Source organism: Girardinichthys multiradiatus, chromosome 5 (genome assembly GCF_021462225.1).
Source record: "Girardinichthys multiradiatus isolate DD_20200921_A chromosome 5, DD_fGirMul_XY1, whole genome shotgun sequence".
Taxonomy (NCBI): Eukaryota; Metazoa; Chordata; class Actinopteri; order Cyprinodontiformes; family Goodeidae; genus Girardinichthys; species Girardinichthys multiradiatus.
In genome coordinates, this window is record NC_061798.1 from 25,649,443 (window position 1) to 25,793,621 (window position 144,179).

Consider the following 144,179-nt stretch of genomic DNA (forward strand, 5'->3'; position numbering starts at 1 on the left):
CCGTCCCAGTCTCAGGTCTCTTGCAGACTCCAACAAGCTTTCTTCCAGAATGGTCCTGTATTTGGCCCCATCCATCTTCCCATCAATTTTGACCATCTTCCCTGTCCCTGCTGACGAAAAGCAGGCCCAAACCATGATGTTGCCACCACCATGTTTGACAGTGGGGATGGTGTGGTCAGGGTGATGAGCTGTGTTGCTTTTACACCAAACATATCGTTTTGCATTGTGGCCAAACAGTTCGATTTTGGTTTCATCTGACCAGAGCACCTTCTTCCACATGTTTGGTGTGTCTCCCAGGTGGCTGGTGGCAAACTTTAAACGAGACCTTTTATGGATATCTTTGATAAATGGCTTTCTTCTTGCCACTCTTCCATGAAGGCCAGATTTGTGCAGTGTACAACTGATTGTTGTCCTATGGACAGACTCTCCCACCTCAGCTGTAGATCTCTGCTGTTCATCCAGAGTGATCATTGGCCACTTGGCTGCATCTCTGATCAGTCTTCTTCTTGTTCGAGATGAAAGTTTAGAGGGACGGCCGGGTCTTGGTAGATTTGCAGTGGTGTGATACTCCTTCCATTTCAATATAATTGCTTGCACAGTGCTCCTTGGGATGTTTAAAGCTTGCGAAATCTTTTTGTATCCAAATCTGGCTTTAAACTTCTCCACAACAGTATCTCGGACCTGCCTGGTGTGTTCCTTGGTCTTCATGATGGTCTCTACGCTTTGAACAGAACCCTGAGACTATCACAGAGCAGGTGCATTTATACGGAGACTTGATTACACACAGGTGGATTCTATTTATCATCAGTCATTTGGGACAACATTGGATCATTCAGAGATCCTCACTGAACTTCTGGAGTGAGTTTGCTGCACTGAAAGTAAAGGGGCCGAATAATATTGCACGCCCCAGTTTTCAGTTTTTAATTGTTGAAAAAGTTTGACACATCCAATAAATTTTATTCCACTTCACGATTGTGTCCCACTTGTTGTTGATTCTCAAACACTCTGTTTTCGAGCCTTTATTTTTTTTAAAGATTAGTATGTTTAATACCTCCCAAAAGGTTGATATTGTCAAATGATACTTTTGATCTGACAAACAGGCCGCATCAGAAAATATCTGGATGATTTTTTAATCACACCCCACTATGAATATTAAACAAAAGTAATGAAAACAAGTTGGATCTTGTGCCTAAAAGCTAAATTGTTGTTGTTTTTTTTTTGAGTTTTTTCTTAGTTGTGTGTTAAGTTTATGATAACATTGTATCTGTCAGGGTGTGAAATGTTTTGCTTAGATGTTTCTATTTTGGTTGGTGTATCATGTTTATTAGTTCTTTTTCTCCCTCTACCGCCTCCTAGTGTTTTCCTTCTTAAGTTCCTTTATGGTTGTTTTCTTATTATTTTGCATGGTTTATTATTATTATTATTATTGTAATTGTGTTCTTTGTCTTCCTTGGATTCTCTAGTTTAATTTCTCTTTTAGTATCCTTGTGTTTATTTATGTTTTAGTATTTGTTCCTTTGCATTCTTGTTAGTTTATTTTCTGTTTCCTTTCCAGTCAGTATTGTTTTGTTTACTTTTGTACACACTTTTGGTTTCTTTAGTCAGATCTCTGGTTATGGTGTTCTTTTGTTCCCTCTATTTTCTCTGTTTACTTTAGTTAATCTTCTTTCAAGGTTCTTATGTTTCTTTGGTTATTTATCTTTGTCCTTAGCTTCCTTTAGTTCTGGTTCCCTGATTCTTGTTTATGCAGTATTTACTTATGGTTTTGTTTTATACAGGTCCTTCTGTGCGCCTGACCTGGGCTACAGAGAAGCAGCACTGGACTGTTGCTTAGTGGTCCAAAGTACTTTTTTCGGATGAAAGCAAATTCTGCATGTCATTCGGAAATCAAGGTGCCAGAGTCTGGAGGAAGACTGGGGAGAAGGAAATGCCAAAATGCCAGAAGTCCAGTGTCAAGTACCCACAGTCAGTGATGGTCCGGGGTGCCGTGTCAGCTGCTGGTGTTGGTCCACTGTGTTTTATCAAGGGCAGGGTCAATGCAGCTAGCTATCAGGAGATTTTGGAGCACTTCATGCTTCCATCTGCTAAAAAGCTTTATGGAGATGAAGATTTCATTTTTCAGCACGACCTGGCACCTGCTCACAGTGCCAAAACCACTTGTAAATGGTTTACTGACCATGGTATCTCTGTGCTCAATTGGCCTGCCAACTCTCCTGACCTGAACCCCATAGGGAATCTGTGGGATATTGTGAAGAGAATGTTGAGAGACTCAAGACCCAACACTCTGGATGAGCCAAAGGCTGCTATCGAAGCATCCTGGGCCTCCATAAGACCTCAGCAGTGCCACAGGCTGATTGCCTCCATGCCACGCTGCATTGAAGCAGTCATTTCTGCAAAAGGATTCCCGACCAAGTATTGAGTGCATAACTGTACATGATTATTTGAAGGTTGACGTTTTTTGTATTAAAAACACTTTTCTTTTATTGGTCGGATGAAATATGCTAATTTTGTGAGATAGGAATTTTGGTTTTCATGAGCTGTATGCCACAATCATCCGTATTAAGACAATAAAAGACCTGAAATATTTCAGTTAGTGTGCAATGAATCTAAAATATATGAATGTTAAATTTTCATCATGACATTATGGAAAATAATTAACTTTATCACAATATGCTAATGTTTTGAGAAGGACCTGTAGTCAGTTCTCTTTAGGTTATGTCTTATGTCCCCTTTGTTTTCTAGTTTGGTCTCCTTAACCACTATTCATACTCCCTCAGTTCTCTGCAGCCTGATTCACACCTGTTCCCCATTCTCCTCTGATTACCTACCTCTGTGTCTCATTGGTTCATACCTCACTTCCCTATGTTCATAAGCTCTCTGGTTTTGTTTGTTTGTTCCTCGCTGGTTCTTCTGTTACAACTCCGTTCTCAACACCGTGCACCTACCCTTGCCTAAGTACTTCGATTGTTCCTGCAGTTTCAACTTTGTAAGTTTTTGGATTATTTATGCTTGCAGTGATTTGCTACATTCTTGCTACGCTTGGAAAACTTTTTGATTATTCTTACAATAAAGAAGAAAGCTCCTATAAACTTGCTGCTGCCTAGCTCTTGTCTGTGCTTTGGTCAACCTGAACCACAGAACGCAACGGTATCGTTTATTTTTCCTAAATTTTTCATAAGTGAATGTTATGTGTCTTAGTAAACAAAAGTAGTTACCATCCTAGATTGAAAGCGGGTGAAAAACCAGCCAAAGTGCAAAGAAAACCTCTGAAAAACCTTTACAATGACTGATAAAAGATTAACTAAGAACATTAAAAGATTACAGGAAAGTCTGGAAACTTGGAAGGAAATAAAAATTGATTAACAAGGAGTAACTTGTTTTGAACAATTCTATAGATATGAATATAATTGCAAGAGAGGAGGAATTATAAACTCTGGTTAACCAGAGCAATTAACTGCATTGTGATTTTCACAATGGCTCCTAGTTTTAAACGTTTTAAGCTCATAGCTCCTGCTATACAAAACAACTGAACTAAACAAGAGCTAATGGAACAGTACAGCATGCCATATACAGCACACAGCAGCAGCTTCACTAACAAGGTTCTGTGGTAATGAGCTAGAGGAGCTGAAAACACATATGCACGAGTGGACACACCCGTACACACACCCACAAACAACACCTAAATGTGCCGAGATACCATCAGCATGCTCACTTTGCTGTCACCACTTTGGAGTGTTTGTTGCCATGGTGACAGTGTGATTTATTTCCCAATTAAGACTTGGTGAACTTGCACACTTTACGCCCGGTAATATCAAGCTGCACATAAATTACCTTCAAGCCTAAAGTGGCCTGTGTGCTATTAAAGCCAAATGAATACCACCATCCGGTGTCAGAAGGGGAAGCTTCGGCATCAGGAGTTGCATCTTTGTTTTGTTTAGTGGTCACAAACGGATATTTCCTGATAATTGTGCGCTGCATCTAATTGGCAATTAATGTGCCTGCAAAATACAGATGAATTTCAGTGGCCTTCGCATCAAATAAAAATCTTTTTTCATGCACCTTGCTTAAAATGAAGATAAACAACGTGCGGATGGATGAGAGTCAGTAAGCAGGTGGGAATGTAATGGAATCAATTAGGCAAACACTCTTGATTTATATTCAGAGCTGATAACAAAGAAAGCTTAATTTAGTTTCCATTCCCTTCCTATTGATATCTTCCTAATGTTTCTTCAAAAACAGCTGATAAATCCCACACTGCGTCTTGTGACAAATAATTAGAGCGTCAGACCTTTCTCTTAATATTTCCTATTTCATGCTCATGTTAGAATTAATTCACAAACACAAGCATTGTATCTATGAAATTAGCCCTTTCTGTTTGCATTTGTTCATGCACAATTTTCCTTATATTGACACGAATGGTCTTTGCATATTTCAGGGTGTTTGAATATGAGTAAAAGAACCTTGTTTGCTCGAGTTTGCAAATACGAGTTTAGCATTCTTCTGTAATGAACCCCTTCTGTTGCTCTCTCTTATCTATTCCCCTCATTGTCTCCCCCCTCTCCCCTCCCGCTCGCTGCGGCGCTCTTGAGAAGAACTCGTCTGGCCCTCATTAATGTCCTTGGCATCCGCTTGGCTCCGCAACACTCTTACTCTCCCCAGCCTCTTACAGCTTCATCCCACATTCTGACCATGTCACTGCTATACGCAAAACACTAGCAGGCTTCAACTGCAATTAGTGCTTATGTCGTCAGCCGCTTGCAAATGCATACACACTCACATACACACACACACACAGGAGAAGTGTTTCTGGCTAGATCTTTTTTGTGCCATCGACCATATTTCCCATCCTTCACCCCCGCAACCCTTTAAGTAATGAAGGACTTGTTGGACAATAATTAGAATAGCTTATTAAGCATTCAGTTGTTTTGCAGAAACACACTAGGATGCCATGTTCTCTTAGAGAAGGCCTTTATATAGGGCAGAACAACTCAGCTCCAGAAGTGTATGTGGATAACAAACCGAGGACAAGGTTGCATCAAGTTCAGGTTTAAATTATACTTTGTTGGTGACAGTGCCTTACAGTCTTCGTACTCCTTATGTCACGACCCACAGGTGTTTTGGTTTTCATTTGTATTTGTATTTTATTTTTTTCCTTGTTTATTTATATTCTAGAAGGTCTTGCCATATTACTTAATTCCTTAAGGTTTAGTCTCCTACTTATTTCTTGTGTTCTGTTCTCTGTGTATTCTAGTTTATTTACTTAGGTCTGTGTTAAACTTTTACCCTTAGTACACTTCTTTGTGTATTAGATCAGCTCCCTTTGTGATAATTAATCTTCCTCTCTCAGCGTCCCTGCCTTCATTCTGCTACAGCTGTTCCACATTTCCTCTGATTAGCTCTGCTGGTTCCTTTGTCATTTTTCACCCCTGCCTAGGTATTAAGGCTCCTGGTTTTTCATTGTTCATTGCTGGATTCTTCCATTTAACTTCCATTTAACACTGCCAGTTTCTCTGTCTGTGCCCTTTGTCCTGTTTGCCCTTTTCAAGACTTGTAGGCTTTCGGTTTTATTGTTAAATATCTGACTGACTGACTGACTGATCATTCACTATGCTCATCCGAAGTTTCTGTCTGCATATTAGTTTAAACTAGAACCTGCAAAATATGACACCTTGTACTGTTTCACATTTTGTCTTATAACAGACAGAAATGTCAATATATTTTATTGGAATTTTATGTGCCAGACAATAATTCCAGACAATATTGCATAGTTGTATGCATAGTTGTACCATAGTAAAATGAAAATCATACATGGTTTTCAAAGTTTTTTCCAGATAAAAAACTTAAAGCGTGGAATGTTTATGTATTAAGACCCTTTTACTTTTTTACCTTTTTATAAAAGCCACTCCAATCAGTTGCCTTTCAGTGTCATCCATGTACCTGGTAATTAGTGTACTTGTATGTAATTATAAATACAGTTAAATTGTAGCTTATCACAAGGAACCAGAAGAGCTAATCAGCCAAAGCTGCCCTGGGGCGGACTGACAGATATGGGGCTACCATACAATCTGTGCCACCGTGCCCTTTGACCACCATCAGGAGGCAAGGTGGGTGAAGTATCTTGCCCAAGATTACAGTGACTGAGACAGACGGATTGGGGGTTCAAACCATCAACCCGCTAGTTACAGGACAAAGCCCTACCTGTTGAGTCATGGTGAGGAACACACTAGATTGGTCAGAGATAACGTTGTGAAGTATAAAGCAGTGTTAGGTTACAAAACAATATCCCAAGCTTTGAGCACAGAGCATTATTCAAATCAGTTTTATTAATAAAGGGGTATTGTACATTTACACTCTACCAAGACCTGGTCATCCATCCAAAATGACAGGGCAGGGAAGGATAGTTTTAATCAGTAGTAGCTAGTTAGTTCCTTGATAACGCTGGAGGAGCTACAGATATCCGCAGTTCAGCTGGGAGATTCTGTTGACCTGAAAACTATTATACAATCCATAAATCTGATCTTTATGGAAAAACTGGCAATGTTACTGAATTGTTCAAAAAAAGCAACAAAAAAAAATAGTCCGATCTACAGTTTGAAACAGCCAGTGTTGGCGAGACAGCAAACATGAGAACGGAGCTGGTCCAGTCAGGACCAATTGAACTCTGTAGCCTTCACACAAAATGTGACTGCATGTGCGGACAAAAATTAACACCCTAAACATGGTGTCTGCACAATGAAACATGGTGATAGCAGCATCATGCTGTGCAGATGCTTTTTCTTCATCAGAATCAAAGAAGCTGGTCAGAGTTGATTGGAAGATGGATGAAATTAAAGCATAGTCTTATTAAAATGATGTAAACCTAAATCTAAGTGAGAATCTGTGGCATTACTGAAAACTGCTGTTCATGGGGCTACACATCCAACCTGACTGAACTAAACCTGACTGATATTAAGTAATATGAAAGTGATTACAATGTCAGTTTCTAGATGTGCTAGGATGGTTAAACTCCAAAAGACGGTGACTGCAGCAAAAGGTTTTAAAGAGGCTAAAAATAAATGCATACTCCACTTTTAAGATTTTTTAATATGTTAAAAAACATTGAAAATCGAGCATATTTTAGGATTCAATATTTTAAAATGAGGAAATCAACAGCATTAGCAGCAAAGTGACAGGCAAATGGAAGCACACAGATAGACCTACAAATATAAGGACTGTACAGCAAAGTCAAAAATACAATGTAAGAAAAACTATACCTTTCTGAAAAATAGCAGATACAGATTCTAAGTTTTGTGGAAGCGTTGCATATGGTATGCTTTTATGTACCTGAGGAAAATGTAGAAAAGTAAACAGTTTATTGGGTTTATTGGGGCATTGATGGTTATAAAATCTAATAGCTGCTGGGAGGAACGATACCCCTCTTACGTGCATTTAGGATGCAGCAGGTTACTAATGAACCTCTCCAGCTTCATGCATGGGGTGGAAGACTTCCAAGAGTAACGTTATTTTTGCCATAGTTCTTCTGTCTCCCACCACCTGCACTGGGCCGAGTGGGCATCCTAGAACAGAGCTGGCCTTCCTGATGATCTAATCTAGTCTTTTCCTCTCAGCTGTTGATAAGCTGCTGCTCTGACAGACAGCATCATAGGAGATGCAACCACAGAGTCAAAGAAAGGTCTTGCAGAGTGCCCGCTGCACTCTAGAAGAACTCACAGCATCACAGCAGGTAGATTCTGCTCTGACCCTTCCTGTAAAGTGCATTGGTGTTGTGGCACCTGTCTGGTTTATTGTTTAGGTGAACACCTAGGCTCTTATAAGAGTAATATTCTTGCATTCCACAATCACACACTAAATGTGTTTTTCTATTTCAAAAATATCTGAATAAAATACATTGAAGTTTGTGGTTATGTGACAAAGTGTGAAAAAGTTCAAGGAATACTTCTGCAAGCCTCTGTAGGTAAGATTAAATAGCTCATACATACAGATCAAAGTTTTCTTTTCATTGTTTGATACCTTATATTGGAAGCCAGCCATAAAATGATTTTTTACTGCACAAAGCTAATAGGTTCCATCACACAGTGCAATCCGATTGGGTTTAAGCCATTAGCTTGCAAAAGTTATGGATTGTTTCATATTAGCTCTGGTGTAAATCTTTCATTTGGGCCTCTGTCACAGCAGCCCTGAAACCAGGCACAGTCATTACGGGTTTTTTTCCACTTATTTCGATCGTTTTGTGCTGTGGGATCACTTCTTTATCCCTTGCATTCTATTTTTCATCACAACTTTATCCTCACTCATATACTCTTTTAACTTCAGGAAATGAGACACACATCACTTGGACAGAAAAAAAGGAAATAAAAAAGAAAAAAAGAGTAAAAGAACTAGGTCTGGTGTAATCGCCAGAAAGTTTCTGACACTGAGAATCACCCCTAAGCTGATACTGAATGTTTTAGGTCTCTCTTACTGAAGGGAAATAAGACAGCTCTTGTGTTTGCATGTCTGCTGGGGCTTTGGAGGTAGAGGCAGCTACCTCTCTCCTGCTCTCCCCTCTCATCTCTTCACACTAATTAGAAAGAACTGGGTTTGAATCTTAGTGGGGACACGCATCCTCAGGCTGCTCTCAGGTAGGTGTGGGAGAGTCATCATTCATCAAAGGCTTTTATGAAGATTCTGTTTTTGTGAGAAACATAATTTTAGGTCTTATTTTATTAGACCTAGACATCATGGTGGAATGCAGCATGGCCACTTTTCTGTTACTCTGTGTTCATGTAGGTGAACATTGTGCTGTGTGGTAGCAAGGCACCACAGGAAATGGTAAGAAGGGAGCTTATGCGGCTGGCTCTCTAGGTATAATCACAGCTCCTATTTCAAAGACGAGAATGCCAATTAAAACTGATAGGGCTCAATGTGTGCTTTGGGGCTGCCACAGTAAAGAGCAACACAGGCAACATGAAAATATTTCACCCTTCAGTCTTCTGGTCAGGAAAAGTGGAATCTGGTAATCTGAAGAGAACTTCTGCTAAATATGCAGGCTTTATTAGGACCCGTAGCAAGGAAATGGTGACAGAGTCACAAGGTAAACAACATCATCATTTGTGTCAATATACTGTGCCTTGTAAAAAAATTTGCACCCTGTGAACTTTTCCACATTTTATTGTATTACAACCTCAAACGTCAATGTATTGCAATTTTATGTGATAGACCACACAAAGTAGTGCATAATATTGAAATCTGAAAAGTGTGCCTTTCATTTGTATTTAGTTGTCCTGAGCAAACACTTTATAGAAACACCTTTCAATGAACTTTTTGCCTGTTCTTTGCGAAATTGTTCAAACTCTGTTGGATTAGATTAAGGGTATCTGTGAATAACAATCGTCTAGCCTTGCTGAAGATTCTAAATTGGATGGCGGTCTGGACTTTGACTGGGCCATCCTAACATACCAATATGATTTGAACTAAACCATTCTATTGCAGCTCTGGTTGCATGTTTAGGGTTGTTGTCCTGCTGGAAGGCAAACCTCTCCTCTGTACCAGTCTCAAGTTTACTATAGTCTCTGACAAGGTTTCCTTCAGGATTGCGCTGTATTTATCTCAGTTCATGATCCCATTAACTCATAATGCAGCCACCTCCATGTTTCGTTATGGGGATGGTTTGATGTGATGTGATGTGCAGCGCTAGTTTTTTTGCTACATAGCGTTTTTCGTGCAGGTCAAACAGTTTAATTCTGGTCTTGTTTAACCAAAACAGCTTCTTCCATGTGTTTGCTGCTTTTAAATGAAATTCCTTTGTTTAACTTCATTTAACTCCAATCTGGGCTGTAAACCCCTGCAGCTCTTCACAAATAAACTCCTTTTGTGACATAACACTGCTATGAAGTTCTCAAATCAAATTACACTAAGACAGACTATTTTGTAATAAGTTTACTTCTGTCGGTAAAAGGTTATGCTGTATTTTATTTAGGGGTATCCCAGAGAAGGAGGCTGAGTTTAAATCCACACCATGCTTTTCAGTTATTTGTTGAACATTTTGAAAACTCCATAACATTTTTCTTTCTCTTCACAGTTCTACATTATTTTTTGTTGATTTGTCACCTAAAAAACATTTTTGTGTAATTATATAATTAAAAGATAATGAACTGGAGAGGGTCATGATGAGTCATCTGAACACTTCAAGCAACACTGATCACATTCTAATTCAGTTTTATTGTTAAAAACAATTTTGAGTATTTGTAAATAAATGGTCAAGTAAATTGTTTGGTTATTTGTCAATCATAGGGACAAAAACAGAGACTCTTTATAACAAAGGTTTATTTATTTATTTAGTTTTATTTATTTAATTTGGTCTTGTTGCTGCTTATCGGTGTTGCAAAACACTTCCGGTTACCCAGGTGGTCCTCATCATCAAAGCAATCAAGAAAAGTAGGTCACACTGTGCTCATTCAATTTATGCATATGTCCAATATTATGTGACGTGTGTGTCTGCGTGCATGCACAGATGTGTGTGAAGTGTAACACAGTCTGACAAGCTGAAAACATATTTCTGTCATATTGTTCTACATCATTAAGCAACAAAGATTGATTGCCCTTTGTTCGGTGCCAGAAAGCATTTCGCACAGTTGCCCTGCTGCTGCTATGGTGATTATGGTGTGTCTCTATATCATTTTATTAGAAAGAATTAATATATTAATTTTCTTTTTTTTTAACTCAGGCCCTTCCCTTCCACAGATCAGATTCAGGCTGGACCCAATCCTCCCCCACGAAGCTCTGCAAGCGGATAGTTTGGAAATACTCCAGGCAGTGGCTAAGAGGCAGAAAGGGAATATAATCATGTGCAAAAATGTTATGCAAACATCCTCATGAAAAAAATGCTCAAATATGTAGTAGCTACACGTCGAAACTACAAATTATGAAGAGGTATGAAAATGCCTTCTCCTTTTTTAAATTTGCAGACACAATTTGTTTGTAGCAACCAATAGTTTTCTATAAGCTATTGCTTATAGGAAACTATTGTAATATTGTATTATAAGAGCAGCTGTAAAATGGAATACTAAGTCTGAAAATTAAATCAGAAATGATAACACTGATGAATCTTTTTGTGACGTCTCCCTTTAGTATAACTGAAAGAAGAAAGAAAGAAAAAAGCTACAAAAAAAGAAGTCAGTGGAACATTTATAAAGTAGTTGAGAGCAGCCACTGCTGCTACTGATCTAATAATTGGAAAATAAGATGGCCTCTTCAAGAGAAACTGCATTTCTTGCCAAACAAATTGCCTGCTTTTCCCTCTGAAATTTACTGATCATTACTTACAGCCTCTTTAAAGAAGGTACGCTTTGCATGAATCATTAGTGATCTTATACTCAAGCAGATCAACAGTTTCTGCTGTGGAGTTAACTGGTAAAGCATAGGCCTGTGTAATAATCTCTTCTGGGCAGATTTTATTTTGGATTTTTGTTTTTCTACCTCTTACTGTTTTCTGTTTTTTCAAAATTACATAAAAACCAATACAAAATCTGATTTGACTGACTCAGTCTGACTCTGTCTGTAACTACTGACTCAGTAGTTACAGACAGAAAAAAGCAACAACCTCATTAACAGCATTTCTCAAATGTTGGAATTGATCAGGCTAACACCAGTGGCAATGAAAGATTTACTCTGTCTATTACAGAGTGGCGTTCTATATCTCCATCCTGATTGCAAAAGTTTGACCCCATAGTGGATGGCCGGGATCGGACATTATAATCTTAGCTTTCTTTAATGAGCTATATCATAGAAGTCACTGAAATTGTCAAAAGGGATGCCAGCGATTATACTGCATTCTTTAACAATGCTCTGCAAACAGTTATTTTTCCTGACTTAAAGTGACCTGTGCCAACAAATGATAGAAGAGGTAAGAATGGAGTCACTAAAACACGAATTAGACACTTTCATAAGAATAGGACTGACATTAAAAGTGTGAAGTTTCCAATAATAGTACATCCATTGGTGAGTTTTTTTTAACCAATCAGTCTACCTGAGGGCTGAAGCTCAATTTATCAACAATAAGTATATACACTGCTGAAAAAAATAAAGGGAACACTCAAATAACACATCCTAGATTTGAATGAATGAAATATTCTCATTGAATACTTTGTTCTGTACAAAGCTGAATGTGCTGACAACAAAATCAGACCAAAATCATCAATGGAAATCAAATGTATTAACCAATGGAGGCCTGGATTTGGAGTCACACACAAAATTAAAGTGGAAAAACACACTGCAGGCTGATCCAACTTTGATGTAATGTCCTTAAAACAAGTCAAAATGAGGCTCAGTATTGTGTGTGGCCTCCTCGTGCCTGTATGACCTCCCTACAACGCCTGGGCATGCTCCTGATGAGACGGCGGATGGTCTCCTGAGGGATCTCTTTCCAGACCTGGGCTAAGGCATCGGCCAACTCCTGGACAGTCTGTGGTGCAACGTGACGTTGGTGGATGGAGCGAGACATGATGTCCCAGATGTGCTCAATCGGATTCAGGTGTGGGGAACGGGCGGGCCAGTCAATAGCTTCAATGTCTTCATCTTGCAGGAACTGCTGATACACTCCAGCCACATGAGGTCTAGCATGGTCCTGCATTAGGAGGAACCCAGGAAGAACCACACCAGCATATGGTCTCACAAGGGGTCTGAGGATCTCATCTTGGTACCTAATGGCAGTCAGGCTATCTCTGGCGAGCACATGGAGGACCATGCGGCCCTCCAAAGAAATGCCAACCCACACCATTACTGACCCACTGCCAAACCGGTCATGCTGAAGGATGTTGCAGGCAGCAGATCGCTCTCCACAGTGTCTCCAGACTGTCATGTCTGTCACATGTGCTCAGTGTGAACCTGCTTTCACCTGTGAAGAGCACAGGGCCTTGGTGGCGAATTTGCCAATCCTGGTGTTCTCTGGCAAATGCCAAGCGTCCTGCACAGTGTTGGGCTGTGAGCACAACCCACATTTGTGGACGTCGGGCCCTCATACCATCCTCATGGAGTCGGTTTCTAACTGTTTGTGCAGAGACATGCACATTTGTGGCCTGCTGGAGGTCATTTTGCAGGGCTCTGGCAGTGCTCCTCCTGTTCCTCCTTGCACAAAGGCGGAGGTAGCGGTCCTGCTGCAGGGTTGTTGCCCTCCTACGGCCTCCTCCACGTCTCCTGGTGTACTGGCCTGTCTCCTGGTAGCGCCTCCAGGCTCTGGACACTACGCTGACAGACACAGCAAACCTTCTTGCCACAGCTTGCATTGTTGTGCCATCCTGGATGAGCTGCACTACCTGAGCCACTTGTGTGGGTTGTAGAGTCCGTCTCATGTTACCACGAGTGTGAAAGCACCACCAACATTCAAATGTGACCAAAACATCAGCCAGAAAGCATAGGTACTGAGAAGTAGTCTGTGGTCCCCACCTGCAGAACCACTCCTTTATTGAGTGTGTCTTGCTAATCACCAAAGATTTCCCTCTGTTGTCTATTCCATTTGCACAACATGTGAAATTGATTGTCAATCAGTGTAACTTCATAAGTGGACAGTTTGATTTCGCAGAAGTTTGATTTACTTGGAGTTATATTGTGTTCACTTTATTTTTTTGAGCAGTGTATATTGTGGCACCAGCTCCATTGGTTGTTGATCTCGACTGATTGCGATACAGGGCTTTTATGAAAGTCGGTACATATTTCTTTCGTTTCACATTTATGTTTACTTTTAAAAGTCAATAACTACCAGGCCATGCTCTGTGCATTCACTTTTTAAGTCATCAGACAGTCATTGACACACAATGAGGGTCAGCAGCGAAAGGTCATCGCTAACTAAACTAGCTGCTCATACACTTGTATCCAAGCATTTTAATAAGAAGTTGAGCAAAAGAAGAAAACGTGGTAGAAAAGTCTGTACAATCAACATGGATAACTGGAGCCTTCAGAAAACTGTGAAGTAAAGCACATTCAAAGAGTTTGGAGGAGATTCAAAAGGCTTGTACAGGAGCTGGCTTCGAGAGCCACCGCACACAACAACTGTTGCATTCTTTGTGTTGAGCCACTCAAGAACCAAAGACAAAGGAGGATTCTTTCTGCAAAGGAGAACTGCTCTACTATTCTTGCGTTGAAGAAATGGAGAAGCTGACATGCTTTATGGAGATGCTGATTTCATTTTGCAGCAAGGCTTGGGACCTGCCTACACCTTCAAATCCTGCCTGGGACCTTCAAATCATTGTGATACAGTCTGGGCCCCATGGTAACTCTATCAGAAAAGAGCATGTCCAGGAAAAACTTGGGCCCCTAATAGGAGATAGTTGTAAAATCTCTGTGCTTATACGTGACAGAAAGAACAAAGCCAAAAGGATAAGAGACAGTAATAAACAATCAAAAAAACGATAAACTGTCAGGTACAACCACACACAGAGTTAATATCAACAACTAAGTCATATAAACTGGCTTTACTGAACATTAGATCTCTGTCAGGAAAATAATTTTTAATCAATGACTTCATTACTGACCACGATCTTGATGTTATGTTTTTAACAGAAACATGGTTACATGAATTTAATGAAGCTCCCATTCTGATAGAGGCGACGCCTCCGAACTACAATATTCTTTGTGAGAGCAGACAACAAAGAAAAGGCGGAGGAGTGGCCACTTTGTTTAAAGATTTATTAGAGTGTAAAAAAGTATTTCTGGGCAAAGTTGACTCTTTTGAATATTTGGCTCTCCGGGTAAAGAGCCCGGTCCGAACAATGTTCTTGAATATTTACAGGCCTCCTAAGTCCAAAACAAACTTTATCAGTGATTTTAATGAGCTTTTATCTGTGATTTGTGTTTATTATGACTGTTTAATTATTGTGCGAGACTTCAACATTCACATGGACAATCCTGAAGACAGAAGTGCAATAGATCTATGTGACACTCTTAGAAATTTTGGTTTGACTCAACATGTTAAACAGCAAACGCACAAACAGGGACATATTTTGGACTTGATCATCACTAAGGGTCTAAACATTTCCAAGGTGTCTGTAACTGATGTTGCTCTATCTGACCACTTTTCTGTTATTTTTGAAAGCATCATCTGCAATGACTCAGTTTGCCAAAGAGACATGATAAGAAAACGCATCTTTAAGGACGGTGCTGCTGAAACCTTTAACCAGATTTATTCTTCTACCTCCACTTTGCCCTGTAACACTGTAGATGAGCTGGTTGATAACTTTCATTCTAAAATCTCGGACATCATCAATTCAATTGCTCCAATTAAAGTGAAAGTCGTTTCTGGGAAGAAAATGTCTCCATGGAGAAGTGCTCTACCAGTCAGAAGTGAAAAAAAGGAGCGTCTAAAAGCTGAACGCAGGTGGCAAAAGACTGCTCTCCAGGTTCACTATATTATCTATAAAGAGAGACTCTACAGATATAACCTACAACTGAAAAATGCAAGGGAATCCTTTTCTGAGATCATCAGCAAAAACATTAACAATGCTCATGCATTGTTTGCCACGGTCGACAGGTTAACAAACCCTCCTGTAACTGTAGCATCTGAACTCCACTCTACCAGGGCCTGCAATGAATTTGCTAAATTCTTTACTGAAAAAACCCAAAAGATCAGACAGGCAGTCAGCATATCCACATCAACTCCAGTACCAATGTTGTCTCCAACTAGAACTGATTTTGACAAAATTTCCCAATTTCACCAAATAAACTGCAAAATCTTAGAAGAAATCGTACAGCAACTAAGCTCTTCTTCCTGCTGTCTCGATCTTTTACCCACAGCTTTCCTTAAGAAAGCTTTGCCTGTAATAACATCTGATTTAACACAAATAATAAACACGTCCCTTTTGTCAGGTGTTTTTCCAAAGGCCCTAAAAACACCATTTATCAAACCTCTATTGAAAAAGAGCAACTTGGACAAGCTGCTACTACAGAACTACAGGCCAATATCAAACCTCCCCTTCAACAGTAAGATTATTGAAAAAGCTGTGTTTCAGCAGTTAAACAACTTCCTAACAACGACCAACCACTTCGATGTCTTCCAGTCAGGCTTCCGTGCTCACCACAGTACAGAGACTGCTCTTGTCAAGGTGTTCAATGACATCCGTATAAATGCAGACTGTGGAAGAACCACGGTGCTGGTATTATTGGACCTTAGTGCAGCATTCGTCACTGTTGATCACTCCATTTTATTAGAGCGCCTGGAAAACTGGGTCGGCGTTTCTGGTACTTGAAGGACAGGGACTTTATTGTGTCAGTAGGTAACTTTACATCAGGGAGCACAAAAATCACATGTGGCGTTCCCCAAGGGTCCATCTTAGGGCCCCTCCTTTTCAATATCTACATGCTCCCCCTAACTCAGATTTTAATAAACAACAACGTAAGTTATGATAACTATGCAAATGACACACAGCTATGATGTCACCAGGTGACCATGAACACATTCAAGCGCTGAGTAAATGCTTAGAAGAAATCAATGCATGGATGGGCCTAAATTTTCTTCAGTTGAATCAAAACAAAACTGAAGTAATAATCTTTGGACCAAAGGAAGAGCGTTTAAAAGTTAGCACACAGCTTCAGTTAATACAGCTAGAAACCACCAGTCAGGCTCGAAACCTGGGTGTAGTGATGGCCTCAGGCCTGAACCTTCAGAGGCACATAAAGGTAGTAACTAGGTCGGCCTTCTATCACCTAAAGAACATCTCCAGGATTAAAGGACTAATGTCTCAGCAGGACATTGAAAAACTAATTCATGCGTTCATCTTTAGTAGAATTGATTACTGCAATGGTGTCTTCACAGGCCTGCCTAAAAAGTCGATCAGACAGCTGCAGTTGACCCAGAATGCTGCTGCCCACGTCCTCACTAGAACTAAGAAAGTGGAGCACATCACCCCAGTTCTAAAGTCCCTACACTGGCTCCCTGTAGCTCAGAGAATAGACTTTAAAATACTTCTGTTAGTCTATAAATCACTGAATGGCTTAGCACCAAAATACATTACAGACTTGTTGTCAGTGTATCAACCAGCCAGACCTCTCAGGTCATCTCGCTCAAATCTACTCTGCGTACCCAAAACCAGAACCAAACATGGAGAAGCAGCTTTTAGTTCTTATGCTCCACTAATCTGGAATAAACTGCCAGAAAACTGTAAAAGCGCCAAAACCATAAGTTGCTTTAAATCAAGATTAAAAACGTACTTGTTTAGAGTGGCCTTTGACTGTGCCATCTAGGCATGGTTAGTTGCGTTTTCAGTCCAATTTTCCTTTCATGTTCTTGTCCATCATTCTATTCTATTCTCTTTATTTTATTTTACTTTTTAAAATTACCTCTGTTGTTTGATTTTATCATTTGATTTGTTTTTCTGTGTCTGTATCTGTTTTTATTTGCTTTGTGATTGTATTGTATTTGTATGTACAGCGCTTTGAGTGTCTCGTTGCTGAAAAGCGCTATATAAATAAACTTACCTTACCTTACCTTACCTTACACTGCCAAAAGTACCAATACCTGCTTTAATAGCCATGATACCTTGGAGCTTGATTGGCCGGCAGACTGGCCTGACCTAAACCCAGTGGAAAACCTATGAAGTGTTGTCATGACGAACTTGAGAGACACCACACCTAACAATACAGATAAGCTAAAGTAACCTGTGCTTCTTTAACACTTCAGCAGAGTTACAGGCTGATCACATACATGCCACACCACACTGATGCAGTATTTTATGAAGAAGGAGCCCCGATTAAATACTGGGTCTTTATACTGCACAGTACATGGGCATACTTTTCATTAATCTGACATTTCTATAATAAAGTTAATTTTATTAATTGGTCATGTGTGATATTCTAATTATCTGAGAAACAAAATTTTGGGTTTTCATTTGGTGTAAGCCAAAATGGTAAAAATTGAGAAAATTAAATGCTTGAAACCTATGTCTTAGTGTAAGTTTTACTTTTTAACTTAATTACCAAAACAAAATTAAGAATCGTTTTGTGACGTTCAGTCCAGACTGTACAATGTTTTCTTTTTCCTATTGCGTTTATTGGTTTACGTTTCTATCAAAGAGACATCATGCATTTTAAATCTCAGAAGTGCTCCCGCATAGCATGCGACGTTCCTGGCTGATATTAAGATCTAACTATTCTCTTGAGTCAGCATACTCACACGTTGGTCTTTTGGCCTTCCACTATGTCCTCTTTGGGGATGGGGTAGAGTGCCTCGTGTGTACGTTTCTCTCCTGAGCCATAAACAGCAAAGGAGTTCATCTTGTTGACATTGGAAGGGAATTATGTCCAGGGGATTAAAGACTGACCCTGCCATGTGTCCCCTGTGAGTGTGGCTGAGAACTCAATTGGAAGGTGTTGCTGGGGAATGAGATAATGAGGAAACTTTGGATGTTTAGCACAAAAACAAACACCTTACCTACTGCATTGACACTAACTTACATAAAATACATTGCCAACTCCTGAATATAATGCCACCAGGTGTTGTCCATGTCTAAAGTAAAAACATAGAAGAGATGGGTCAGTAAACATATGGTCATAGACATGGATAGTAAAAAAAAAGGTCAGATTGAAACTTAAGGGCAAAGCACCACCTCCAGGTAATTTTGTCCTATGCAATTAAGGAAGAATATCTTCACAACTATACAAATAACAATGGAAAGATAAGACCTGTGAATAATGTCACAAGAAATTGTTGCAGAAAACAATCATTAAATCAATGTTCCATTTTTAAATGTACTGCAAACCTCAGAATATGCAATAACAACAAGAAAATTATATTAATGATTAAAATGCAGCTGGATTCCCACTAATGCTTAAACACACTCATTGTCTACAGACATTTTTTGTGGTTCCCAATCTGTAACATTAATAACATTAATTGGCTTTCTTACCTTCAAAATTCCCTTGGTCCAAGGTAGGAAACACCAGGATAACCTGGAGGTTTTCTTGGGTCATCAAAGAATGGACCGGACACTTCGATTTTCACTCCTGATTTACCATCAGAAAAGGTGATCCTGGTGAGTTCATGAGCCACTAGATTGCTGTCCCAGGTGTGCTGGATTGCAAACTCCAATTTCCTGAATGAACTGAAAGTACACAAAATAGCATCAGTGGGAATATATTGAATGACAACAAAACACTGTATAATAATACCTACAGAGCTTCACCGTATAGCAAAATGTGGACCAGTGCTAAAACCTGAAAAGCAATCTCCATGTTGTTGAATGTCTTTTTACTCACTACAGTATCCCTAAATTTCAAAAAAGCCAGTCTCTTACTGTACTCTCTCTTCAACTGTTTAAGCAAATTCTTATCAAATTATGTTTAATGTACACTGCTGTTACTCATAGCCACACAGCGAAGGGCTTCATGATGGGTAAAACTATGAAGTATTCTGTCTGCTGGCTTAATCATTGAATTTGTGGTTAAAAAGTAGAGTTGTATGATACGATTCTTCAACAAAATACCCATAAAACATTTTTCAACAATAACTTCGACTCGTGTTAGGACTGAAACATAGACATTTTTCACTAATCTTTAAAAAACATAGAGGTATAAGATGTATGCTATGACAGCAAAATTTATGACTAATACAAATGCAACCTAAACAGTGTTTTGAACCATATTGCTGAGCTTTAGTTGCCCTTCAAAAGACAGTTATCCATTAATTTGATGGAATTACATCAGAAATACACACTTTTTTCACTGGTTGATTATAAAAATCCAATTTGGCATTTATTTAAAAAAAACTTGTAATATTTTTCCCTCATTTTCTTGCATGATGAAACTGTTCAATGATCGAATGCATGCATCTCTAGCTATGTTTAGCTGTAATTGTGTCATCACTTCAGCTAGCTATAAATGATATGCCAAAACTCTTAAAAGACTTTAAAGGCTTTGTTGTCAATTTCATGTTTTTAAAAGAAAATTTGGTAGGGTCAGATTAGTTAAATAACTATTAGCCTTACTTTTATCTGTCTGTGTAAATAATTGTTTCTCTAAGACTGAAAGCCTCAGAGTTATCTTACATTATGCTATCTTTAGTAACTCTGAAGACATCTTGTATACACAATCATATATTAGTCTGGTTTCAAAGAACTTAAAATTTCTAAATGATCTTTTATTAGTTACAGATCCAGGAAACTTTCGTGCCCCACAACGACCTTTGACACTATTGACAACAATCTCCCTTTAGTATAACTGAAACAATAAAATGTATTGTACTAGAATGGTGTAGATCTTAATGAACAGACAGGTGCTGTTCATTAAGAATGAAGCGGGAGATCGACAGACGGATCGGTGCGGCTGCCGCAGTAATGGGGCACTGTGCCTGTCCGTTGTGGTGAAGAGAGAGCTGAGCCGAAAAGCGAAGCTCTCGATTTACTGGTCGGTCTATGTTCCTACCCTCACCTATGGCCATGAACTTTGGATCATGACCGAAAGAACGAGATCCCGGATACAAGCGGCTGAAATGAGCTTCCTCCGTTTTGGAAGTGGAATGTTTTTGTTTTTTTTAACCAGTGAAGGAATTTTGTTACATACCAACCTAACTGTGTTTTTTGTATGTTGTGTTAGTCAGTTCTCTCTATTACAGTCTTGGAACTGTCTTGGAACTGTAATAGGGACCATAAGAGTTCTGCAGGGAACCCTAAACTTGAAGCAGTGACAAAGGGTAAATATTCACTGAGAAAAATCAGAACACAGACATTTGTTAATCTTTAGTCATAATTTGTATAATTGAAATTATATATGCACCATATTCCCAAAATTTTTGGGTCACACCACCAAACCAATGAATTACAGTGTTCCAATAACCTAAATGGCTGCAGATGTATAAAGTTTGGGGTGGAGAAACTTGACTGGCCTGACCTCAACCTTCTTGAACACCTTTGGGATAAATTAGAGTGGAGGCTGCTGTTTTCTCAACTAAGAACACATTACTAAACCTTGTGGAAGATGTATAAGAATAGTTAAAGTTGCTACTGCTGGCAACGGTGAGTCCATCAACAAATTAGACCATATAGATTAAGAATAGGATGTCATCAAAGTTCATGTACATGTTAAAGCACAAAGACAAATACTTTTGAGAACATAGTGTAAGTAAATGGGAAAGTAAGCATGAATGAAATTAAAATGAACATTACAGGAACTCTTAATCTCTCTTTAGTCAGATTAAATTTCACAGATTCATTCAAATTAATACCTCCACTAGACAAAATAATTATTTTTACAATATTCAATACTCAAGTACAAATACACCATACTCAAGATGAAGAAATCTTTTGATATGGCTCATAAAAATAACCATGACACATTCTTTATGTTTGTTTGACAATTGATGAAGTACAACCATGAGATGAACTAGACAAAATATGTAATTGCTCAGGCTACTTTAAGTGTGTCTAAAAGTGAAGTTGCAACAGAACATATTCCTTCATCTTAATTTTTTAAAGGTTTTATTTTTATTGACAGGTGAGTGCCTAGAAAAAAAATACACTGTAAATGACAAACAATATTAAACTTCTTAAATACAGAGTTATGTATTGTTGTCTAAAAAAGAGCATAAACAATCGTTTGGACCTATTGATCTCTGTCTTAATGAAGCAAAATATTTCGGTTATGGAGGTGCTGGATGTCAAAATGAGCACCGAACCCATCATGCAAATTGCAGGTCACACTGTGCTCGTTCAATTTATGTTAAGGATGTCCAATATTATGCAACAAGTGTGCCTGGATACTTTTACGGATGTGTGTACAACACAGCCTGACAAGCTGATAACATATCTTCTGTCAAATTGTCCTGCATCATTAAATGATAAAGAAGGATTGCTGATTTTGTTAAGCGTTTGTGACTGCAAAAGAAAAACAAAGAAATATAGCATTTCATAAGCAGCTCAGGCCTTTCCCTTCCACAGATCAGATTCGGGCTGGACCCAATCCTCTCCCACAATGCTCTGCAGGCGGAAATTTTGGAAATACTCCAGGCGATGGCTAAGAGACAGGGATAAGAAAAGTTGTGCACATAACTGTCAGGAACACACCTTTTCACCAACTTTCACATATACGGTACATTTTTTAATTCAAAGTTAGGGACAAGTTTGTGACTGCTTATTTATTCTCATGCTTTAACTTACTAGCATTATTACTGTGCTAGTAGATGTTTAGAAAATGAATAGCTGCCAGGAACCAGTTACACAACTGCTCTACATATAGTTGTAAAATAGATTCCAAAGTCTAAAAAATAAGTAGAAGAAGATAACATTGATGGTATTATTGAAATATGTTCCATGATATCTTTATGGTGCAGTAAACAGCATAAAGAACAGAGAAAGCAACTGATACCATATGTAGAGCGTAGTACCATATATTGTTATATCAGGCAGATAAAGAGCTGCCACATGAATCTTAAAACCTGCTTGCGATCCTGATACTTTTGAAAATTACACAGCTATCTCCAAACTCCCTTTTATCTCAAAATTCTTGAAAATGTAGTTTACAAGAAAAATTGCATTTTTAAAAGAACATGGTATTTTGGGCCTTTTTCAATCTAGTTTTATACTCGTACTCGTCGTCTTCCGCTTATCCGGGACTGGGTCGCGGGGGCAGCAGACTCAGCAGAGACGCCCAGACATCCCTCTCTCCAGACACCTCCTCCAGTTCCTCCAGGGGGAGCCCAAGGCGTTCCCAGGCCAGCCGAGAGACATAATCCCTCCTTGATGTGGAGGAGCAGCGGCTCTACTCCGAGCCCCTCCCGGATGGCCGAGCTCCTCACCCTATCTCTAAGGGAGTGCCCGGCCAACCTACGGAGGAAGCTCATTTCAGCCGCTTGTATCCTGGATCTCGTTCTTTCGGTCATGACCCAAAGTTCATGGCCATAGGTGAGGGTAGGAACGTAGACCGACCGGTAAATTGAGAGCTTTGCTTTTCGGCTCAGCTCTCTCTTCACCACAACGGACCGGCACAGTGCCCCCATTACTGTGGCAGCCGCACCGATCCGTCTGTCGATCTCCCGCTCCATTCTTCCCTCACTCGTGAACAAGACCCCGAGATACTTAAACTCCTCCACTTGAGGCAGGAACTCCCCTCCAACCTGAAGAGGACAAGCCACCCTTTTCCGGTTGAGTACCATGGCCTCGGACTTGGAGGAGCTGATCCTCATCCCAGCCGCTTCACACTCGGCTGCGAACCGCCACAGCGCATGCTGTAGGTCTTGGCTAGAGGGGGCCAGCAGGACCACGTCATCTGCAAAAAGAAGAGACGAAATCCACTGGTCCCCAAACCAGACCCCCTCCGGCCCTTGGCTGCGTCTAGAAATCCTGTCCATAAAAGTTATGAACAGGACCGGTGACAAAGGGCAGCCCTGCCAGAGTCCAACATGCACCGGGAACAGGTCCGACTTAGTGCCGGCAATGCGGACCAAACTCCTGCTCCGCTCGTAAAGGGACCGGATGGCCCCTAATAAAGGGCCCCCGATTCCATACTCCTGGAGCACCCCCCACAGGGCATCACGAGGGACACAGTCGAATGCCTTCTCCAGGTCCACAAAACACATGTGAACCGGTTGGGCAAACTCCCATGAACCCTCAAGCACCCTGTAGAGGGTATAGAGCTGGTCCAGTGTTCCACGGCCGGGACGAAAACCACACTGCTCCTCCTGAAGCCGAGGTTCGACTATCGGTCGGACTCTCCTCTCCAATACCCTGGCGTAGGCCTTACCAGGGAGGCTGAGGAGTGTGATCCCCCTGTAGTTGGAACACAACCTCCGGTCCCCCTTCTTATGACACAGAAGGGGGACCACCAGCCCAGTCTGCCAGTCCAGAGGCACTGTCCCCGACCGCCACGCAATGTTGAAGAGGCGTGTCAACCATGACAGCCCAACAACATCCAGAGATTTGAGGTACTCAGGGCAGATCTCATCCACCCCCGAAGCCTTGCTACCGCGGAGCTTTTTAACTACCTCGGTGACTTCAGCCTGGGTGGTGAAAGAGTCCAACCCCGAGTCCCCAGCCTCTGTTTCCACCACGGAATGCGTGATGGCAGGATTGAGGAGATCCTCGAAGTACTCCTTCCACCGCCCGATAATGTCCTCAGTCGAGGTCAGCAGTCTCCCACCCCCACTATAAACAGTGTTGGCGAAGCACTGCTTCCCCCTCCTGAGGCACCGGACGGTTTGCCAGAATCGCTTCGAGGCCAACCGGTGGTCCTTCTCCATGGCCTCACCAAACTCCTCCCAGGCCCGAGTTTTTGCCTCTGCCACAGCCCGGGCCGCAGCACGCTTGGCCTCAGCCGCCTCAGGAGTCCCACAAGCCAACCACAGCTGATAGGACTCCTTCTTCAACTTGACAGCATCCCTTTCTGCCGGTGTCCACCACCGGGTTCTGGGATTGCCGCCGCGACAGGCACCGCAGACCTTACGGCCGCAGCTACGGGCAGCAGCACCGACAATAGATGCGGAGAACATGGTCCACTCGGACTCTATGTCTCCAACATCCCCCGGGATCTGGTCAAAGCTCTCCCGGAGGTGGGAGTTGAATACATCCCTGGCCGAGGGCTCCGCCAGGTGTTCCCAGCAGACCCTCACTATGCGCTTGGGCCTGCCAAGTCTGTCCGGCTTTCTCCTCCTCCAGCGGATCCAACTCACCACCAGGTGATGATCAGTGGACAGCTCAGCCCCTCTCTTCACCCAAGTGTCCAAAACATGCGGCCGAAGGTCTGATGATACGACAACAAAGTCGATCATCGACCTCCTGCCTAGGGTGTCCTGGTGCCAAGTGCACTGATGGACACCCTTATGTTTGAACATGGTGTTCATTATGGACAATCCGTGACTAGCACAGAAGTCCAATAACAAAACACCACTCGGATTCAGATCGGGGAGGCCATTCCTCCCAATCACGCCTCTCCAGGTGTCACTGTCGTTCCCCACGTGGGCGTTGAAGTCCCCCAGCAGAATAATGGAGTCCCCGGGAGGGGCACTATCCAGCACCCCCGACAGGGACGCCAAGAAGGCCGGGTACTCCGCACTACCACTCGGCCCGTAGGCTGAAATGATAGTCAGAGACCTGTCCCCAACCCGAAGGCGCAGGGATACGACCCTCTCATCCACTGGGGTAAACCCCAACACGAGACGGCTGAGCAGGGGGGCAACAAGCAAACCCACACCAGCCCGCCGCCTCTCCCCGTGGGCCACTCCAGAGTAGAAGAGAGTCCAACCCCTCTCAAGGAGATGGGTTCCAGAGCCAACGCTGTGCGTAGAGGCGAGCCCGACTATTTCTAGTCGATATCTCTCGACCTCCCGCACAAGCTCAGGCTCCTTCCCCCCCAGCGAGGTGACATTCCACGTCCCTAGAGCCAGCCTAAGCATCCGGGGATTGGGCTGCTGAGGTCTCCACCTTCGTCCGCCACCCAATCCTCTTTGCACTGGTCCCTCACGGTTTCCCCTGCAGGTGGTGGGCCCACTCGGGGATGGCCTCGCGTCTCTCGTTCGGGCTTGGCCCGGCCAGGTCCCGCGAGGAGCAACCCAGCCACCAGGCGCTCTCCGATGAGTCCCGACCCCAGGCCTGGCTCCAGGGTGGGACCCCGGCTCCGCCGTACCGGGCGACGTCACGTGCCTCGATATTTTGGTCCTCATGAGGGATTCTTGAACCACTCTTTGTCTGACCCATCACCTAGAGCCTGTTTGCCATGGGAGACCCTACCAGGGGCATTTAGGCCCCAGACAACATAGCCTCTAGGATCATTTGAGCACTCAAACCCCTCCACCACATTAAGGTGGCGGTTCAAGAAGGGGTCTAGTTTTATATTGTTACACAATTCTGAATCTTCCCATTTTATTAAGAGTTTTTACCAATGTGCTTTTAGCAACTGACTTGGGTGTCTGTGTTATCATTGTGCTTCTAGATTTAAATGCTGCCTTTGACACAGTGAATCATAAATTTCTAATTTCTTGTTTTGAACAATGGGTGTGTGTCAGGACTACTGCATTGCAGTGGTTCAAATCTCATTTTGGAAGAGTCAACTTTCTCAGTGAAACTTGTGATTTTGTATCCTCTCCTCCTTCACTTCAATGTGGGGTCCAACAAGGCTCCGTTTTAGCCTCCCTACTTTTCTTTCTGTGTCTGCTACCCTTGGCTCTGTCTTCAGGAAACATGGGGTTTCTTTCCAGTGCTATACATGTGACTCCCAGATTTATCTCCCTCTTAAAAAGGCCATGGGTTTCTCACTAGACTCACTGTTGCAATGTCTTGATGACATAAAGGCCTGGATGTCTTTGAACATTTTACACTTGAAGAAACAGAAGTGATGGTTTATGGTGGCACCTCTGAGACCTCCACTATACCTCTTGGTTCTCTGGCTCAGTATGTTAGGTCGATCATCACAAATCTGAGATTAAAATGAATGCAGATCTCAAACCTCAAAGCCAGATTAGGGCTGTTATAAGATCTACCTTTCTTCATTGGTAGTTAGCCAAAACAAAGCCCGTTCTATCTATCTGTTTTTTGAAACACTAACCCATACCTTTGTTACATCTAGGCTGGATTACTGTAATGTGCTCTATTTTGGGGCTAGTGATCCATTAGATGCCTGCAGGTTGTGCAAAATGCTGAAATAAAGTCTAAGCACATTACCCACTATTTTAAATTCACTTCATTGGGTACCTGTGCATTTCAGGATCTGTTTTAAAGTTATTTTTTTTTGCTTTTAAGTCTCTTAATGGCCTGGCCTCCTCTTTACCTCTCTGAGCTGCTACAGCCACATGTACTTGCCTGCTGCCTAAGGTCCGCCAACCAACAGCTCCTTAGTGTACCTAACAATAAGCATAAACTTAGAGGCGACCGTGTTTTCGCTGTAGCTGCCCCAAAATTGTGAAATGATCTGATCTTGTATGTCAGACAAACCTTTTCTCTTTCTGAGTTTAGGAATCTTTGCAAAACACATTTTTTTTGCTGAAGCATTTTTTGCACACCCTAAGAGGTTGACAATATTTTGTTTAACTATTTTAACTTGTTTATTTTTCACTTGTCTAATTTTGTTTGTTTAATTGTTTATGTCATTTGTATGTGTACAGCACTCTGTGGAACTTTATTTTAAAGGTTTATTTTAAGTGCTTAATAATTAAGGTGGTATGGTATGGTATATGCAGTGATCGTAAACAATTAAGAGAATGATAAATGGAAATAACAGAGATACTTGTTGGTGGAACATGTCTTTCTTATCAAGCAATCCATGGGTTGTCAAGTGTAAAAAACACCTAAGATTTACTGATCAAGACTTCTTTCTAAAGAGTGAACTCTATGTGTATTACTAGTGATCTTAAACAGCTCAGGGATTTCTGTTGCAGTGATATGGAAAAAGATTGATGGTTTCTATGGATGTGGTAGCAACTATATTATCTAAATCTGTGCATCAATCTCTTTTAAGTGAAGTTTTGTCAGCAGTTGGTTGAGGCTGTGATCAGTCTGGCTGTAGACTACAGTTTTAATTAGCTGTTTTGAGCTGTTTTGGAATGGATAAGCAGACAAATGTGAAGTATAAGGATTGGCCTTCTCAAAGCCAGACTTAACCCTATTGACAGTTTGTGGACTTTGCTTTAAAACTAAGTCCAAGCCATAAAACCAAACAATTTAGAATAACTTCAACAATTCTGCCAAAAGAGCAGTGAACTGTCCAGCCACCGTTATTGAAGAATGTTGTTGAAGAATGAAAAACTAAGTGAGTAGCTGAGGTGTAACTTGCTTCTTTATTTTTTTTTAATATTAATAGGAGTGTAAGAATATATTTAAGCCTATGTGTATGATTTTAATTGGCTTGTGAATTAAAGTTTTTGGAAAATGTAAATTCAATTAAAGATGTTTATTGTATGATTGCGTCACCCGGAAAAAGAAAAAACACTTCGAGTTAATGATTAAAAATCCCATATCAACATGATATTCATGCCCATAATGAGTTTATGTAAACTTTTCACTGGAACAATATGCAACCATTTTCGGGTGTGTCTGAAAGATTTGCACAGGACATTCTAGACGAGTCAGCATACTCACAAATTTGGCTGTTGGCCTTCCACAATCTCGGCTTTGGGGATGGGGTAGAGAGCCTCATATGTACGTGCTGCTCCTGAACCATGAATGGCATAGGAGTTCATCTTGTTGACATTGGGAGGGAAGTACGTCCAGGGGATTAAAGCCTGCCCAATCCATCTGTCCCCTGATATTGTGGTAGTAAAATCGATTGGCAGTTGTTGCTGGAGGAGATAATTAGAATAACTTATTACCTAACATGCACAAAAAATCTAGAAAAAAACCCCCGAAAATATTACTCTTTAGACCTACATAAAACGCATTGCCGACTCCTGATAGCAGTAGTATAAGGTGTTGTTCATGTCTAAAGTAAAAAAACACAGGACAGCTTGTAATGTATCATTCTGTTTCCTTATGTAGGATTAAAGAAGTGAAAAGAACAAAAGGTTTGCTTGAAACTTACGGGCAAAGCTCCACCTCCAGGTAATTTTCTTTTGTGCTGTCAAGGAAGAAGGATTCCACAACTAACAAGACAAAAAAAGAAAATAAAGGATAAGAGCTTAATTCTTACATTGGGAAAGTGCTTAAAAGCTGTAAATAGCCTTTCCAGCAGCTGCTGTCGAAAATAAATGTAATTAAATAATTGGATTTTTTAAAATGGTTACAACATAAAAAAAGGAGGAAACACTAAAATTACAGTATGAGTAACAAGCACCCCTGTTAACCTTGCAACATGGTCATTATCTACCTACACTTATAATGGTTTCCTATTTATTAACAAACATTAATGAGGCCAAATATAAGGGCCTCGTTAACTAGAAATCTGACTTCTTTAAGGTCAATTAGAACAGATTGTTAAGAGTCAACCTCATTACAAAGTTTAATTGCAATGTATCACCATAATAATGATAATGGAGTTACTATAATGTTCTCCTCAACAAAGACCGCCCCTCTGCCTCTCAAAAATCCCTGGAATAGATGTACATGTTTAAATCAGCTTGTACAAGAGCTTAATTATGCTGTGTGCACACTTATTTAGGGAATCAAGATGAGAACAATGTCGTTGCATTGGGCTGATGACAGGCAGGAGGACAAAAAAGGTAACACTGTTACACTTTGTAACTGTTTTAAATAGGCTTACATATGTCTTTTATCAGGTTTGTTCTCAACCATGGGATAGTAAATGTTTTTGTAATGTGTGCAACTGCAAAATTCCAATAAAATAAAACTTTCACCTTTAACAAATAGTCGGTGACAAGCAATGTAGGGGACACAACAAACATGTAACAAACGGTGCTCTAGTGAGATGAGACCAAGAGTGAACTTATTGGCCTACATGGAAAACTCTATTTGTAGTTCAATACTGACACTGCTTTTTACCCTGCACACACTATTCCGACCATGAAGCATGGTGGTTGCAGTGTCATGCTGAGGGGATGTTTTTCTTCAGCAGGGAGATGTAAGATAGTCAGAGTCGACGGGAAGATGGATGGTGCTAAACACAGGGCAATACGGCAAAAGACTTAGGACTGGGATGGAGGTTCACCTTCATGCAGGCAACAACATTTTATTTTTGTTGATTTTACCAAATTAATTTCTTTTATGTAATTTCTTAGATGTTTAAGTTTTACATCCAGCATTACATTTAGTAATTTTGTTAGATTTATGTCTATACTTTAAACAATTTGTGACACAAACAGTCATTGTACTGTGGCAGGAAAACCATTAAAGCTTTTAGCACGAAGGCAGTTACATGTCACAGCAAAAGACAACAACTTCCTTTTACCTTCATAATTCCAGAGGCCAGGAAAGGCAATGCCAGGTTCACCTGGAGGAGCTGCTGGGTCGTTGAAGAATGGACCAGACACTTCCATTTTTAGCCCTGATTTCCCATCAGAGAAGGAGATCCTGATGGGGTCATGATCAACAAGGTCACTGTCCCAGGTGTGCTGGATAGCAAACTCCATTTTTCTAAAAGGACTGAAGGGAAGAATATTTAATCGAGTGGGAATATGTTGCATGACTACAAAGCACAGCACAAAACTACTTACAGACTTTCACAGCATAGAAGAATGTGGACTAGTGTTAAAAGCTGGAGTTGAAGCGGGATCCTCATGTTGTCAAAAGTCTTTTCACTCAACCCAGGATCAATACGTTACACAGAAGCTCAGTGTGTCTTACTGAACTCTCAGATCAGCTATTTAAGCAGGCTCCTATCAAATTAGGTCTAACCTCTAATAAATGTCTGCCAATCAGTAACTAAACAGTTATTGAAGTATATGTAAGCTTACTTGATGAGGCTGTTTGAAGGTACAATTGCCATCAATAATAGAAACTTAAATAATCCAGAAAATGCACCAACAGAAGCTCAGCCAGACTAAGTTGTATCTTTCTTCCCCAGACGTCTCCACTGTACTCCTTGTGAAGAATGAAACCTAACGCTTTTAGGAATTAAAGTGCAAATAACTGAAAAGAAACCGTTATGTCATTTGGTGTAAAAATATAAAACAAATAAAAATGAAACAAAACCCATTCCATTTCCTGTTTGATTCAGCTTATCCTTCGAATTCCTTCAAAGAGGAACTATCGCGCCTATCCGCGTTTTAAGACGGAAGGACTTCAGAGGCGCACACCTCAATCGTCATTGGTTGTTGGTTGTTTACTTCAAAACGGACCGCGGAAACGTAGATTGAAGTAAAAACTGCATTTTTATTTTGTTAGAAAACGTCACACACAATGTATAAGTGTAATAGAACTGAGTTATATTCTCCACAGTTGGCTCAGCAATCAGGTCGCTTGTTTACCTCATCTTAAACTGGTTGCTTCGCTGCTGTAGCTTGTAGCAAAAGATTCCCAAAGGTAGCACCTTCCTGTTGCTACCTTTGGGGATTGGCTTTTTATATTCATTTTCCGATTTATCTTGTATTAAAAGCCAAATTCGGATGGGAAATCCCATTGATTTGATTGAATTTGATCTAATAATACGCCTTTATTCACTTATGTTTACATTCTCAGTCAGCATGGATGCAGAAAAGGAATTCTTGCGGGATCAAGGTAAGGTCTAAAGGAGGGCAGCGTTAACATTCACGAATGTACATGTTTTGGTATTCTGTTTTTTTTTTTTTTTCAATTCACTTTGTATCCCGCAAAACTCTGAAACTTAGACATTTTGTGGATATTAACTACAACTTAAGAAAATAACAGCTTTCAAGCGTGTTCATTATGTTAGGAAACATATGTTGAGAATTTTTCAACAAGCTGATTGACATTCTGTCCTGTCTACAGTCCAGAGGTTAAATTCTGTTCTCAGCCGGTATCAGCAGGGGGCCACATCATCTCAGGTAATAAGACATCACAAATCTAATTAAATGTAAAGTGTAAAATCTCTGTAACTAGCTATTTCCGATCAATGTCCATGTTTCTGTCTTTAATGAAAAATTGGCAAACAAAAAATATTTAAAGTTAGCTGTAGTACCTTGCAAAGCTTATTCCCATTTTCTCACATTACAACCAAACATATAAATGTACTTTAGTTTATTTATTTTTTTTTTTTTTGTGATAAAATATGTGTTTATGTGTGCATTTGTATTTAATCTCTCTGGGCCTGTCCCAATACCCACACTACACCGTACAGGGTGTACTTTGTACAAGTGCATGTAAGGGTTGAAGTACGCAGGTTACAAGCGTGCAAAATCGGAGAATTGGGACAGTAGGGGTTTACGTCATCGACTTGCACCTCTGCACTGTAATTGCGACATCAAAAAGGGCGGGAACCAGCGATGTTCTCAGTCTTGTTGCTAAAAAACTATTTAAAACTGCAACAAAAAATTGTTTTGAGGAGAAGACAGTGCTGGAAGCGGAGGAGGCTTATACACCAGACTCTCGCCGCTTTGAAAGGTAACTTCAGCGTTATGACCTACTGACTGCCCAGACTCACTCTGAACCCAGTGGTATCTTATAATGTAGAGCCTGGAAAACCAGTAAAAAAAAATATTTGTCGGCTTGCTGTCTAAAGTTTACGCAGTTCTTATTATTCTGATTTGATGGTTGATTACGTTGATGGTTGTGATTGGTTTTTGCTCAGAACCTCATCTGCAGCAGTGAATTGTGGGTAATATACTTCGGCGAAGTCCGCTTAGATGCGGGCTTCGCCGAAGTGTGGAAGCAAATCGTTACCATATTTCAAATGAAAAAGCATTTTCAGAAATGCTTTTTCATTTTAAGAATGTGGCTGCATTATTTGACCCATAAATAAAATTAGTAATCAATCATCCTATTTGCATTTGCATTTTCTTCTTCACGACTGCACATTTTATGCCATAATCAAAAAGAAAACAAAGCAGACATTGCTTTTTCGTTTTCGTGGTCTGCCCGCAAAGTACTGCCCAGAACTTGAAAACGAAAAAGTATTCCGAGCGGCGGGCGCAGCAGAGTGACGTCAGCAGCCGCTCTTCCTCAGCTCCCTGCTGAATGAGCTACCCATCTTGTTCGGTAGGGGGCGCTGTGCACGTCAGCATTACATTACATTGTAAACGTGCCGAGAAATTGATTGAATTGCAGCAGGGCCGAGCTCAATTTGTGGCAGTGGCAGGCAGAACTGGTAGTTCCGGTGGCGGAACTGCCACAGCCTGCCACCGCCACAAATTGAGTTTGGCCCTGCTGCAATTCAATCAATTTCTCGGCACGTTTGCAATGTAATGCAATGCAGACGTGCAGAGCGCCCCCTACCGAACAAGATGGGTAGCTCGGTCAGCAGGGAGCTGAGGAAGAGCGGCTGCTGACGTCACTCTGCTGCGCCCGCCGCTCGGAATGCTTTTTTGTTTTCGGGTTCTGGGCAGTACTTTGCGGGCAGACCACGAAAACGAAAAAGCAACGTCTGCTTTGTTTTCTTTTTGATTATGGCATAAAATGTGCAGTCGTGAAGAAGCAAATGCAAATAGGATGATTGATTATTAATTTTATTTATGGGTCAAATAATGCAGCCACATTCTTAAAATGAAAACGTATTTCTGGAAATGCTTTTTCATTTTCAAATTTTACATTTCAAATTGAATTTTGGTATCTATTTGCTGGGGTACATTTTGAAAAATAAATCTCAAATGTCATTTTCATTTTAATTAAGTGAAAGAATGAGCAGTCTTGCAGGAGAAAATTAAAATGCAAATAGGATTATTGATTACTAATTTCATTTATGAATCAAACAATGCAGCCACATTTTTAAAATGAAAAAGCATTTCCGAAAATGCTTTTTCATTTGAAATATGGTAACGATGTGCTTCCATACACTCAAACCCATCAACAGGAACGCACAATTCAGGGACACAAGGGTGGAAGTGCGAGTATTGGGACAGGGCCTCTGAGGCAGTACTTTTCACAACCACCTTTTGCTGTTGGCAGGTCTTTTGAGGTATATCTCTACTTGCTTTGCATATCAAGAGACTAACATTTTCACCCGTTTTTCTTTGTAAAATAGCTTAAGCTGAGTCAGACTGGATAGAGAGTGTCTGTGAACTTCAATTTCCAAGTCTTACCACAGATTTTCAATTGTATTTAGGTCTGGGCATTTATTGGGTCATTCTAACACGGATTTGATGTTAACCGCTCCTTGGTAGCTGTATCAGGTCTTGAGTGTTTTGCAGCCTGTTACAGGTTTTTTTTGTCAGAAATTTCTTATATTTGCTAGTTGGTTGAGTTCTGAAATAAATTAGTTACTTGATTCAATTTAAGGGGAATCAAATTAATGAAAAACAGACATAAAAAATCAACAGTCAAAGAGAAAATGTTAAGAATTTTAAACGAAAAATGTATCCAAAACAAACCGGCGTTGTGTCACTTATTGACTGTTCGTATGTAAGCAGAGACAAACTTAAGCAACTGTTGGTTTGGGTAGGTGGTTTACAGGGATGTAGAAACATGTAAAAGGCAAGCCTAAGGCATCTGTTTAATTCAATCAAACAGAAAGTTATCCTTGATGTATTTTGTTTATGGGGATTTTGTCCATTCAGCTCTAAACTGAGTATCTCCAATTTATTGTGATCACTAAGGAAATTGGTGCAAAGGAGCATCTCAATAAATGGAATATCACTAAAAAGTTCCTTTTTGTTCAGTGATTCAAAAGTGGGACTCAAACATCGATTTGAAGCATTTACTTCTTAATTTTGGTGATTATGGTTTACAGATACTAAACATATATTAGGTTGTGTTATGGAAAATATTAGAATATTGCATAGCACTTTACAGTATATGGACTCAATACTGACTTGGTGATACCGTGGTCCCGACCTGGTGTTTATACTTTCAGAAGTGTAGACAGGTGATAAGTCCTGCTAGAAAGTGGAATCAGCATCTCCATTAAGTTTGTCAGTAGAGAGAAGCACGTGCTGTTCTAAAATCCTTAGAAAGCAGCTTTGCTGTCTTTGGAGTTAATAAAACACACTGGACCAATGCCAGTGTAAGAAGTTCCCCAAATCATCACTGACTGAGGAAACTTCACACTGGACCTCAACCAGTTTTGGTTCTGTGCGTCTCCACTCTTCCCTGTGTGGAACCTTAATTCTCCAATGAAATGCAATATATACACTGATGTGATAAAAAGGGACTTTTGGTCACTGAGCAACGGTCCAGTTCTTTTATTCCTTAGACCAAGTAGAAAGCTTCTGCCATTGGTACAGGAGTTTCTTAACACAAAGATTATGACAGTTTAGCCCATCTCCTGGGTATGCCTGTGTGTGGTAGATCTTGAAACATCGACTCCAGCTTTATTCCATGCCTCATGAATCTCCCACAAATTATTGAATATACTTGGAGTCACAATTTATCTAGGCTGTGGTTGTCCCTGTTGTCTGTGCACCCATTTCCATCCACTCAACTTTACATTTATATGCTGCGATACAGTAGTCTGTGAGAAGCCAGCTTCTATAGCTTTGACATTTTGTGACTTACCCTAATAGTGAAGCAAGTCAGTGACTATCTGCTGGACAAGTCATCAGCCTTTCCCATGATTGTGTAGGCCATCACATGAAATTTCTGTATTAAGTAATGTTTGCTTTTATTTTATGTAATAACAAAATTTTCCGACCCTGAATTTAACGTTTTCAACAACTGTAAGCCATAATAATGAAGTGAACATAAACACTGTGTTTGTTAAATCTGTATAGTGAATAATCTCCACTTTTTTATTTTATTTGGTGATTTTTTAATTTAATTTATTAAAATTAATATTTTATTAATATTCTAATTTACTGAGATGGATGTCAGGAACACAGTAATGATAATCTTTGTTGTTGGGTGTTCTGTGTTTCACAGCTGGATGAGGCACGGCAGGCAGAGTCTCCTCCACCCTGGCTGTCGGACAGAGGGTCAGACAAGTTCCTTTTCTTCCTAGTTCTTTAACTCATAGTAGAACAGCCCCGTTATCATTTGAAATTCTTATGGGTAAGAAAAAGCAATTACCTTTCAACAGTAATTATTACTCTGTGTTATAGGATAATGGCTCCTCTTATAGTAGAGTACGATCGGCACATGGACGAAATGACTGAACAGCTTCAGAAATATCAGGTAGAAAAACCTTAATAGGAAATTGTTAATTTCATACTTTTAACAAAAACTTTGTTTCTATCGGCAAAGGGAAGATTTTGATGTGCTGAAGGCCTTGTTTTCTTTAGAGGATATAAAAAGATTGATTTGGATGATGAAAGTTCCAAGGTTACCTGTTTGAAAACACTTAGGTTGTTATTTCACAGGAGATGATGACTGATGTCAGACTGAAGCTGGAAAAGGTTGTGGAGGAAAATGAAAGGTTAGAAAAATGTGACTCCTGTCAATATGTGGGCGGTAGCTACAAACAGAGGTCAAACTGGGACCCATTTCTGTCATCAGAGGTGTTTTCAAATGATAATTGATTATATATTATTTGAAATATTTCTAAAAAAAATGACAGTGACTTGTAAATTTTAAAGTAATCAAGCTTCCTGCCTACTGTTTAGGAATTTTCTTTAAAAAAAAAAAATTTTTTTTCAATGTAAATTTTCAACATTCATTACTTTTTCCAGGTTGCACACAGAGCTGAGGCAGTCCATTGAGAAGCAGCTCCACACCCTGCCTGTCGTCTCAGTAGCAGAGGACAGCGCAGTAGAGGGCAGTGCCATCATTAAAAACCTGCAGGAACAAGTCCAGCTGTCTCAGCAGGTCTGCAAATATGCCCGTAAATATGATCATGTGTTCTTAAAGGTTTATTAAATGCATTCATGTGTATTTATCAACTTTTAGGTATTAGATCTCGATTCAGGAGGTTCTGGGAGATTTGCACTGGGATATCTGCCATCATTTTTAAAAACTTGATTTCTCAAACCATGATAAAAAGTATAAATTCTTAGGTAAGACTTTTTTTCTTTTAGGTCAGTTGCACATTGTGACAAAAATGTAATTTTTATTTGTCCTCAAAGCCAGATGTTTTGGTCTTTGGAAATAAGTGGAGAGGTTGCAGATCACTAACCATTCACATCTAGAGGCTAATAAAACTTGACTGACATTGGATTACTTCTTCCTCAGTAAGTAAGGACTAGAGATCGACCAATGAATCAGGCAGAGTTTAAAATTGGACAAGGTTTTATTTTTCCTATTCATTCTAGTGCATCAAAATTAAGGACTCCTATCATGGACACATTTGGATATTGTTGGATTTCTTTCATTTTTTTGTTGTTTTAACACTACTGCCTCGTTTAAAGAACCTAGAACAGTTGTTTTGACTTATATGTGTTATAATTATTAGGAAAAAAATACATCAGAATAGGTCAAAATTAGAATTTGCAGATCAGCCTTATAGAGCTCATTTGTCACCAAACCAGTGTCTAACTGGTGCTAGTGCTGGTTTCGTAAGCAATTCCAGCGCTTCAATCTATGGTTCTAGCATTGATAAACTGGTTCTTTTTCAGCACCTACTCTGAGTTGGGCCAGAAGAAAGAACAGCACTTGTCAGGAGCTGGGGATGGGCTAATGGAGACAAGCAACCAGCCAAATTGCTGCAAATGGCACTTTTAAAACTCCAGAGTCAGTTTTGTTTTGGATCTGCTTAAGTTTTGACAAAATAGAAAAACACAGTGTTAATTAAAAGCTGTTGGTATTCTTATACGGACATGTGGTGTTAATAAATCCTGCTGTAAATATTTTGTTTAAGCCCGTTTTTCAGTACCGCTGGTGCAGATGAAAGATTAGCTGATTCTTATTGTGGAGCGTTCACCAACGCCTCTTGTTGTTTTAAACAGCGTTAATGAATTAGAGTGGTGATATTAGGGTATTCGTTTGCAGGGTTACTGAGATAAATATTTTGATTTGTGTGGTTAAACGGCCCCCATGTTGCTACATTCGTCCACAAATACAGTGGGAAGGTGCAGTATTTAGTGGATGAGACATTTATAGCCGCTCCAGTAGCAGCTCTGGTTAAGCACTGGAACCACTTTGGTGATAGAGCCAGCGAAGATAACCAGATAGCGGTACTGACCAAAAAAATAAGACTATCGGTGCATCTCTACTTGGGATCTAATTGTCCATACTTTTCTAAAGCTACATAATGCATTCATTTTTCTATACTTCTTAAAAACCAGTTACCAGTTTTTACAGAAATATTCTTGTTTCCATTGTTGCATATTTGGACCAGTTTGAATTAAATTTGGGGTTGATATCTTTTTGGGAGTCTTGCTTCTGGGCCTTAGATGAAAGCTGTTGATTTTGGATCTTCGCCATTCAATAGTTCTGCGGTTTTGGTCGTTTTGTTTTCAGCTTGTCTGCCACGGAGCATTTTGTATGGGCTAGCTCTCAATACGTACTAGCCTCTGGGACTTTTTCCACCCAAATTTAAAGTCATTTTTTATAATCTGCTCATAGTCTGCAATAGGTAAATATAATTTTGGGAGTCAAACAATATTTATCAACAGGCAGTTTCTTAGTTATTTTTGCTTTGATCTGGAGTCATAATTTATTTATGTGCATCAGTGAAAAAATAATCTATAAACTTCTGAGAATATTATACAATTACATGCAATTTTACATGAGATTTAATAAATGTTTGAAGCAAATAAAAAATAACTATCAAGGGAATTACAAAATAGAATAGTGGGTCAGTTCCCGGTGTTCAGCAGCAAAAAGGACAGGGAAATTGAAGCACACAGATACATTCATTGGTAATAATATAAAAAGAAGGAATAAACAGGAATAAAAACTGCAAAAGGAGTACCATAAGGAATAAATAGAAATTTATATCGGAACATGTACATCTACATTGGAATAAAATGTGATATGCAACGCTTGAATAGATGGGCACAAAATGGAAGTGCATTGGGGCAAAATAATCAGGCGAGGTGTGATCTGACCCAGAACCTTGTCACATACTTCCCTCTGAGTTCTTGGCTACAGAAGAAACGTTAGAAACAATCAGCTCACTTTTGAAAAAAGTGAGTCCTTTACATGATTACAGATTTTGTTTTTAGTGCTGCAATGATTATTCTGTCCCTGATGGAATCGAACCATCAATAAAAAACATCCTTTGCTTATAAAAAAAAAAAAAAGAAAAACATGTTTACACTATATTTCAAATCTGTAAAGCAGCAGTTAATCCCAGCCTGCTGAATTCAGATGGAAGCCTCAAACAAAAATACAGAATCAAATACAAATGATCTGTTTACAAAGAGGCTTTAAGAAAAAAAAATGTTTCTATATTTATTCCCAGCATTGAATATGTTCAAAAACAAATAGCAGAAATGTTGGCAAAACAACTAAACTCCATTATTTCTTGTGGACACTGAATAGCGACAATGCTTGCTTCCTAAAACACTTCCTGTGGATTCTAAAATTGCAACTAAAGCTTTCCTGAGCCGTAGAGCAGCCGGAATTTGATGCAGCTGGATGCCGTGAGCTTCTCTCGTGACTGGCAGTTAGATTAGGCGATCAATATAATTTTGATCTCTGCATTTCAGCTGTGAGCACCAGGAAACACGCCGCTCTAGCTTTGTCAGAGATACTTCCTGAAATCATTTTTCTTTATCTGTTGCTTGTGCAGCAGAAAGGAAAAACAAACTCACAGTGGTTATGAGAGTTACCGTGGGTGGATATTTTCTTGTGTGCGAGTTCAGGAGCGGACACAGGCCATGGAGCTGTGGCAGACGACGGCCCAGGAGCTGGACCGCCTACAGCAGTTCTACCAGAGGACCATCTCTGACGGGCGCCTTCACAATGCTCAGAGACAGCAGCTCAAGGTTCACATTTTTCTACATCAACTTGCAGGACCAATATATATTCTACAAGCACAGAATAGTGAAAAGTTTAGACATTTATATACAGTGTCATAAAAATGTATTCATAGCCTTCAAGGCTTTATTTATTTTGTCACATTACAACCACAAATTAAATCTATCATATCAACATTTATAGAATAGATCGACACAAAGTAGAGTATAACTTTAAAGGGGACACATCATGCTAAAAACACTTTTTTTAGCCTTTAAATACATTTTGTTGTGCACATGGAGTCTGTAGGAGTGCAGAAAAGTTGATTTTAGTTTCTCCAGGTGTTGCGGAGATATCTTTATATTTTGTTTGGGTCATATTTTTTAATCCGTTCAGTTTTCTGTATCATCTGTCACGTTTTTCCAACTGTTACGTCACAGTATTTGCTGTGGAACAGCTAAATAATGTCATGGACTTCTGGCTGATCAATTTCGCCTATACGCCATATTTATTTCTCACTGTGATTTTGAAATCAAGCTCAAGTATGCCTACGCTGAAAGAGGATAAGTTTGGTTCGGTTGTTGGGTGTATTAACCCACACAATTCATTACACCGTCCCCCAGCATCAGAACCTCTTCAAAGTGTCTGGTTAAATTTTATTTTTCTTGGAAATGTTTCCACATCCCTGGGGGAATTCCTATTTTCCCCACTTCAAGGACGAGTGCCTTCAGCAACCTCCACCAGTATCTAGCAGGACATAATGAAAGAATTTATGTGATTAAGGGGTCGGTTCTTTTTGTCTATGGAAACGATGGACACAGGAAAGTGGTAAATTGCAAATAAAAAGCTAAAGTGACAACAAACTTTATTTTAGACATGAATTTATTGTGTTGGTATGAATGTCCTAGCCATTGTTTTGATAGCAGTACCATCATATGTTCTGCTTATGCCAGCGCTGTGTGCTGCTTCTAGCTCCTTGAGGACAGAACCGTACTGTGTTTTGAATATTACATAAGGCTTTGCATCGCTTTTGTCTTGTTTCTGTGGCGCTAGATAATTGCTATCAAACTAAAAAAAATGGTTGGGGGGGGGGAGGTGTAAAGTGCCTCAGTAGAATTTAAAGAGACAGAACCAAATCGAGTTGCTCTCAGACGCACCTCAGAACAGGGGTAATAGAGGAGCCTGAGGAGTTACATTAACAAGGAGTTCAGACCAAAGCATTGCAGTTCCACTTTTTATGCACCCAAACTGAATGATTTAAGTGTTAAAAGGAAGGATTTAAAAGCATGATATGTCCTCTTTTAAAGTAGAAGGAAAGGAATACATGGTTTTCAATTCAATTTTTAGAAATGCAAATCTGATTAGTGTGTTCTGTAACTGTTTTCAGCTCTTGTTTACTTTGATACTCCTAAATAGACTGTAGTGTAACCACTTTCCCACAGGAGGTCTCTAATTAGTAAAGTAGAATTAATAGAGTCCACCTGTTAGTAACCAAATCCCTGTTTAAATAAAGCTGTTCTTTGAAGGCTTTAGAGTTTTGTTAGGGAACATTAGACACCAACTCCACCATGAAGACCAAGGAACACACCAGAGAAGTTAAGGATAAAGTTGTGTTAATCAAGATTAGGTTATGAAATATAAATAAATAAACAAGCTTTGAACATCTCATGGATTTTCCAACTGATCCACTGCTCAGTTGGGAATATCTGTCAATCCAAACAACGGTTAGTCATACACTCCATATATCTGAACTTGATGGGAGAGTTGCAAGACGAAAGCTATTGATAGAAGAAAGCCACAAGAAGGCCCATTTGAAGCGTGCCGCACAAACAACGCAAACGAGACCAAGTAGATGCTCTGGTCAGATGACACCAACTTTGACCCTTAGCCTACATGCAAAGCGCTATGTGTGGCTGAAAATCAATGTTGCACACTATCCCCACTGTGAAACGTGGTGGCAGCATCATGTTGTGGGGCTAAATTTCTTCAACAGGGCCATGGAACCTGATCAGAGTTAATGAGAAGATGAATGGAGCTTAATACAGGGCGATCCTGGAAGGAAACCTGTTATAGGTTGCAATAGTCTTGAGACTAGGGTGGAGTTTCACCTTTCAGCAGGACAACAACCTGAAACATGCAACCAGAGCTACAATGAAATGGTTTAGGTCTGTGTATATTTATGCACCAAAATGGCCCAGTCAAACTCCAGACCTAAATCATATTAAGCATTAGAATCTAATTTAAAGTTGTTGTTCACAGATGTTGCCCATCACTTCAGACTGAGATTGAAAATGTTTCAGAAGAATGTTTCAGAGACTGAAAATGTTTCAGTCTCTACATGTGCAAAGCAGGTAGAACAGTACTTCAAACATCTTATAACTGTAGTTACATTAAAGGGGGCTATAAAAAGCATTGACTGGAAGGAGAGCTGAATATAAATGCACGCCTCATTTCTCAGATTTTCATCAATTTTAGATTGGTTAAAGAATAAAAAAAACTGGTCTGTTACATGAGGTCCCCATAAAAGACATTTGGGTTTGTGGTTGTAATGTGGCAAATGTCAAAGAAAATTGGATTTTTCATGGGGGCATCACCACTTGGTGGAGCTATCCTAGTAGCAGGGTTCTTCAGGGTTGTTTGGTCTCAGGTAGTTCTTGATATATGCAGGAGGTTAATTACTAGCACTTAAATGCTATTGAATGCCCACTTTTCCACCGTTACAGGATCAGCTCGTTCAGTTCCAGCAGCACTCTTACAAGCTCCAAGCGGCCAATCAGAAACTGGAATCTGTAAGTAATGCTTAATTAAAAGTGTGTTAAATTACTGCCTTCCAATTAGCCGTGGGATCGAAATGCTTTGCACTTTTCCAAAATGAACCCTGCTCTAATAATTAATCTTGTAACTGAGTGAATAGGTTTCTAAATCCCGCTGGTAGTGAGCCAGAAATGTCTTGTTGTAAAATGGACTGTCAGCTCACTTGGTAATCCTCTAACTATCTCGGCTTTTTCTTTTACTCCAACACTTAGTGCTGTGTACAACTTTCTCTCTATCACCTGAAATCACCGACACAGCAACGCCACACTGATCAGGGCTCTGTTTCAAACAACCTAACTAACTACGCTTCAGCCCAACTATGGATATGTCCTTAACAAAAACTTTGCTCCACATGCAGTGCGTGAAGAGACACTATAGTAATACTATATCTCTCTTATGCAATTTTAATGTGCGGTTAAGCCCTGGGCTTTCCCCTCTCCGACACATTCATGCAAGCAGCACTTTGTTTTTCACCCATTGCATATGAGAGCAGTTTACTTTGTAGCAGTGAATGACTGATGCAGCCTCCTTAGGGTTTGTTCTGAAAGGACATGGAAAGTTTTCAGCAAGAAATTTTGCTGTAAAGTTGCTTCTGACAGAAACTTTCAGAGCGGCGTGTTTGGGAGCTATGCCGCACCATTGGCATTCTTGTCTTTCTTGCCACACACAGACGAACCAGCAGCTCCTGAAGACGGTGACAGAGCAGAGCGCAGAAATGGAGGAGCTGCACTGCCAGCTCAGGTAACGAAAACACCTTTGAGATTCAAAGCTGCTGCTGCCAAAGGGTCTTGTTTCATTATGGATGCACAACACAAGGCAGGCTTCATGCCGCAGCCTTTCTTGTACCCCTCTGACAACAATTTCCCATCCGATTTGCGGATTAAGGATAAGTGTAAAAGATTTTTTCATCTACTGCAACCTGTTCACAAGGGCACAGAAAAGCCTCTAAATTAACATCAGCTTAACAGTATTATGTTTGTATTGTCTTTCTTTGTCCTCGGGTGCTCTGAAACAAAAATCCTCAGCAAATGTGCCTGCATAATTACATTACTATTATTACCTCAATTATGTATTTAATTGAATCATAAGTCGGGCAGTAGTTAAAAATAATCAGACAATGCTAATTGTTTTGAAATGGCAAATAATCGCCCTAATTAATCCCTCTGCACAGCATTATTTTTGTTATTAAAGCAGTTTTGGCTGTTTTTTTTTTGTTTTTTTTATTAGATTAAAATTTGAATTCTTAACCTTGTCCTCAAGTTAAAAGTTAACCACTGTCAATGCTGCTGACAGTGAATATATTGTACATTGCAAATGAAGCATCTGCCAACAAGGGATTAGTATCTTTATCAGGTCTCGCTGTCAGTGGTTGCCAGGAAACCAGCTGGTATTCTACGAAGCCACCGTTTAGAGTCATCAGATTTGTCCTGCGACAACACAGATTCTCACCTGTACATGTTAGGCTTTATACACATTAAAAGGCAAAGTATAATCCCTTAATTGCATTTCAAAGCCAACTGATCATTTTAAAACACTCTTCTCACACAAAAAGAGACTTTGGAGGCACAACCCTTTTGAAATGGAAATGCACTACCAACGATGCATTATTTTACTGAGTGGGTTTTGGGTTTTATTTGTCTGCTGGGAGTATAAGAAATCCGCTGATGTCTGCAAATTTAGGCTGCAAGACATTTGGAAAATAAGCGATGTTTGATAATATTGGGGAATGTTGATAATGATTTGACTTGTGATCAATACATAATTAAAAAGTTTTAATTTCTTTCTTCATTGGTTTTATAGGAAACAGACCCCAGAGTATGAGTAGTCTGTCCAGCTAATAAAAAAAAACATTTCCATCTCAACAAAAATGTCTGCAGTTCTGGCATAGACAGCTTTGTTGTAGTATCTTAATAGCTTGTCCACTTTTAACACCTCTCAACCTTTTTTAAGCTTTTCATGTTGCATAAACAACTGCTGTCACCAAATATATTACACTCATAGCCGGTCTTAATGCATGAACATGTCTTTAAGTTACATTTGCTGATTGTATGTTTTGAATCTATCAAAAGTTGGATGGCTGATAACTTTCTCCAACTTAATGATGAAAAAACTGAAGTCCTTGTTTGTGCCCCTGATAGATTTATACCCAGGATAATGGAAGCTCTTGGTCCTCTTGGCAAATTTGCTAAATCTTCCATCAGGAACCTTGGTGTAACCTTTGACTCTGCTTTCTCCTTAAATACCCACATCAAATCTCTGGTTCACTCTTGTTTTTATCATTTACGTAACCTTACTAAGTTAAGTCCCATTGTGTCACGTTCTCAACTTGAGATTGCTATCCATGCATTCATTTCCTCACGTTTGGATTACTGTAATGCTTTATTTACCTGTCTTAGCAAAAACTCCCTGGAACGTCTCCAGGTTGTTCAGAATGCTGCTGCTAGACTTCTGACAAAATCTTCTAAGTATTCCCACTCCACACCGTTACTCATCCAGCTGCACTGGCTCCCCATTAATTTGAGAGCTCAGTTTAAGATTCTGGTCCTGACTTATAGAGGTCCTCATGGTCAAGCCCCAACTTATATCAGTGAACTCTTGTATCCGTACATTCCCCCCAGGTCTCTGCGGTCATGCGATAAAGTCCTACTGGCTGTACATCACACGAGGCTGAAAACTAAGGGTGATAGAGCTTTTGCAACAGTAGCTCCCCGACTCTGGAACTCTATCCCCTTGTGTATAAGTACTGCGGATTCGGTGGTTTCTTTTAAAAAACAGCTAAAAACTCATCTTTTTAGGCTTGCGTTTGGTTAGTTTATTTTCGATTTTATCTTGTCTTTTTTTATTTCACATATATAAATAAATTATTCCAATTGTAATTTGTTTTAGTGTTGTGAAGCACTTTGTGATCTGTGTCTTGAGAGGTGCTATATAAATAAAATTTTACTTACCGGTACTTACTTACATGATAATCAGTTGGTGCTTCTAATGAGGTAAACAGATTTCTGGACCATCCTTGAATAGTTTAAAACAGTGGTTAATACAGTGGTGTCCAAAAATACTCGCGGGGCAAAAAATATATATTTCAAAACAGAACTCACAAAAAATTATATCGTGAACAACAATAAACAATAAACAAAGCATGCAATTAATTTTATTTAGCAAATAAAATTGTCAGATTTTTTGTTGGAAAGGGATGTGAATCATTGTAGATACAAAACCTAAAAAGGATTTTTCACATTTGGCTTACTAAAGGAAAGGCATCCAGTTTGAAAATTAATTTGGGGGAAAAACGTAGTTTATTCTCTGTGACAAGAACCAGATTTGGGTTACTCTTTTTTTTTGTATTTAGCCAAATTTAATAAATTAATTATAGACAGATTTGGTTGCAAAAAAAAGTGTGGATATTAACAAACAAATACTTCGTGTTGTACATAACATTTTCCATTATAAAAAGATTTAAATTTGTCAGTAACAATTTGACCTTAATTTAACATAACAAAATCTGCGTCAACCACCTGTGCTGGTGGACCAAATTTGTAACATTCTTGAATTGCAATTGGGGGCCTCAAAAATCAGCCCAGGTAGGATGACATCTACCAAGATTTAAGTTTTTTTAAATACAATTTTTGTCATTCTCCACTTTGGTGATTTACAGGTATACTGGGCTCACTAGAGAGTGCTTTTAAATCTGAGGGTGGGGTGCTGGTCATCTTGATTTACAATCTACAGCTCTTGGACAACATTTATCCTGACTTCCTCATCATCACAGGAAAAATTCCAATCTAAATCTTCACTTTATGAACTTTGCCATTACTCTTTTTACCTTTGGTGACCACTGTGTTATACATTGATACATGTGTTCTGTGTTTTAAACCTAAACGTCATCACTTTTTGGCACCTTTCAGCTACATTCTCTGCAACCTTGTGCTCGCTGTGTTTTTTTTGTACATATTTCTTGATTTCTGATCTGAGCATGAATCTACCTTTTGTGAACTAGAAGCACAATGGCAAATGAAAAGGAAACATTGTAAAATTATCATTTGTAATCTTTAATACGCCAAAATATAGCTTGTTAATCATCAAGGTTTGGTGTCTGATATCAGCTGCAAATAAAGGAAAGCAGGCCTTACAAGTGACTTTTTAAGCATGTAAGCACATTAGAGTGCTTCCTAAACTGAATATATGTTTCTCTTTTAATATTAAAAGTGTTCTACCTGTCAACCCGTCTTCAATGTAATGTTGTGTACTCAAACTGTAAACTCTTTCTTCACTGGGTTAGGCAGGCTAAGGCTGAACTTAGGACAGCCACAGTCAAAGTGGACGAGATGACCAAATTCTTGCAGAGTCTCCAGGAACAGGTGCAAAGACGAGTGAGTGAAATTATTTTGTTTCTGATCAAGCTGCAGCTGAAAGCCAATATGTTTCTTACTTCCTGGAATACATTTCTGCAAGGTTCTGGTAGCCGAAATTATAGTCATGCTTTTATAATCAGGAGGAAGAGATGGCCGAGGCTCAGGGCAGAGAGGATGCATCAGACAGACGACTCCAGCAGCTTCAGACAACCCTGAGCCAACTCGACACCCGGTGAGCACATTTTAACCTGCTTTTACTTCAACAGTAATCATCTTCACTTCTTATAGCAGTGAATTTTTTTTTTTTTATGTACACTGCAATATTGATCTGTAAAGTCATCAAGTTTCACATCTGAGTTTTAAGTGTCACAAGGCCAAGCAGCAGCAGCTCTTACTCTCTTCGCTGCTGGATCTCACTGTTTTCTTCCTTTTCCAGACTAAAGGCTGCATCTCAGGAGACTGAGGCAGTTCGTCGAGAGCAAGCTGTTTGGGAGAAGAAGGTGGGAGAACTCCAGGCGCGGTGCACCACCCTAGAAGAGGAGAAGTACGAGGCTCTGTCCAAAGTCAGAGAGAATGTTCAAGTGGCTGAAGAGGCTGTATTGCAGAACGAGCAGGTGACCCTAGTCTTTTCTTTTTTTTCCATCAAACCTATTCTTTTATTTTTCTCTTTTATCCACTGAGTCTTCCTCTCAATCTTTTCAGCTGCACCATTACCTGACAAGTCTTTGCATTCCCTCAGAAACTCTCCTTCTGAAATGTGCACCTCTTCCTCTCTTTACTTTGCCCTGCAGTCTCTGTTAAGAGAGAAACAAAAGACAGAGGAGCTAGAAAAGATGAAGCACGCTATCAAACACTTGATCCAGGAGGCTGCAGTCCGAACCAGGAAAGAGGTACAAAATGCCACCTCAAAGGCATGTTAATTAGGGCTCCGTTAAGGTGCCATCACTGTTAAACTCAACATCCTAGCATAACTGAAGTACTGCCCAAGAAGGACACTTGAAGCCTATAACTTTCTTCATTTAAGGACCCACATGCATATATTATTTCTTTTTTTTACCTTCCAGGTACTTAATTTTAAATATTACTTCCAGAGCAAGACACTTTTTTCATTTTAATCTCTTTTTTGCCCCTTTCCCTTATTTAAAGCTACTCAGAGTGAAGACAAGCATGTATAATGAAGAATTAATCTTCAGGTTACCTACAAGTTCTAACCAGACTTATATATATATATATATATATATATATATATATATATATATATATATATATATATACCTCATCAGAGGTGTATATAAACACTACAGATCAAAAGTTTGGACACACCTTCTCATTCAAAGAGTTTTCTTTATTTTCATGACTATGAATATTGTAGCTTCACACTGAAGGCATCAAAACTATGAATTTAAACATGTGGAATTATATACTGAACAAAAAAGTGTGAAACAACTGAAAATATGTCTTATATTCTAGGTTCTTCAAAGTAGCCACCTTTTGCTTTGATTACTGCTCCGCACACTCTTGGCATTCTGTTGATGAGCTTCAAGAGGTAGTCACCTGAAATGGTTTTCCAACAGTCTTGAAGAAGTTCCCAGAGATGCTTAGCACTTGTTGGCCCTTTTGCCTTCACTGTGCGGTCCATCTCACCCCAAACCATCTTGATTGGGTTCAGTTCCGGAGACTGTGGAGGCCAGGTCATCTGGCGCAACACCCCATCACTCTCCTTCTTGGTCAAATAGCCCTTACACAGCCTGGAGGTGTGTTTAAAAGTCATTGTCCTGTTGAAAAATAAATGATGGTCCAACTAAACGCAAACCGGATGGAATAGCATGCCGCTGCAAGATGCTGTGGTAGCCATGCTGGTTCAGTATGCCTTCAATTTTGAATAAATCCCCAACAGTGTCACCAGCAAAGCACCCCACACCATCACACCTCCTCCCCCATGTTTCACGCTGGGAACCAGGGATGTAGAGTCCATCCTTTCACCTCTTCTGCGCCGCATAAAGACAAGGTGGTTGGAACCAAAGATCTCAAACTTGGACTCATCAGACCAAAGCACAGATTTCTACTGGTCTAATGTCCATTCCTTGTGTTCTTTAGTCCAAACAAGTCTCTTCTGCTTGTTGCCTGTCCTCAGCAGTGGTTTCCTAGCAACTATTTTACCATGAAGGCCTGATTCACACAGTTTCCTCTGAAAAGTTGTTCTAGAGATGTGTCTGCTGCTAGAACTCTGTGTAGCATTGACCTGTTCTCTAATCTGAGCTGCTGTTAACCTGCGATTTCTGAGGCTGGTGACTCGGATGAACTTATCGTCCGCAGCAGAGGTGACTCTTGGTCTTCCTTTCCTGGGGCGGTCCTCATGTGAGACAGTTTCTTTGTAGCGCTTGATGGGTTTTGCAACTGCACTTGGGGACACTTTCGAAGTTTTCCCAATTGTTCGGACTTACTGACCTTCATTTCTTAAAGTAATGATGGCCACTCGTTTTTCTTGACTTAGCTGCTTTTTTCTTGCCATAATACAAATTCTAACAGTCTATTCAGTAGGACTATCAGCTGTGTAATGTATCCACCTCCTGCACAACACAACTGATGGTCCCAACCCCATTTATAAGGCTTGAAATCCCACTTATTAAACCTGACAGGGCACACCTGTGAAGTGAAAACCATTTCAGGTGACTACCTCTTGAAGCTCATCAACAGAATACCAAGAGTGTGCGTAGCAGTAATCAAAGCAAAAGGTGGCTACTTTGAAAAACCTAGAATATAAGACATATTTTCAGTTGTTTCACCATTATTTGTTCAGTATATAATTCCACATGTTAATTCATAGTTTTGATGCCTTCAGTGTGAAGCTACAATATTCATAGTCATGAAAATAAAGACAACTCTTTGAATGAGAAGGTGTGTCCAAACGTTTTGTCTGTACTGTGTGTGTGTATATATATATATATATATATATATATAGTTTAACCTTTCATTTGAGAATACCCTGGGGTATTAATGTAACATAACTCAGAAGCCCATTTCTCTAAGTCACTCTTCAAAATGGGAAAGACAAAGGAATGTGGCATTCAATTAAGGCAGATGCGTGTTGATCTTCCAAAGTCTGGAAATGGCCTTAAAAAAAACGTTAGCCTTAACTTGCCCATATTATTAGTCCGAGTAATAAATAAAAGGTTAAAGCAACTGGAGCTGTGTGACAGTCGTGGATTAGCTTGCAACTACTCAAAAGTGAGGAGGATGGTAAAGGAGGTGGTAAAATCTCCAAATCTCACAATTAGACAATTGCAGCAAGATTGTCAGTATAAGATTTTGCTACTGCAAAAAGGTACTAATTAGTTTTAATGCACTGTTAATCATGGAGGCTGCTTTATTTTTGTGCAACTAACATCTGTTGGTTGTTAGTATCTTAAAAAATTGCTGTAGGTCTTATGTGCTTTGTGTTAAAATGGAGGAAATGTACATTATGTGCTTTGTCTTTTTTTTTTTTTTATTACACTGATGGACATTTGGAGGACATTATGTGAGAAATTGAACCAACGAAACTGCTTTTGGAACATAGCCACAAACGACATACAGTATATGTATATAATAATAATACTTTTTTTATAATGTACTTTTCTATATATAGATATATCTATATCTATCTATATATATATATATATATATATATATATATATATATATATATATGTCTTATGTAGTGTTCACATTCTACCATCGTGTGGGACTGAAGGCTTATTTATTTATTTTAACATTTAAATCTCCATTTATCTTAAATGGCATTTTAGTTTGTTTTTATTAACATGTACCCTGTAAATCATTTATACTTCTTGTAAAATCGGTGCTTTGAAATTTCCCCATTGAGATTTTCTTTCATGTCTTGAATCTGATCATTCAATGTTAAAAGTAAAATATTCACAGCAGTACAGTCAAGGCAGTCTTAATACTAAAACTTAAATTTTTCTTTATCTGTTGCATTAACTCATTAGTCTCTTTTCTGAAGGTCCTCCTTGCTTTCCTTTTTTTTCCCAACAGGTGGAAAATGTGCGCAAGCAGTGCAACATCCAAATCCATCGTATGGCAGAGGAGCTGTCTGCACTACAGCTGGTACAAACCTTCCCTCCCTGGGGCATACTCTTTACAAAATGACACTAAACCCTCTTTTAGCCACTGCCTATGTCTGTCTGCAATCCATGTCTTCCATGTCAAGCCTTGTTTCCACTCCCTCCCTCCCTTTTTCTAGGAGTGTGCAGATAAAGAGTCTCAGATTGAAAGGTCCCTGCGTGAAAGAAAAGCTGTAGAAGAGGAACTGGAGAAGGTACTTGCAAAAGCTCCAGCGAGCACCCTGCTGCAGCCAGATCCAGAGTTTTTAATATATTTTATTAAACAGCTTTATGTCTGGGCACATGAAATCTGTTCTGTTTTTGTTTAGGTGTACAAGGAAGGCAGGGCGGAGCCAGAGTTCAGGAAGATTGAGGCCCTTCATCAGAGGTGTCTAAATGCAGAGAGGTTGAAGGAAGATATAAACCTCACTCTCCAAAGCACTCAGAACAAGCTGAAAAAGATGGAGATGGAGTAAGTGTCACCCTGAATATAACAGTAGGGGTTTACTCTTTAGTTTTTTAGCCAGGAAGTTGAGCATCCCCACCACTATGATCCTCCTTATCTGGTCTACTTCAGCTATAGCGAGGAACTGTCTCGGTGCCAGGAGGAGGTACGGCGGCTGCAGGGCCTACTGGCCACAGCTCGGAACGACTGTGTCGGCGTCAGCGAGGAGCGGCTTCAGCTTCAGCAAGAGAACATGCAGCTGCGCAAGGAGATGGATGAGCTGCGCAAGGCTAGCATGCAGATTCAAAGAAATGCCAAGCAGAAGGTAACCAAATCAAAGACTGGAAGTCAGTCCATGCTTGCACAGCACACTGAACAGTCCTAGACCTGTATGGAACAGGACAAAGGGTTTAAATATGGTAATGAAACAAGTAAGTTAGTAAATTGAAAACTGGATCCTCTCTGATATTGGCAGCCACAAAAAAAAGAACGATAAAGCAAAGGAAATCTGAGTTAACATTGGTAATTACTGATGGGACTGCCATTCAGCGTTTTCAAACTAGGACGGGGCTTCGTTTCAGAAAATTACACAGGATTTTGCCAATTTACACTTCATCATTATGCAGTTTATTACAATATACTGAGTGTTTATATAATTCTTACATTGATTAGTAAAAGGTTGCATTTTGTTTGATCATTTCATTGATTGTTATTGCAGGATTAATATTGCAGACTTTATTTAATTATAAATAGAATTATATTTAAAAAAAAGCAGCTGGATTTTTAAACCTATTTTGAATTACCAGCTTCCCTCACTGCTATCTCCTCTGTAGGTCTCACAGATGGAGCAAGCATGCAGCCTCAAAGAGCAGGGACTTGACGCGCGGGTGAGGGAACTAGAGGAAAGGAGCCGAAGCTCCACTGCCGATCTGACACGCCTCCTTGCAGCAGCGCAAAAAAGCACTCAACGATGGAAGGAAGAGGCCAAGAACCTAGTGCAGGCCTTTGAAACTAAAATCACAGCTCTCAAGTAAGAGCATGTGCAGATGGGCTTTAACATTTCTAAGAAAAGCGAGAGATGAACAAATCTATTTCTGGTGTTTTTGCAGAGGAAGAGGAGTCGTTTTTCTGATGTAAAGCTGTGTGCAGCATACTATATGGGGCAAACATGTTAAATTAGATCTAAGCAGTTCTACGATACAAGATATTAATATATGGAAGTCATGACAACCTCTAATTTTCCTTTGGGGTTATTGAAGTAACAATAAATGTATTAGTTCCATTGCAAATGTTTTCAATTCAATTCAATTCAAAAATACTTTATTAATCCCAAAGGGAAATTAAATGTTGTTGTAGCTCATTATGAAGGTTTCTTCAAAGAGCCGTTGTAGATGCTGATGGCTGTGAGCAGGAAGGATCTCCTGTAGCGCTCCGTCTTACAGCAGATCTGAAGAAGCCTCTGACTGAAGACACTCTGTTGTTGTAGGACAGTCTCATGAAGAGGATGCTCAGAGTTCTCCATAATGTTCTTCATTTTATGAAGAATCCGTCTTTCCACAATGATCTTCAGAGGTTCTAGAGGAGTCCCCAGAACAGAGCCAGCCTTTTTTATCAGCTTGTTGAGCTTTTTTAAGTCCCTGGTTCTGATGCTGCTTCCCCAGGAGATGATGGTAGAAGAAATCACACTCTCCACAACAGACTTATAGAAGATATGCAGCATCTTGCTGCAAACACCAAAGGACCTAAGCTTCCTCAAGAAGTACAGTCTGCTCTGTCTCTTCTTGTAGATGGCTTCACAGTTGCATCTCCACTCTAGTCTGTTGTCCAGGTGAACACCGAGGTATTTATACTCCTCCACCACCTCCACTTCTTCTCCCATGATAGAAATAGTTTTTGACTTATTCCTGTTTCTCTTAAAATCTACAATCATCTCCTTTGTTTTAGTCACGTTCAAAATGAGATGATTGTTTCCACACCATGCCACAAAGCGGTCCACCACCTTCCTGTACTCAGCTTCTTGTCCATCTCTGATCCACTCCACGACTGCAGAATCATCCGAGTATTTCTGCAGATGACAGGAGTCTGTCTTGTACTGGTAGTCTGAGGTGTACAGAGTGAAAAGGAATGGTGAGAGTACAGTCCCCTGTGGTGCTCCTGTGCTGCTGACTACCTGGTTAGACTCACCACCCTTCAGTCTCACAAACTGTGGTCTGTTTGTCAGGTAGTCTTTGATCCAGGAGATTGTTGAGGCTTCCACCTGAGTCTTCTGGAGTTTCTGACAAAGCAAATCAGGTTGGATTGTATTAAATGCACTGGAGAAATCAAAGAACATGATCCTCACAGTGCTGCTGGCTTTGACCAGATGACAGTGGGTTTGTTGAAGCAGGTGTATGATGGCATCTTCAACTCCAACTCCACAACGATAAGCAAACTGAAGGGGGTCCTGATGGTTTACTGTTTGCTTACTCAGGTGGGCCAACAGGAGTCTCTCTAGGACCTCCATGATGTGGGATGTCAGGGCAACAGGTCTATAGTCATTGAGGACTGATGGGTGAGTTTTCTTTGGTACCGGAACAAGACAGGAGGTCTTCCACAACACCGGAACCTTCTTCTGGGCCAGGCTAAGGTTGAAGAGGTGCTGCAGAATCCCACAGAGCTGCTCTGCACAGGCCTTCAGGACTCTAGGGCTGACATGATATGGACCTGCAGCCTTATTTCGATTCAGTCTCTCCAGTTGCATCTTCACTTGACTTCTTGAAACACAAAGGTGGAAGAAGGAAGCAAAGGAAGCATCAGCATCTTCTGATATGGTTGATGGCAAACATGTAGAAGAGTCTAGGGCTGAGGTGGAAGATAAAAAATGTGAGGTGTTACTGGACAGCTGTGGGTCCTGTGGGTCAAAGGAAGATGGAATGTATGTTTGGCTGTGAGCAGGAGAGGAGGATGCGAAGCTGGTTTCTGAACTGAACCTATTGAAGAATGTGTTCAGTTCATTGGCTCTGTCCAGACCTCCATTGGTCTGATCATCCTTCTGCTTGAAGCCTGTGATCTTCTTCATCCCTGTCCACACATCTCTGATATTGTTTTGCTGGAGCTTGCTCTCCAGCTTCTTCTTGTACACCTCCTTGCTGTCTCTTATCTTGACTTTAACTTGCTTCTGTATAATCCTCAATAATTCTCTGTCTCTCTCTCTGAAGGCTCTTTTTTGTCTTGTTAAGCAGGTCCTTCAGGTCATTGGTGATCCAAGATTTGTTGTTGGGGAAGAATCTCACTGTTCTGGTGGGGATGATGTTATCCACACAGAAGTTTATATAATCGGTTACACACTCAGTCATGGCATTGATGTCCTCTCCATGTGGCTGGCACAGTGCGTCCCAGTCTGTAGCCTCAAAGCAACCTTGCAGAGCTTCTTGAGCTTCCTGTGACCATTTTCTCACAGTCCTCTTTATTACAGGTTGCCTCTGAACAAGGGGCTTATATTTCTAGCAGAGAAAAACAAGATTGTGATCTGATTTGCCTAGAGGAGGTCTTGCTGTAGAGATGTATGAGTCCTTGACATTTGCATAAAACAAATCCAATGTGTTGTTTTCTCTGGTAGAGCAGCTGACAAATTGTTGAAACGTTGGAAGTGTAGCAGAGAGTGAAGCATGGTTAAAATCACCAGAAATTGCCACAAAAGCATTGGGGTTTTGTGTCTGTAGCTTAGCAACAACTGAGCTGATGGCATCACATGCAGTGTCAGCAACAGCAGAAGGTGGAACGTAAATTGTTGCCAAAATAACACTGGTGAACTCTCTGGGTAAATAATATGGACGAAAACTTACTGCCAACAGTTCAATATCTGGACTGCAGAGATGACACTTCACAGTAACATGACCTGGATTACACCATCTGTTGTTCACAAGTACTGCCAGTCCACCTCCTTTACATTTGCCGCTCCTCTTTAAATCTCTGTCTGCTCGTATGGTTAAAAAGCCCGGCAGAGAGACGCTGGAGTCGGGGATATGATCCTGCAGCCATGTCTCAGTAAAACACATGATACTGCATGCCCGGTACTCTGGCTGGGTCCTTTGTAGGGCTTGGAGTTCATCCAACTTGTTTCCCAACGATCTCACATCGCCCATCAAAATCGACGGAAGGGATGGTTTGAACTTCCTCCTTCTCTCTCTTCTCTTAGCTCCTGCTCTGCATCCACGGCGTCTCCTTTTCAACTTATCAGGGATTTGGGGTTGTAGCTGAAGTATTATTTGATGTTTTGAGATATTAATCAGCTGCTCCCGGTTGTACGAAACAACCCCGTTGCCATGGCAATGCATCATAACAAATGTCCAAAAATAGAAAGTATTAAGAAAAATCCTCCAAGCTGCACAGCATCCGACACTGGAGTGGACAGTCATCCAAAAAAAATCAACTGTATCCACCACAAGAGGAATAGTTCCCAAAAAAGAATAAATCAGAATCAAAAGTAACAGAGCTACTCCAACCTGCTGCCACCTTGAGCGGCACAATTCTAGAATTTTGTGCATATTACTAGTGTGTAAAGATCTGTGTTAAAGGTTAAAACCAGAGCTCCAAGGCAGCATTCAGGGTTCTTTCGGTGCCAGTATATCCCAAGATGTTTGGTACACCTTGACTATGGAGATTTCTTTAATTTTTCAATGACCAATCAAACAAGAGCACAAACTTCAGTGCACATCTCTTTCATGTCTCCAGACAGGCTCTGCTAGGTTCAGGTCTTCATTCTGGAATTGTCACTCTTAGACCATTACCATTTTCCTCAAGCCACTCCTTTGATTGGATGGCACTATACTTTGGAGTGTCTCCGCAGCTTTTGACCATGCTGACTGCTGAGCCAACTGGGCAGGCGAATCACAGTAACTAACTTGCAGTTTCTGTCAGTACATCTGAGTGCACCTGTGCCTTTCACTTGATGCAAACTGCTTTTCTTCTCACCCCCACTCTCCTTTTGTTTCTCATTAAAAATGGAAAGGTGTTGGCAGTGCTCAAATAAAGCAAGCACGTTCTTTGCAAGATGAAGCCCTCAAAATGAAGTGTTGAGCCATACCAATTTAATGTGAAACTAGTTTGTAACTAGCAGACAGCTTAAAGGGGATGTTTACAATAGATGAAATGCATACATATTTAATACTGTGATTAACTATGTACCAAACAGTGTATTATTTAGGAACAAATACCCTTATTTTTTTTTTAAAAGCTTCACTGCCTGAGGATTTTATTGCATCTATTTTACCATGAACACTATCAAAGGCGGCGAAACATCTCGTACAACAATTGATTTGACACTTGGAAGTTGTTCTGCTCTGAGCAATAGCTGAGATACATTTAAAACGGTGAAAATCCTGAAAGGCTTGAAAACAAAGCTTTGTAAATATTTTTGTTGTCTCTTTGAGCAGGGTCTGGGCTCTAATCGTCATTTTTTTTTATTTGCCATGTTTTCAGGGCAGAACTGAAACGGCAGAAACGGCGCTCGCTTGAGTTAGAGATACAGCTCCAAACGAACCATAACACAATATCTGAGGTTTGTGTGACACGCACACAGGAGAAAACAAGTAATTGATTTAATTTAACCGAACATGAAGCTGACATCTGCACTCAAGTTACTCTTAAATGGTTTTGGTGTATCTTAATAAATTGGAATATAATTGAAAATGTTGTTTATTTTAGTAACGTAAGTGAAAGAGTGAAACAGATATTGCATGTAATAGTTACACACGGAGTGATCTAGATCAGGCATTTATTTTGGTTAATTTTGATCATCACTGCTTGAATCTAATGTAAACCCAAAATGAAGTAAAGTAAAATTAAAATATGTAGAACAAAAAAAAAAACGATTTTTAAGATAAAAATCCTCACTGTGGAACCTTCACACTGGAGCTAAAGTGACCTGGAATCTGTGTCTCTACACTCCTCTGATTTCCAAATGGTATGCAAAATTCAGCTTTATCTGAAAAGAGGACTTTGGGCCACTGAGCGACAGTCCCGTACGTTTTCTCCTTAGCCTAGCATCTTATTTTTTTTTTAGTGGCTTACACAAGGATTACAACAGTTGTAGCCATTCCCGTTAATTTTTCACGTTTCTACCACTCTTTGTCCGGCCACTGAACCTCCTTTTAATTTTCTGCCGCACTGTTGCCTTCAAACAAAAAGGTCCTAGGAACGAATCCCAGCAAAGGGCTGTCTGCCAGGAGTTTGCATGTTCTCCCTGGTCCTGCGTTGGTTTTCTCCTATTACTCCAGCTTACTCCAACAGACCAAGACACACATTCTAGGTTAATTGGCACTCTAAATTACCCATAGGTGAGAGCATATATGCGTGCATAGTTGTTTGTGTGTTTTTCTGTGTTGGCCTGTGATAGACTGCTGACTTGTCCAGGATGTACCATGCCTCCTACCAATTAGCTGTTGGAGATAGGCACCAGCCCCCCTTGACATTATAAGGACTAAGCGGGTAAAAATTATGGATGTTTGGATACAGCACTCTGTGAACAGCCAGCTTCTTTAGTCATGATTTTTTGTGGCTTACCCTCCTTTAGTATGATAAAATCATTTTTTTAATTGGTCCTGTGTAATCTTCTAGTTTCTGAGAAACTGTTTTTTGCATTTTTTATTAACCAGCCATGATCATCAAAATGAACACAAATAAAGGCTTAAACACTGTGTAATCAATGTATGTTAGATATGAGTTTCAGTTCTTCAACTGAATTACAGCAATAAGTGTAATATTTAATGATATTCTAATTTATTTATGGATAGTGATCTTTGCAGTACGTCTTTGAACTCTAGTGCTTTGAAAACAATCTTAAACACAAACCTTAGTGTTAGACCCCATGTGTCAAATTGATCTGTGTTTGCTCAGTATGAGAAACAGCTTGCAGAATATCAAGAGAAGACAAGTCGTCTCCAGAGAAGACTGACACAAGCTGAGCAGAAGGCAACTACAGCTTTGCATCAGGTATTGTAGCTAGGAGCTTTTTGACAGGACAAACATGCACACCTCTCTAATGAAAACATTACGTTATTTTAGGTTAATTACCTTTTAATTACTGTATGTGTTGTTTGTTTTACAGCTGAACATGTTGGCATCACAGCGCAGGAAACCTGCGACAGTGGATCCAGGGACTCTATGACAAGTGGCCAACTTTGGGGAAAATAATTATAATAAAATAGCCAAATCTTTCTTAGGTTCACATAATTTGGATTCTTGCAAAACTTTGTCAACTTTGATTTTATTTATTTTTTTATTTTCTATGAAGGAATTGTATGTATTTCAATAAATAAATGAATAAATATGAATTGGGGAAAAACTGTTTTTGGTCTTCTGTAAGTTAACCTGTGGGGGGAGCCACGCGCTTTTTCATGAAACCCCGAACTCTAAGAATTCAGTTGCTAGGCAACTGTTAGCGTCCGTTCCGTGTTGGCAACCGTAAAACAAAGCAGCATAAAGATTGTCTTCACAACATATGGGACTCTTTAGAAAAGCTTTTTGGAACACGACGGGGAAGCACGCTAGATGCGTTTGTTCAGCATTTTGAGGTTTCAAGAACACTGTTAAACCAGACTTCACATATATTAAGGTAACATTTTAAAACATCGCTTGGCTAGAGTGCTTGCATTACGCCGCAGATTGTTGCCAAGTTAACTGTTTCTTTTCCACCTGCTGTGTTGTGCTCGTGTTTCTGCCTCTGTCCCAAAGGCTGCATTTACCAGAAAATAATGGCTTCTGCATCTTCGCTGGCCTCTTCCCCAGACATTTCTGAACAAACTCAGGACGATGAATTTGAAGGTGGGTGAAGCTAACAAAAAAACTAAGCTCAGAGACAAAAGCAGTTTAGACGTTTTCAACACTTGGATTATCAGCCCTTTTCAGAAGTGATGGTAGTACGCCTTCTTTTTGCCTCAGAACCGACGCGCAATCTCCGTCAACTGCAGTGCTCCGCTTCTCCACCAGGGGCTAGACATAAAATAGACCCACAGGTAAGGCTCTAGGAAAGTGAATCTAACCATGTCGCTTGTAAAACTATGGTGCGAATCACAGGAGGATGCACCAGTTGTACACCATGGTAAAAGTTTAGCATTTGAATGTTATGTTAAGCTTCTTCAGACCCATTTTTCTGGACTAAAAACCAATAAACAAATCACGGATTTCATAATTGGAATGTCATGTTGACTTAACCATAATGTAAAGCAAAATATATAAATTGCTGCTGCTAGGTGAAACCTCATGTACACTGGTTATTAATAAAAGCAGATAAATAATTGTTATCATGTCAGATGTTTGTGTTCTGAAACGTGATGCCTCTACTACTACTACTGTCAAATCTCAGAATCCTTCCACAAAAGAAAAATAAACTAAATTTACATTCGGATTAACAGCCTAATCACATGTGATTGTATGCTGTTTTCTCCTTTTTTGTAATAATTGCATTCCTCTAAATAATAAAACTTGTTGCTTATTAATTGGATCACCTTTTGGCAATATGGTGCGCTCTCTCTCTCTGTACTTTAAAGTTACATTTTCTTAGCCTGAAATCTATCAAGAACGAATGCTAAATTTAGAGACGTGGTTGCTTGGTGATCATGGACTTTCTCAGAGATAATTATCCAACATGGCTGCAGTGCATTAACTGTAAATTGTAGTGAAGATGTCCGATATAAACTGTTCATTAGCGCTTCCAGTGAGACCCATAGATATCTATGCAGGAACATGTTCCTTTATGTTTTACGCATAAAAGAAAAATTTGTAATTACCAGCTTGTATTGCTAATAGTTATCAGCACAAAAATGTGCAAAACCAAACATACAATCAGAACACTCTAAAATCTGATTTCGTTCAGATTTGCAGGGTCTTAGTTTTGAAAGAATACCGATCTTCTCTTGAATTTAACTGTAGAGATAAGGAGAAATAATTTCATACTTTTTATGAAGTGGAAGGAAATATTACCAGACTCCAAAATCCTTTAAATTGTTTATTTACTTTAAAAACAAATTAGGAATATCTTATCATCTGAGCTCAGAAAAGCTATATTGAGTTTCTATAGAAATTACATACAGAAAAATGAAAATGTTTTATGACCTTATCCCATAGGCCTACACTGCTTTGGTTGAATGTTGAGTAATTTTGTTTTGCTTCCAGTTGTGGTGTTGAATAGTCAACTTGTTTGAGGTATTTGACTGCAAAGATTATCATATGATTCATGATATTTTGAAAGTGAATGAATATTATGTTTTGAATGTAATGTATTATCAGCTGTTGAGCAAAAATAGGTTCAGTCTGGCTATGAATAACCATTAATAAGTGCCAAAGGCAATTATTAACAAGGTTAGTAATTTTAAACATAATTACCAAGTCTGGGCACCACCTGATTATCAGGAATTCATAGCCAGACAACTCTCAGTCTCATAAGTTATTGCTTTATGAATACTTGCTTGGTGAGGTGTTGTTTTTAATAGAGCAATAGATGGAGTGAATTTTGCACATTGGTGTTCTCTAACAGCAAGCCATGCACATGGACAGAATGAACACAGACAACTTATCTCCATAATACAAGAATGTATTTACAAAATACCTAAACTTCTTGTTAAAATACTTTAGTTAACAAACTCTTTAACTAGGTTAGTAACATTGAACTAAGTAAAATAAAAAAAATACTAATCTACGGGGGGCTGGGGAGGTATTAAAAAGTAATTAATAAGAATACAACTGAAACCAATACCTAATAAAAATTGTAGGGTAGTGACATCATAGTGTGCTTTCAAAAGTTTAGAATGAGGCCAAATTAGCCTCTGACAGCTCAAAGAATAGTTGCTAGGTGTTCAAACTACCAGTTCACAATGCAAAGCAGAAGGGAAAATAACAAAAACCTATTTAAAAAAAAGAATGTTTCCAAAATCATTTGCTGAATTAGAGATCAACCTTTTGGACAATTGCTTCTTAATGTTGTGTTAACTAGCCATCCCAGTTGCACACTGAATGGAGTTATGAACTACCAAGATGGGGGTAAAAAATGGATATACCGGTACTCACAAACTGGTCATCTTGTCGGCAGAGTGATGATGTCATATCTAGAATTAGCCGCTCTATGGTGCTATTTAGCATCAAGTCCCACATGTACTTTTAAGTACCATTAATATAAAAATTAATGTGTGTATGATCACTGGCAGCATTCTACAGATGATCGCATGGTGAAGAAAATGAGCCGTGCAATAAACACAGCAGAACTAATGTGGCTACCTTTTTAGCATTAGAAGAGCTTTAGCGTTGGAAATAAATTTTAAAAAAGAGATAAAGGAGACAATTTATTACGTTTACCCGACCATGTGGACATATTTTATGCAGCTTAGTGAGAGAATATGAAGGGAAAACACTGATAAAATGGAGGTTCACATTACAGGAGTAAAGGGATCTTTTTCAGTCATCAACTTTACAAAGCAGATTTCTTTTTTCTGGCTCAGTGGCCTGTTAGAACTCAAGCAGTTAAACACCACAAACAAAGCAACACAATGAAATAAACCAGACTTAAATATCTTTATTCTCTGCCAATGCACAACCTTTTATGCATAGCGATCTGATGAATAGGAAAATGTCCAATAGGAGCTGCTTTTGCCAGAGTTGAGCGCCAGCTTGGACTGCCGCCTGCATACAGAGGTGCATTTTCAATGCTGTCTTGTTCAGGGGGAAAACCTCTTTGTTAACGTAATTAGGTACTTCACTTGGATCTAAGATTTCTTCGAAGATCCAGTTTTTTACTTGGCCAGCGCGATCAAGATGTTCACGTGCGTTCAATGCAGCCTGTGGAGACTACTTGGGTTACAGACTACAGGGATTTCAGCAGTAAATCCACCTTCCTGGGAGGTGTGCATGAAAATAGGTTAATATTGTGCATTCTGGGACTCAGTGTTTACCAGTCTCTTTTGATCTTTGTGTACAGTTCAGACATTTTTGTTTCTCCCAAGGCTGGGCCTAACACATATATGTAGACAGACGTTACATTAAAACAAGCAAAATACCAGAAGGGTTAAAGTCAGGTGAAAGCATTTACCTTTATTTTATAGCCTGTGTCTGGCTTTCTGCCAAAGGACATCCCTCTATAGAGATTCTAAGTTTACATGCTAATCAAACTCCACACTAAATAAACACTTCCAATTTTGGCCCAGTAAGATGTTTGAGCAGGCTGTGAGTGGCTGTCTCAAAACTGTGAAGGTTTGTTGAAATTATAGACTTTTAGCATATTTTTGAAGACGTTTTTCTCATCATAATCTAGGCTGTATTGAAGAGACCTGTAATACGAAAACAACCCAGTCGGCAACACTTGAAGGCCCGTGAGCAAATGATTTTTCCAGGCTGGCACACCATGTCACCTTCAGCTCAGAGAAAAAAGGAGCCAGAAAGGGCACACGGGCTCCCTGAACTTCAGCGTTCTACTATTCTTACAAGATCTCTGGTAAAAAACCCAAAGGTGAGACTTTGGCAAACTGAGTTCAAACCATAAAAATCATAAACTCCAACTTACATAAATACTTTAGATTTAACTTTTAAGTGATATTTTGAGAAGGCTGTTAGTTGATTGGTAACCTCTTAAACAAAAAAGAGGATTCCCATTTTGTTTAATAAAGAGGTAGATCTTTTCAGATGTTAAATGCCTCTTGTTTATCTAGGTTGTGGCAAAACCCTGTCTCCAACACACAGCGCACTGGGAGCCAATGGCTTTTGCAGTCTGGCAACCCCGGTTAACCTCATCCTCGGAAAAAAAAAAGGCAAATAACTTTCAAGATTTTATATTTTTAATGAATAAAGACCAACCTCCATCTGCAACCTCTGACCACGTGACAGAAGATAAATATAATCCGTTTTGTGAGCCCCTCTGCATCCTCCCCTTGGCCTTCCAAAAAATTTGGAGAAGCTTTAGTTTCTGGCGCACCAAAGTATTTAGGAATAAGCTTCACTTGGCCAAGACGTCTCTCCAGAACCACCTGTTTATACTGGAACCGGTATGTTTTGTGTAAAAAGTGGCTTAATGTGACATTGATGTTTAATGTGGAAAACCATATCCAACAGAAATGCTCACAGGTACGGGTACATCTCAATAAGATAGAACCATTGTTAAAAAGTTAATTTACTTCAGTTTCTAGGTTCAAAAGTAAAAGTCATGTGTTATATAGATTTATTACAAACAGTTGGATTTAAAATTGGATTGCCCACAGCTAATGAAAACCCATAATTCAGTTTCTCAGAACGTTTCACAAAAGACCTAATTCAAGGGTTTTTGACACATAAATGTTATGTTATGACCCTCAACAAGGATGGGACGGTAGGCCAAAAAATGTCATTGTTAAAGAAGCTGGATGCAAGCATATTAATGGAAAGTTTTGTGAATGGAAAAAAACAACAACATTGTGGTAGAAAAAAGGCACATAAGCAACAGAGATAACCACAGCCTTGCAAGGATTGTGCAGCAAAGACCATTCAAGAATGTATGATGAATCTAGATAAGGAGTTTACCTACTGAAATTAATTATATAAAAAATTTAACTACTTAAAAAATATTCAGTTATTCAGATAAACCTTTACTTGTCAGCATTTCTTTAGTCTATGGTATTGCATATTTAAATTAATCAAATATGAAAAGGAATTACATGTTTGTTGATTGTTACTAACACTTGTATGTTATCTAGTGTCTGAGAGAAGCGTTGATGGAAATCCGGAAGATGTCATGCCAAATCACTGACACTGAGTTGTATTATGTGAAGACAAACCACACATACACACTGAAGGAGTTCTACGACACCCAGCTCAAACAGCAGCACGAGGTGCAGCAGTTTTACAGTTATTTATAAATACTTCAGCATATTTGATGCACACACTTACTGTCTTGCCTTTGTTAGCCTGTTCTGAATTCTTTTGCCTATGTTTGTTTGGTCAGATACTGAGTGACCTTCAGCCGTTTCGGGACTTGGTGAGGGATGTGACAGTTCGTGCTGGACATGAATACTTGTTGCAGCATCAAACCACATCTGAGGATAAAGACGAGTTGAATCTGGTTTTCTTTAATCGGGTCAATTGGTTAGTAAATTTATTCTCTTCTCTTCAATTCCATATTCTTTATGTTAGAATTTGTTAAAAACCCCACTTTGACAAAGTTGACATGTTGTGTGAAATTTAAGTAAAAGCAGAATCTGGTGGAAAAGAAGTAATTTATATCTAAACATCAATTTTTTTTTCAAATTGTTTTGATGTTAAGAATCAGATTATTATTTTTTTTCGTTTGTTGTTTTGTGGATCAACAGAACAACATTGTGGTTTGTAAACTCAGTGTTCAATATACAGGTCCTTCTCAAAATATTAGCATATTGTGATAAAGTTAATTATTTTCCATAATGTCATGATGAAAATTTAACATTCATATATTTTAGATTCCTTGCACACTAACTGAAATATTTCAGGTCTTTTATTGTCTTAATACGGATGATTTTGGCATACAGTGTTGGATCTTGAGTCTCTTAACGTTTTCTTCACAATATCCTACAGATTCTCTATGGGGTTCAGGTCAGGAGAGTTGGCAGGCCAATTGAGCACAGTGATACCATGGTCAGTAAACCATTTACCAGTGGTTTTGGCACTGTGAGCAGGTGCCAGGTCGTGCTGAAAAATGAAATCTTCATCTCCATAAAGCTTTTCAGCAGATGGAAGCATGAAGTGCTCCAAAATCTCCTGATAGCTAGCTGCATTGACCCTGCCCTTGATAAAACACAGTGGACCAACACCAGCAGCTGACACGGCACCCCAGACCATCACTGACTGTGGGTACTTGACACTGGACTTCTGGCATTTTGGCATTTCCTTCTCCCCAGTCTTCCTCCAGACTCTGGCACCTTGATTTCCGAATGACATGCAGAATTTGCTTTCATCGGAAAAAAGTACTTTGGACCACTGAGCAACAGTCCAGTGCTGCTTCTCTGTAGCCCAGGTCAGGCGCTTCTGCCGCTGTTTCTGGTTCAAAAGTGGCTTGACCTGGGGAATGCGGCACCTGTAGCCCATTTCCTGCACACGCCTGTGCACGGTGGCTCTGGATGTTTCTACTCCAGACTCAGTCCACTGCTTCCGCAGGTCCCCCAAGGTCTGGAATCGGCCCTTCTCCACAATCTTCCTCAGGGTCCGGTCACCTCTTCTCGTTGTGCAGCGTTTTCTGCCACACTTTTTCCTTCCCACAGACTTCCCCCTGAGGTGCCTTGATACAGCACTCTGGGAACAGCCTATTCGTTCAGAAATTTCTTTCTGTGTCTTACCCTCTTGCTTGAGGGTGTCAATAGTGGCCTTCTGGACAGCAGTCAGGTCGGCAGTCTTACCCATGATTGGGGTTTTGAGTGATGAACCAGGCTGGGAGTTTTAAAGGCCTCAGGAATCTTTTGCAGGTGTTTAAAGTTAACTCGTTGATTTAGATGATTAGGTTCATAGCTCGTTTAGAGACCCTTTTAATGGTATGCTAATTTTGTGAGATAGGAATTTTGGGTTTTCATAAGCTGTATGCCAAAATCAATAATAAGACAATAAAAGACCTGAAATATTTCAGTTAGTGTGCAATGAATCTAAAATATATGAATGTTAAATTTTCATCATTACATTATGGAAAATAATGAACTTTATCACAATATGCTAATATTTTGAGAAGGACCTGTAGACTTAGATTCTTAACTTTTTGCCAAAAATGAGATTATAAAACCACCTAAAAATGGTCCAAGATGTTACAATTTAGGAGTCTTTTCTCTAACAGACGTTCACAAAAGCTTGAAAACGGCTGCTTTGCACATTCACACCATTCTCCTCTGCTTCATCAAGAGCCGATTTACTTTTGTCTCCATGTGCTATAATGCAGGCTGTTTTATGGTTTTTAATTGAGATAGAGATGACATTTGATCACATATGGAAGATGGTAAAAAGCTTATTATGTTAGAGGAACTCCGTGGCAACCTGCTGATCAGGCAGAGCAGCAGAATGAGCTGACAGGGTGAGGATGCATGGAATGGGGTACGTATGGAGACAGAGGCATGGATACTGAGCTTCTAGCTGAGCTTGGTTTAGAGCTGGCCGGCATGAGGCAGCTACCATCGCAGCTTTTTCCTAATAATGGTCATCCCTTGTGTAACAGAATAGAATATTTACAGCATCTGGTACACAAGCAGCATTCACACCTGGAAATAAGGGCAACAAACATGGAGAGCTTTAGACGCATGTCAAAAAATACCTCCTTGTTATTTTCTATCAAACAACCCACACTAGCTGCTTCTGACCATCGCCAAACCATTTCATCGATAAGATCTAGACAAGAAAAACAGAATTTAGTTTCACCAAATTTTTCAGAAATGTTAAAAAACAAATACATTATTTGTTACTTGCTGTTGCTTCTTTGGTGTGAAATTTCCCATCCTCCCATTAGCCTTTCAGTTGTTTCTATTGAGCCTAAAACTTGTAATATCATTCAGTATATTTTAGTATATTGGAATTTAGGCAGTCAGATCAAATAAACTTTCAAATTTTTGCTCCAGTCCCCCCAAAAAAACGTGATTATCTTGTTTTGTAATGGCGGTTTAATGATCCTCAAGACCTTTGGGATCTCCTCCCTCTGTAGATGATTACGTGGTAGTGTTCAGAATAATTTGAATACCATTTTCTAAGCAATCTTATGGACTTGAACTTCATTATTCTCTTTCCACCCTCAAAGATTCACAAGCAGCAATTTACTAATAATTATTTCCCTGGAACTTTCTCTCTTTTGATGCTTTTAGTTTTTAGAGTAGGCCACTCTGTTTGGATGCATGGTTTTTATATTTGTTCATTAGTTTCTGTTTTGCATTATTGAAATGCAAATAAGTGTTTAATTGTCTGTTTAAATGTACCTAACCCAAATTATGCTGGCCTAATTTCACCAGAACACAGCTAGCTGACATTACATTCATTGAAGCAAATCTAATACATGTGTTCTCTGTTTTTAACCCTCCCAGCTTCATCCGTCATGTTGACAATTTGATTTTCAACACAGTGCACTGCTTGGTGCTAAATGCAGTGGATGTGCTCCTGAGTGTATTGCAGAATCAGGTAGGTCAGATGCCTAGCCAAATCACTCCACAGGTCCGATCTGACCGCTCTGAGGCAGTTCCTGAAGAGAATGTTGAAAAGAAGGTAGGACAGTTTTTAAGTATTTATTTCAGCAATGCCAGTTATTATCTACTGCGGATTATACTGGACATCATTGCAAGTTATTTGTTTATGTTTGTGTCAAAGGTTCTTCCTGATTTACCTTTATTCATGTCTGAGCTAGTGCTGGAATCAGATGTTTTGATGTACAACCCCTCAGAGGAAAACTTTCAGGTTTGTTTAGTTTTAAATTGTTCTACAGTAAGTAATATTTTACTCATCAAATATGCATATGCAATATATGTGATTCCTTATTTATGTAGGAAACCATCAGAGAGATAATCAGGCAGTTTAAGACGACAGCAATATCTGTGAGGTCCCTCACAGCAGATCCTGAAATGCATTTACTACTAAAGTCTGAAAAGTTTAAGGTAAAAATATTCATGAACCTAATCTCATAGGTCTGACTAGATATTCAGGATGCATTGTGTTTACAGTGGGGAAAATGATTATTTCATTGAAATGTTTTTTTAATAAATATATTTCTGAGGGCTTTTGACATGAAATACGCATATTTCTGTAGCAACTCTAGTAATCCACAGATGCATAAAAATCAAAACAAAGAAGACATTTTGTGAAAAAAGTGGAAAGACACAGAATATCTATTAAAACGTGGAAATAAAAAAAATGTAAAAATGAATAGAAAGCCAAAAAAAAATAGTAAACTAACAGTATTTAGAATGCTTTCTATTCATACTGTCTGGCCAGACCAAAATTCACCTTTTTAAATGCCATTGCTCACATTATCTTTAGAGAAGTATTATTGCTTCACATGATCCCCAAAACACCCTATAACTGAAGGGATAGTAAAAGAAGAAAGGTTTCTGGACATTCCTGATTACAGTATAAAGATAAAGTGAGGGCAGATTTTTCAGCAAGGCAGTGATGCCAAACATTAAACAAAGAAAGCTCCTAAAAAGAAAAAAAGCTGCTAGAAGACTGACTTGAAACACCCAATTTGAATCCAATTCAAAATCTGTGACTTAATGAGTAACTGTATGAGTAACATAACATAATGAGTAAAAGAGGTTCTTAGAACCTTTCAGAATTGATACAGTCTGTACAAACGAATGGGTAAAAAATCCCACTTGACCAATGCATGTGAGTAGTTTTTCTATACAGGAGATGACTTGAAGGTTTTATTACTTTAAAGATTTTCAGCAGAGTATAAGATTTACGAAATGTGTTTGTTACTTAATATATGGACATATTTGTTTCTGTTTTACTATCTTTCCAGGTTTGGATTACTTGGATTGTTATTGAGATCTGCTGTGAATTCGATGTCAAGAGCCTCATTAGAAATGTCTTGACAGAGAAAACCATTCATGTGTTCAATGCTTGTTTCCCGACCTATATGCATGTTTTTTTGTGCTCTTGAAGGACAGTGTGCAAAGTGGACCGTCTTTGGAAACTGTCTTGAAGGAAGATGGCCACCTTCGAGTTATCATTCAAAACATCAGCGTAGGTCTTTACTTTGCACAATTTCTTCTTAGTGTTGACTCTTTTTATTCAGACTAAAACTATATGTAGTTAACTCTATATGTAGTAAGTTCTAATTTATTATGTTTTTTGGATACCTCCCGTTTAGGATAGCATCCATACAGCTTTTGATTCGGCCAAAGTGTACTCACACACATTCGACCATTTTCTGGCATTCTCAAAGAACAATGAAAATCTGGATCTCGATGCAGTGTGGGAACTGGAAACTGGTAATCTCCACAACATAACTACAATCTCAGCGTTTGTGTTTCACTTGCTGCTTGCAACACAAATACTTGTATATTTAACAATATTTTCTAATAGAAAACAGATTTTGGTCAATTCATGTTTTTTAACAGATACTTTGTTTTACCACGTACAGTTGTAAAACATTAGGAAAGCCCTAAATATTTAGTTCTTTATGAAAAAATCTCACATTAATGTCTAATTTAATTTTTATCTCTTGAAAAGAAAAAGAGTTAATTGCATTTGAACAAGATAAACTGTTAATGTATGGTAGCGTTACCCCCTTAAGCTGAATTAACTTCATTCAGACAATTCCCGTAGACATCTAATAGTTTCTGACATGGGTCTGTGGAAGGTTTGTCCCACTTCTTACTTTCAGCTGAGGGATGATTGAGAGGTTTTTCATCTCAATGAGTTTAAGCTTTAACTCTATCCATGTTGTTCCATTTGCTAATTCTCACCCAGTTTTTGTTGGATTTACTGATAAATTTTGGGTCAGGTCATGTTGCAGGGTCCAGTTCTGCTTCAGTTGTTATTTCATATACAAATCGTCACATTTTTTTCTAAAGCACTCTTTCACACACACATAGAATTCATGGTGGCTTGTATGATGGTGAGCTGGACAGGTACTGCTGCAGCAAACCATCCCTAAACCATGACACCTCAAGCTGATGTATCTGGTTTTTGCCAAACAGGTTCTCTGTTCTGCTGTCCAAATAATAAAACTTTAGACTCATCACTCTAAAGAACATTTTTCCAGAAGTCCCAGAAGTATTTGTCTGTGTTCTCTCTATGGACAATTTTTCTCTGGCACACAGTTTCATATCAACACCAGCAAGGGCTTGATGTAGGTTCCTTGATGATATTTGGGACTTCTTTTAACATCTTGCAGTCTGCCTTTAGTGTGAACTTGCCCAAAGACCTTGGCATGCTAACAGCTGTTTCAAGCGTTCTCCATTTGTAGACTATTTTCCATACAGTAAAATGGCTGATTTCAAATTCTGTTCAGACCTCTTTAAATCCCTTTCCAAACTCATGAACTGCTACAATCTTCTTTCTGAAGGTCCTGGTAGCTCTTTAGATCTTACAAAGGTGTTCACTCTCAGTTCAACAATCAGGATCACCAAACTAATGTCCCTTTTTGACAGGCTCTACTTTGGCCGGGTCCACTCTACTCAATCTGTTTTGCGAATACTTCCACTACTGTCTTTTCCAGCCCACAACTGGCTTTCTTCATCCCTACTCGTCAACAGGCCTAGTAACTATTTATGAGGACAATCAAAGAGTGGGTGGCATATGGGTAGATACTGTCAAAGAAAACCCTGTTGAGGCAATCTGCAAGGCTAGATATGTAGCATAGTCAAGTTGCTGATATTGATTATCTCGTCATACTTGTAGCAAGACATTCACACCCAAAAGATTTCTTTTTTGATAGGTCTGACTTTTTTCCCTGTTAAACTGTAACATGTATTACAGATAGTAGCAACAGTCTGAGCTGTGAATGTGCATAACTCTTTAGATGGTTTACTCTCGAATAACATGCATTGTGCCATTTCAAACACAGTTCCCAACACTGTCCCATTCTGATGGGGCAAATAAGGTGCTGAAGTTTCATGTCTAATGGTATTTTTACTGAGAAGTGACTGAAACTCATTAGATGTAAACTCGGTTGCATTATCTGATCTTATACATTTGATTTTTCCATAAGGTGCAACATCAGCAATGCATTTCCCTGTACCCTTTGCAGTATCACTCCTAGCTTTCATAAAATAAGTTTAGACAGCTCCTGAATAATCATCTGTAAAAGCTAAGATATATCTAAAACCGTCTTTAGATGCTGCAACACAAGAAAGTCTTTACCTTGTAAATTTACTGAATGGAATGGACTATGAATGTCGATATGCGCCAGTGACTATGAGGACAATCAAGTTGCTCTTGCTCTGTCTAAAAATCCTGTTTGTTGGCAAACGTGCAAACATAATGACATTCGAAATCATTTTGTCCGATCAGCACTCGGTGATGGAAAAAAGGCTTTACTGTTCAACAACAGAAATGGTGGCCAATATAAAAAAAAAACTGTAACTAAAGTAAGACTGGGTAAATTTGCATGTTTTGTTTGGTGTGTTTATACATAAATGATAGAATAAAAAAGAGAGTAAAAACTGTAAATGTATGGTATGTCAACCTAGGAACAAGTTTAGGTGTTGAATGTTATTATCGTGGATGTTCTTGTTGACTTCCTGTCGACTTCCTGTCGTGGGTGGAGTTACACACGTGTTGGCAATTTTTGATAAATGGCCACAGGTAACTGGAGAATAGTTCATGCAGGCCAAATATGACGGAAGGCTGTGTGTTTTCCTTTCATTTGTTACCGGCCTTTCCAGCCCTTTTGAGATGGCAGCTTCAATGCTTGGTTAAAGACCCCTCCAAACAGCGGCATTAAAGTCTACTGCTGCTTATGCAAAAAAAAAAACAAACCCATAAAACTGGGAACTGGCAACAGCTCTGTTATTCCCATTGACGACCTCTGCATTGCCTTAAGGTCAGACCTTACGATATGGGCAGAGGTTGCCAGGATTCTACACACAGTGACTAAACACGACTCTTACAGCACAAATAACGAAATTAGGTACTTCAAAGCATCTTTCTGGACTCATGCATGCCACATGAACTGGTAACCCTGTGAAGCTACAGATTTTGCTCATGGACAGGCAACTGTTGAGAGAGGCTTTTCAGTTAATAAAGAAATCAAAACCTGCAACATGCAAGAGTAACACCCGACATGGGGGTGTTACCAAAGTCCCTCTCACAAAAAACTCGTGAACTCAGCCAGGACCAAATACGGTCTTTTTCTTGAGAAAGGAGAAAGAGTCCCTTGCACAGGGCAAAACGACAAAGGCAACGGTGGATTACTTACACTCTATGTTTCTCCTCTAAGTCTTAGAGGAACTCAGAAAAAGGGGAAACACTATATAAACAGTTGCTGAAACTCTTTCCAGAGATGCAGACATATTTGTAGAGCAGGCTGAAGGCAAGGCTGGCAGTCGGATGGCTCAGCTGATAACGAAGTCAAATGCTCTGAGGGCCAGCAAGGAGAAAGCAGCTGAGCTCAAGAACATTGAAGAGGAGATTCTTGCCAAGGGAGAGGAGCTGAGATTTATGTAGTTTTAGTTTTTGCTCTATTTTCAACAACAATGCATGTAAACTGTGTTCGGTAATCATTTAGTCACTTTGAATAAATACATTTTCTTTGCAAGTAATTTTATGATTCTATTTCTTTTGTATGTTTCTGTATGTGCTGATATAGGTCTTTCATTCACATTATTAAAAAGTCTTAAATTTGAGCTGGTGAAACCTGCAGAAACCCTCTTTTTTACATGACTTGATATATGTATATATATATATATATATATATATATATATATAGCTGCTCTGTGTTTTTCTTTAGAGGACACAAAGGTTATATGGTTTATTTTAAGTCTTCTGCATCAAGATTTATCTATCTATGAAATGTAAAATATATTGGGAAGGCATTTCTGTCCCTAAAACGCATTTTGTTAAGCAGGTGTTTTTGAATAATTGAATCTGTCTTGCTCATATCTTTCCTTCTCTAACCTGCAGCACTGTTCTCCACTACATTTGCTGCTGCACTCCCAGGTTATGCTGACTTTGCAATTGTCAGGCTAGTAATGTTTTTTTAAGATATTGACAAACATCAGCGAAAAGCCAGCAGTTATAAGTAAGGGTTGGGGGTTCAATCTGTAAAATGATTTGCTTTTATTCATGTGTGTAGTTTATGCAGGAGGTGGAAAATAACATGTCTGTTTTCCAGAAAACTCTTTCTAGTGTTGAAGGCTTAAGCCTAAATCTTTTCGGTAGAACAAGGATTAAAAAAGTGGAGATTGAGATTTAGGTGTGTTGACAGATGATATGTCCTTTGAATAAATGAGAAGGGTGCTACTGTTCTGATCTTTTTTTTTATCTATCTTTTTTTGATATATACCAACCTCTCTGTGACCTCGAATTATATCATTTTTGTCTAGTGTAGGAATCTGCTGCAGTGAGATTCACTCCAAAAGACTGAATATTGGCACTCATAGAAGGAATGTATAAAACAAAATAGCAACAAAACGATGCATTCTAAACAGTTCTTTATGACATTATTCAATCTCGTGATCAGTTATTATATATCAAGTTATTTTTGCAATATTTTTGTGTAGATATTTGTTTTGTGATCAATGTTCCATAATTTTTGAGTAATGCATTTAATGCATGATTATTCCAATTGTCTTCTTCCTTTCCTAAATTTGTTTTGAGATATATTCTTGGAAAAAACAATGGAACAAGGAGTGTAAGGCCTTTAAAGGGATAGTAGTCAAAAAAAAGTATTCACAAATCTTTGGTCACACAAACCACTATAAACTATTTTTACATATATGAAGAGCTGTGAACTACCTTACAGATTTATTTTGTCCTTTCTTTTTTTTTTTATGACACTTGAATGTTTATGATTATCAACCAAATTTTAAAATCAGATGACCCGAATAAAAAAAAAAACCAAACACTTTTTTAATAATTGTTTCAGTTTACTAAGGGAAGAATTTCTAGGCCAGAAGCCATATGATGAGAGTCATGGTATGCATGCTTGGACCATGGCTAGTAATGGTCGAAAACTACAAACTCATTGATACAACATAGGGAAAATGTGAGTGTCTAGAGAAAGACTGTTTATAGTCGGAGCATTCACACTTTGGCAGTTTGAAGATGGACAGCCCCGTCATAAACAACACTATCAATCACGGTAGGTCATCCAGGTGTTAGTTTTACACCAGATCATCAATATGTTTATTGGCAAATGTGAGATTGTCCTAGGTTTTCCCATTAATGCTATTTTTTCCTTGTCTGAAAGTTGTTGTCAAATCATGAACACTGACCTTAACTGAGGCAAGTGAAGTCTGCAGTGTTGTGTTAGATGTTCTTGATTCTTTTCTTGATGCGTTGTTAATGCATGTTCGTCAATGTACTGGCAAGCCACAGACTCCTAGGAAAGTTTAGCACTTTTCCATGTTGTCCTTGCTGGCTCTTTCTATTTTTTATTTGGAGTCCCAAATCCTTAGAAATTCCTTTTTAACCATTTCCAGACTGAGACGTCAGTAGCTTTGGTTTTGAATTTTTATATGTCAAGGCATGATGTGTTGCTTTTTGAGATATATATATTTTTTTTTCAGCATCATCTTGTCAGAAATATTCCATTTAAGAGATTTCTTGGTTTTACAGGTCTTGCAGTAATCAGATTTGGGATGGTAAAATTAAACTCAGCTATACCAAAATAATTAGTGTCTATTCATGACTTTTAGGACAACTATATTTTCCACCTATGGTTAGGTTGGTTTGGATAGCTTTTTTTGCCTTAGTTAATGAAATAACAATGTTAAAACTGTCTGCGATGGATTGGTGACCCATCCAGGGTGTACCCCACCTCCTGCCCATAGACTGCTGGAGATTGGCACCAGCTTCCCCGCGACCCACTATGGAAGAAGTGGTAGAAAATGACTAGTAAAAACTGTATTTGTGTACTCTGCATATTTTTGGCTATTACATTTTATTTAATGATCTGAAACATCTGAAACATTAAAAGGCATATCATACAAAATAGCAGGTTTGTTCCTTGTTGACTTTTTCTTGCAGATTTGACCTTTTTTGCCAAAAGCCTGGAGTTATACCACTGTAAACGTAAGGAGGCCTTAGCTATCCAGGAGAGGAGGTATCTTGGCTTACTGCTCGTGGACCAAACACAGCTCAAACAGAAGCTTGTGTCTTCTACACTCTGTTCTCTGGAGGTCAGAACTAGTTTTAATAGAAACATGCGCTGTATACAGAGACATTTTATCCATCTGCATTTTACTTTACTGAAGCACTTTGCTATTTTTTTCAATAGCTTTGCGTATTTTGCTAAATAAACTTCTACTGGCTTCATGTGGTTAAATATTTGACAAAATGTATTTTCAACCTAGCATGCAAAGTTGCAGCAGTAAGTCAAGATTGATGCATGAGTTTAGAAAAACAAGGTTTTCAATGCCAAATGGTATGCTAAACTGGAGAGAGTGCAATGCAAATACTTGCATTCTGGGCAAAGGCACTAAGATTATATTCAGGAATGCTTGTCTTTAGATACAAAAGAATTCTGACAGAATAGCTGGGAGGCCATTTTTATTTTAATAAAACCCTGCTGACATATTGTAAGCAATGTTCAGTCCCACAGGAAGGCATTTAATTAGAGAAATAATTTCCAGTCCAACCAAAGGTCAAATTAACATTTTTATTAGACAAGTCAAAGGTGCGTTGTAGAAGTCCTTGTTTCTCATCTTTCCTAGGGCTTCCATGAGATGTTCACACAGCAGACTAGGAAGAAGGTAGATGTCCTCCTGGCTAAGATTGTTGTAGCCAAGAGTAAACTGGAGAACTATCCTTCTACAACAGAAGAGATGGCTGAGCAGCTTATATTCCTGGATGAGATTGAGGATGGGGTAAGGAAGCAGATTTCTCCTTTATTGTACAAAAAACCTTGCTCCTTATAACTTAAGGAAGTAAAAAAAAACATTAATGTAGTAGAACATGATTTGTTTTTACTGTAATCCATATATAGAAATCAGTGTTTTCTCTCTTTTCTTTATATACCATTTTCTCCATCTCACTAGATCTTGGAGTTACAAGAGCAGCACGACAGTGTTTCCAAAGTGTACAATCTGTTCAACACGTACTCTGTTACCATCCCACCTGAGGACCTTGTTGATTTTGCCAAATTGCAACCCACCATCTACTTGTTGTATGATTTAATTGACGACGCGGTGGCAGAGAGGGACACGAGCATGGAGAGGTTTATCAGCTCGCTGGTAACAGACCAAAATAAACTGCAAGAAGAAGTCACAAAAATGGCATGTGTGTTGCAGGTACAACATTTGAAAATACTGCATTTCTTTTTGCTTTAATGCTGAATATTAAAAGTAGAACAATATTCAAATAACAAGTATGTTGAAGTAACATGGAAACATGTTTGGTTTTCCAATTTTCTTTAGTTTTCCTTATTCAGTGTTTTATAAGGGGTCAAAATCCCAATAATGCTAAATAAGTGCATTAAAATGTCTCCATAAATGTATATATTTTAAACCCATGCTTTATCGTTGATTTACATCCCAACTTAGTTTGAACATCTCAGCTGTCTGTAATGTGGGTTTTGACTGCTAAATGAAGGGCTATCTCACTACTTTTTTGGACTCTAGACAACTTTGAATTTAGGTTGTACTGGACCTGTTGTTCTTAGACTAGGACTGGTTAAAATTTCAAGCAAACCATTAAAACCCTTTTTACATTTTTATTAGCAAGAATAAAGAAAAATGTGTCTGCAAACTATGGAAAAATATAGTCTCATTAGAATCAGACTTTGTTTTTCAATTGGTACGTGGCTTTTTGAAATAATCACTGTTTAACAGAAGAAACTCCTCACTCATCTTAATTTAGCCACTAACCAGCTAACTGTTAAGAGACTCACCTCTGACCTACAGGTAATAAGACCTGTTGAAGGTCAATATTTTATACTCGAATGTTCAGAATGTTCTAAAAACCCCAGGAAAACTTCAGAAATTTTAGACTGCAATATTATTAAATTTGACTTGTTTAGAAATCCTGTTTAAACCTTAATATGCTCAGTTTTTGTTTAGAGAGGTGTTCTTTTCTGTGTAGAATCCAGACTTCTTGGACACCAATGCAAACTCCTCCAGAGTGCATTCCATTTTTGAGAAGATCCAGATTTCTGTAGATGAGCTGCAAGCCCTGGCATTGGCCTGTAGTTCATGCGAAAGGAAATTCAAGGTGCTAAATATGTTCCGTGGTACCTAATTAAACATCACCTTAATGTTATGCTGGACTGCCATGAGTTGTACTGTTATTTTGTTACAATCCCAACCAAACTCATAAGTACATCTTTCTTTCTGCTCTCATGGGTAAAGCTGGAGAATACAAGGTTTGATTTACTGGAGGAATCTACAGCAAAATTCAAACTGATCCTGCTTCTGTGGGACTCTGTGGAGGAATGGGACTGTCTAGAAAATGAATGGCAGCAGGTTAGATGCTTTAGTGCATTGTGCATATAAACCTGAAAATGCCTACATTGTAAAGTACAGGCAGACCTTATGTTGTATCCTTGTGTTGTTTTAACTTCCCCCAAGAGCCTACTGAAGCAACTGGACCTGAAGCAGTTCAGCATGCAGATTAGCAATTACAACCAGTACGTTGAGCAGCTGGAGAAGGGCCTGCCTCCGAACTGTTCAGTTGTATGTTTGAAAGATAAGGTGGAAAGAATGAAACAGGAGGTAGGTAGGACAAAGTTCAATTTAGAAACCTAATTTTTTAGGAACTTCAGATTTTAGCTTTTGCCGTACTATGTTTCAAACAGCTTTTTCTTGTGGTAATGTCTTCCTAAGATTACCTAAAGGAAGTATTACTAATTGATTCCAGTTTATAAGAACTGTATTTTTTTGCAGCTGCCGATCATCACTAATCTGTGTAACCTGTGTATGAAACCGAAACTGTGGGCGTCTTTGGAGAGTTTAGTAGGCACCTCTCTGGATGTGGAGGAAGTTACTCTCGGTACCCTGGAGGAACATGATGTATTCTCATATGGAATGGAGATACTACAGATATTAAATTAGCAGACATGGACCCCATTTCAGCCTGTTATTTGTGTGTGTGTGTGTGTGTACATGTGTGAATTTACTTATGCCCCTTAAGTTTGTAAATGCATTACCCTTAACAATATACAGTATAAACCAAATAAAATAGTCACACAAGCACACATTCTATAGGTCAGATCTGCTAAACCAGATACATTCTTTAAAGAAAAAGTGCTGATGGATTGATCTATCAACTCAAGTGAACACTGGCAATACAAATGCAGAGTTAGGAGCTAATTATATTTCTAGATTAAACATAATAGGAGTGATGCTCACCCTGATTACAACCTTCCAAGTTGTTTAAAATGTTTTAATCTAAAACAAAATTTAGCATGTGTCTGTTGCATTCATTAAAAAAACCCAATATATACCAGCTGGAGGTCACTTTTCCTTAATTAGCTTTAATCAGCAGTCACAATCACTTTAATGAGTCAGCTGGACTTAATATGGATCAGAACCAAAACAAACAGAAATAGGATGAAATGCAACTCTTTAAGGAAATTATGTACTGTTATATTAACAGATCAAAGTTAGATTCACATGTGAGATGAGAAAAAATTTTTAAACTACTATCTGCATAATTTATGAAAATAGATCACCACCAAGGGACATAAATGGATACACAATGATATAAGTACGGTTTCTTTATAGGTACTAAAAAAAGAGGGAAGGAATAAAAGGCATATAGGTATGACAACAAAATGACCTGTAGCCAAGTAACACATGCTTGTTTCAACTGAAGCACATTAATTAAAACTATACTGTGAAACAATTATGGGGACAATACTCACTCTGAACCTCCCTTATTGGCTGCATTCCTCACAGCCATTTTCCCCAACTTCATCCAAGATATCCATAATTTGCCTAGTTTGGAAATTCTGGTTTGAGATCTTGAAGATGTTTTTGACTTATGTTTTTAACAAGAAAATCATGTTAACACGAAGATCACAAGCAAGTCTGATATGTTACAAAACATTCGATTCTTAAACACTTACCAATGTATTTTAATGGGGAACATTATTTTAAAGGGGTTCCGTCTACTGTATAAATACAGTTATTACAAATCTCATTCTTACTGTTTGCAATGGCAGTGTTTTCACAATAATAAAGAAAACTGAATTAGCAGCTTAATTATTTTCAACCTTGTTTTTGATATTTTATCTCTATTCTGGCAAATGGATTGCAACCACAATATCTGTGTAGGAGTGTGGAGAACACGGTTGTGAAAGTAGGAGGTCGTAACACACATAATTTAAACTTTGGTGGAGAAATTTAAAAGCTATCAGCAAAATGAGGAGATGCCCACACACTTACAGAGAATAGAACCAGTTTTTAACCATTATTATGGAAAAGCGTTCACTAAGAGCAGATGCTCTTATTAAGTGGTGAAGACCCAATAAGGTAAAGCATCAAACAAAAAAACTGATTTATTCCTAAATAAGGTACTATTTATTATCTTCTCATTTTTCTGGAAAATTATTCTCCCTTTGCAGTCTCAAAAAATTTTCTAGTTTCTTAAAGAGTTTGGTGTGCGGAGTCTTCAGGAGGAGCTGACAAATTAAAACAAACTGTTTACTTTATTTCTTTATTTATTAATTATTGGCGATCTTTGTTCATGCCATTTTGCAACCCCTTATGCAGAGTCGAGTTAAGATTTGACTACTGAAACACCGCATCGGGACGCTGCAAGATAGTGTGATCCTAAATCAGTGTCTGACCAAAACTAGTAAATCAAGCTTGAGAAGAATACTATTTAAATCCTATCTTTGTTATGATCTCATTTTGTTTTTGTTTTAAGTAAACATTATGCTTTCAGATGCAGATTCCTTGTAATTTTTGCCTTCAAATGAATATCCTAACTGTATTTTTTGAAATTCGTCTTTTTAAAAGACTTTAAAACTGGAGATAATACTTGGAGGTCACCTTATTTTTTAGCTTCCATTGAGTCATGCAGATGAAGGATGCATAGAAGACCACACCATAGTGTCTCCTGGTGACTTCTGGGAAGTCTTTATCTTTTAGATGCACTGGTAAGAGTCAGGTACTAAAGCCATGTCTCACAGAAATTGTTTGGTAGAACAACAGTAGTGTTTGACTATCATCATTTGTATATTTATCTTTCTTAACTGTGAAGATGCTTCCAGATAATGGGGATTTTCACATGATATGAAACTCACCAAGTTCGCAACGGACAAGCTGCAGACAAAGCTGGTTCTCTATAATCAGACACAGATAGAAGCTTAAAAAGCTCCCAGTGATTTCTGTGCAGAAAGTTAAAGCTTGTAAAACTCCCTTATTCTAGATTTGATTTGAATCATGCTGGATTAGTTCTTAAATTGTACACGGCACTTCCCTCTAGTGGCTAAAAATAAGAGGCAAATACTTGATCTGTGGATGTAAGGCTACAGCTTACTTGCTTTAAGAAATGTATTTATTCCTGCTCATTCTCAAATAGTGCCTTCTTTTTTTTACCTCACTCCCTTTTCCTTTTCTTAACCATCATGTTTATGTTTCATTTCAGCAAAGTTGACCTTAAAGAGTCCAAGAGAGTCACTTTCATTTCAATCACGTGTTGTACATCTATTTTGAGAAAAATTGTGCATTATTTCTTTATTTGTTGATTACCTGCATGCTCGGTTAGTAGTGTTTGCCATTTAGATGCTGTCTAATGTAATATTTTGGGCCACATCTCCTACCCTAAATGAGGGAGGTGTGGCTTTGTGAGGATGGGGGAAATTAACATTTTTCCCTGGGAATTTGCAAGAGTATAGTGGCTTTATTCATTGCAAATGAAGCGATTTACAACATTATTTAAACAGTTGTTAGTCTAGAGTATAGTAAGTTTCAGATTGTTTTCAAATAAAACTTTGGAATGTTTTGTGTAAAACAGAATTCACGTTGAGAGCAATATAAATAAATAATGTGTTAAATAATTTGTAATGATGTGAAACCCACTAAATGATAAAAAAAAAGTAATCCTCACACATTGGATATTAGCACAGACTGGAAGACTGTTGTGAGTTTTATCTGCTTCCATTTATAGTAGAATAATGTAGTTTCTTCTTCTTCTATCTCTTTCTCACTCTCTTTCATAAAATGCATTGTCACTACCATCAAATCCTTCAGTCTCCAACTTGGCTTGGCTTGGCTAGCATGCAGGGGATAAATTAAAGCCACCAACGACTTGGCAAATCCCTTGGCTGTCCAGTTTTTACCTAGTCTGATGGACAAAGACGCAATTTCAACTTAAAAAAAATCATAAGTAATCTGATTGTGTATAGAATACCACAGCAAGTAAGCCAGGAGTATTTACAGAAGAAATAAAGTCTATTAAAAATGTAGGTAAACAGTTGTATCTAAAAACCTGACAGAGCGAAATTAAAGTGCTCAGTTAACCATCACTATTCTTCATCTGTAGGATATTTGTTAGTATAAATTTTTTCCCTTATTACATGTCGTGCATTGAATTTTTTCACACAGGGTGCTGTTATTTTCTATATTTTAATTTACTATTTTACAGTAACCAGAGTTCCTCCCTTTTGTAGTTACACGTTAGCCTCACAAGGTGGCACTATAGCATAAGAAGTTAGGCCTTCCCCTTAAATTCAAAAATCATATATTCAAACCAGACAAAAATAGGAATGATGATTAAAAGGTAATCTTAAGTCCCCTGATAAGGTGCCAAAAATAATATATATCAGGTAAAGAAAAATGTAAAAATTGTACTCTTGCAGATACAAGGTGCATGTTAATGTGTATACAGCACTGTTTTATAAAGCACTTAGTACAATGCCATCCATTTTAATGTTAGCATCTTTGTCATTTCAGGTGTCTTTTCCATGCGCATTGTATTTATAATAACTCATATCTCTTATAGACAAAGGGGTGCTTCTTCAGACATGTAAGAAGTAAGTAAATATGTCAATATAAGGACAAGATAATTAGATAATGAAGATTAGCAAAAATGAAAAGAAATCATGACAAGTATCGAGATAGACACTTTATGTAGAAGGCTGATAATACTCTCATATGACATTGTATAAAATTATTAAAAACCAAAACAGAATGTATTTTGTTGTGGAAACATCCAAAGTTACTGTTATGGTAAGAAATCAATCAGCGATGTTTATTCAACTTGTTTTATACAAGTAGAACAAGGTTTCCAGGGAGTGACAGACTGTTTGCTCTGTCACTCTCAGAGAGTTGACCTTAAACACAGTTGGGTACATGGATACAGAGGACAGGAGAAATTGCAAATATTTATGAACTTGACAATGAGAAGCTTCTCAGCAATCAAGTAATGAGAACTGACTTGTTGTTTCTCTGTTCTGTTCAAGACAGTTTGTCTTTGTTTCATACCAAACTGTATACAGCAAAGTTCAGTCCATGAGATGAGAAGATATCAGCAAGAAACTAAAAAAGCTGGGTAAAGTCTAAAATAATCACTAACAGAATCACAATAATGCTTGTAAGGTGGAATAAAAATAGGTCTTAAGATTTAAAAAAATCCAATAAAGTAGCTTCTTTAATATCAATAGGTATGGAGTTCGAAAGCTCGGGGGCATATGTGGTGAGCTGTATAAGTGGATAAATGTCTCACTTCTGAAGTTTAAACATAATGCGTGGTAGGACCAGTATTAGTAATTCATATCAATCTAATTAAACAAAATATATTGTTTTAATCAGTCTTAAATCTTTTTTGAATGGTAAATTATCCTTGTCACAGAACCTAAATTGAATAAAAGGAATCAGAGGAATACATTTTGAAAATATATTTATTTTAGAATCACGATATTCACACTTCAATTATAAATTGAATGAATTTATCACTTCCAATGACTAATAGAATCAACTGATATTGGTAATCACTCTAAAAATAATGACTAACAACAAGACATGAATAAATAAACTTAAAATTGGACTGAATTCTCAGAGGGTTGGCACCGGCAGCACACTGTTCCACTTAGTTTCCCTTTGTATCACTGGGGCGAGCCTTTTTTGTAGCGGGACTTTAACCATGCTAAGCTTAGATCAGTACTATAGAAATGTTACCAACATGTACAGTATCCAACCAGAGGCAACAACATCCTGGATCACGTGTACACAAGTATAAAAGACTAATACTACGCCTTCCCCAGTCCCTTTCTTGAATAGACTGACAGTGTTGTCAAGGCTGCTTCTTATAAGCGACTTTTGCCTTGTTTATTTCTAAAGTCGCTTGCAAGTCACGGGTTGCAGTTTTTGGGGCTTGTTTTTTATCTCCCCTCCGATTCTTCAGGGGTGAAATACGTGCTCACCATGCCTTTTCTTTGAAACAGAGTTTAAAGAAAGTTTTTTGTTGACTCTATTTAATGTCATTTTGCTGTTAAGTATGCAAAATGCACTTTCATCAGAGTTTAGATGTATTCATTCAAGTTATTCACATTTTTATGGTAGAAATGTTTAGCATAATTTTGCTGTTGCTTATGTACTACAGCATACTAAATAGATACCTTTATACTGTTTACAAGCAGCCTCTATTTTACACAGTGTGTCGTGTTGCCCGATTCAGTTTTATTATTTTTAATAGAGCTGGTTGCTTGTTTCTCTCACGAGATCTAGCAACACTGCAGACTTACCATCTCTCATTGCTTCTGACACCAGCATACAGACCCCTTGTCCACAAGTCAAGACCCACCATACAGACTATAAGAATCTGGGTAGAGAAGGCCAGAGCACATCGCCAGGGCTGTTTCGAATCCACACACTAGGGGCTATTTGCAGAAGCAGCCACCTATGACACTGTACTACATTAACAGCTGCATAGAAAACGTAATAGTGAAGAGAGAAATATAGAAGTATGCTAATCAGAAACACTGGATGAACAGAGAGGTAATGGAATTACTCAAAGTACGGAATAAAGACTTTAAATTGGAGACACCACACCATACATAACCTTAAAACAGGAATCAAGAGAGCTGAACACTCATAAAAAATCTGTAGAGGACCACTTACTTCACTGACACCAGGGGCATGTGGCAAGGCTTTAGGGCTCTCACAAACTACAAATGTTCACACTCCCCCACCCACTCTTATGTTTCACTATCCAACAATCTCATCAACTTCCTTGCCAGATTTGATAACAGACAGTGACCACAATTCCTGAAGCGGGGGAGGAACAGCTTCTGACTGAGTGCACACGAAGTCCAACGTATGCTGCGGAAAATCAACCCATGCAAAGCAGCTTGTCCAGACTGTCTCTCAGGCCAGATTTTCAAAGACTGTACTGAGGTGTTTTTTCTGACATTTTCAACTTGTCTCTGTCTCTGACAACAGTCCCAAACTATCTGAAATCTTCCATTATGGTGCTGGTACCAAAGAAAACCAACACGACCTCCCTGAATGACCTTTGTCCCTTTGCAGTCACACCAACAGTAATGAAGTGCTTTGAAAAACTGGTCCTCTCTCAAATTAAAAGCTACATCTCAGTTACACAAGACCAACACTAGTTTGCTTACAAGGACAACAGATCTGAAGAGGACACCATCTGTTCACCTTTTTACACTGCACTGACTCACCTGGAAGGGAAGGACACTTATAGGAGGATACTACACTCACCGGCCACTTTATTAGGTACACCTGTCCAACTGCTCGTCAATGCAAATTTCTAGTCAGCCAATCACATGGCAGCAACTCAATGCATTTAGGCATGTAGACGTGGTCAAGATCTGCTGCAGTTCAAACCGAGCATCAGAATGGGGAACAAAGGTGATTTAAGTGACTTTGAACGTTCATAGTTGTTGGTCCCAGACGGGCTGGTCTGAGTATTTCAGAAACTGCTGATCTACTGGGATTTTCACGCACCACCATCTCTAGGGTTTACAGAGAATGGTCCGAAAAAGCGAAAATATCCAGTGAGCAGCAGTTCTGTGGGCGCAAATGCCTTGTTGATGCCGGAGATCAGAGGAGAATGGCCAGACTGGTTCGAGCTGATAGAAAGACAACAATAACTCAAATAACCACTCGTTACAACCAAGGCATGCAGAAGAGCATCTCTGAATGCACAACACGTCGAACCTTGAGGCGGATGGGCTACAGCAGCAGAGGACCACACCAGGTGCCACTCCTGTCAACTAAGAACAGGAAACAGAGGCTACAATTTGCACCGGCTCACCAAAACTGGACAATAGAAGATTGGAAAGACGTTGCCTGGTCTGATGAGTCTCGATTTCTGCTGCGACATTCAGATGATAGGGTCAGAATTTGGCGTCAACAACATGAAAGAATGGATCTGTCCTACCTTCGCATCATGGATGTGCAGCCGACAAATCTGCAGCATCTGTGTGATGCTATCATGTCAATATGGACCAAACTCTCTGAGGAATGTTTTCAGTACCTTGTTGAATCTATGCCACAAAGGATTAAGGCAGTTCTCAAGGCAATAATAAAGTGGCCAGTGAGTGTATTTGTGGACTACAGCTCTCCATTTAAGACTGTTATCCCCTGCAAACTGACTACAAATTTCCACTGGTTGGGACTGAGACCATCACTCTGCAACTGGATTCAGGACTACCGGACAGAGCGTTCTCAGGTGGTAAGCTTGAGCTGCGTCACATCCTCGAGCACCACTATGCTTTGTGTGTTCCAGGTGAGGTCAGTTGAGATGTGGACACCCAGGAACTGTTAGTTTTCAGCTTTCTCAGCCTCTTTGGTGTTTATCAAGAGGGGAATGTGTGTTGTACGCTTCGATTTCCTGAGGTCTATAAGTATTTGTTTTGTCGATGGATCATTTTCTTGGTTTTCATTCTGTAGTGGGGCAAATCGGTTTTGGAGGGGAATTCCAGCTGGCTCACCCCTATCAGTTGTTGTGACAAAATCTCGCTGTCGAAGTCTCCTTTTCCTAAGGGAAACGGGGCCATTTCTCTTTGTGATTTATTTAATTGCAGAGATCTTCCAGTTAGTTGTCTTCCTTGATTTTGTGGCCTTGGACCTAAAACGTGCCGGGGGGGGGCTGCCGGTGGGTTTATTCTCGGTGTTCTGTTTGCTGGCTAAGTCTTTGAGTTGGCTGTCATTGTTTGGGATCACAGGCAGAGTTGAATTATCGCTGTACCCCATATTTACCTCAGTATTCATTGCTAGTTGATGGAGTTTCATCTCGAAAACAGCCAATTTCTGTTCAAGTTTGTTGAGGTCTTCTGTGGTAAAGAAAGCCATCTTGTGCTGATTAGCTGTCGTCGACTTGTCCTTCTTTCAGGTTTGATTAAATATATGCAGGTCCTTCTCAAAATATTAGCATATTGTGATAAAGTTCATTATTTTCCATAATGTAATGATGAAAATTTAACATTCATATATTTTAGATTCATTGCACACTAACTGAAATATTTCAGGTCTTTTATTGTCTTAATACGGATGATTTTGGCATACAGCTCATGAAAACCCAAAATTCCTATCTCACAAAATTAGTATATTTCATCCGACCAATAAAAGAAAAGTGTTTTTAATACAAGAAACGTCAACCTTCAAATAATCATGTACAGTTATGCACTCAATATTTGGTCGGGAATCCTTTTGCAGAAATGACTGCTTCAATGCGGCGTGGCATGGAGGCAATCAGCCTGTGGCACTGCTGAGGTCTTATGGAGGCCCAGGATGCTTCGATAGCGGCCTTTAGCTCATCCAGAGTGTTGGGTCTTGAGTCTCTCAACGTTCTCTTCACAATATCCTACAGATTCTCTGTGGGGTTCAGGTCAGAAGAGTTGGCAGGCCAATTGAGCACAGTGATACCATGGTCAGTAAACCATTTACCAGTGGTTTTGGCACTGTGAGCAGGTGCCAGGTCGTGCTGAAAAATGAAATCTTCATCTCCATAAAGCTTTTCAGCAGATGGAAGCATGAAGTGCTCCAAAATCTCCTGATAGCTAGCTGCATTGACCCTGCCCTTGATAAAACACAGTGGACCAACACCAGCAGCTGACACGGCACCCCAGACCATCACTGACTGTGGGTACTTGACACTGGACTTCTGGCATTTTGGCATTTCCTTCTCCCCAGTCTTCCTCCAGACTCTGGCACCTTGATTTCCGAATGACATGCAAAAATTGCTTTCATCCGAAAAAAGATCTTTGGACCACTGAGCAACAGTCCAGTGCTGCTTCTCTGTAGCCCAGGTCAGGCGCTTCTGCTGCTGTTTCTGGTTCAAAAGTGGCTTGACCTGGGGAATGTGGCAACTGTAGCCCATTTCCTGCACACGCCTGGCTCTGGATGTTTCTACTCCAGACTCAGTCCACTGCTTCCGCAGGTCCCCCAAGGTCTGGAATTGGCCCTTCTCCACAATCTTCCTCAGGGTCCGGTCACCTCTTCTCGTTGTGCAGCGTTTTCTGCCACACTTTTTCCTTCCCACAAACTTCCCACTGAGGTGCCTTGATACAGCACTCTGGAAACAGCCTATTTGTTCAGAAATATCTTTCTGTGTCTTACCCTCTTGCTTGAGGGTGTCAATAGTGGCCTTCTGGACAGCAGTCAGGTCGGCAGTCTTACCCATGATTGGGGTTTTGAGTGATGAACCAGGCTGGGAGTTTTAAAGGCCTCAGGAATCTTTTGCAGGTGTTTAAAGTTAACTCGTTGATTCAGATGATTAGGTTCATAGCTCGTTTAGAGACCCTTTTAATGATATGCTAATTTTGTGAGATAGGAATTTTGGGTTTCCTGAGCTGTATGCCAAAATAATCCGTATTAAGACAATAAAATACCTGAAATATTTCAGTTAGTGTGCAATGAATCTAAAATATATGAATGTTAAATTTTCCTCATGACATTATGGAAAATAATTAACTTTATCACAATATGCTAATTTTTTGAGAAGGACCTGTATATACATATATACACTGCTGAAAAAAATAAAGGGAACACTTAAACAACACAATATAACTCCAAGTGAATCAAACTTCTGTGAAATCTAACTGTCCACTTAGGAAGAAACACTGATTGACAATCAATTTCACAGCTGTTGTGCAAATGGAATAGACAACAGGGGGAAATCTTTGGCGATTAGCAAGACACACTCAATAAAGGAGTGGTTCTGCAGGTGGGGACCACAGACCACTTCTCAGTATCTATGCTTTCTGGCTGATGTTTTGGTCCCTTTTGAATGTTGGTGGTGCTTTCACACTCGTGCTAGGATGAGACGGACTCTACAACCTTCACAAGTGGCTCAGGTAGTACAGCTCATCCAGGATGGCACATCAATGTGAGCTGTGGCAAGAAGGTTTGCTGTGTCTGTCAACATAGTGTCCAGAGCCTGGAGGCACTACCAGGAGACAGGCCAGTACACCAGGAGATGTGGAGGAGGCCGTAGGAGGTCAACAACCCAGCACCAGGACCGCTACCTCCGCCTTTGTGCAAGGAGGAACAGGAGAAGCACTGCCAGAGCCCTCCAAAATAACCTCCAGCAGGCCCCAAATGTGCATGTGTCTGCACAAATGGTTAGAAACGACTCCATGAGGATGGTATGAGGGCCCGACGTCCACAAATGGGGGTTGTGCTCACAGCCCAACACCGTGCAGGACGCTTGGCATTTGCCAGAGAACACCAGGATTGGCAAATTTGCCACTGGTGCCCTGTGCTCTTCACAGATGAAAGCAGGTTCACACTGAGCACATGTGACAGATGTGACAGAGTCTGGAGACACCATGGAGAGCGATCTGCTGCCTGCAACATCCTTCAGCATGACCGGTTTGGCAGTGGGTCAGTAATGGCGTGGGGTGGCATTTCTTTGGAGGGCTGCACGGCCCTCCATGTGCTCGCCAGAGGTAGCCTGACTGCCATTAGGTACCGAGATGAGACCCTCAGACCCATTGTGAGACCATATTTTGGTGCGGTTGGCCCTGGGTTCCTCCTAATGCAGGACAATGCTAGACCTCATGTGGCTGGAGTGTGTCAGCAGTTCCTGCAAGATGAAGACATTGAAGCTATGGACTGGCCCGCCTGTTCCCCAGACCTGAATCCGATTGAGCACATCTGGGACATCATGTCTCGCTCCATCCTGCTTTAGTCCAGGTCTGGGAGGAAATCCCTCAGGAGACCAACCGCCGTCTCATCAGGAGCATGTCCAGGCGTTGTAGGGAGGTCATACAGGCACGTGGAGGCCACACACAATACTGAGCCTCATTTTGACTTGTTTTAAGGACATTACATCAAAGTTGGATCTGCCTGTAGTGTGTTTTTCCACTTTAATTTTGTGTGTGACTCCAAATCCAGGCCTCCATTGGTTAATAAATGTGATTTCCATTGATGATTTTTGTGTGATTTTGTTGTCAGAACAAAAAGCAACAAAGTATTCAATGAGAATATTTCATTCATTCAGATCTAGGATGTTATTGAGTGTTCCCTTTATTTTTTTGAGCAGTGTATATATACAGAATTGGACAATGAAACTGAAACACCTGTCATTTTAGTGTGGGAGGTTTCATGGCTAAATTGGACCAGCCTGGTAGCCAGTCTTCATTGATTGCACATTGCACCAGTAAGAGCAGAGTGTGAAGGTTCAATTAGCAAGGTAAGAGCACAGTTTTGCTCAAAATATTGAAATGCACACAACAATATGGGTGACATACCAGAGTTCGAAAGAGGAGAAATTGTTGGTGCACGTCTTGCTGGCGCATCTGTGACCAAGACAGCAAGTCTTTGTGATGTATCAAGAGCCACGGTATCCAGGGTAATGTCAGCATACAACCAAGAAGGACGAACCACATCCAACAGGATTAACTGTGGACGCAAGAGGAAGTTGTCTGAAAGGGATGTTCGGGTGGTAACCCGGATTGTCTCCAAAAAACATAAAACCACAGCTGCCCAAATCGCGACAGAATTACATGTGCACCTCAACTCTCCTGTTTCCACCAGAACTGTCCGTCGGGAGCTCCACAGGGTCAATATACACGGCCGGGCTGCTATAGCCAAACCTTTGGTCACTCATGCCAATGCCAAACGTCGGTTTCAATGGTGTAAGGAGCGCAAATCTTGGGCTGTGGACAATTTGAAACATGTATTGTTCTCTGATGAGTCCATCTTTACTGTTTTCCCCACATCCGGGAGAGTTACGGTGTGGAGAAGCCCCAAAGAAGCGTACCACCCAGACTGTTGGATGCCCAGAGAGAAGCATGGGGGTGGATCAGTGATGGTTTGGGCTGCCATAACATGGCATTCCCTTGGCCCAATACTTGTGCTAGATGGGCGCGTCATTGCCAAGGACTACCGAACCATTCTTGAGGACCATGTGCATCCAATGGTTCAAACATTGTATCCTGAAGGCGGTGCCGTGTATCAGGATGACAATGCACCAATACACACCGCAAGACTGGTGAAAGATTGGTTTGATGAACATGAAAGTGAAGTTGAACATCTCCCATGGCCTGCACAGTCACCAGATCTAAATATTATTGAGCCACTTTGGGGTGTTTTGGAGCGAGTCGGGAAACGTTTTCCTCCCCCAGTATCACGTAGTGACCTGGCCACTATCCTGCAAGAAGAATGGCTTAAAATCCCTCTGACCACTGTGCAGGACTTGTACACGTCATTCCCAAGACGGCATGCAAAAAAGCATGGATAACTTTTCAATTGCTTGTTGTGTTGACACCAGACTGGCTACAGATGTGAGTCAGATGTTGTAGGTACAAATTATTGTGTTTATTTCCTTCTTTACAGCAAGAGTAAGAGGTTTTATATGAAGAGATCTGTTTTTCTTTTAGGCGGAAATTATTTTTTTGGGCATTTAAACCTCATTTACTCAGGTTCAGAATAATTTACTCACAAATTTTCACATCCACATCATCCTCCAGGACCATTCTGTTAGTTGATACCAAGATCAGCAGTTTAGGCATTGTACAAGTTGAGAAATCCCTTGTAAAGCATGAGTATGCTTTTTTGGGAAAATAGAGCATCGGACTTAAGAGGTTAAAGGTAATCTCACAGTTTATGTGCATAAATTTTGAATTTGTAAATTCATGACTTAACTTTAGGGAAGATTTGGAAAAGAGATGAAAAATTCACAAGAGGAAGGCCTTCTAGGTCCAACAGGCTTTGATGCCAATTAATGACCTGAGTCATAGTCTTGGGTTTCGTTGTGTCACCTCTCTGGACTGGGTCCCTTAACCTGCAGTTTTGAAAAAAATAAATCACAAAATCTGTTTGACCCAACCTCAACCTTGTCTCTCTGAGGAGGATTTGGCTATGTTCATCTTGACCAAAGTGTAGGAAGTCAGCCAGTTCCTGTCTTTTGAGTTTAGTACCAAATTACAGGCAATTCAGCAATCTTCCTGAAAGATGAAAGGAGATTCCACTGAATAAAATAACGCTGCCAAATTTTGAATAGGCCGATCAAATTTGTTTATTGACTTGACTGGGCACAGCATCTGGGTTTAGCAAGTTGGCCAGTCATTGTCTGTCTGTTTCCTTCCTCTCCATTTCTTTCTTCCTTTGACTTAGCTGTCAGAAACACAGGCAGATTTCAGAGAATGTGTTTAACACGTCTACATTAGATAGCCATATTTGTTCAAAACCATTTGTACACTTTTTCCCCAGGGAGAGTACGCCAGAGATAAATTACAAGGATTGGTTGGAAGCAGAAGTCAAGGACCTAGAGTGATCTGAAACATTCTTAGCAAGGGAGTAGGACAAAGTGGCATTCTGTTGAAGTTTTAACTTTTACAGCCAAAAGATCATTACTCCAAGAGAATTGAAATTTAACAATGTTTTAAACACTTTATAATAGCATCTTTATACTCTTTGCCTTTTGGACAATCTCAAGAACACTGTGGAATTAATAGATGGCAGATTAATCTAATCTCAATTTAAGGCATTCATACTAGTCTTGGTCAAAATAGGGATGGATCATTTATTATTTATATGTATGTAGAAGCATCTTAAAATCAATCATAAAACATATAGGAAGCAGCTATTGCAAAGCAGCTATAAAAGGCTGAAATTATCTCTCGTCTTAAGGTGAGTTGCCTTAATTTTAAAAATGTTAAAAGCTACATTCTTCCACTGCCACTGTTTTTTTTTTTTTCATTAGAGCATTTGAACCATTATAACAGCTTGAAATAAAAATATAAATCAGGTTTAATGCCTCTCTTTAAGTCCAAGATGATATACTTTTGCTTCTGAGATAGAAAAATAATATCACCTTTTTATGTGGTACATAGACTAGATCAAGGCCAAGACTTGTGAACTTGTAACCCAAAAAGCTCTGCCCCCTGCATTTTCATCATTGCATTTCGTTGTCCTTTGACAAGATGTTAGATGTTAATATGAAACCTCAGCAGGTTCTGGACTGAGTGAATTCATATTTAGATGTGCCACAATGCTAATGACCACAGATTGTAAATCTACATTTGTGATTATTATATTTTAAAGCTTAGAGGACGGATGTAACTGGCAAATTAGTCATTGTCTATTTGTAGCTCAGTTTTACTCCTCTAAGTTTGGTCTTTCTTCCCTGAACAGACTTTCAGTACCCTGCATTATTGTCTAATGTTTTTTACAATCCAGTGGATCCAGCTTGCTTTGAAAAGCAGCTAGTGTGAAATGTAACTGTTAGTACACTTCAGCCTCCTGTTCTCTTTATCACATTTGTATTTGTAAGTACACAAACATTATCATTGTAACACATTATTTTAACATATATTTGCTTTGATACATACAGCAAAGCAGTTTTATTTCATTTTAATACAAGATCCGCTTCGAAGCATGCCCATATTTTTCTCCTTTGGTCCCTATTGTTGCCACAAGGTAACCACCTCTGAGACTGTGTTGTTAGAGGATATTATGTTTGCGGGGTGGAGATACGAAACACTGTTTACACTCTTTTGGCTCACTCTTCAGTGAACAGGGTACCATGCAGACAACCCATTTTATCAGCCTGTCAAAACCAAATGTTCAATCTACGATTCCTCCCAGTGGGAGAGTACAGTTTAGCATTTTGACCCTGGAATAGTGTAACGGCCTGAGGAATTCTTTTAAGGCCTGATCGACATGTAACATTAACAACTGTGTGATCGGTGATGGTTCTGTTGATGGCCTGTGAACGTAGGCCAAATGGCAAGACTCTGTGTTGCAAACAAATAAAACTTACTCCATTTGTGTGTGTATGATGTTTTTCTGAGCTCTTTGATTTGGATTGTATTCACATCTTCCTACTTATGTCATAATGGGGTTTTCTTAGACTCTGAGATACATAACCACGAGGACAAAGACAGCGTTTTAACAGTTTATTTAGAAACACGGATAAAGGTTGGACTGGAACCAAGGCTGGAGCCGGTGGACAAATGCGGGGTCTCTCTGAAAGAGAAAGACAGAGGCTGGAAATGGAGAAACTGAATGTGTTCATTAGATGCTGACTTGCAGGGGTTGGGTTCTTGGCAAGACCAGGGGGAAATAAGTCCTTCTCCACGGTGGCTTGAGACTGACAGGCTGTGAACAGTTTTCGAAGGATGACGTGCTTTGCTTCTTCTCTTCCAGGAAACTCCACTATAGTTGGAGAGTTTTAACGTTGGAGGGTGGACAGGCAGGTTGACCAGTGGTTCTCAGGTGGCTCTTGGGAAGCTGGGCTTGGAGTTGGAAGCAGAGAGGAGGCTCAGGGCTGAGGTGTCAAGGCTGGAGTTCCTGAAGTCCTCTGAACATGACACGAGTGAAAACGGAGACCAGACAGATTCCACGACTTCCTTCAGCAAAGGGTGCTCTGCAAGGCAGGGGAAGAAAAACAAGGAGATCAGAAAAACTGCTTGGAAGCAGGACTGCAGAGAAGCAGAGGTCTAGCTGTTACCACGCCAAGTGAGAAAAATGAGCTGACGTCTCCTTCTGGGTTTCCACTCCATAAGTAGCCCAGCTGATTGCTCCCAGGTGAGCAACACCTGTGCAGCAGCAACTCCCAGTCACACCCTGCATAGAGAGAACACAGCACACAAAAACAGCCTGCATGCACCCTGCACACAGCCTGTACACAAACCATCATGGATATGACAACTTAAGTAAATGATGTCAAGAGCCTTCAAAAATCTTTTGAAAAATAAGATAAATTTACTCTAGATTATACTAAAAAGCATCCTGTAGATCAAAGGAACACTGATATTACTCACATTTTCAGTTTATTTACTTTTTTTAAATATGCTGTATTTTTGTTCATGCTGAATTTAAAGCCACCCAATGATGTTCAGTATTGGATACTAATTCTGGCCGTGGACAGCAGTTGGCGGTACCTTCACCAGTTCTTACTGCATGTTTTTGATATGTTGCTTTTTAAATGTAAAGACAAGATTAATGTAAAGTCACCGTCCTGAAAAAAACCCCAAATAAAAGCATCATAAATATTGATAATACTGAATATTTTAGGAACATGCTGACATGAAGTATATTTAATGTATAACGTGTTATAAATGTACAAGTTTCACATTTTAAGTATGCTAATAAAGCTTTTATTCAACATATACAGTGGGTAAAAAATATTTCCACCCAGAAGTGAGTCACACCCAACTAATCCACACATACAAAGAATTTAAACAAGTCAGTTTATAAATTATGCAAAATGAAATGTAATAGTGCAAGAAATTAGGATTGAACCCATAAATATAAAGATGTGTAAAAAAGCAAAGAAAGCCATGAAACCAGTTGAAATCTGTCCGTATTTAGAAAGCAATAATGCTGCTATGTGCAAATCATTATTAGCCTATGAAAAAGGTTTCTCATTACCAAAGTATTACACAAGTAGTATGATTATTAAAAGCTCACTACAAACAAGTCTTACTGTTATAAAACATACTAATGGCAAATGGTTAGAGTCACGTTTCTAATCTTCTGAATAGTCAAATGAAAAGAACATAATTTCACCATAAACCAGCCATGGCCATGTACCCCTTGTCAGATTTCTGAGGAGTTAAATAAATAATCAAGTTGTTCAAGAGTGAAGGGGCACTCACAGAAAGCTTAAGGGAGGATGAAGCGAAAACTGTACCGAGATATTCCTGATGAGGTTCTGAAACACACAGCCAAGGAAACTCTTAGAGGATTTCAGAGAAAGTGAATCTGCTAGAATGACCCGGTCAATCCCCCCGACTTATAACCATTTGAAAATCTATACAAAGAACTAAAGATCAAAGTGCACAGGAAGGATTCCCAGAACCTTCAAGATTTTAAGGCAAGATGAGTCAAAATTACATCGTAACGAGATCTGTGATTACTTTCTCCATAGAGGAAACACATTGAAGTTTTCATTACCAACAAACTTTCCCAAAATGTATTTCATAAATGTCTGAAGTATTTTCATTTCCTATTTCCCATGTCACTAAATTCTTTACTCCAAATGTGGGTTAATTTGATTTGATTTCTATATGTATGGATTGGGTTGCTGCCAAAATCTGGTGCGAATTTTATGTCAGTGGACCCATTAGAAATATTTAATCTGAGAAGAAAGTTTTTATGTCCAATACAAGTCAGGAAGGTTGTGCTGAACACAACTAATTTAAATAATGCAGCTTTCTGAATTAAATAATGTTCTGTCTCTAAAGTAAATATTAATTTAGATTCTTGCAGTAAAAAAGAGCACTGAAGACATATTTTAATGACTGTGGCGGAACTTTTGGATGGGGACAGTACTTACTTCCATTAAAGTGCAATTAGCTAAACTTAACAAAGGACAAGGATTTCATTACTATTTCAATCCTTTGACAATCTGATAATGTGCATCTGCATAGCAAGCTAATAGTTTGTTAATTGTTAAGGTTTGGTCATTTTCCAGAAGGTGCTATTTTTGATTTGATACTTTAACATGTTTGCAGAAAGACAACAAAAAAAAACATTTCTCAAACAAAGACACACTCACTTTTCTGATTAACAGAATATTGATATATAGGAGTCTATGAACACAGTAAAGTAAACTGCTCTAAATGCTGTAGTTGATATAATATGTCATATTATTTTAATATATCTAAATAATTAGTCTCTAAAAATTCTGCCTGAAGGAAGAATGTCTCACATATCCCAGTGAATGATTATATCACAGATTTAAAGAAGCTAGAAGAGTTTTTACTTTTATTTCAAAGATCAACAAAATTTTAAATAATCAAGGATTGTATTTGTTAGTTATCAGACTATGGTCTATTTCCTAATGATGTAATTAAGTAAAAAAGAAATACAAGAATAATCAAAGTAAAACAAAGCCTTCACAGGAAAAAAGTAGAATTTTCTGAATACAAAATTATTGTTCTAATTTGTATTTAGGTTGATTAAAGGTTTAACTTTAACAGTATTATTTTTAAAGGGATTCTGGATATGTTTACTTTTCCTGTTATTGTCATTTATGGTAATATATTTGTTAAAGAAAAACATTTTGTACATTAGGAATTCAAATAGAACTTTGAAGAACTATGAATGCAGGGGTTCATTTTTTAAAATATGAACCATTATAAGAATTACACTTTGTTTGTTTGGTTATCTTTTCAACTTTTAATGAAGAGTTCCAATCTTTTTTATCTCGGTTTGACCTTACTATTTTTGATAGATGGTGTTCTTTTAGTAAACCCTCTGTAATGTTTGTATTGATCTGTTAATTTTAAGGTAGACATTATGGGGAATATTGATGGCCGTACATTTAGGAGAGTGTTGGCTCAAAACTGTTAATAGCTTAAATCATCTATAATGGTTGTCTTTTTGTAAACCTGTAAACCTGTCATATGTTACGAAAATCATCACGTTCATGTTCTATTTGTTGCACAACGTATCATCTTTAAAATTAGCATAACAAATAATCTTTTAGGTATCTGTGATGGAGTTTTGTTATTTTTTGCAGGGTGGTCTGTTGCACTTCCATTGAGAGCTGCATTGATGGGATGTTTTGTGTTTTCACTAAAGAGCTTCTGAATACAAATTTTATAACACTTGGACTCAGACCCAGACATTTGATCTAATTAACCGATCAATAAATAATCAAGAAATAGACCACATCTGGTCATTAAAACTGCTTTTACACCATTTATGCAATTCAATTAGATTAGACTGAATTTTAAAATAGTCTCTAGACAGATAATTAGAAAGATAATTATTTCTCACAAATTCTTCATTCAACCTGGAGTATAAAATCCTTGTATTGAAGTAAGAAACAGAACTGCATTTTAAACAAATGTGTCTCAAATGATACTTATTTAAATAAGACTGTATTTATTTTAAAGATATAGTTTTGTTTTACTCTTTTGATAATCAATGGCCTGACTTTATTTATTCACATCCTATTTATATTATTGATTTGTTTAGGTTGATTCCTTTAAAATTGATTTGATTACAATAATCCCCCTTTCCCATCTACTTATGCTGTCCTGTTCCGCAAGATATAACCTGACCTTGCAGCAGCATGTGGACCTAATGGGGGTGTGGGGGGTTGTGGGGCGAACTTGATTAATTTGCCACTTCAGCCTGCTGTGCCTTCCAACTCATTCAGAACTCAGCTTTAACACATGGTCAAAGTGAGGAGCAAAGCACTCATCCAGTGACTCAGAGTATGCAACGGTTTATTGCGCTCATTGAATTATCTCATTGTACTGGAAATTCAAGTGCTGACTTGGAAAGGTTAACACTCTGACACACACATGAATATGTTCTGTAAAGCTTTTGTTTATCAGTTCATTACTACTTTTACACCCAGTGCTCAGAATCACAACTTAAGTAGAAAAAAAATAATTCAACCAAAACTGTTTAGTTCGTAACACATCCTTTGACAGGAGTGATGAACCAATAGGTTTTTCTTTCTGTCATGCCTTACAATTTCCATTCAGTGCCTTAGATTTCGCAATTGCTCCTTACTTAGAACTACAGACCTATTCAATTCAATTCATTAGAATATTTTTTAAACGTTCATTTATTTCAGTAATGTAGCTCATTAAGTGAAACACATTACAGTATATAGATTAACTGCACACAAACTGAGGTTTTCAAGCCTATATTTCTGTTAATTATGAGGATTTTCTGCTTGCTGTCATTTTCAGTACAGTTTTGACCCACATACAGAGAACACTCAGAAGTAAAGGTTTTACGGGTTTTATTGTCAGCAACGTAATCAGGGACAAGGACTGGAAACACCAACTGTACGGGAAGGAAGAAGAATGGACTGGTGAACAAACGAATAATATGAAGCAACTGATTACTTAGATCTGAGAAATGGCTTACTAAATTGCTGTAGCTTGAACTGCCAGGGGTAGAGAGATCCAAAGTCTTAACTTGCGAAGAGAGATCGTTCAGTTATCTTTTAGTTGTAGTCTTGGCGCCAACCAAATGGAGCCCAGGTGCTGATGCTTGTGATGGAGGATGGAACATGGTACGCTTATGCCTTGGTCCTGGAGTTTCAGGAAACGGGAAGTCGCCAGCTTGGTCCATGTCCAAAAGGTTCAGACGGTAATGAGAAATATTCACAAGAATGTGGATCCGAAACTCAGTTTCGGATCCACATTCTGTGCATCTGGTTGATTATCCAGATGCACAGAGAAACTCTGGAACGAAGTCAGAACTCAGCAAGGTAAACAAAGCCTCAGCTAAGATCCTGCAAGGGAGCAAAATACAAAGTTACTTGAAGCATATGAACGAAGCGGAAAAATCAGTAAAGGCTGAGATTGTTACCACTAAGGCAAACACTCTGGTGTCGAAATGCTGGCAGCCTCCCGCTTAAGTACTCCTCCATGCAATCACCAGATAGGAAACACCTGTCATCCAGCGCATCTGAGAACTCCAGCACCAACTGTGAAACACTGAATAGTTATGCAGACAAGTACACCAAACACACACACACACACACACTCTTGTTTTGCTATATGTAGTGAGGACCATCTGTTGACTCCCATTGACTTCCATTGATTTTCAGTCATTTTCAACCCTTTCTATGCCCTAACCCTGACAATAACCCTAAACCTAACTATTACCAGTGCATGCCTAACCCTAACCTTAACCTAAACTCAATTCACACCTTAGAAACACACAGTGGAAACATTTAAGCATATTCTGTAGACTCCTGACCTCCTGTTGAAACTAACCCGTGGTCCTGCACTTGTAGCTGTACAAGGCATTCAAACTCAATGAACTCATTTACTTTTTCATATTATTCATAAGGACTTAATTCTACTATCTTTATGGAACAGCTGTATAAAAATGTATATTTTCTTGTCCGCTGTCCGTTGCCTCTCTTGATTATACGCTGTAGTGAAGCATTTCAAGTGAGAAACAAGAAATCCATCTTCTGTCTGTTCTGGTGTGACTGTTAGCCTGCATTTCATGACCCATCTGCTAGAAAGAGCTGTTTTAGGGCCATTTTTTATGATATGTTAGTAAAATTACAAAAAATACTGAAAATTGTACTGTTTGCTTATAGTTCCACTTTTGGATCTCCAACCTGATTGTTCCATCTGAACAACCAGGAACAATCAGGAACCACTCTGGAACATTTTATGCATTCCCACTACTTTTTCTCTCATAATATAGGTGCAAAGAACGAAGATCAAATTTGTGAGGAACTAAGAAATAGGGAAGATCAAATCCTGCTTCCAGGACTGTCACATTACAAAATGGTCCACTGGTAATTTTCTCCAGTATGCCATTAACATTTCAGATTGCTAGATTTTTAGTTCATGAGTGGCATATTCAGTGGTATAAATGTGAGAAAAGCTGAACCATCAGAAAATTATGAGTAGATGTTTTTAATATTAGGAAATATATTAAAAAGAAATTGCGATAAATTCTATTTTGTAAAGACAATGTAAGTCAAAGACAAGTAAAAGCTTTTTTATTCACTGTCCAAAACTGGGACAAAAGTTTATTTTTATTTCCACCATCACTTTTGCCCATAATTGGTTCCTTTAAAATTAGGTGTATGGTCCTATTGAAATGTTAATCTCTAGTTCACCTGTCAGATTTAGTGCAACGGAGGACCCCAGAAAGCAGACAAGCAGGCAGCACAATGGTAGGTGAAAAGGTTTAATCTTTAGAAAAAACAAAAACTTACTCAAAAGAGTAGGCAGGAACAAAACAATAAACACGGAGACAATGAAGAGCAGCTAAAATGGGAGAAACATGATCTCTCTTTCTAATTAGATTCTTATCTTGCTCTTTCTTTTGATTTACTTTCCACAGAATTGGGTTGGGAGATACCAGACTCCACCCTGGACAGGCAATAAAAGATTTAGTCAGTCATAATTTTGTATCGTTTATAAAAAACATCTTGGGTGTTTGTGACAGTATCAATATACCACAAAATATGCATTTAGAACTTAAGCTTGAACCGTATTAATTTAGTCTGCAGGCCATGCAACAGCCATTATGTTTCAGAATGGGATGTTATAGTTTTATAGAAGTTGTGCACCATTTCTAAGTTTCTAAGGATTTTCTAGGAATCACATATTTGCACTTTGTAAATCGTTCTGTATATCCAATAAAAAATGTTGTAAATGATTACTATGTGCACCTAAAATAGCAGTTGGAATTAAATAACAATGTCCTTGTGAGCTGTTTAAAGAAAAGAACATACAATTAAGAAAACAACAAATGTAGACACTTTTTACCTTTTATCAGCCAATAATATACAGTTTGCATACCCTCAGCTGGAGGAAGTTTTTTAATTTAATGTCTCCCACTAATGTGCAGGAGGAAATCAGCCTGTTATTAGCCTGCTGAAAAGAAGCTTTGAGATATTATAAAATGATTTGCATGTGTATGTGACCATGTCTTCAGGTGTTGTAGTATTTCATATCCTAGGTGCAGGAGAAGCTGCACATTGTTTTGTCTAGGTTAAATTACAGTGAAACCGTAATTAAAAAAACTTTAAGTGGCTGGTCAGGGTGCACTTGAAATCCTCCTTAGGCTTTCAAAATGGACAGGTATAAGCCAAACGTTTGGCTCAAGCACTGTTCAAACCATTCATGCCTTACTGATTGCCATTTGATATGATCATTATAATTATGATTATAATTGTGATTTATGATTATATTTGGTCTTAAAAGACCACGAGATAGACAATACAGCTGCTTGTTTTGAGTCTGTACCTTGATCTTGTACTCTCAGATTTGTTATGCCATGAATTGATGTATGTTGATTTATCGTTATTTTGTTGTAACTCTGCTGCCATCTTACCTGGTCCCTCTTGGACACACAATTTCTAATCTCAATGAGGATTTATCTGATTAAATAAAGGTCAGATATGAAGGTTTTGACTATAATAACAAGTTATTCTCCAAGCCGCTACAGACATTGGAAGAAGTGTCTGCGTATGTTATAGTGACTGCATCTCTATTTAATATATTGTTTACATGCATTGCTAAATAACATGTTAGCTACCATTTTTCTCTCACTTGCTGTACTTTGTGGTGCCATTTGACCCCTGGAAATGCTGCTCTGTCTTGATGGCGTTTTATGGATTGGGCTTTATTTATCCAATTAGAACCTAGTCGTACAGTAGATATTACACAGGGCCTGCCCACTATTAGGAGTTTACCAACTTTTTTCTTAGTTTTCCTTGGTAAAAACAGCTGTTCGCTCTGTTTGTCCGTTGTTCTTTAAATGTTCTTAAAATTTTATCCATCTGCTGAGTAGTGGCGTTAACTGTCTAGGCCAAAACCACAGCCAAAATCAGAATCAGAATCAGAATCAGAAAAGCTTTATTGCCAAGTACGTTTTTGGACATACAAGGAATTTGTTTTGGCGTAGTCGGTGCAATACAGTACAAATTAAACAGTATAAACATATCTACAATATAATATAAATATATGTGCACAGTTTTAAGTGAGTGAGAGTAAATGTAATGTGAGTAAAATGTAATGTCATGTGTGAAAATTAAATATTGTAACATCTCTTTTTGTTACAGTAAGTTAAATTAATCATCTTCTGTTTGACCTCTGAGTTTCCCACATCATTATAGGAGAATTGCATTCAGTTCTGCTCTCTGATAATTGTGAAATAAAAGAGGAGTGACGAGAAAGAAATCTGTAACAAAATTTAAAACAGAATGAGTAAATATAAAGAGAAATGTATGTAAGAAACACAAGGGATTGATTTAGTAATTGCTTTAGACGAAGATCTTGGAATCAGCTTGAGGTCTTGACATTGACTGGATCATGTTATTTTAGTCATTCTGTTTTAGATTTGATGTGTGCTTGAAATCATTGACACGCTTGTAACCAAGCTTCAGCTGTCAAGCAGATGGCCACACAGTTAACACTTTAAAATCTTGGGATATGTTCTGGGCATTTTGAAGAAAATAAGGACCATTGCTAATGATCAGTTCATTATGTGTGATTTACTGCCAGGACATGTGCTCTACAATCTTAATTCCTATTAATGGGTGAACTTTTTTCTGTATACTTTTTTTTTTTTTTAAATACTGTATATAGTAAATATCGGCCACTTTGCATAACTTTAAATCCCATTTCTCAACCATTCAGGTCTTCAAGTTAATTATTAACTACATTCAATTAATCCTCACAATTTATCAATGAAATTAATTTAATTTGAAGCAGGAGTTAAACCCTCCCACTGAGTTCTTAACAATTGCATTTATAAAGAACAAGAGTGGGTTTCTATTTATTTAATGATTTATATTTATTGTAAATGGAAGTTGTAACAATTTACTAAAACTATAAGGAAAAACTTCACATCTAATATTAATGCACCAATGTCCACCTCTCACTAAAAATGAAGTGAGTGAAACAAAATACAGCCTAATGGACTGAACTTACATAGCGCTTTTCCAGTCATGCAGACCACTCAAAGCGCTTTACACTAGAGTCACATTCACCCTCACACATTCATACACCGATATGCAGATTGGTAGGCAACTTGAGGTTAAGTGCCTTGCCCAGGGGCACATTGACATATGGCAGGAGGAAGCTGGAATCAAACCCACAACCTTTTGATTGCAAGACAACTACTCTTCCTACTGAGCCACATTCGCCTAAACACTAACAAGCATAGCAAACAATAAACAAGACATATTATTTAAAACTCCACACTACTTGCTGACAGAGATGAGGAATGGAAGCTGTTTTTCTTCAAAATAAAGCTAATTAAACACTTAGACGTAAGTGTAAGTCTGCTTGATTCTCAGAGGTCAAAAGGAAGACTATTTCATCGTCTAATTAGGAGCGATAGGACATATTGTTAATTGGGATTGAAAAACAAAAAAGAAACTCAAAGTTTATGAAACCACTTGGTCTTGTAACAAACTGGGCCAGAACTTCAAGGATGTAACAGGAAAAGGTTGTGTTTACTGTGAGTCAGGTGAGGTTTTTAACCTTCTCAGAAGCACTCGAGTTCTTGCTCCAGGCTTTGCCACTTCAATCCCTCTCTCGGCTGAAGGGATCGACGCTTTGGCTCTAACACGGGATCTCTCTGTCTGGAGGTCACTCCAGAACATCCAGAACATTAACTAAAAAAAACATTATTAAATGATTTAAGGGAACACTGCTGCCATTTCATGGTAAGGAATTAACCTGTAAAGGGTTTATATATATATATATATGTACAAGAGAAAAGTTTACAGTGTAATTGTACATATCCCTTTATTTTTGGTTTTGAAACAAAATGTTTTATGCACAATTACACTGTAAACTTTTCTCTTGTTCCACTCTCAAAATCTTGATTAGTATTTTTTAAATTTCTTCCAATAATTTTACTTTAAAGCAACACATTTTACTGCTTTTTTCCAGTCTGACTTCGCAGCTGTGATGGATTGTTTCTGAGGCTTCTGAACTGTTGTACTATTGTTGTTTTCAGGAAGGTCAGCAGATGTGGTGGTCGATATCAAAGGGAGCTGCTGTCAATGATGCCAATGAACTCTCATTAGGACTTCAGCACATGTCCACATTTTATCAGATACCATTTATTGGTGCAGATGTAATGACTAAGCAATACAAATGGTAGTAAAAGTACTTCTTTATTGAGGTTTGTTTTACATTTTACATAATATTATATAATAAAATATTTTTTATATGTTTTGCACAGTTGACACACACTTATTTTGTCATTTAATATGGTTTTAATTTAATTTATTTTGTATTGTGCAGAAGTTAGTGTTTGTATCCAAGACAAATTTCCTTTGGACAATAAAGTTAATCTACCTATCGATATAATCAGAAACAGTTGTATTTAAATGAACATGTAAATCAATGAATTACTATTATAAAATAGTGGTCAGGGTAGATGCAAAATCAACTGGGTTATAGATACATCTACTCAGTTCACATTGAAAACAAAAAAATGAAGTATAAATTAATTGTATTCTACTGAAAATAAGAATTAATGCTGGGTCATCAGTCAAAGCATCTATAGTCTCAAAGTTTCCTCCAAGTCATTTAAAATAATTTAAATCAGCTCTGCAATTCAGCTAATTTCCCATCTGATACCAGGCAGAGAGAACAGACAGACTGAATGACATCTGCTACACATGAGGTGGTTTGGCACTATAGGAGTAAATCCTGGAGACAGCAATATCGCCAGCTTTGCTGGAGGATGTAGATTTGAAGGTAAGCTGCAGCAGTGCTCTTAACCTTGGGCATCTTTAAATGTTAGGAAGATAAGGCATAGCATTCATGCTAGCATGCAGTGAACATCAGAAAGAGCTTTAAAATGGGTAATATTACTTCTGTTTGGTTTTCTTTTTTCATGCATAAATGCTTTTTACATTCAAGGTCTTTTAAGCATTAACTATTAACTAAAAAAAACAAATTTACATAATTTTGACAAAATAGACATTCCACTTTGGACCTTTTGATGATTAACTATGGATTAGTTTAATTAAAAGAACATGTTTTTTTTCCTCACATTAGGGAGTTCAATGTAGCTGCAGATTTCTTATTATGCAATCAGTGTAGAAGGTTTGTCTATGCATAATTTGGTCATCCATTTTAGTCACAGGCACATTAAGTATTACAGGAGGATTAAACACTGACCAAGGTTAAGGCTTATGACACCATGGCCATGACAGAGAACGACGATCTGTTATTATGACCCTGTCAGTTTTGAACACTGCTGTTATTATCATAATCTTAGTTAATAATATTACAATTATAATCTCACAAGTCATTAGTCTTTCCTTCCACTATTTCTAGGGTATCGTTTTCTTTTATCCCACCTACCTTGTAGTCAACAAACAGATGGATTATTCTGTAATCTAATGACTACAACTCACCCCTCTGTTAACTTTTAAATGTCAGCATCTAGTAATCTACTGGATGGCTGTTCTAAATCCAATTCTGTCCAATCTCCATCATTTCCCACCTCCTATTCTAACTATACAGCATTGTGAATTTGTTGAACTTCACCCTAAAATAGTAGTGAGGTAAATGTTTATACACTGATGAGAATATTAGCTGCATAAACACAGACTAATCCGAATGCATTTCTTAACATTCTGCCAGATTCCTACAGCGAGTGTGCAAGATTTAGTCTTCTGGATCTAAAGAAAATTAAATCTAATCTGATAAATCTTGTTTTCTATAATATTACATAAAAACGGACACTTGTGTATTATGTAACTGGGAAATTAAGACCCTCTGTCTTTACATGATAACATATGATTATATACCCCTCCCCTTTTACAGGAAAGACGACTCTGACAAGGACAACATCAACTAACAGGTCCCTGTGAATCTATAAGAAATACATCAGCAATCCTGATTTTGTAACCTGTGAAGGTATGTTTGGATCTCATGTTAAATACAAAGAACAACCAGATTAAAACAACTAATTGTTAAAAACTGTAATTTAGAACATTTTCTGATTTTAAATAGAAAAATAAAAATAAGAGAGAAAAAGAAAGATAATCTCAGCCTTTTTCTGAGAAAATGTCAGCCTTTTTCTTGCTGACATTTGTTTCCCTGTCTTTCCTTTGCCAAAGTTAAAGCCACGACTCTAACACAGGATGGATTAATGAGGACAGGCAAGCTAATTTCTGCTCAAGGTGACAAGCAGACATGCTGGGAGGAAAGTGGAGCCTTGTTTGAGCAAGAGATTATCAATATTCTAGGGAATGTATTCCTGCCAGCTGTCTGCCTGTCATAACACATAGCTTTATCTTCTCTCTACACACAGCTGGTAGGCACAATGTCTAGTGATGTGATCAAAAGATTTAGGGATTAAGTGGCATATAGCCTTAGCAGCCCTAAAGGATTTATAACTGTTTATTACCAACATGATAATCTTTAAATTAAATTAAATCTCATTAATGCAGTTGTTCTTTTGTGAAATGTAAACACCAGTTCTGCCATTGGACTGAACTAAAGTTCTGTATTCATTTAAGACTTAAGACTTATGTAATAAGATGAACAGGCTCTAATATATGAAAGTAAATTATGCAAAGTGCATAATTGAACCTTTACAATCTGGAGCCATTGTCAAGACAAATTTAATTCAGTGGACCAGCGACACTTAATTCTTGTAATCTTAGAATTTAAGGGACAAATATTCTAGTTAAACCCTCATGAGTAAAACATATACTGATTATGTTGAGAAAAATAAGACTCAAAACCAGATTGCTGATGCACATTTGTTGGGAGGAATGGGCTGACACCTTTGCAGACCAGAGTAACCATGCGGGTCAGAACCAGAAAAAAAAAAGTCAATATCCAGCCTGAATGTTGCCAGAATTTTAGGGTTTTGAGTTAAAATATAGTCACAAGTGGAAATTTGCCACTGTGATGAATTACAGCCATAATGGGCTCACCATGGAGGCAGTTTAAATCCCGCCATAGGTTGCCGGTTTATTAGATCTTTAAGATACTGCCTCCTCTTGACTTCCCCCTCCTCACTGGATAAATCATCATAAGATTTGGACTTTATGAACTTAAAACTGTAGTATCACCCATTTACCTTCGGGTGGTCATTGTGTTATGCATTGGTAATTTAGTTTGGCTTTCTAAATGTAATGTCGATCTTCTGCAACATGTGGCGATGTTCTCAGTTCCCTTCACGTAATTTTTATTCTTTCAGGTGTTTTTACATTACTCAATTTTGTTCATGAAAATTAATATATCTATCATTAGCTTCAAGCACTAAACACAATTGAGAAGTTGTAGCAATGATGATATATGAGTTTTAAGTTTTCTATTAAGCTGGTTTGTCCAAAGTTTCAAACATTGTGCCAGGTTTATGCCAAATGCAGTTAGGGACATAATCACAGAATGACCCTTGCTGCAAGACACTCACACAATGCCCAGCATCTCTTCGCAGTAAACAAAGCAGTTCATATCCTAAAACAAGCTCAACTTGCTCTTGCGTCCTCTAACCTTAGGTTATATAAAGTAAAAGGCCAGCTGTACTAGAGACTTTTCCCCCTGAGGACTGAGCTACAGACATTGAGAACTTGGATATATTTGCTGAGGTCTTACCAATACAACGTAGCTTGGGATTGTCTTGGAATATAGGTACAGACAGCTTCACGTTCCAGATTGCAGATGTTCAAAAGCCCTTTACACATAGAGGCATCCTCTCCGCAGTAAATAGTCTCTATAATCCACCTGGATTTCTTGTTCTTATCACAATCCAAGGCAGACTAATACTGAGAGAGCTTAACTGTCTAACGGAGGATTGGGATGCACCCTTTCCAGAGAGAATGAAGGCTAAGTTGACAAAATGGAGAGATTCACCTCAACTCTTACAAGATCTCCAAATACCACACCCTTATACTTCTCTCTACACAGCAAACACCCAAAAAAAAGAGCTTTGTGTTTTTGCAGATGCATCTGTGTAAGCCAGTAATGCTGTTGCCCATATAAAGGTCTTAACACCAGATAACACTGAAGTTGGATTTGTGTTCGAAAACACAAAGTTACTCACCAAGCAGGTTGACAATCCTGAGACTAGATCTTTGTGCCGCTGTACTCGCATTTGAAGTTGCAGAGCTGATAGATGCAGAAATGGACGTTTCATTTGATGACATTGTGTATTACACCGATATTAAAGTTGTACTGGGGTTCATACACAACCAGTCATGCCGATTTTATATCCAACACATCCTCTAGTCCACATGCCCTAGTCAGTGGAAACACGTGCCATCTGGCCTCAACCATGCTTTTGAATAGCACAACATGGCTTCAAGGTCCACCCTTTGCAAAACTCATATGACCTCGTCGACCCTGTACTGGACATAGAAGTACATCCTGAGGTGGCCACAAACCTGACACATGTTGTCAAAGACACCTTAGGTCCCAAAGATTTTCTAAATACAGTGCCCTCCATAGAGCAAACTGATACACATTGCCCATTCATTTGCTCATCTTAACAAAGCTACCAGCTGTTGTGGCTGGCACACTTGCCGACCTGCGGAAGAAGAAATGCCAAAAGCACAAGTCTGCATTGTAAGAAGTGTTCAGAGAGAGGGCTACAAGAAAGAAATCAAGTGAAACCATTTTTTCCTGAAAACAGGATGAAATGGGGCTCATCTCATCACAGATCACATGGATTCTGTCTTTGTGTCAATCAAAGATGAGTTTCTGCCAAGAAAATGTGAAGCATTTTTTGCAGTGAGCTAATTCACCACCAACTATTTCCTCAATGTAGATTCAGGTAACATTTTGTATGCAATGCAACTGCTTTGAGTGAATTGCACTGCTCAAGGTGGCAGAAGGTTGGAGTAACTCTGTTACTTTTGATTCTGATTTATTCTTTTTTGGGAACTATTCCTCTTGTGGTGGATTCAGTTGATTTTTTTTTTTTTTTTGGACAACTGTCCTCTCCGGTGTCAGATGCTGTGCAGCTTGGAGGATTTTTCCTAATATCTTCTATTTTTGGACATTTGTTATGATGCATTGCCATGGCAACGGGGTTGTTTCTTACAACCAGGAGCAGCTGATTAATATCTCAAAAGCTCAAATAATACTTCAACTACAACCCCAAATCCCTGATGAGTTGAAAAGGAGACGCCATGGATGCAGAGCAGGAGCTAAGAGAAGAGAGAGAAGGAGGAATTTCAAACCATCTCTTCCGTCGATTATGATGGGCAATGTGAGATCGTTGGGAAACAAGTTGGATGAACTCCAAGCCCTACAAAGGACCCAACCAGAGTACCGGGCATGCAGTATTATATGTTTTACTGAGACATGGCTGCAGGATCATATCCCCGACTCCAGCGTCTCTCTGCTGGGCTTTTTAACCATACGAGCAGACAGAGACTTAAAGAGGAGCGGAAAATGTAAAGGAGGTGGACTGGCAGTACTTGTGAACAACAGATGGTGTAATCCAGGACATGTAACTGTGAAGTGTCATATCTGCAGTCCAGATATTGAACTGTTGGCAGTAAGTTTTTGTCCATATTATTTACCCAGAGAGTTCACCAGTGTTATTTTGGCAACAGTTTACGTTCCACCTTCTGCTGTTGCTGACACTGCACATGATGCCATCAGCTCAGTTGTTGCTAAGCTACAGACACAAAACCCCAATGCTTTTGTGGCAATTTCTGGTGATATTAACCATGCTTCACTCTCTGCTACACTTCCAATGTTTCAACAATTTGTCAGCTGCTCTACCAGAGAAAAAAAAACATTGGATTTGTTTTATGCAAATGTCAAGGACTCATACATCTCTACAGCAAGACCTCCTCTAGGCAAATCAGATCACAATCTTGTTTTTCTCTGCTCGAAATATAAGCCCCTTGTTCAGAGACACCCTGTAATAAAGAGGACTGTGAGAAAATGATCACAGGAAGCTGAAGAAGCTCTGCAAGGTTGCTTTGAGGCTACAGACTGAGACGCACTGTGCCAGCCACATGGAGAGGACATCAATGCCATGACTGAGTGTGTAACCGACTATATAAACTTCTGTGTGGATAACATCATCCCCACCAGAACCGTGAGATGCTTCCCCAATAACAAACCTTGGATCACCAGTGACCTGAAGGACCTGCTTAACAAGAAAAAAAGAGCCTTCAGAGAGAGAGACAGAGAATTATTGAGGAGTTTACAGAACCAACGTAAAGTCAAAATAAGAGACAGCAAGGAGGTGTACAAGAAGAAGCTGGAGAGCAAGCTCCAGCAAAACAATATCAGAGATGTGTGGACAGGGATGAAGAAGATCACAGGCTTCAAGCAGAAGGATGATCAGACTGATAGAGGTCTGGACAGAGCCAATGAACTGAACACATTCTTCAATAGGTTCAGTTCAGAAACAAGCTTTGCATCCTCCTCTCCTGCTCACAGCCAAACAGACATCCCACCCTCCTTTGACCCACAGGACCCACAGCTGTCCAGTTACACCTCAAATGTTTTATCTTCCACCTCAGCCCTAGATCCTTCTGCTTCTACATGTTTGCCTGCAACTATATCAGAAGATGCTGATGTTTCCTTTGCTTCCTTCTTCCACCTTTGTGTCTCAAGAAGTCAAGTGAAGATGCAACTGTAGAGACTGAATCGGAATAAGGCTGCAGGTCCATATCATGTCAGCCCTAGAGTCCTGAAGGCCTGTGCAGAGCAGCTCTGTGGGATTCTGCAGCACCTCTTCAACCTTAGCCTGGCCCAGAAGAAGGTTCCGGTGTTGTGGAAGACCTCCTGTCTTGTTCCGGTACCAAAGAAAACTCACCCATCAGTCCTCAATGACTATAGACCTGTTGCCCTGACATCCCACATCATGGAGGTCCTAGAGAGACTCCTGTTGGCCCACCTGAGTAAGCAAACAGTAAACCATCAGGACCCCCTTCAGTTTGCTTATCGCTGAGGAGTTGGAGTTGAAGATGCCATCATACACCTGCTTCAACAAACCCACTGTCATCTGGACAAAACCAGCAGCACTGTGAGGATCATGTTCTTTGATTTCTCCAGTGCATTTAATACAATACAACCTGATTTGCTTTGTCAGAAACTCCAGAAGACTCAGGTGGAGGCCTCATCAATCTCCTGGATCAAAGACTACCTGACAAACAGACCACAGTTTGTGAGACTGAAGGGTTGTGAGTCTAACCAGGTAGTCAGCAGCACAGGAGCACCACAGGGGACTGTACTCTCACCATTCTTTTTCACTCTGTACACCTCAGACTTCCAGTACAAGACAGACTCCTGTCATTTGCAGAAATACTCGGATGATTCTGCTGTAGTGGGGTGGATCAGAGATGGACAAGAAGCTTAGTACAGGACGGTGGTGGACCGCTTTGTGGCATGGTGTGGAAACAATCATCTCATTTTGAACGTGACTAAAACAAAGGAGAAAATTGTAGATTTTAAGAGAAACTGGAATAAGTCAAAAACTATTTCTATCATGGGAGAAGAAGTGGAGGTGGTGGAGGTGTATAAATACCTCGGTGTTCACCTGGACAACAGTGGAGATGCAACTGTGAAGCCATCTACAAGAAGGGACAGAGCAGACTGTACTTCTTGAGGAAGCTTAGGTCCTTTGGTGTTTGCAGCAAGATGCTGCATATTTTCTTTAAGTCTGTTGTGGAAAGTGTGATCTCTTCTGCCATCATCTGCTGGGGAAGCAGCATCAGAGCCAGGGACTTAAAAAAGCTCAACAAGCTGATAAAGAAGGCTGGCTCTGTTCTGGGGACTCCTCTGGAACCTCTGGAGATCATTGTGGAAAGATGGATTCTTCATAAAATGAAGAACATTATGGAGAACTCTGAGCATCCTCTTCATGAGACTGTCCTACAACAACAGAGTGTCTTCAGTCAGAGGCTTCTTCAGATCTGTTGTAAGACGGAGCGCTACAGGAGATCCTTCCTGCCCACAGCCATCAGCATCTACAATGGCTCTTTGAAGAAACCCTCATAATGAGCTACAACAACATTTCATTTCCCTTTGGGATTAATAAAGTATTTTTGAATTGAATTTAATTGAATTATGATTTTCCAAAGTTCTCCCAATCCCATGAGGAAATATTGATTGCATTGGCATGACAGTTTCTCATGCGTTGTTGCCGGAGCGCTCAAAGGTCACACACATCCAACACAGGCTTTAGGCCTTAGCTTTTATTTTCTATTATTTTCTAAGGAGAGAAATAATTTTGCAACATTATTCAACATAGAAGTGTAATATTTTGTTGCAGCTCATATTTCTGATTAGTCTCACCTGCGGATAAAAAAGATGCTATAATTCTTTCCCCTTCAACAAAAGTAACAAATAAATTCTTTATCTGGATCAAAATTACTTTAAGACAATACTTAATCTATGGCTAATCTGTTGCTTTTTGAGTTGTTATTTCAGCCTTTTTCAGACTAGTTCTATTTGATTGACCTTTTTTTATTCCAGAGGCCTGGCAGGGTGTAGATATTGAAAGTAAACTCAGCTTTTTAAACAGTTTGGTTAATCACTGGTAACTGATGATTTACATTTATACTGCCATTGACAATAGTCTGATGACTCAAAGCATTTCAGTGTGAGAACAAAGCAAAAACAGAAGAAATATGTTCACACATGCATGGAGGTGTGTGAAACGTATCACATTAGTATTCTTGTTTCTCAATTTGGGTTTACACAATTTCCCTGTGCCAAGGCCAGGAGCAAATAGCAGAGAAACTTATATAAGCAACTATGAAAAATGGTGACAATGTCTTTCTCCAGACATGCCATCTGGCTGCCCCCTGGATTTCAGCCAGGAAGTGCTCATCAGGACATTCAGGGAGTTTGTGGCTACTACTGGCATAATGTACTTCTTAGACGCTCAGCCAGGTCTGACAGTACAGAGATTCATTTGTTCTGACTTAATTTCAGTAAAGGCAGTACTTATATTTCTTTCTGTTATGCTTAACGCAATAACATATGTTTCTGCATACTCAGGTGTCAAGGTTTAGTGCGTGAAGCCATTTAACTTCCGTATTGCTTTTGAACACAGTTTCAAATAAAATGGAATATTGAAAGGTACATTTTTGAGCAGTTAAGTTGAGGTTTTCACAAATGTGTGTGAAGCTGTGGATATGAATGTCGCATTGCATTTTTTCCTATAAACTAAACTAATTCATGACTAAACAGATTTCAGTGCAATTATGTAACAATAAGTTACAAATATTTACAAATGAATAATGTAAGAAAAGTTGTTTGGTTAGATTACAATCCCCTTTGAGTTTCCTGTAAATAATGTTTCAGGAACTACTTTTTTCTAAGGTCATTAATTGGTCCCTGCATTCAAAATACATTTTAGTTTGGCAACCTTTCTTCTTCTTCCTAGTCAAAGGACTTGTGAGCATATCTGGGAAATATGTTTGAAACCTTCATTTAAAACTTTATTGTCAAGTCTAAGCAGGAAATGTGCTCGAAGGTGCATAAAAATGACAAAATAAAGAGGACATGCAATTAAATGAGTGAACAATTTGAATGCAGAGCCAGTATTTCCACAGAGTTGTGAATATTGTCTTTAAGATTTCTTTTAATTTAATAAGACAAAATAATGCCTGTTGTCACGACAACCAACTTGTGTGAAACAGCAATGTTTAAAGTTAAACTTGTTTTCTATGCAATAGTTATAGTTTAGATGAAGCATTTTCAAGAAAATCTAATGCACCTCTAAATGAGTTCACTTGCATAATAGCGGTGGGACTGCATTTCGTCTGTGAATATGCCAGGTTAAAAATAATTAACTGATTTAATAAAAACGTATTAATATATTTCTACTTCATATTCGATCAATTTATATTTATATTTTGCTTCATCTTCATGCCCAAACAGCCAAAAGGTTTACTAATGTTTACTCTTAATTAATGTGGACTTGTTAGGTGTAAACAGAATGTAAGTCTCTGCCTATTCTTCCTCTTAATTTCCATCTTAATTTTACAAAAAAATAACCATGCTACTGGAAACACTGTATTCCTGTCATGTTTACTGAGTTTGTACTGGACCTAAGTACAGGGTGCAACTCTGGAGTAGCATAGTGAGTAAAAAGGATTAAATAATGAAACAAATACGAAACTTGCAGTGCGGCTTGAGGAAAACAGAGCTTGGAGCGTGGAAGGATGAATGAGGCTGGTAAATTGATCATAAGGCAGTGCAACAGATGAAACCAGCAAGGAACAATAAGAACCAGTGAGTATATACTGAGGCATGGGAGGAAAATGACAAATGAACCAGAGATAAGTTGCAGCTGAGGCAGAGAGAATGACAGATCAGCTGAAGAAGAGAGACTAATTAACCAAATACAGAGTTGAGTAGAAACACACAAAGAGACCTAGAAAATTATCTAACAGAAAATAACTCCACATTTATAAAGAGGACTAAAACACAAAACAATGAACTAATAAGGAATACACCTCACAAAAAATGAGAACAGAGAAATAAACTTAAGAAAGCAAGACCTCAAGAACAAAATAAACAACAGAGAAATGGTAAAAATACACACAAAAGAAAATCAAAACCCAAACACCTCAGGATTGTGACAATCTCTGTTTTAAACGATTGAAAAACATAAAATACTCTCACCTTCTTTCTTATCAATTGTTGTCTTGAATATATCAAAATGATATAAATGTTTGTTGTGTTTTAGTATTAACAGAACAGGATAACAAAACTTTGAATCTACATTATTTTAGCTCTTAGCATAATTATTAAGAAATTGCCCCCATATAAATGTTCTTCAGAAAATAGTTGCAGAATAAATTATTGGACGTTGTCTTTAATGCTGGTGAAGAACAGAGCTGCTCTTGATGTTTTTGGTAGAAACATCTCCCTCTTTGTCAGGTTTTTTTGTTCCTATTGCAGGTAGTACATGTTAATTTCAATTTAATAAAACAACTCTGCTTTTGTTTTATGTTGAAGGTCTGAGGTTTTTAGACCAGCTTAATTAAAATAAAGCAAAGTTGCCTAATAATGCTTCTGTAGATAGTATAGTTACTGTGTAACAGTCTACCTCCTTCATTTCCTAAATCCATAATCTCGAATAAATAATTAGTTATGTTGAACATATTCAGTACTGTTTAGTCTCATGTTTTCCCTGGTTGTTTTGCAACTGCTAAATCTAATCTACAGGAGTAAAATTTTGCCACATCTCCCCACACATACAGGTCCTTCTCAAAATATTAGCATATTGTGATAAAGTTTTCCATAATGTCATGATGAAAATTTAACGTTCATATATTTTAGATTCATTGCACACAAACTGAAATATTTCAGGTCTTTTATTGTCTTAATACGGATGATTTTGGCATACAGCTCATGAAAACCCAAAATTCCTATCTCACAAAATTAGCATATTTCATCCAACCAATAAAAGAAAAGTGTTTTTAATACAAAAAACGTCAACCTTCAAATAATCATGTACAGTTATGCACTCAATACTTGGTTGGGAATCCTTTTGCAGAAATGACTGCTTCAATGCGGCGTGGCATGGAGGCAATCAGCCTGTGGCACTGCTGAGGTCTTATGGAGGCCCAGGATGCTTCGATAGCAGCCTTTAGCTCATCCAGAGTGTTGGGTCTTGAGTCTCTCAACGTTCTCTTCACAATATCCCACAGATTCTCTATGGGGTTCCGGTCAGGAGAGTTGGCAGGCCAATTGAGCACAGTGATACCATGGTCAGTAAACCATTTAACAGTGGTTTTGGCACTGTGAGCAGGTGCCAGGTCGTGCTGAAAAATGAAATCTTCATCTCCATAAAGCTTTTCAGCAGATGGAAGCATGAAGTGCTCCAAAATCTCCTGATAGCTAGCTGCATTGACCCTGCCCTTGATAAAACACAGTGGACCAACACCAGCAGCTGACACGGCACCCCAGACCATCACTGACTGTGGGTACTTGACACTGGACTCCTGGCATTTTGGCATTTCCTTCTCCCCAGTCTTCCTCCAGACTCTGGCACCTTGATTTCCGAATGACATGCAGAATTTGCTTTCATCCGAAAAAAGTACTTTGGACCACTGAGCAACAGTCCAGTGCTGCTTCTCTGTAGCCCAGGTCAGGCGCTTCTGCCGCTGTTTCTGGTTCAAAAGTGGCTTGACCTGGGGAATGCGGCACCTGTAGCCCATTTCCTGCACACGCCTGTGCACGGTGGCTCTGGATGTTTCTACTCCAGACTCAGTCCACTGCTTCCGCAGGTCCCCCAAGGTCTGGAATCGGCCCTTCTCCACAATCTTCCTCAGGGTCCGGTCACCTCTTCTCATTGTGCAGCGTTTTCTGCCACACTTTTTCCTTCCCACAGACTTCCCACTGAGGTGCCTTGATACAGCACTCTGGGAACAGCCTATTCGTTCAGAAATTTCTTTCTGTGTCTTACCCTCTTGCTTGAGGGTGTCAATAGTGGCCTTCTGGACAGCAGTCAAGTCGGCAGTCTTACCCATGATTGGGGTTTTGAGTGATGAACCAGGCTGGGAGTTTTAAAGGCCTCAGGAATCTTTTGCAGGTGTTTAGAGTTAACTCGTTGATTCAGATGATTAGGTTCATAGCTCATTTAGAGACCCTTTTAATGATATGCTAATTTTGTGAGATAGGAATTTTGGGTTTTCATGAGCTGTATGCCAAAATCATCCGTATTAAGACAATAAATGACCTGAAATATTTCAGTTAGTGTGCAATGAATCTAAAATATATGAATGTTAAATTTTCATCATGACGGAAAATAATGAACTTTATCACAATATGCTAATATTTTGAGAAGGACCTGTAGTTGCTCTAAAAGTCATTGTTTACTGTGCAAATACAATAGCTAAACCTTTCAACTTTTCTAAACCTCCATAGAGACAAAAAACAATATGAACTTTAACTTCCAAATAAATTATAATTTTATTTTTGATGCTGTTTGTCCACACATTTGACCTTCTTAAAAGGTCTGCTTATTAGAAAATGAATGATTGTATTTTGAAAAGATAACTCTTATTGTGTTAAAAGATGTGAAATAAAATATGTTTAATGTTACATATAGTTTACAAAGGGAACACAGTCTGCAACCAGGTTTTCTACATAGCATATCAAAAACTCAAACAGCAGGGGGCATAATCTCGCCTAGGGCACCAAGATTGCAACAGCCTGACCTATAAGTCACATATTTTCCTGCATTCTTCTCTAAGCGACTGCTAGGCCAAAACACTCTGCTTTGTCATTGACAGGTGACTAATGAGACTTGTAAAGCCGGAACAAACATGCTGCAAACTTTTATGTTGAAGCATCAATGAAGAGCAAATTCTGGGAGAAAGATAATTTCCGGAATCTTATTTTTCCGTGCAATTGTTCATGGCATAAACTTTCCTTACAACATGTTATGCATTTGCATAGCTGTCTCGTTAGGCCCTGATTTGTATTCTTGTGTTGTAAAAGGCCAGAAGAAATTTGGTCCACTGGACTGGAACATCCGCTATGAATTCAGTGACAAAGATGATAAAGAAACATGCTCTGCTAAACCTGAACCTTTACTCTAGAGCTGGAAAAAGTCTCTTGGGGTGCTCTGATCTATATCATTGGCCCAGCCTGAATTATATTTGTTATTAAGATAGTAGTTAACAAGGGGTCATAACTTTTAAAGGCCACACACACTCATGGAAACGTCACAACCTTTTTTAAGGGCAGTTTTCTGACATCATGTATACTGCATAATTAGCATGCCAAAACATAATACATTAGTAAGACCCTGTCTTCTGTGCTTAGTGTATGTAAGGATTTCATGCTATAGCTTCTGTTGCAGTAGGAAGATGAAACCTTAGGGAGGTGTTTCCAGATGCATATCAATATGTGTATATATATATATAAAAGAAGTCAAAACAGGGGCACCCAACTCACTAGCTCTTAGCGTTCCAGCACTGGAGATTTATTCCATTTTCTACAAACTCAAATTGTTGACTTCTATCAACTACAATCAGATAAATTATTACTGGTAGTAACTTTACAGAACCTCAGTTAAAAAAATAATAATAACCAATTAAGTATTCTGTCAGGTAGCAGCAACTGAAACAATAAGTGAAAAGGATGTGAAAATCATTGTAGACCTTAATGACTTTAGTATGCATGGGTTGATCCCATCATAACATTTCTGAAGGAGCTGCTTTCAGAGTAACTGCTCCTGCCATCTGCTTTAATTCGTTCTGATGTTTGACTGAAAGGTTAGTGTACCAAGGTGTACAAAATGTTGTATTATGAGAGAGAGCATACTCTTTTTCATTGAAAAAATTATTATACCAGCACTAATCAAATCCAGGTAAGCTTTGCAATGGGATTTTCAAGGCTCTTCAAGTTTTAAAAACAAAAGGACAAGTCACAAAGCAAATTTCCTAGTGTGTGAGGACATACTGGATAGTAAAGGAAATAGATCGTTTATTGGTATCTATTTTTTCTTGCTTTGAAAGACACCATGACCAATATTTGAAATGTCTCATATATCCAGGTTGCACAAAACACACATTAGGTATCAATACAAGTTGATTATGCAAGTTTATTAACATATCTTCTGGACTTCCTTATATTTATATATATAACAAAGGCATGGCTTTTATTAACAATGTTCATTGCAGTGGATCTTCAGAGTTAATTTGTTTCCCTAATCTGGATTTCAATTACCCATGGAGGGCGGAGGGAGGTATTAACGATTCTGGTGGTGAGAGTTGTCCTGGGGAGTCTGAGTTAAGAGTCCGTAGTTGTGTTGGTATCAGGAGAAACAGAGTCACAACAAACAGGCTCGCTAACACAGATAATGACCCATATGTTAAATTGACTGATATTAGAGGCAAATTTGAATCCAAAATTAGATTAACACAGTCAGTCAGTCATTTTCTACCGCTTCTTCCATAGTGGGTCGTGGGGAAGCTAGTGCCTACCTCCAGCAGTCTATGGTCGGGTACACCCTAGACAGGTCACCAGCCCATCACAGGGCTAGATTAAAGTTTAATTTTAAATTTTAAAAGTTTTGTATAACTGTGTATATCTGTTTTTAAAGTTTGGATCTTAAATATTTTATTGTTAACTGTAGTCTATAGTTAGTTGTTTATTGCATGTCTTTGTGATGGTAATTTAACCCTTCACTCACTTAAGGTTTCAAGTTTCAGATAGAATTTGCAGTTAAGAGGAGATTGTCTGATGAGAATACAGAATAAGGTTTAGTCAGGTTCCTCACTAATAAATATTTTAGCTAGATATGTATAAGCTTTATAGCTTGGTGGCAGGTGAGATGATGCAGCCTGAATGTAACCTGCTATAAACAATTCAAGACATGAGGACAGAAGCTATTCATTAAGCAGTCCCTAAGAGGATACTGCTACCATTTCGAAAGTAAAATTGGACTCATTTGTGATCTAGATTCAGCTCAGTAAATAGTTTTACCATATATATACTTTTACATTTTTGAAATGAACATTGGTGTACATGTATGGTTTGTCTTCCAGAAGTGAGGTCGCCTGGAGAGGTAGAGGGACTGATAGCTTAGCCTAAAGGCATGTACACACTCAAGAACAGATAAATTATATTCTCTCTCTGAGTGCTGCAAGAACAGATTGTTGTCATTTTGCCCAGCAGCCCTGGTTTCTTAAATCTTGTTCTTGACATACATATTATATAATTAAGGCAGAACTTTTCCTTGTGTGCTTGATCAGAAATTTGAAGTGGGCATGATTACTGCACTAACAAATGCTGCAGTGGGAGGGAGTTTCCAGGAATTCTATAACTGAGTTCTTCTGAAGTGTGAAATGTTCTTGCCAGAATAACTTTGTTCTTGCTCTTGCCAACTTGAGTAAAAGAACAAACTCTAAATGTCAATTAGTATTACCAAAATTACTTGCATTGTATTGTATTAAAATGTCAGAATAATGAGACTGGGATTGTTTCTTTCTATTTTTTTAATTCGTTATTTTTTCTAGGCAGCAATACAGAGTTACAATGGAAAGCAAACATGCTATCTGATCAATGGCTGTCCTTTTTTTTTGTCACAAACATAGTATGTAAAATAATAAATTTCCAATTAAACTTCCACTATGTGTGATTAACTCTTTGGCAGTGTGCTTCAGGTCACTGTCCATTACAGGTCATTGTGGCCAAGCTATAACTTCCTAGCTGATGATGATTTAATATTTCCGCATATTTTTCCTTTCCTCATGATGTTATCTTTTTAATGAATTGCATTAGTCCCTCCTGCAGAAAGAAACAATCTCCACAATGTGATGCTGTCACCCCTGAACTTCAGAGTTGAGATGTTGTTCTCAGACTTGACAACTTCCCCCTTTTAACTCGAAATGTAGGGATGGCCATTTCTGCCAAACTCTGCAGTTTTTGTTTCATCAGTCAACAGCATTGTGCACTCAAGGACACTGATTACAGATTTTGTACCCGAGTGCATTTACAAACTGTAACCTGGCTTTTAAAAGCTGTTTTTGGAGTAATTATTAATTCTTTACTGAGTGACTATTCTGATTATCTCTTACCAGCTTCAACCAACATCTCTGCAAAGTCTTTTGGTTGTGTTTTGTGGTTTATACGCATATTTACCAGAGGTTGTTCATCAGAAACTGTCTCCTTCCCAAACAATGTTGAAATCTAAAAAGAACCTCATTATTGTCATTTTTCTAGCATATACTAACATTGAAATCATTTTTGTTAACTGGAATTTAATTGTGATGTACTTTGATATAGACAGAGATATTGTGGGCTTAATTATTCACAATGGTCCTACTTGAAAAGAAGCACAAAAAGAATTATTATCGTGTATTACACAATGGGTACTGCATTCATTATTTTACCTACCCCCGTGTGTTTTTTCATTAATTGTGAGTCTATATAATTTTGAACATAAGAAAGTCATAGTAAAAGATCAAAAAGATAAATGTGCTCAAATGTAAACACATTTATCCCAGCATTATATATTAAAACAAACATTACACTACTTGCTGAATCTCTTATTCTTCTTTCTGCAAAGGGTTAGGTTTAGTTTTTCAAGGAGGCAGAATCTTTCTTGGCCAAGGTGTAAGAGCTCTTGTAATGTCCTAGGGGGCGCTGTTGATCCAAACTCCAATGTAATCTAATAGAGCTGTTTAGGGGCTGACAAAGATCAACCATATTCAGTTTGGAGTAATTCGGACCTTTCATATGGAAGCTACACTCATTTGTTTATTAGTGGGCGGGGCTAAAGTGATGTCATCTATTGACTGTGTCAACATGTCCATCATTAACTCATGATCATGTATGCTACATTCCAAGTGGATCCGATGATGTATGAGGGAGATATGGCCCTTGAAGTCTCCTAGGGGGCGCTGTTGATCCAAATTCCAATGTAATCCAATAGAGGTGTTTGGGGGCTGACAAAGATCAACCATATTCAGTTTGGAGTGAATCGGACCACGCGTGTGTAATTTAGAGCCAAACGTATGGCCATGGCATGACATCAGACTTCGCCACGCCGTCATAGCCACACCCTCCAGCCAAACCAGTCACTACTAGACACAAACTTAGACCATCATGTTATCTGTGACTTGGGACAGTTTCATGTTGATTAGGTGGAGGGGATCAAACATGGACCACACTAAGTGAAACATTACACATCCTGTTCTCAGGGGGCGTGGCTTCGATGATGTTAGCATCTGATCAGTGAATATTGTTGAGGCCTAGAGGCAGATCAATCCCAGAAGGTTTCATGTGTCTGTGACTTTCCTTGTAGGAGCTATATCAATTTCGTGTTTGATGGCGAGAAGTCATAATTTGAGGTGTGGCCACGCCCACATGCTTTCATGTATCAAAAAGCTTTTGATATCTTTTGATTTCCAGTGCCTTAAGAGTACACTGAGTGATTTTCAAGTCTCTAAGTCAAAAGCTGTAGGAGGAGTTCGCTCAGATATGCGGGCTAGAAACGCCCAAAACAGGGTCAAAATGGCAACTTCAATCCAAACTGGCCGACTTCCTGTGGGGTTTGGACCAATGCTCCAGAGACTTTATTGTAGGTCCTGAGAAGATACATATGTGTACTAAATTTCACAATCCTCGGTCAAAGCATGGCTTGGGGCTGATTTTTATTTTTATTTTCTAGGGGGCGCTGTGGACGAAACATGCCACGCCCACCAAATATGTCTTCAGATTTCTTTGGGGGACTAGACTACGATCAATCATATTGATTTTGGTGCAAATGAGATTATCTATGTGGAAATTAGAGCCAAACGTATGGCCATGGCGTGACGTCCGACTTTGCCGCGGCGCCATGGGCACACCCTTTTATGAAACGTCACTGTGCTTCAAATGAAGTCACCCGACACAGTTTCAAGTTGATTGAGTGTAGACAGCCAAATAGCGACCTTTCCCAGTAAAAAAAAGTGACTTCCTGTTCCCAGGGGGCGTGGCTTTGATGATGTCAGCATATGACCCCATAGGATCGTCGGGAACCCGAAGGTCCTCCTTCATGCCAACTTTGGTGTGATTGACGTTTCTTTGGGAAAGTTATTGCATTTTTTCACTTTGGCGTGAACGCCATTTTCGTGCCCTGGCCACGACCCCTAAACATGGCCAAAAACTCACGATTTTGGTAGCTTTTAATCCCCCATGCCTTAACTCCTTATTGACCAAATATGGAGCCGATAGCTCAAAATCCCTAGGAGGAGTTTGTTACAGTTCGAGGTGAGTGAAAGTGAAAAACGGCCAAATATTTACCTTTGACCCAAAATGGCCGACTTCCTGTGTATTTTAGGGCATACCCCCAAGAGACTTTTTTTCTTGGTTTGAGGAGCTCTACTTGTGTGCCAAATTTCAGATCTCTATGACTTACGGTTCGGCCTACCTCACTTTAGGGGGCGCTGTAGAGCTGTTTGGCCACTGACAACGACATTAAGGAACAAGAATTTCATGCGGGGGACAATTTTGGGTAAAATCTTGTGAGTTTTCGTGCATGGCAAAGTCCCCAAATTGCCCCGCAAAGACGCAACAGAAAAAATAAAGAAAGAAAGAAAGAATAAGAAATCCTACGATTATAATAGGCCCTTGCAGTTTTCCTGCTCGGGCCTAATTAACAAAACAAATTATTTAATATGTAAATGTTCTTGCTTGAAACTGAAAAGGAAACTGCTGGTATAACCTTCTTTCTGAATAATATGGATAGAAATAACTAATAATCTGATCATTATAGGGGCACTTGCAGAACAATGCAATTTCATTCCCATAGTCAGTTGATTCTTGAATATGAAAGAAATGAAATTATGACATCATGGCAAAGGCAACAAATCCCACGCCAATGCAGTTGAACACTGCAATTCCACACACTTCATTCCGATATACGTGGACTATTAAAACTAGGAGACTTTCAGAAGAGACACACAGACTTCAAAAACCTGACATGACTTGATGTTGCACAGTTAAATTTCCTCATGTTTAAACTTGCGAGTCATTTGATTTTGAATATGCAAGCACACATGATAGGGAACAGGCTCACAGCAGTTTAGCCATCATCAGAAACAGTGAGTCAAGAACGTAGATCACAGGCATCTAGACTCTCTCACAACTTCACTTAGATCAGCTGCATTCCTACCACGGAAGTAAAGGTAAGAATGCAATGGGTGTTTGAAAGGATGTCATAAATATTTAAAGAACTGTTATTTTTTTGGAAAATTAAGTCAATTTGTAAAACGGTGTCCTTTTACTGATTATCTAATAGTCATCACCTTTTTCATCAAACACCAAGTTGAAGTGCCATACGAAAAAAAAAACAACATTTGCACACTGATTGGATGTAGTTTGTGTAAAGGACGCCAAGTGAATGCATCCAGATTAATTACAGATGAGGAAAAACATGGGACAAATATGCATTAGGATTCACTTCAAGGTTTCTTTGCATCGCCAATTCACAGATGTCAATATTTGACTATGCAAACTTGTCTGATTGTTGGTTTTCTTGTGGTTTTCTATATTTGATTTGTATGCTCTCTCATTAAGTTAAAACACAGCAATTAGGAGTTCTGTGTTCATCCCTGAGGCACAGAACATCTCTCTAAACTCTCCCTCCTCCTTCTGTCTTTTCATCTTCATCCATCTCCCTGTACACCCCATTTCAGCATTTGCTTCATTTCTCCTGACTTAAGCTTTTCTTCCGTAACACTGGTTAGAACATGTGTATTGCACAATCCCTAAAAGTCTCACAGACACACATAGAACAAACAGTGGCAAATCACATCAGCTGATAAAGTGAAGGGTAGCAGCTCAGGCAGAATGCAAATGTCTGCATCCTTACAGAGACAATTCACCTCACAGTGCCCGGGTTTACTCATTGAGTCGCTTTCAGGTCCCACAAGGAACTGGATGGGTGTAATGTACTGTAACAGAGTGAGAACAGCACATTTAAAAAAGTTATTTTAAAGACACCCAAATTTTAATCCAATTTTTTCCCTCTTTCTCGTTTGCCATTGCCTACTGTGTATGGAATACAGAAAGACACCCAAAATCTTTATCTGGATTTTTCTTTCCTGGTTGATCACCCAAAATCTCATTAATCCTTTAGCTTAAAAACACACACAAAAAATGTACCAAAGTTCATTGTCTTATCAACATATTAGTTTGATGCTCTCCTTTTTGATCTTGATTAATTTCTCAGATGAAAATATGTTTAAACATTTATCAAATGCCCTCATATGACCTCTGGGCCTTACAGTCCCTGCTGAATCACACGGCATTATGATTTGCCCGTTGATGAGCTCTGTGTCTGTTTCAGCATGATGCCTGCATACAGGGAGCAGTTTGTATGGATTTTGGCAGTCTGCCCATCAGTGGATTACTAGGTATGGAAGATAAGGTGCTGTAAAACTGACAAAAGTGAAGCCTATGCCCACCAGAATGATATTTCAGTAAACTGAAAAAAATATTAAACTTAACAAAGACATACAGATTCAAGGGTGTGATTTTAGTAACAACGGAAATGTAAACTATGAAAATATGTAAAACAACAAATTCCAGTTCTACAGAAAAAAGTAGTGGTTGTTTCAATAAGGTTTTGTGTTACTTTATTTTATACTTTTAGATCTTGTTGATGGCAGCTGTTTCTGTCTTTTGCATTGCAAAAGTGTTTATATACAATGTTCTGTATTTTTAGTCACATTGCAACCACAAACCAGTGTATTTTTAGGTTTTCATGTGATATATAACACTAAAATCTTAAAACTTTTTGCAAGTAAGAAATTAAAATGTTTGGCATTTCTGAGGTGTATTCAACCCTACTGAGTCAATCCTTTGTTGGATTTAGGTCTGGATTTGACTGGGCCATTCTAACACATGAATAAGCATTCAGTGAAAAGAACCAAGACCATGGAGACAGTAAGAAAAATGATGGACCTTCTCCATCTGCATGCAGCGATATATTTAGTGACCAGACAGACCACCTCCATCTACAGCCCTGCCTGTTTTTCTGGAGGTTCTTTCTGAAAATGTACATTATCAAGCTTTCTTCTTTCACCGTCCATGTTTGCTATTTGTTTTAAATTGTTGAACATTATCTGGTTATACAGGACCATATTTGTTTATGCTTGTCAGTCAATGAGACCATGTCAACAAAGAGATAGATAATCTGTTGCTTTAAGTTATGAGCAGTGATGCCAGATCTATCACAGCTGAACTTGTACCAAATGCCGACCTGTGCAAGATCTCAGAGTAGTGTCACTGTCCACCACCAGTACTTAACAAAATAAATACAAGGACCGTACCCCCTAACTTTGCTTTATTATTAAATTACTTATAAAGATATCACACTGGCATACTGTTCTAACACATTAAACACGTAGTGTTATAAACATTCTGGGGTTGTATGAGCTTTCTCTTAGTGGACTGATTTCTGTTTTGGCTTGCGATTCCTAACAAGACAGGTGGAATTCATTTAGATCGTTGAAAAGTAGAGATTTCATCTACAAGCTGAGAACACCAGTCTCTAATCTCCCATCTTGCTGCACATTATGTGTGATTTATTGCTGAGGAAACACAATGGTATGGATGGATAGCAGAGATCTAGTTTCTGTTACAGCCTCGGCACACATCAGCACCCTATTTACTGTCACTCATGGCATTAAGTGTTACGACTTGAAATAGGATTCCCTCAACACATTGAGTACACCTAATGCAATTTACACAATGTTTCTCTATGACTTGCTGCTGTGGTAACAAAACCATAAAACCATGCACTAATAACATCTATTTGAATTTAACCAAAGAAATTGTCGCACATATTATTCAGATAGATTTTATCAATATTTCCACATAAAATTTCAGTTTCAAAGCTAAAAAAAACACCCAGATAAATTGAGGAAATTTTTACCAATTCTGAAAAAAATTAGTTATCCAAAAATGTAGTTATCAGTTTTTAGTTATTTTACTCAAATTAAAGTTGTTTCTGTTTCACATTTAGCTTATGTCTGGCAGTTTTGCTGTAGGATTGATGATGTTAGCAAATCTAGTTAGATAGGAAAAGCTGGAGTACAAAACGATTTGTTCTGGTAGCTTATCATAAGTATTGAATTGTATTTTTTAAGTAATTGGTTTTCAGTTCAGCTTAAGTTGTTTTTATTTATTTATTTTGTGAGTGAAACTGTGGTAATTTCAGTCGCCAACCAAGAGTCCATGAAGCAGGCGAATCCTTACTCCATTGCTATTGGATTGTGTCTGTCTTCTGAAAAGGATTACCGGCACTGGTAAGAGTGAATCAGGTGTTTTAATCCATATTTGCTTAGCAGGAAAATGTACTTTTACATGTAAGATTTACGGTCCAGGAGTTGCAAATAATATTAACGCAAAGCATCATCAGTTATGGAGATATTGTGGATAGACATCAATTTTAGACACAACAAGAAGTATTTGTCAATAAAAATGTTTTTTAATCCACTGAAAATACAAAACATCTGAAAAGTCACCTGCAATCTGCAGTGAGGCAGTTGTCACGGAAGCTGCCAGAAAGAACTGCAAGCGGGGTTGCTCTGACTCCCGCAGGACCAAAATTCTAAGACAGTGGGCAGAAATGTGATGTGGAGGACTCCCTGCAGCCCGGCATGTGAGCAAACTACGAAAGAGACAGGGGAGAACTTGAGTTGCTCACACGGGGTCCATGCAACCCCTCCAGGACTGCAGGAGGGTTAAGAAACAGCAAAGCATGTACTTATGAATTCTGAATTCTGATATAACCAACCTTACAGGTAATTATATATTATTGAAAAGTTTATTTGTTTTACCAACTCACTTCACAAAGTGAACATTTATTCAGAGAAATTGATATTTCACTCTAACATCCAAAAGATTCTTACACTGTAAAGTAAAATCAAATGTAGGTTTAACATACAGAAGGATATCAGTTACAGTCTGAGAACTGCAGTCCAAAGCACAAATGCACACTCGAACGGATTCCTCCAGGAACCCATAAAAAAGATACTCTTTAGTTTTGCTTTTACAATGGAGAGGGAAGACACTGAGGTAAACCACAGTAGCTGCTACAAAGAAAATTGAGACATAAAGACACCCCAGTGACCTAAAAAAACATAACACAAAACAGCCTCACAAATTTAGTGGAGCTTTTACCAACTAAAACAAAAAAACAGAAGCACCCGTGCCCAATGCAAAAAGCAAAACTGATTGATCTTGACTATTAGTTTGCCTCAGTTACATATGCTCTCATAATTAAAGCTATAATCTGCAGACATATTGTAGCTGAGTAATGTGTCTAGAGAGTGAAGGTTTTTAAGTTGAAACATTTGAAAAGTAAAGCAAAGGAAACAAAAAACATCACTGTTACTTATAAAGATTAGGCATGACATTATGACCACTGACTAATGCCTGTTGGTGCATATTCTAAACATACCAAGAGTCAAGGCTAAGTGTTTTGCTACCATCTAGTGGTTATAGTTATGTTCAGTTATGCCTCATTTGGCCAACTTGATTACTAATTAGTTTATATATATATATATATATATATGTGTGTGTGTATATATAGATATATAGATATATTTACATTCGATGTACCCATCTGTTTTAGAGATCATCCAAGCCCTGTTCCCCCTGACTTCCCTCTGACTTAATCCACTGGGATAACAGTGTGTATATGCATGTGGAGGATGATAAAACATTGTTAATCATGGTTCAGAGTGATGTGCTACATTAAACTAATCGCTTTAACAACAAGGCCACAAATAGAATTATACAAATACTTTGTATAATTGTAAAAAAATTCAGGCAGTAAGGGGTTCAATATTCTTGTTCCTGTAAGAAGCACAGAAGGACACTAGGAAAAGATACAGAAGGACACTAGGAAATTCCCAAAGAACTGTGAGTGTAAAAATATGTATAAATATTTTTGCTCCCCTCATTTATGGAAATAATGCTTTAACTCTATGTGAGAAGAAGACGGTTAAACATGACCTATATGTAATGTGTTTTCAATGCGTTACACAAGATGAAAGACTAAAACTGGTTTGATACAACTTGATTTCCCATTTCAGATCACATTTTCCTCTCATGTTATCTGTTTTGTCTGTTTGTCATTCAGTGTCACGTTTATTTGTTACTTACTTTCTATTTTTACCCAGATTTGGCAGCTGCGGCACAGTGTATGTGGCGCATGTCCTGGAACGCTTTCCCTAAAGCTATATAAGGGTTATTCTTTTATTTTGGAGGCTTTTCATATTGTCTCTTTAAAACTAATTTGAGCTGAGGTGTTACAAGGTGACACTTTCCGGTTTTGTAATCTCATCTTAACACAAGTAATGACAAATAATTAAAACCTAAAAATAGGTGCACGCTCGATAATATGAGTGTATTTCATCAGCCTGTCACATTACATGTGCGCACTTCAGTTTTAATTCTGCTTAACAATGTATGCTTAAACAAATATTTGACATTCTGTTATTGCTTGTCATTCCCTAACCTCCTTTACTAAACACAAAAATATTTTCTCAAAATACTTCTTTACTTTTAGGAGCAAGGATTACATACTACAAAAACACAAATGTACTCTGCTGTTATCGAGGAGGAAGTTGAGATGGAAAAGGATTGAAGGAGTAAATGAGATTATATGCCTCAGTCACTCTGAACCATGATTAACAATGTTTTATCATCCTCCACATGCATATACACACTGTTATCCCAGTGGATTAAGTCAGAGGGAAGTCAGAGGGAACAGGGCGTGGATGATCTCTAAAACAGATGGGTCCATAGAATGTAAATCTATCTATCTATCTATCTATCTATCTATCTATCTATCTATCTATCTATCTATCTATCTATCTATCTATCTATCTATCTATCTATCTATCTATCTATCTATCTATCTATCTATCTATCTATCTATCTATCTATCTATCTATCTATCTATCTATCTATCTATCTATCTATCTATCTATCTATCTATCTATCTATCTATCTATCTATCTATCTATCTATCTATCTATCTATCTATCTATCTATCTATCTATCTATCTATCTATCTATCTATCTATCTATCTATCTATCTATCTATCTATCTATCTATCTATCTATCTATCTATCTATCTATCTATCTATCTATCTATCTATCTATCTATCTACCTATATAGATATACACACACAGTGAGAAAAGGACTCCGAATGAAGGATTAGACCAGAACAACACTATACATACCAACAACACTGTGTGTTTGATGATGAAAAGCACAAATAAAGAGCAGATTCAGTAACGCTGACACAAACTTTGTAATGAAAGACATCAGAACACTTCATATTTTTGTTTTCCCCTGTTTATTGAGTAGTGGATTCAAACACCTCGCATCCGACCTTTCTAAACACATTTAATTACTTCCATTAAGGCTTTTAAATGAACTTTTTCCATGACTTTAGATCTGGTAAAATCATGTACCAGACACTTTCTAGAAACCTTTAATATGGTACAATGTCTTCCTATGCTGTTATGATAAAATGAGCTGCATGGTGGTGCAGTTGGTAGCACTGTTGCCTTGCAGCAAGAAGGTCCTGGGTTCAATTCCCAGCCTGGGGTCTTTCTGCATGGAGTTTGCATGTTCTCCCCGTGCATGCGTGGGTTCTCACCGGGTACTCCGGCTTCCTCCCACAGTCCAAAGACATGCCTGTTAGGTTAATTGGTCACTCTAAATTGCCCTTAGGTGTATGAATGAGTGTGTGCATGGTTGTTTGTGTGTTGCCCTGTGATGGACTGGTGACCTGTCCAGGGTGTACCCTGCCTCTCACCCATAGACTGCTGGAGATAGGCACCAGCTCCCCCACAACCCACTATGTAATAAGCGGTAGAAAATGACTGACTGATTTCTTCCTATGCTGTTATGATAAAATGCTCCTTGTTTAAATATCTGGTATTACATGTCAAAATGTTCTTTGAATATGACTGATCTTATTTTTTGAGTTTAGAAGTCAAGATATCGGGTGTGGCGCTGCTGGCGAACGGGGTTAAATGCCCTGCCCATGCATGGAAGCCTTGGTCCTCGACGCAACTTACTTACAACTTACTTGTCAACTTGCTTTTAAGAAATTGGAATAAATAAAAGGACACTAGTGCTTAAAAAATACCTTTAAGAAGTTGAGAAATTGTTTAAAATAATCTATACAATAATCTTTGAGGATGAAGTTGTGTCCCAAGTCGACTGCACCATCTGCCGACTTGTTTGCCTTGTAGGCAAACTGCAGGGGGTCCAGCAGGGGTCCAGCAGGGGGCCTGTGATGTCCTTCAGATGCTTCAACACCAGTGGCTTAAAGGAATTCATGACCACAGACATTAGGGCTACAGGGGGTCTGAAAGTAGGGGCGTGGTTGGTGTATGGCAATAAGCTGTGTTTGAATAGCTTCTATTCCAAATGTAACCATTTTTAATGTTCAATTTTGAACAACCAGTGGGATTTAACAGCTGATATGCTTAGTGACATGGTTAATTACAATGAGCAATAAGTAATGAAAGCTAATAACAATGTATTTCCCTGCATTTGTACTTTCAAAGACTATAGCAACTTGTTCACCCAATGAGGTTCTTCATAAGTTCAAATAACCATTTATTTTTATTGTGGCCATCACCACTTTCCCACTCTGAATTGCAGTTTCAGGGGACCTTTTGGTTAATTGGTCCAAATAAAACCTGGAAATTTCAACTTCTGAGTAAAACTGAAAAATGTATGTAATTGTTTCCTTCATCCATTTATGCCGTGCCAGTGGTTGTTTTTCTCTTTCTCCTTTTTGTAATTTTTTGACAAAACCCGTCCAAAAACACAAATAAAGTTTAAATTATGTTGTTAAACAGTTAGCATGGACCTGTTTCACAAAATATTATTTACTGAGGCAATTCATTTTTAAAAAAAGTTTGAGAACCACAACTTTGGAAGGTTAGATCTTGGAGACTTTGAAAACGGGAGAGCTGCTTCCAGCCAGGGAGCTTTATTTAGAATAGTGAATGTTTTGTATTAAAACCATTTCTCTTATTTATTGTTTAATGGCATGAGACAACACCCTTTCCAAACTCCTTATCTGATTTATGATCAAGCGTGATGATGGTTTCTGTGTGAGTAATGACTCAGGGTAATAAACATTCGGAGAGTGAAACAAAACTAAGGAGTCCAATATTAATCAAAACAATCCTCTTCATCTTGCCAGATTTGGTGGTGGAGTATTTGTGCACTGTAATCTTTGTATTTTCCACAAATTGTTGTTTAAAATACTGCAAGAGTTTTTGTTTTTTTATTCTTTTCTCTACGTATATACAGTGGAGTTTAATTTCTTCTAGAGCATTTTTCCAACATATGCAACTCAGTTCATTAGTGAGCAAGATTGATAAACCACCAAGACAACAAACAATCAACCATTAGTGAGCTGGCAGTGTGGTTACTAATATTAATTGTTCATTCTATTAATAGCTCACTGCAATAAACAATCTATTTCATTTGAAGGGTTGATGTTATCATTTGTTAAAATAAATCTCTTTCATAATGAAACAAAACCTGTTCATTCGTACTTTAGATTAAGCAGAAAGGTAGATAGAAGATACTTTCCTGAAAATAACCATTCATATTTATGAGTTACATTTCTTAATACACTGATACAGTTTAACATAGCCTATTTATTGTTATAAGGTTCTTCATCTAAAATACTAAATTATTCTATATAAAGATAGAGAAATAATAATAATGCTTAAAAGAATTCAACAGTGTCACCAAACAGCAAAAAAATATTCATCACTATTGCGTGAACGCTTTTATGACCCAGGTGGTGTTTTCTATATCAAGGTCAGAAGAGAGAGACAGGGAGGAAGAGAGATAGCAAACTGACTGTGCAGGGAAAGGTTGAATGAGGACATCACCTCTCTTAGCATGTTTACAAATGCTAATGTATCTCTGTCCACAACGTCTGACACATTGTAGTGCAATTTCAATTACAAACAGCTGCATGTATGTGTGGTGTGGACCCTGAGATTAGATTCAGCCAGTTTGAATGTTGACGCTCTGCTAAGCACCATTTAGCGTCTATGTGTGTGTGTTTTTTATTTATACTTGTCTGTGGAGGATGCCAAATTTCTTGACTAAAATCAGATCCAGTAAGGAGTTTGAATCCCACCTGATTTGCTGTGATTCATGCTGGAAAATGATGAAGTTAGCTGAGCGATACTTTCTAAACTCTGCCCTGCAGGTTCACCTACCTGATCTGCAGCCAACCTATTAACTTAGTCCACCTAAACCCATATGCCGTTAAATGAGAACGTTAATCAGAGAAGCAGCCAAAAGACCCCTGGTAACTGGAAGAGTTGCAGAAATCTGTGTAAAGGTGGCAAGGAAAGCCATAGAAAATCCAATTGTCATCTTGCCACAAGCCAACAGGGACAAGAATTTGGTTGGAGTTATTGGAAGATGTATGGAACTAACATTTGAGCAATCATGGAAGGAAACCTGTTAAAGGATGTAAAAGACTTGAAACATTAGCTAAGGTACCCCTTCCAGCAGGACAGTAAGGCTTAACATACAATACAATGTATGTTAAGGGTTGCATTGTTTTAAATATTCAAAGCATGTTCATATTTTAGAATGGCCCAGTCAAAGTCAAAACCTAAATTCAATTGAGAATCTATGGCAAGCCTTAAAAAACAATGTTCACTGATGCTCTTCATCCAATCTCACCAAGATTGGATTAATGTGCACAGAAGAATGGTCAAAAATGTCAGCCGTCTAGATGGGCATAACTGGTAGAGAATCACCCCAAAAGATTTACAGCTGTAATTCCAATGAAAGGTGTTTATTTAGATATCGACTTAGGTGCCTTAACACAAATTCATCCACACCCTTTGCCTGTGTGTACATGTAATAGTTTTAAAAAAACAATACATCATTCTCCTTCTGTGTTGGCCAGTGACATAAAATCCCCATGAGATATGAAGGAGTTTGTAGTTGCAACAAGACAAAATGTGAAAGAATTCAATTGGAATGAGTAAGAACCTGTATAATGTTTGGATGAAGACCAGCTTTTGTTTCCTGCTTTTTAACCTATTTAATGTGAAATGACATCAATAATGTGGAGCTAAATTGGGGTCATAAAGTTTGTTCAAGCAAAAAAAAATTTGAACCTGCAAAATAAAAGTTTGTCCAAAAGAAAAACATTTGAACCTGAAAAATTATTTTGAACCTCCCTCCAAAAAATTTGAAAACTGGGAAAAAACGTTTTGCAGCTGAAAAAAACCAACAAATGTGGCAGTGGAAAAAGGTGTTCAAAATACTTTTCAGATTCATGTTTTTTTCGCCCTGTTTTGGCGTGGGGGGCGGGCCTCAGATCACGGGGGTGCGGAATCATGACTGACAGCTCAACACAGCGGCTGAACAACATATTCGCAGCTGTTGTATCCAGGGACCGTGGGAACTGGAATTACAGGTCCTTCTCAAAATATTAGCATATTGTGATAAAGTTAATTATTTTCCATAATGTCATGATGAAAATTTAACATTCATATATTTTAGATTCATTGCGCACTAACTGAAATATTTCAGGTCTTTTATTGTCTTAATACGGATGATTTTGGCATACAGCTCATGAAAATCCAAAATTCCTATCTCACAAAATTAGCATATTTCATCCGACCAATAAAAGAAACGTGTTTTTAATACAAAAAACGTCAACCTTCAAATAATCATGTACAGTTATGCACTCAATACTTGGTCGGGAATCCTTTGGCAGAAATGACTGCTTCAATGCGGCGTGGCATGGAGGCAATCAGCCTGTGGCACTGCTAATGTCTTATGGAGGCCCAGGATGCTTCGATAGCGGCCTTTAGCTCATCCAGAGTGTTGGGTCTTGAGTCTCTCAACGTTCTCTTCACAATATCCCACAGATTCTCTATGGGGTTCAGGTCAGGAGAGTTGGCAGGCCAATTGAGCACAGTGATACCATGGTCAGTAAACCATTTACCAGTGGTTTTGGCACTGTGAGCAGGTGCCAGGTCGTGCTGAAAAATGAAATCTTCATCTCCATAAAGCTTTTCAGCAGATGGAAGCATGAAGTGCTCCAAAATCTCCTGATAGCTAGCTGCATTGACCCTGCCCTTGATAAAACACAGTGGACCAACACCAGCAGCTGACACGGCACCCCAGACCATCACTGACTGTGGGTACTTGACACTGGACTCCTGGCATTTTGGCATTTCCTTATCCCCAGTCTTCCTCCAGACTCTGGCACCTTGATTTCCGAATGACATGCAGAATTTGCTTTCATCCGAAAAAAGTACTTTGGACCACTGAGCAACAGTCCAGTGCTGCTTCTCTGTAGCCCAGGTCAGGCGCTTCTGCCGCTGTTTCTGGTTTAAAAGTGGCTTGACCTGGGGAATGCGGCACCTGTAGCCCTTTTCCTGCACATGCCTGTGCACGGTGGCTCTGGATGTTTCTACTCCAGACTCAGTCCACTGCTTCCGCAGGTCCCCCAAGGTCTGGAATCGACCCTTCTCCACAATCTTCCTCAGGGTCCGGTCACCTCTTCTCGTTGTGCAGCGTTTTCTGCCACACTTTTTCCTTCCCACAGACTTCCCAATGAGGTGCCTTGATACAGCACTCTGGGAACAGCCTATTCGTTCAGAAATATCTTTCTGTGTCTTACCCTCTTGCTTGAGGGTGTCAATAGTGGCCTTCTGGACAGCAGTCAGGTCGGCAGTCTTACCCATGATTGGGGTTTTGAGTGATGAACCGGGCTGGGAGTTTTAAAGGCCTCAGGAATCTTTTGCAGGTGTTTAGAGTTAACTCGTTGATTCAGATGATTAGGCTCATAGCTCGTTTAGAGACCCTTTTAATGATATGCTAATTTTGTGAGATAGGAATTTTGGGTTTTCATGAGCTGTATGCCAAAATCATCCATATTAAGACACTAAAAGACCTGAAATATTTCAGTTAGTGTGCAATGAATCTAAAATATATGAATGTTAAATTTTCATCATGACATTATGGAGAATAATGAACTTTATCACAATATGCTAATATTTTGAGAAGGACCTGTATTTACGACCTTGCCCTCTCTCTACCCTTTCTCCCTTGTCATTTACTAATTTATGACTTTGCACTTTCTATGGTTGTCACTCCCCTATATCTGCACCTTCCAGTTACTCAGATAGATAGTTTATATTCTACAATTCCCCTTTTGAACTCTTTAAAAAGAGTTCACAATCTAAAATGTCCTTTAAGTACTTCTAAGAATAAGTAAAAATATTACTGTACCACCTGTAAAAAGAGAAAATCATTAAGAAAACATGGATCCCTCTTAATCTACGTCCATGAATTCACACTCTGAGTCCTCATCCTGGTTATAGTCAATTTGCAACAGTGGCATCGTTATCTTTGGATCCCTCTGCTCAATTGCAGAGGTGATGAGGCACACCATCAGAGAACGAATGCATGGCACACAACAACATCCACACGTCACCATTATAGCTACAAATACTGCAATAGAAATCATCAAAGACATTATCAAACCCAGAATGTTCATGCATGGTGGCGGAGAGGGTCTTAAGTCCCTCTAAAGCCTTTGACACTGAACCGTCCGGTGCAGTGTTATTAGGAATGAAAGTACAACACATATCTCAAAACATGGCACACACGCCACCTTTTTCAGCTAACAACATATCCAATGCCATCCTATTTTGAACTGCCATGAGGGAAGTTGGGGCCGATTGTTCAGATAAACCTTCTACAGCGTCTCGAGTTAGATTGGCCAGACGTAAAACATTATAGTGAATATAATTAATGTGGTCTACATTTTTGTTGGGCGTTACCGGGAACAAGGTAGCTATAATAGGGATGTTTTCAAATCCAGCTGATATTTAGTCTGCAAGTTTATACTCATTTGGGACTCCTCGCGGAACTCCAATTGCATCTATATAGGTCGGGGAACCCTGACTCAAGTCAAAAGTGGTTGGAGCACTTCTTTTCATAATATGTCTTCTCCTCCTACAAGTGAGTGCCAGTGCCTTATCTTGTTGATATGTCACAGAGGTAATATTGGGACCGATTAAAATCAACGGGGCCTGCTATCTAACCATTGCACATACTCCTATGGTGTTATTCGGTATTTTAGTGAGAAGTCTATATCCTCCACAGTAGTAATATAATCCTGATCGTGCCCAGAGTCCAATCACTTTTCCAGACGTGGTGGTATTACAACAGTCCGAGGGAATTTGTCCTACATTCACCTTTGGGGTGTTTGAGGTGAACTTGAAACAAGAATATGTCCCATTCAGCCTCTGGGGAGTGAATGGTCCTCTCTTGGTAGTGTTTGGGATGGGTGGAAAGATGCTAGCTAGCGTGGTACAGTTGGCTGGGATGGCTTCTTTAGTTAGTTGTAACATGCAACTGTACCCCCAAGCATCTTCCGGATATAAAGGGGCTGGGTCAGTGGTTAAGTGTGGCCTTGCAGATGCACATGCAATGCAGTCAGACCCACTTTGTTCCTGTGCAGTTTGGGTCATCCATTGAAACCAAAAATTATCATCTGTGTAACCTGTGGCCATCTGGATTATTTCTAGAGGCTGCAGGGTGAAGTAATCTACTTTCATCACCCCTTCTAGTTGGTCTTCTGGTTCTGGGACTATAGAAGTGCTAGTGGCCTGTACCTGAGGGGTTGGTTTATTTAAATTTGATTAGTACCTGGGGGTCGATCCCTGTTACCTCTAGCCCTAGAGTGAAATACATCACCTCATCCCACTTGCAAACCTTCTTGTAACGAGTTTATGGACAAAAATAGTGGATTTTCAACCCCAAATGATTTGTTTGGCTTTTTCTTGATTCTGTAAATTTATATATGTCAGGGTGGGTGTCCACCTACCCGTATACCCCACTGCGTGACCCCAATTTCCGCAAAGGTCGTTTCCCCCATATAAACTCATGGTCCTGCCTGCAGCGCATAGGGTGGACACGTCGAGATTGGCACACAAATACACATTATACCCCAACCAGGCAGTCGGATTCTTCCCACACTTCATGACATCACACAGGTCGAACCGTAAAGTGGTAGTTGATCCTAACGTGTAATTTAGTTCTAATCCCCCATAACGCTTAAGGCATACGTCCTTGGATGGAGTTACCCTAGACCTTTTCGACACCTTCCCGGAGTGGTCTTCAGAACATGTCTGGAATGGAAGTTCACAAAAATACCATAAAATAAACGTAACAATGAATACTGAGAGTAACACTCCACCTATGATGAAACTCCTAGAGAGTCTAGTTCCCTTACTTTGGGCACTCATTTTTTTTTTAAACTTATGAAACTTAAAACATAAACATATACAGTTAAATCATAACCTGAAAAAAGATACAAAAAATCAAAATGTCATATAAAATATAAAATGTTCGCCGAACAGTGTCTTCTGGGGTGGCAGGGAAGCTTTACCACTCCTAGTGAGAGGGAAACTCAATCACTTCCGCCTCTTCTTCCGTCTTCAGCTCTCAGGGCAGACTGACCCTGGGCTAATTACTCTCACCCGGGGATTATTCTGCCCCTTCTTGGGTGAGAGAAGTGAGATTATCTTCTCCTGTGTTTTCGCTCAGATCTTCCTGGACCTGAGAAAAGGATTGTTGAGGTGGTTCTGCTCCTGCACACTGGCTCCAGTGATAACAAGTAGCGCCTTTGCCCTTCAGCCTGACTGCATGGGTTGTCCTCTCTGTGACCTGAAATGGACCGGTCCACCTTGGCTCTGACCACTTTCTTTTGATGACTTTCAGGAGGACCCACTCGGCTTCCGATGTGGTGGTTCCAACCCTCTCTCTCTGGTTCTGCTGGGATCTGTTTGGAGAAAGCTGTAACAAGACTGTGGAGAGATCTGTTATAATCACGATGAGACATAGATTGTTCACACTCAGTGAGAAACGGTAACCTTGTGTGTGGGCCTGGAAATGGCCTCCCTGTTTGCAGCTCATGTGGAGTTAAACCATGTTTCTGATTTAAAGAACTCCGTACAGACATCAGAGCTAATGGTAAGGCAGTAACCCAATTCATTTTGGACTGTGCACAGATCTTAGCCAATTTGGTTTTAAAGGTTTGATTCATTCTTTCAACCTTCCCCTGTGACTGTGGATGGTACACAGCCAAATGAGTGTTTCAGTCCCAGAATTTTTTCCACTTCTTTGAGTTCCTCATTTTTGAAATGTGTTCTGTTGTCAGACCTTATTTTAGCTGGAAAACCGTGTCTAGGTATATAATGATTTATCAAACACTTCACCCCCGTCAAGGATTACTCTGAACTGCCTCGTTCGAGAAATTACTATATTCTTGTAATTCTCTTAAAACAACATCCTATTCACCAGTTTAAATCCTAGTCAACCTTTATGACACTCTTTTTCTTAAGTTTTGGCAGACTTTAGACTTACTTAGACATCGGACACAATATTAATTTAGCCTATCGAAAATCCAAAAGCAAAGTTTGATTAAACAGGTTCTGCATACCTTTTCTGTAGTTTTTGGCTAGCCAGTGTCCGATGTCTGTTGGTCTTCGTCAGTGATCCCAATTTTTCACCTAATTCTTCCAAATCCCGGATGAGCCTCCAATTGTCGAAGCCATCTCTGCTTCCCCAGGTCCGTTGATTTGGGTACAGGTTTCAAAAGAGTGAAATAAACACAAGTACAATCAACTTATGTTCGCCTCTGCAGAGTGAGAGAAAGGTGCTCCAGTCAAAAACCTGTGAGCCCAACTCTGGTGTGTCTCTGCTTCCAGCTAATTTTATTCAGTCTTAGGGGTGTGTTCAACATATACATATATCATGTCACTCATGTATATAGCATAACATTTCCTTAGGCCCAAATAAGGAGTGCTTCTGGTTATTTTCTTCTGGCAAACTCATCTTCCCCTGTCTCCCCCATCCTCCATCTATTTACGACCTTGCCCTCTCTCTACCCTTTCTCCCTTGTCATTCACTAATTTATGACTTTGCACTTTCTATGGTTCTCACTCCCCTATATCTGCACCTTCCAGTTACACACATAGATAGTTTATATTCTACAATATCTACAGTACAGACCAAAAGTCTGGACACACCTTCTCATTCAAAGAGTTGTCTTTATTTTCATAACTATGAATATTGTAGCTTCACACTGAAGGCATCAAAACTATGAATTAACACATGTGGAATTATATACTGAACAAAAAAGTGTGAAACAACTGAAAATATGTCTTATATTCTAGGTTCTTCAAAGTAGCCACCTTTTGCTTTGATTACTGCTACAGGGGTCTCTGCAGACTAAAAGTGGGGGTTTCTCAACCTGTAGGCGTTCCGTGATCAGGAACAGTGATTGGTTGGCTTTATGTCCTCTGTTTTTCAAGGAGGTATATATACAGAGCTAACCAGAGCTAACCTGTATGAAGTTGTATGGAGAAGCGCAGAAAGAAGGTAACGCAATTATCAGTCATTAAGTTAATTTTTGAAATTATATTTTTAATGTTGTCAGTTTGTATTATGAAGCCTACATGTACAAATTTGTAGGTAAAAAAAAGTACAGGTCAAAAGTACAAGTTTAAAATGTAAGTGACGAAAGGTGATCTATCGTACTTATGTTTCAAACATGATCGTAGCGAGACCGAAGCAGTGAGATCAAAGAGTGAAAAAAATGAAGTAAAAAGACTAGTTATGCTAGTTTCAAAATTATTTATACTTAAAAAATTAACACATTGGAGAGACATGGATTATAAACATCTTAATGTATTGTGTTGGGGTATATTACTAGCATGTCACCATAGCAAAAATACACCTATGTGTAGGACGTTTTGTAGCATAACGTAGCTTAGCTACATGAATTTGGCTGATATGTTGCGTTTTGCGGATGGATTAATACTGAATATATACAGGGGTTGGACAATGAAACTGAAACACCTGGTTTTAGACCACAATAATTTATTAGTATGGTGTAGGGCCTCCTTTTGCGGCCAATACAGCGTCAATTTGTCTTGGGAATGACATATACAAGTCCTGCAGAGTGGTCAGAGGGATTTTAAGCCATTCTTCTTGCAGGATAGTGGCTAGGTCACTACGTGATACTGGTGAAGGAAAACGTTTCCTGACTCGCTCCTCCAAAACACCCCAAAGTGGCTCAATAATATTTAGATCTGGTGACTGTGCAGGCCATGGGAGATGTTCAACTTCACTTTCATGTTCATCAAACCAATCTTTCACCAGTCTTGCTGTGTTTATTGGTGCATTGTCATCCTGATACACGGCACCGCCTTCAGGATACAATGTTTGAACCATTGGATGCACATGGTCCTCAAGAATGGTTCGGTAGTCCTTGGCAGTGACACGCCCATCTAGTACAAGTATTGGGCCAAGGGAATGCCATGATATGGCAGCCCAAACCATCACTGATCCACCCACATGCTTCACTCTGGGCATGCAACAGTCTGGGTGGTACGCTTCTTTGGGGCTTCTCCACACCGTAACTCTCCCGGATGTGGGGAAAACAGTAAAGGTGGACTCATCAGAGAACAATACATGTTTCACATTATCCACAGCCCAAGATTTGTGCTCCTTGCACCATTGAAATCGACGTTTGGCATTGGCATGAGTGACCAAAGGTTTGGCTATAGCAGGCCGGCCGTGTATATTGACCCTGTGGAGCTCCCGACGGACAGTTCTGGTGGAAACAGGAGAGTTGAGGTGCACATTTAATTTTGCCGTGATTTGGGCAGCCGTGGTTTTATGTTTTTTGGATACAATCCGGGTTAGCACCCGAACATCCCTTTCAGACAGCTTCCTCTTGCGTCCACAGTTAACCCTGTTGGATGTGGTTCGTCCTTCTTGGTGGTATGCTGACATTACCCTGGATACCGTGGGTCTTGATACATCACAAAGACTTGCTGTCTTGGTCACAGATGCGCCAGCAAGACGTGCACCAACAATTTGTCCTCTTTTGAACTCTGGTATGTCACCCATAATGTTGTGTGCATTTCAATATTTTGAACAAAACTGTGCTCTTACCCTGCTAATTGAACCTTCACACTCTGCTCTTACTGGTGCAATGTGCAATCAATGAAGACTGGCTACCTGGCTGGTCCAATTTATGAAACCTCCCACACTAAAATGACAGGTGTTTCAGTTTCATTGTCCAACCCCTGTATATTTCTTGTATTAACTAAACATAGTTTTGTAAATTTAGTCATATATTTTGGAGATGTGTGTAGTGTTGATTTTGATTTTAATTTTAACTGATTTTAATTTTAATAACTTCAGAGGTTTTGTAGACATAATAAAACAATAAATGAGTCATTGGCCTTAGCTGCACCTTAAAAAAGTTAAACTGTTTTGCATGGATCCACAAATTACTTCATTTATAGTTACATTTTAAACATCAGGCGTTAATTGAAATCTTCTGTCACAAAGGACTTTTGCACTGCATGTTTAATACATTGGGAAAGGGAAATGCCTTGTCCTTATGCAAGTGCTACTTAAAAGTTGTGTTTGGTGATTTTAATAATTTATTTTTACAATTGAAGGTGTCGTTGACGGGAAGAAATTCTCTAATGAATTTCATACAATTTCATACAGGTTCAGGCTGAGTACCAGAAGCTGTAAGTTGTGGAAGCACATTTAAAGATTATGGTGAAGGTTACTGGGGCAATGGGAAACGACAGCTGAGAGGCTTTTATTCTGAACCCAGTACTCCGGGGTACTGCAGTCAATTCTGTGCCATGGATGCAGGGTTAATTTCCCAGATTCCTCCTGTAATTTCCTCCATCACATTAAGTAACACCCTAATGATACTATGTTGTTGTGTGTGTTTTTTATTTTATAATAGATGCTATGAAGACTTTTAAGATATGTGGGACAAAATGTCTTCAAAAGTTCAATACTTAAGAAGTACACCACCACCAAGTGATGCCTGCACATTTTTTTGATGTAAAATAAAGAACATCTTTAACTTCACATTGTCTCTTATTGCTGCCTTTGATGTGGGCTGTCAGTGAGTCGAAATGTGATCATTTCTAGACTTTGTGTATAATATACTACAGTTTTTCAATGTAGAGCAAATGGCTTTATCACTACGTTTATTTTTGGCACATTAAGAGGCAGTTCTGCATGGTCCTTATTACTGTTAGAAGATATATCTGAAAGATAATGTGCCTTTACCCTGACATAAAGCTAAGTACATTATGAAGTAAGTGCATGCATGTGAAAAACATTTTTTATTAATGAACAAAACAGATTCACATTAAGATTTTTTTACATAGTTTAAGCAGTTATCAAAATTTACAAGAGGTTCATAGGAATGCATTTTTCTGCAGTAAATAGTTTTATGTTAATGAAAGAAAAAATAAGGCTGACAGCAAAAAACTGTGTAAGCAACCAATGAAAACAAAACAGCATGATTTAGAATCAGAATCAGAAAAGGTTTATTGCCAAGTACGTTTTTGGACATACAAGGAATTTGTTTTGGCATAGTCGGTGCAATACAATACAAATTAAACAGTATAAACATATCTACAATATAATATAAATATATGTGCACAGTTTTAAGTGAGTAAGAGTAAATGTAGAGCAGTATAGGATGCCAGAGCAGTACAACAGTGCAGGTGATCATTGTGCAAGATTTACAGCTTTTAAAGAAAATGCAGATTATTTGAAAATATATATATTTATATTTGACAACTGCACACTAATCTAGAAATGTAGACGAATTCACTTCCTGTTTGCATTAAATTGTAGACTGTTAAAATCAGAGTTGTGTGTGTAGTTAGGTGGGGATGCTTTTTCATTCATATTCATGCCAATGGTGTGGTTCCTGAGCTGAGACATCATCATATGGACAAGTGAGACAACACTGGATCTTCTGGCAAGTTACACCGTACATCATCTCCTGGGGAAGCAGTATCAGAGCCAGGGACTTAAAAAAGCTCAACAAGCTGATAAAGAAGGCTGGCTCTGTTCTGGGGACTCCTCTGGAACCTCTGGAGATCATTGTGCAAAGAAGGATTCTTCATAAAATGAAGAACATTATGAAGAACCCTGAGCATTCTCTTTATGAAACTGTTGTACAACAACAGAGTGTCTTCAGTCGGAGGCTTCTTCAGATCTTCTGTAAGACAGACCTACAGGAGATATTTCCTGCCCACAGCCATCAGCATCTACAATGGCTCTTTGAAGAAACCTTCATAATGAACTACAACAACATTTAATTACCCTTTGGGATTAATTAAGTATTTTTGAATTTGAATTGAAAATGACAGTAATCACTTGTCAGAGGTGACTGCTTCAAAAGGTTGAACAAGAAAATATGATGGCATGGGTACCATCCTTTGTCTCCAAGCTACTCTCATTACAATTATTATTTTTGAAATGAAATATTTGTATGTCTTCATTATGATTATAACATTATTTTCATACCCAAAACGGATATTCTTTTAGAAAATAATAGCAGGGTATCAATAATTTTGTCCCAATATGTACTCTTAGCCCTCACAAAATCTCTGAAAAATCAATACCATTGATTATTAAAAGATCAACTTTATGAAAATAAACAAATAAATAAAAGTCCGATGCCAGAGAATAAATTACTGAAAGTAGGAAAAAATAGAACAAGTTCGTAGAGAGACCTTTTTGTTTATTTTCTTATTTTATTTTATTCAAACAGATTCGATGTAAAAAAGGGGGTTATCGAATATTATAAGTAGAAAATAAACTCCAGTGGCAAATGTCAATTAAAAAAAAATCACTTTCTGTTCACATGTGTTTTGTGGACCTGGAGAAGGCATTCGACTGTGTCCCTCGTGATGCCCTGTGGGGGGTGCTCCAGGAGTATGGAATCGGGGGCCCTTTATTAGGGGCCATCCGGTCCCTGTACGAGCGGAGTAGGAGTTTGGTCCGCATTGCCGGCACTAAGTCGGACAGGATTTCTAGACGCAGCCAAGGGCCGGAGGGGGTCTGGTTTGGGGACCAGTGGATTTCGTCTCTTCTTTTTGCGGATGACGTGGTCCTGCTGGCCCCCTCTAGCCAAGACCTACAGCATGCACTGTGGCGGTTCGCAGCCGAGTGTGAAGCGGCTGGGATGAGGATCAGCTCCTCCAAGTCCGAGGCCATGGTACTCGACCGGAAAAGGGTGGCTTGTCCTCTTCAGGTTGGAGGGGAGTTCCTGCCTCAAGTGGAGGAGTTTAAGTATCTCGGGGTCTTGTTCACGAGTGAGGGTAGAATGGAGCGGGAGATCGACAGACGGATCGGCTGCCACAGTAATGGGGGCGCTGTGCCGGTCCATTGTGGTGAAGAGAGAGCTGAGCCGAAAAGCAAA

At 38.9% G+C, this 144,179-nt stretch overlaps 3 protein-coding genes and 1 pseudogene across 4 annotated transcripts; 2 read left to right on the forward strand and 2 right to left on the reverse strand.

Annotated features, from left to right (window-relative positions):
* Positions 1 to 10,365: 10,365 nt before the first annotated feature.
* On the reverse strand, positions 10,366 to 19,197 carry LOC124869001 (annotated as a pseudogene).
* A 2,223-nt stretch (positions 19,198 to 21,420) lies between these two features.
* Positions 21,421 to 30,535, reverse strand: LOC124868332 (UPF0462 protein C4orf33 homolog). 2 transcript variants are annotated; one of them, XM_047365489.1, is made up of 6 exons: positions 30,290 to 30,535; positions 29,785 to 29,978; positions 28,462 to 28,522; positions 28,311 to 28,362; positions 28,023 to 28,222; positions 21,421 to 21,972 (listed from the first exon to the last, which is right to left on the reverse strand). In XM_047365489.1, the coding sequence occupies exons 1-6, from the start codon at positions 30,319 to 30,321 to the stop codon at positions 21,876 to 21,878; spliced, it is 636 nt and encodes a 211-aa protein (XP_047221445.1). In that variant the 5' UTR covers positions 30,322 to 30,535; the 3' UTR covers positions 21,421 to 21,875. The 2 variants fall into 2 exon arrangements, with proteins under 2 accessions (XP_047221445.1, XP_047221444.1); XM_047365488.1 differs by lacking the exon at positions 30,290 to 30,535 and adding an exon at positions 30,050 to 30,271.
* A 70-nt stretch (positions 30,536 to 30,605) lies between these two features.
* sclt1 (sodium channel and clathrin linker 1) lies at positions 30,606 to 58,256 on the forward strand. Its single transcript, XM_047365487.1, has 22 exons — positions 30,606 to 30,692; positions 31,014 to 31,052; positions 31,284 to 31,339; positions 35,304 to 35,356; positions 35,483 to 35,555; positions 35,741 to 35,796; positions 36,050 to 36,185; positions 39,125 to 39,247; positions 41,942 to 42,007; positions 42,703 to 42,773; positions 46,312 to 46,402; positions 46,525 to 46,616; positions 46,821 to 46,998; positions 47,176 to 47,274; positions 50,420 to 50,491; positions 50,628 to 50,702; positions 50,817 to 50,959; positions 51,065 to 51,257; positions 51,766 to 51,962; positions 56,393 to 56,471; positions 57,809 to 57,904; positions 58,020 to 58,256. The coding sequence occupies exons 2-22, from the start codon at positions 31,019 to 31,021 to the stop codon at positions 58,077 to 58,079; spliced, it is 2,043 nt and encodes a 680-aa protein (XP_047221443.1). The 5' UTR covers positions 30,606 to 30,692; positions 31,014 to 31,018; the 3' UTR covers positions 58,080 to 58,256.
* Positions 58,257 to 58,354: 98 nt separating this feature from the next.
* LOC124868330 (dynein axonemal heavy chain 6-like) lies at positions 58,355 to 77,589 on the forward strand. Its single transcript, XM_047365486.1, has 19 exons — positions 58,355 to 58,526; positions 58,646 to 58,735; positions 58,853 to 58,926; positions 62,214 to 62,408; positions 62,608 to 62,940; positions 63,625 to 63,759; positions 63,873 to 64,012; positions 66,949 to 67,126; positions 67,229 to 67,315; positions 67,405 to 67,512; positions 68,522 to 68,602; positions 68,730 to 68,850; positions 74,555 to 74,706; positions 75,241 to 75,393; positions 75,565 to 75,816; positions 76,607 to 76,735; positions 76,873 to 76,986; positions 77,092 to 77,235; positions 77,407 to 77,589. Exons 2-19 carry the CDS (start codon positions 58,666 to 58,668, stop codon positions 77,572 to 77,574), a joined length of 2,634 nt encoding a protein of 877 aa, XP_047221442.1. The 5' UTR covers positions 58,355 to 58,526; positions 58,646 to 58,665; the 3' UTR covers positions 77,575 to 77,589.
* Positions 77,590 to 144,179: the final 66,590 nt, after the last annotated feature.

What these genes read in the sequence shown, in the direction of transcription:
- LOC124868332 (XM_047365488.1), bottom strand. Translation starts at nt 30,114, where the DNA reads ATGAGGATCCCGCTTCAACTCCAGCTTTTAACACTAGTCCACATTCTT. An exon ending in TGGCCTCTGGAATTATGAAG is followed by an intron (nt 28,523 to 29,784) that starts GTAAAAGGAAGT and finishes TTGTCTTGTTAG; the next exon opens with TTGTGGAATCCTTCTTCCTT. An exon ending in GAGTCGGCAATGCGTTTTAT is followed by an intron (nt 28,223 to 28,310) that starts GTAGGTCTAAAG and finishes TATCTCCTCCAG; the next exon opens with CAACAACTGCCAATCGATTT.
- sclt1 (XM_047365487.1), top strand. Translation starts at nt 31,019, where the DNA reads ATGGATGCAGAAAAGGAATTCTTGCGGGATCAAG. An exon ending in ACTAAAATCACAGCTCTCAA is followed by an intron (nt 51,963 to 56,392) that starts GTAAGAGCATGT and finishes CCATGTTTTCAG; the next exon opens with GGCAGAACTGAAACGGCAGA. An exon ending in CAACTACAGCTTTGCATCAG is followed by an intron (nt 57,905 to 58,019) that starts GTATTGTAGCTA and finishes TTTGTTTTACAG; the next exon opens with CTGAACATGTTGGCATCACA.
- LOC124868330 (XM_047365486.1), top strand. Translation starts at nt 58,666, where the DNA reads ATGGCTTCTGCATCTTCGCTGGCCTCTTCCCCAGACATTTCTGAACAA. An exon ending in TAAAGTCTGAAAAGTTTAAG is followed by an intron (nt 67,513 to 68,521) that starts GTAAAAATATTC and finishes GTGCTCTTGAAG; the next exon opens with GACAGTGTGCAAAGTGGACC. An exon ending in TTATCATTCAAAACATCAGC is followed by an intron (nt 68,603 to 68,729) that starts GTAGGTCTTTAC and finishes CCTCCCGTTTAG; the next exon opens with GATAGCATCCATACAGCTTT.